Genomic DNA, 125,698 nt, shown 5'->3' with positions numbered 1-125,698 from the left:
TTTCACCATTTTATAACTATAAAGACCTTAGTTGAACACGACTGTAGGAGTTTCACTTCATCCTGGGCCTTCAGAGTGCATATTTCACACACAAGGGGGCAGTAGCTCTACATACAACTTGAAAAGAGGCCACACTCTACTCCTGCTGTCATCTCCAGGGACAGTTTAACAGCGGTGGATGATGAGGAGCTTCCCTGAGTTTGTCTGACCCTCCACACTTTCAGTCTTCTACACAGAGAGCCGCCAAATTGAACCCCTTCCATTACAGACATTTCTCATTTCCTCTCACATACACTACATACCTCACGATCACAGGAAAATAAACAAAGCTCACTCGAATCTGCTGCTTTCACGTCAGCTAAAAGCGTAATGAAATCAATCTTTTGGGTGCTCCGCTGTGTATGGAATGTGATAATAATGAACTGGGAAACAAGGGATCCTTTTCCTCTCCACATAAGCAGACAGTGGCATAACTGACAGTCCTATCAGCACAAGATGTGATAGGAATCACCTCTGACACAGCCAAATATTTGCAGCATGAGTCATACAGTGTCTGATCAAGGACCCCAAAAGTTGAAAGTTCTGTTAATTGCTTTCCTTGAAAGCTGTGGACACGCAGGCCCCATGGCCCTCCATGCTACACCCACATGTTCCTGGCGTGTGTCCTCACACTGTGGTCTGAACACTATCAGGGAAAGGCAGAGAGGCATCTTGAAGTACTTGGAGGCAGGAGTCCAGTTATTCGGTCTTGGCATGCACCTGTGGATTTGCATAATGGTCTCTCTCAAATTTCCCCCAGGAATGCCTGCTAAAGAGGGACCACAAATCAGAAAGTCATCCTCTGGCGCTCTCTCAGGCTAATGTACCACGCTGGAAACAGCCGTCCATCCCAAGAGAACCTTTCAGGAGATCACTCAACAACAATACTGTGCATATTTGTTAATTCATCTTGCTAATTCCCTGGGAAAACATGTTTTTCCGACAAATTTTCCGTGTACTCTTCTGTAAACATCTCCAGACCTGACTACAGCTCAGTTTTCGGGGTTCAGAATTGCCAAGTTCCAGGGGGCGCCAGTTTATGGGTGGTTTATCCTGAAGCAAAGCATTCATATAATCGAAAATGCAGTGCTTCATTTCCCATCTCTGAGTCAGACACCCTGCCTCGGATCCATCTGATCAAAGATGTCTGCAGACAACGATCCTCACAGGGCAGACTACACAAACGTAGCTTCAAATATCTCCAGAACATAACTTCTCTCCATCCTTCCCACTGAAAAACAGCCGTTTGGTTGTCTGCTTCCCATTCCAACATGCAGGTCCTCATTACCTGATTGGATGCTGCTGATTAACTGCCAACTGGATTGGCTGCAGGTATTCATCATCTCTGATGATCAGGCCGATTTGGAGGCCAATCTCAATCAGGGTTGAAGCAGGACAGGAGAGCATCTCTCCAGCCGTGGGTCTGGACTGAAGTTCTCCCCAGGAGGTTAAATGTTCACTGTCAAGAGTCCTGACTTCATATTACTGGAAAGATTCTTCAAACCTCAGCCCAAACACATGCGAACATCAGGAATGTGTGTGTGAGCATGCAAAGTCTTCCTCCAGAATGATCACAGCACATGAAAGAGGGTTTTTTTTCAACAGTGGTTGACCACTACTTTGAATGCTTGGCTCTAGGGGGATTCTCGTCCTCAGTTGTCTTTTTGAGTTGTCCTATCAGGGTCTTCACAGGCTGCCTCTATGACTGGTGACAGTGCTGTTCTGTAACCAAGAGGGAAACAGCTGTGAAAAAAATTACATCCCAGTGATGACAATGGTCTGGCGAAAGAAAAGCCAAAGAATGTATAGAGGGGATTCATCCACTGATTAAAGAGATTTTCTCCCCATCTTTTTCTATTTCACAGATTCTTCCTCTATCGTCTTATCAGTCCTCTGTGAGTGGACTGTGCTGAGACCTAGCTCTCAACACCCGAGCTGGGATGCTACAACTCCATCTTACACAACATACACAAGCCGCCACACACAGAGAGATGAAAGGCCTCATTAAAACACATTCCTCTAACAGAAACATGGCTGCCAACACATGTTTTGTTTTGAAAATGATATAAACGTCCATGTATACAGCTGAGGTCAGACACAAGCAGAAGCTTACGGCTAACAGCGAGCGAGCGATCATGGAAAACTGCAAGCGTGGAGATTAAGTGTCCCGCTGCTGATGGCTGTCTTTGTTATATATGACGCCGGAGTGAGGCTGTTGATTCATGGGGTTGGTTGTCCTGCTGGGATGTGCAGCTGTATTACATTTGGTGTGTCGGCAAACATTTCAGTCCTTGTATTTCCTCTGTAACGACAGGGCCTCTGTGTAGGATGTCCAAGTGTTTGACACAGCCTTTTGCCGCTCCACCATTATGGCTGTCTTCATCGCAGGTATGAATAGGCTGTCAAATGGGATTCATCCGGATGTCTGTCTGTAAGAGTACGATTCACAGATATGTTTCTGGTTAGGCCAGGCTCCCAGACAGTTAACTTGTTTTAATTCCTTCCCTCATGTTTCATGTCTTGTGTTTCCTGTTATATTTTTTATTTACTTTTGTCTCTCTCGTTACCGATCACGTCACTTGCTGCTCTCCTGTGTTTTCCCGTATGTGATTACCCTAATGTGTCTTACCTGTGTCTCATTGCCTCCACTCCCCATGAGTATTGTCTCAGTGTTCCCTCCGTTCAGTGCCAGTACGTCTTGTACCATTTGTAAGGGGTCTAGCAATCTGTCTCATGTTTAGCCTTCTTGCTCTTCCCTGTGTTTTTGTATTTTGCCTTTGCTGCTGTTTTTTTTGGATACCTCTGCCTGATCTAATTGACCTTGTGTACCAAACCTTTTTGGCATTTGATGAACTTTTGATCCTTTGTTTCGAGTGCCTGTTTTCCCCTGAGTTTGGGTCTAATTCAGTGTGACAGGCCCTAGGTATCACTGTTGGCCAGCTAAAATATCTAAGTCTGGTCAGAACTTTGGACTTTGGACGTTTGTTTTCCCCAGAGGATGACTCCTTGTGACTCTGATACTAAGCTTATGTAACATGTAGCATTAACAGCAGGTCAAAGTTGTCACTTATGCTGTCAAATATCTCAATACATCAGATGGGCTTGCAACTTTTTAGCTACCAGTCTTGAAAGTTGGTACAAAAATGATGTCTACTGAAGTTGAATGAAAAACTTTTTCATCAGGTCAACATCTAAATTTACCCAGTGCTTTGGTTTATCACCACACAGACACAGCTAATGGCATTCCCATCAGTCTCAGCTGTACAGTGTTTTTAGTGCTAATAGCAAATGTTAGTATGCTAACACAGTGAAATAAAAAGGTAAACGTATTTATATACTTGACAAATATGAATGTATTGGCATTCTAAAGGGCAGTTTGAATCACTGCTGTGTCTAAAAACAGCCTCACAGTGCTGTGAGTCTGGCTGTAGACTCTACATCTTGTCTCTGTCAGCTCATAAACTTCCCCATGTCAAATTGTCCCTTTAACTGTACATGCTTACAGCCCCTCAACCACGGAGAACTGGGTGCTTTACGACACTTTCGTTCTTCCAATGTGATGAAATGCCAACCAGTCCAAACATAAGGCCAAAAGGTCAACACTGAAGTCACTGTCATTAATCAGAACAGAAAAAATAAGCAAGACTTTATGGGATGCTTGCCACGCTGAGGGCCTTGAACTGTGCCAAGGACTGGCTGGCACTGGGCAACAACGAGCCTGGCATTGGCGTTCTTTCCAACCACGGCCGCTGCAAGCCAGCAAAGAGCTCAAGGCCGCCGGACTGATCCTCAGCTCTGTCTCCAAGCAAATCCTGCACAACAGAGTGCTCATAATGGTGGATAAATCTATATGGACAGAGCCAGGATGCTGAGTATGTGGCACCGTCTAGCTTCTGTTGCTAATTTGTAAATTATTTAAGCAAGGAAAGACTTTTGAGGGGTATGATAGACCGCAACTTTCTATTTAAGAGTGTATTTAACCGTAATCACTTTCAATTTCAAACCTTTATTAACAAGTCTGATGTTTGTAACTTACCCTCCTGCTATGCCTGAACCTAATAAAGTAGCTGGACCTGGAGTATCCGCCCACACAAAACCACAACACCTGGGGCCTAGTATTACTGAACGAGCCGCTTTGTTCATCTGTTGTATAAGCCAGGCCACAACAATGTTCTTTGAGTCATCTTTTTCAGCTAAAAGCCAATGCAGATTTGATCAACTCAAAGGGGAATTCATCCATTCATACTTTCTCTTGTTAGCGGATGAGGTTTTAATGATGAGGTCCACAGCCACAACAATAGTAGCCACATCTGCTCCGCACATGTGCCATCTCTTCTCGTGTACAGATCAACGACAGCCAGCTTGCAATGTGTTTACAGTGCAGATCCAAATGTCACCTTCACCTCTGTGCTGTGAAGTCAAATGTGTGGAGAGAAAAATACTTTGACTGAAGCATCAAAGACAAGTTGTGCAGAATTTCACATGTGCAGGTTTTGCTTGGCTCAGAGATGCCGGTGAGTGTAAGTAGGCTGGCACACACCTCATACAACATACTGTTAAATTTCCTGCCAGGAGCCAGAGAGTTGGAGATATGTGAATGAAAAAAAGGAACGTAGAGAACACCTGCTGGAAACTGCTGATTGAGGGGAAGCGTGTTCCTGTCCAGTGCAGTGATCTCTGCCAAAGGATGGTCGGTGCAGCAGAGACCACCTACCCCTGTGAGAGAGAGGGGAACAGGGTGAGGCTCTGTTCAGACTGCATCCTATCAGCTGCTGCTTCCACAAAACGTGCCCGGCTCTCAGTTTAGATAATGGCAGCCTGCCGCCTAAACCCTTTGAAAAAGAGCCTGCATGTTTTCAGCTTGATTTCATTTCAGCTATGTTCTCATGAATAGCAGCTTCACATGACTCCCCTTGACGGTCATTGCAGCATTAAAAAGTTGGATTTAATGTGTGTTACCATGAGGAAAAGCTACAAAACATGATATTCTTTCACAAATCTTTTCCTCTGTCATAAAGTTATCAGGTTCCAGGTGCAGGACAGCCTGAAGAGGATATGATGTAACCGGTCCAGGCTTCTCTCTGCTTTCTCTGTTAGCATTGTGGGTCATGGCAGGAGTCCCTTCCTGTTCAAGGGTGTCAGCCACACAACGGGATGATGAGGATACCATCCAGGACACTCTGGGGAGGACTTTAAAGACCAGAGACAAGTGAGGACATGAGAGAGGCCACGGACATGGCAGAGAGTGTTTGCTTTGCTGTGGATGTGAGCTATGTGAGGATCCGTCTGTATATTTATCTTTTTATGGTGACTGGCTGGAACAAGACTCAGTAGAGGAACCCCTGACATGGGTTCACCACGCTGCTGCCCCAGAGTATCAGAGAGCAACATGTAAACAATCTATATTTTTAACTACACCTTCAAAGCATGTGACCTATTGCTTCTTCCAATTTTCTGAGCACATGACCTCACAGATTTGTTTACATGATGATTAGCATGGTCTGCTCTGTGAGTAATTTCAAAGAAAGACTAATTTGTGTGATCCTTCAGCAGGAGAAATCACACGGGGTGTTTGGGAGCAGTTTGTCAAAGATAAGAGTCATGCGGTGATAATGAAACAAAGAAAGCATTTACAGATTTCTATGGAAGCATAGAAGTAAAACAGAATGCTCTAAACGTATCCAAATTTCAGTGTGAGGTCAGTCAAAGAAAATCATTTTTTCCTGCACTTGCCTGATAGACAGAGGAGGGATGGGCCTTTGATTTGTTTGCTGCATTTGGACAAACCTGAAGAACAGGGAAGAAGGCCCATGGCTGACTGTCCAAGCTGTGAAACAGTGAATACAATCAAATACACTGCATGTTCAGGGTTACTTCTGCCATTACTCTGTCATAATAATCATGCAGATTGGCCGTTGATATGTTGCATCCACCCTTTCGCTTTTTGTTTCTTCCTGGTGGAATCCCCCTCTTTGTAAGGTCGTCCCTTCCAGACCGCCGTCATCACGTCAGGGTCTTTATCCTTTGTTTAACGGGCCAACTGCTCCACAAGGACATATGTATATTGCTAGATATCCAGCATTGTCTATGGACTGCGGTGGAGACATTTTTCCATTGAATGTGATCTTGTTGCAGTCACTTAAGAATGCAACTGCAAGATTTTTGCGGCAAAGCAAAATTAAATCAGCAAAAAATTTCCAAGGAGGTTTTGCATGGAAAATTCAAGTAAATACAGTATGTAACACTTATGTTTTCAATAAGAAATCACAGACACGCTGTAGTTATTACCGCTTAAATTTCTAAACCTTCCATTTTCCGTTTTTCTGCTAAGCTATAAGATGACACAACAAAGGCTGTTATGCAACTTAAAGAGGTCCTGGGTGTTTGTGACAAGGAGATTGAGCTATTTGCTGTTTAGTTTGGTGATTAACAGCCCTCAGGTTGCCTCCAGATGTGGCTTGGACTCGGATGCACACTGAGTGCATTTTTGATCAATTCATCCATAAAAGAGTGACCCTATACAGAACTATCCATCATCATAAAGGATGACGCAGTGATCCAATAAGTAGATCTGACTCCTTGCTGCTAACATGGGATCATTCTTTCATGCTAAATGGTGGACAGATGGTTGGGCCTTCTGCAAACAATCACAGCCAGAGAATACTAAACTCCTCATCACACACGATCAACTGGTATGAGGAAAACAACAAGGTGGCGGGAAACAGTAGTTAGACTAACAGGAATTCAACCATCATGGCTTCTAATATTAGCCTGACCTTTTCTGGGTTTTATCAATGGCTGCATCTGTCTTTGTTGTTTTGTAAGAACAACATAAACTATGTTTATTTCCAGAGAGAGGCTTAAAATATTCTGGATCGATCCACTAACAACAAACAGAAACTTGTCTGTTTATGAAGATGGAGTACACCCTTCCATTCCATTCCCAATTTGCCTATTATGAAATCTCCCACAGCTTCAGTTCATTTCCAAAAAAGTGGTGCAGAACAAAATGTGCAAGACAGTAAGCCAACATTTTTTTTTCTGCAATATGTAAACATCCCACGCAGGACGTGCTTATATCGAGGTCTGACATGCAAGTCTTATTATCCGAGCCTAAATGATTTCTCTAGATTATCTTATCTCGATGGTCAGCACAGCTAAGTAGAAGCAGTTGAAGGACATTTGATGGCTTTATAGTTTTGTTAACAGCTCTCGATAATAGACGTGTCTATCATCATGTATTTTTCTACTCAGATGTCATACTGTTTTTATTCATTTAGTAATTTACCTCTTCCTTAGATAAACATGAGTCGGTACAGTGCTGAGATTGTCCCTGAAGAAACAAGACTGGGTATTCTGCATGGGGAGCACTTTGAGGTTTGAAGAAACAATACTGGATCAGTTATCTTACTTAATCCACTCCATAATGACAGGGTGATGAAGTACAACCTTGTTATGCTGTTTTCTTTCCAAGTTTCATTACATTATATATTATAAATTACTGGTGGCTTGCACCTCAACATTTGTCATAGAAAACAAACCAAAGCTTCCACCAACCCTGATCTTATCTGAAGATTGCAGAGCGCAATTTATTTCAATAAAAGTACAGCTCTTATTCTTGGCTGATAGATGTGATTCGGCTGCATGGTATGAGAAAGATATACAGTATGAACCAGGGGTTGGCTTTCAAAGAGTAGAGTAGCCGTACTCATTTAATTACTTTGTACTTTTTACCTCACTGAATTAATCTGACAGAAATACTTCCTGTTACTTTTTGGACAGAAGAAGTTTGATGAAAGTGTGACAAAGATGTCGCTCACGTGAATGTCAGCTAAAGCAATTAGCCCATTAGCTAAGTTCTGTTATGCTAACGTCAAGAATAGAAAATGACTGGCTAAAGCAGCAGACAGATGTTTTAATTAAAGTATAGGCCAAGCTAGCTGAGCTATGTTAAGCCAACCAGCAATTAGTTAGAACTTAGAAGTATTATTTACCCATACACAAGTGGTTTCAATTTTCTACTCTACTTTTTAGCTAGGAAGCAAGAAAATGTTTCTAAAACTGACTTTTAAGTTTAAACATATGAAACCAGTGAGTTTAAGAAATGTTTCTCAGACCAAGTTCAAATTAGCTTAACTTCCTTTAGCCTAGCTGCAACATTAGCTTCCTGTTTATGTTGTAAACACTGACATGGACCATTCTGCTGCATATACTGAGACTTTTGAGCAAACGGATACTATTACTTTCAATTGAAGTCCATGTTGCTGACATACTTTCAAAGTTTTGCTTGGGTAAAATATTGAATGCAGGGGTTTTACTTGTAATACATCAGTTTCATATTATTTATATTAATTGCTACTTATTCCTAATAGTTGTATTTATTATACTAAACCGCTGATGAGAAAATAAGAGGCTGATGGCAGAGATTATCATCTAGTTGCTGGTTTACATTCCTTGTACTGCTGGAAAAATAAATTTGCGCAGGTGAATGATGATCATTGTCCTAAACGCCCTTGGGCCAGGCATGTAGCTCTAACCCAGATTCTCTGTGGGTTAAGTCGGTTTGCATGTGGAAAAATGTGTGAGTGTGAAACTCATACTGCACATGTTAAGTCAACTTTCACTGGATAAATAAAGTATGAAATATAATATATCGCCATCCCATAAATTTTGATTCAGTGCATCTATCCAACACAAACTAAAGCCCTTCACATGCTCTCCTCTCAGGCCTGATGGTAAATGATGTGCAGCAGGTGACCGTTGGGTCACGTATGTAGATGCGTTGCTCATGATGCCATGTGAAGTCACGAGGATCAGCAGGATAAGTAAACTCACCTCTTCTGGCACTTGAGGCTGTTTAGCAGCATGTCTGTCTGCGGGCTTATTAAAACTTGGCTCCCTAATGAACATTCGCCCTTGAGGCCTGCTGAGTGCTTAGTGCTGCTCAGGAGACGGGGCTCTGGACACACGGGGCCTCTCTTCCTGCTCCCCACGGAGCGCTCCAGTATAAAAACTCAGCTGTAGAGCAGGCTAGGGGTAAAGTAGTATAAACACTTTTACATTACAGTGAACTGGAATGTTAACAAAAGACAGTCAGCAGAATAAATTCTGTGGTTCCTCCTCTGTGTTTTATTTTGGCGGAAATTCATTTTGCGAGCTGATGGGGAGAGCAGCTCTCTGTTTGCGACTGTTCCTTGTTTATGGTTTTGTCTTTGTCATTTCGCCTTCTTTGCCTCGGGTGATTTAAAGCACCCACTGCGGCTGCATGGAAGAGTGGGAGGAAAAGGCAGTTCAACATGGGCTGACTGAGACCCTGCAAACCATGCCATGACTTCACACTCTATATTGTGAACATTTATCATGTGTGTGTGTTTGTATGTGAAAACTGGACAAAGTTGAGTGTAGTGTGGGCTTGTACACACTGTTGCACAATGACACATCCAGCTAAACAGCTCCCTAAGGGGTGTGATTTACTAGCTGGGCAGTGACGGGAAACATGAAGGAACTGAGGCCTGATTAACAGATATAAATCCCAATATGAATCTATTTATGAGCAAAGAATCTTTTTCATTGAACTTCTGTGTTTCTGGCTTCAACAAGTATGACATAAAATAAAAATGTAGTTCAAAGAGATTCCAGAAAAGTGCCATGATGAATGGAGCAGTTCTCCCAAACATCTGTCGGAGGCCTCCGTGTCTGTCTGCCTAAGGGGCTCTTGAAGACAGGTCAGAGAGGCTTCCTCCCTGAGCCTCACACACTTATTCTCCCCCCTCTGTCCTGTCCCATGGATCCCATGGTCATAACAAGGTTTCATTGATGGAACTGAAGTTTCGTCTTTGTTATATGCTGCTGTTGATGTTACCCTATTGACCCTTGCGCTGGAGGGATCCCCACCCAACACTGATGACTGATAATTAGGGAAAGCCTGTGGGAGAAAACACTTTGAAGTTGTCTCGGCTAATTGTGGTGTCATCCCCTTTTTCTTTAAAGCGTGCTCACGCTAAAGGGAACCTAGGTAATGGTTTGTTCTGACTAAATGGACTATGGGGAAAAGGTTTAATGGATTGAAAAATAACAAATTTATCATGGTTAATAGGAAGCTATTCAGGTCAAATTGACCTCATGCGGGGGGTTAAATCGCATCATAACTTTCTGGCGCTCGACCTTCACTGTTAATTGGGGGCAGAAAAGAAGATTTTTCATTCATCTAACTGTTGCTGAAGAGAGCACATGATTCTCTGCTCACAGCTAACTGAGCATGAGGCCCGTCCAGTGGGAACAGCAGACATTAACATTACATGAAACCTAATGCTACATACAGGCAGGAGAGCACTGCTTGAAAACACAACTAGCAATTAGCTAGCATACCAAATTGATGTGCTGTCATGTCAGAGGCTAGGAGGCACGTGTCATCAGTGAGTCAAGCAGCATATTTGGTTTATGCATCATCCATTCCCAGCAGCAAAGGTAAACACAGCCTTAACCTGGATTACTCAACAGGCTGCAGTCTGGTATCAAAACAACTGACAAATTGGTCAAACTTTCCTTTATCCTGTGTGCGGTCAGACTGTGGAGAGGGTGGTGTGGGGGTGAAATGAAAAATGCTGGTTAGTGTCAGATGATCATAGCTTTTGTGGCAATACTGTTGTGTCTAAAACCCAAATGTAATTTGTAAGTCTACCAAACAGAGAAATAGATTCAAAACATCTCTTAAAAACCCTTCAGGAGTAAACTGTGGTGGACTGAGCTGTAAATATACCCTGATGTAGCAAGGACAATTCAATTATGTGTGACTTAGTTCAACACATTATCATTATTGGCTGTTTTGTTGAAAGCTCTTCCCCCAGTTATTAAAAAGTAATCTGATCAGATTAAACCTGTCAAATGGGATGAAATCTTGAAAACAGATTATTCAAAAGGGAAATAAATATTTAATTAAACTGTAAAATGAGTTGGGTCAACCTGTTTTTTTATCTGAGTAAAACCTCCAGTTTGTGTTGCTCAAAAGTTTTGAGCATGATGGGATTACCTTTCTTACTTTTTAGATTATTTTGCCTTTTGACAGGACAACTTGAGGGAGAGAGAGAGCGAGAGAGAGAGGGAGAGAGAGAGAGAGGGAGAGAGCGAGAGAGAGAGGGAGGGAGAGAGAGAGAGAGAGAGAGAGAGAGAGAGAGAGAGAGAGAGAGAGGGAGAGAGAGAGGGAGAGAGAGAGGGAGGGAGAGAGCGAGAGAGAGAGAGAGAGAGGGAGAGACAGAGAGAGAGAGAGAGAGAGAGAGAGAGAGAGAGAGAGAGAGAGAGAGAGAGAGAGAGAGACACTGCACCAAATACAGCCAGGACCATGGTGACCCTAGGAGAAGTGCAACAAGGACTATAGCCCCTTTACATTGGGCACCTGCTCCTCGATTTAACTAAAGTGGTCCTCTAATTGGAATAGTTAAGATAAAGAAAAATCAGAATTAAGCCAGGCTAATCAGACTCAGGCTGGATAAAGCAACAAAATGTAAGAATCTTTTTTGAGAGGCACAGAACAATATATTTGTTTAAGGTCAATGAAGTGTTGTTGTTTTGTTTTAAATGTTGTTCTTGAATTTCTTACTCTCTTTAATGACACAGCAGATGAGGTAAACTTAAAGATTGTGAAAAAATAAAGTATTTTGTCCCCATGAAATATTTCACCAGACTGACTGGTTCATTTAAAACATGAGGCAATCATTGAATTCTTACATTTTGTGTGGCGCCCCCTGTTGACAAAGAATGTAACTTCATCCCAATTTAGAGCAGTGGTACTCCTCAAGAGTCTAACTCCAGTCCAGTTTTTCTTGAGAAAAGGGGGACAAAATTTTGGCGGAGTACCTGATCCTTGGATGACAAAAAGATGGATTCCCTAATCAAGATCATTCTAATCCAGATTAAATCCTTTACATAACTGAGCCCTGGTTTAAAATAATGTTTGAAGAAGAAAACTGAGGAATTGAGGAATTAAGTGAATATAATATAACACTTCTTGAGAATGTGTGAGCCATATTTTTACAGGCTCTGGTTCAAATACAAAACCACTCTTTAAAGATCTGCATGACCCTCATTAAAGCTACATAAAAAGACAGGAAATAGATCCAATTTAGGGTCTAGTTGTGGTGAAAGCTGGACATTTCTTCTCAGTACGACCCTGGAGGCTTCACTAAATCCCTTTTCTCTTTTCTGCAACATGTTTGAAAAATCCACACACCAGATTTGGATGGTTAACTAGAAAAAAAGTCATCATCTGTTTGGTGCCAGACAGTTGGCATGAACTCACAGACGCCTGTCTCACCTTTACCCCAATTACTAAACCATCCCATCTAATACTGCTCCTGCATCCCTCATGTTGTCTGTTATGAGGCTGTGTTGAATAAAGCCATCAGTTAGTAAGTGTGGAGAGCAGACTTTTTCTCCTGCGTTGAAAGGGGAGGGGGGGATTGTAGGGTAATTGGAGCAGATATTCATTTCTATTCTCCTGGTAAAGCTGCTGCTAATGTGGAAAAAGCTTAACCTTGATTTTCCATGGTCGGTTGGTGGAGACACACCGTTAACGGGGACTGAGGCTGTGAGGCATGTGGACATGTATCAACCCTTCAGAACAAATACAGTCTGACCAGCAGGCCTTTGGGCTAAGTCACAGCCAGGCGGACATGACGAGAAAGAGCCAATTGAGTCTCGGACAGCGGCTAATCAAAAGGTATGGGGAATGCCAGCAGGGAGGGAAGAGAAAATAAGGAGGAGGAAGAAAGCTCCAGGTTAAAAGTCTGTATGATTTATCACACACATTAACCCCTCCCTCCATTTTTTTCTGTCAACTCCTCTCAGATCCAAAGAAAACATTACCACATACCCAGAATGCACAGAAATGCATGTCAAAGAGGGTATAATAACTATCCTACTCCTATTTTGACACGACTGCCTGTGTTGATATATTCTGCGATCTATTTCATGTGATTTAGATTTTTTTTTCAAAGTTACATCTTGCTAATGACTACAAGGCCCAAAATTTTTGTAATGTGTATGTTTTCTGGAAAGTTCTGGAAGGTTTTCATTCGACCTAATTGGCTGCTAGCATGGTCCACCCTTTGAATCAGCTCCAGTGGCATTTATCACGCAGCAACGTGACATCACTCTTTGTGTTGTGAGCCGGAGACACGTTTAAATCAAACTACAAGAGACAGACGGACTACACCACAAAAGTCAAGGCTGAAATAGAGGATTTAGAGACATTTTCAGAATTGTGTGGTGGATTTTCTCACTGACCAGAGGTGAAATCATTAGCCAGTGTGTATTTCAACATCCCACTGAGGCTGCCATCAATGAAACAGTTTTAATGTGATAAACTAGAGCCATAAATTCTAATAAATCCACAGGAATCTGCCTCTTTGAACCAACTCCCTTGGTCCAACACATTTCATTCTCAGGGTAAGACATGAACAGCCGGATCACATTTCTTGGTTATATTGCAATGCAGCCTGCTGGATCCCATTTCAAATAACCAAGATGGTTCTGTCAGCTTACCAGGCCTGATAAAACAATAACCAATGAGACAATTATTTTACTTCAAGCATATTAAGCCCGTAGATGGAAGCAGGAGGGCAGCAACTGATTCTCTGTACATCTTTTTAAAATTCCTATCTCATAAAACCAGCCTCCACTCAAATATCCATGGCACAAGGATATTCAGGGCAACAGCTCTGTGGGGGGTTATGCACCAGTTGTTGCTTTGCCTGTCTCTACTATGCAGTTTGTTACATCAGCAGAGAGCACACATATTAGTCTTATGAGCCTCTGAATACTAACCTTTGAAGCCCCTGGGAACCAAAATCCCCAATGGCCTTCTATTTTGTAATTTGAGGGTTGTTCAGAAAAGTATCTAGTTTTGAAATGAGCTTGCATGCAAAACAGTAATATTGTTACTTAAATTTCAATGAACTTTCCGGTTATTTATTTTAAATTGTTCTTACTTGAGCATTCATTATGAAAATGACATAGGACATTCTTCAAACCAATCATGGGAATGATCACTTTTCATCTCTTTGGCAGTTTCCCACCAACATAAGCGTCATCTTTGGATGACTGTGGGTACTGAATATGGATTAGGGTTGTCTGCTTTCAGCATTGGGAGTGAGGTTAGAGCCCTTGATTATGTTCAGCTTTGTCAGAGGGAGTTAAGTTCCTTCATAATATTGCAGTAACTGAAGCTACAGAGCCATGATTTAGTAGTGTATCCCTAGCTTTAAATCTCAGCTGTAGCAAAACATTCTGCAATCCATATGTTATGACCACAAGTTTATCACTATTTTCAGATAGCAGCAGTTCTGTTCCCTCCTCAGATTCTGATCCAGGCTGCTTAAGCTATAAAGCAACACTAAGATGATGGTCACATGTGCCGTTGTTGTTGTTGGAGGCTATCCAAGCTGTCATTATGCGAGAGGCAGGGTACACCCTGACAGGTCCGCAGCCTATCAAAAAAATTAACATATCGACAGACAACCAGACCTGGAGGGAACACACACATGCATGGAGAGAACATGCCAACTCCATGCAGAAAGGCCCCGGCTGGGATTCGAACAAGGAGCCTTCTCCCTGTGAGGTAACAGCGCTAACCACTGCACCACTATGCACCCTGTTAAACCCAGGGATATAACATTCATTAGAAACCACGTGTTGGTGGTCAAAGTAGATTAGCTTTTCATTTGTGTGTATGTCTGCACACTCAGTCTGTGTCACCCCTGCAAGAGCTCCCCAGTTAGGCCCCTCTAGTCAAAAAGTCTGGATCTGGCCCTGCTGAAAACATTAACTTCTTAATAACAAAGTCAGAAAGTTTAAAACTATCTGTTCAACCTGTGCTTAAACTGAAGCACAGGATCACATGGATCATATCACTAACTGATACAGTAAATCAACAAAACCTACAGGAATATTTTTGTTTCTCAAGACGACCTCTGACACGACGCTTGCCTTCATTTGATACAGTTGGCACATAGTTGGTTATTGTACCACTATAGGACTCCATCCGTATCACAGACTTTCCTATACGTTGTATAATGATTTCTGTACCACAGCCAGCACCACTTGTCCTCCAGGGCAGCTTTCAAAACTGAGCAAAAGGGTAATTTGTAAAAGGGAAGTACTTAATCTAATCTATGTCACAGCTTTCTCGCAGATTTCTTGACAACCCAGGCAGCTTAAAGCCTTTGTTAAGTTAACAACTCACGCCCTGAAATGAATGAGCTGATCACTCAGCCGTGAAGTAATACAGAGCGGATGTATTGCCAGAGCTATGACATGCCTCAGAAATGTAGCCAATAGTGATATAGTTTGTCTGACTTTAACATTTTTCTGGATTGTTCCCACATTTGAAAGCATAGAAGAAGTTGATGGATTTTTCCTTTGCCTGCATGTGTAATATAGCTTCGAAAAAATACACACACACGTCTCACATAAACCCACATATAGAAGAAAACAAGTATGAATATCATGAAAGGCGAAGTGGAAGTGCCTGTCTTAAATACCGCCCATGTGACCTACTTCTATTACCCAGCTGACAGCACCTCATTCATACACGCTGGGAAAGATCCTGTAGTCCTTGGCCTAAGCACATTACATTTATCCCGCTCTATCTTTGACTGTTTCCTCTTGTTGCCTGAACGCCTGTTTCATGTACGCCGCTCAGTCGGTTACGAAGCACGAAGGAGGTCTTCTGTGATATACCTTCCAAGGAAAAGCTGTCATGTTCAATGAAAAAAAACTAGATTAATAAAGCACATAATTTCAGCTTTTATGAAGCGGGCCTCTGCCAAACTAACCTCCCTTTTCCAGGTTTTCCCACAGGTCCTCAGCGCTGCCCAGAGAGAACAATGTCAGTATTATGTTAGCTCCTGGGCAAAGAGGAAGGGGAGCTGAGGGCTTTGATACAAACAGCAAAAGGTAGCTAACGAAAGAGATTGACGTTCCTTGTTGGTGCTCTCCATTCAAAGTCATCACAGAGAGCGATTCACATGGATCACTTAAAATTCTGGAGGCGAGGCGAAGAATACGCTGTTGATACTTGCTTATAATGAGAGCCCTACATTCTGGGTGTAATGATACTGTTTGGCTTTCTAATGGGTACACTTGAACTCTGACCCCCCACCCGCTCAACAGTGACCAGGCAGTCACTCCAACTAAATGGATGCAAATGGGCCTCTCGTGGGATGATCATGCTAACAGGTAAACATGCAGGGTGGTTTCTATTGATGTAGTCTATTAGTTCTGGTGGCAAAACTAACTTTTTCACTAAAGTAGAAGAACAGATCTTCCTGTTAAAAAAGGGTAAAGCAGTAGTTATGATTCAACTTTTTTATTGAAGTAAACTAAAGTCTTTACAATATACTCAAGTGTGAATTCAAGCAACCCTCTGAAGGATGTGACTCCCAACTTTTTCTCTGTAAAGCTAATTGAAGCTCACATGATATTTTCAAGACTTCTGAACTTGTGTCCATCTAACTTCAAACAATTCACTGAAAATAATGAGTACTAATGTTGCTCAAATGTCCAAATCAGTTGGATGGAGGATGCCTTGCTGCTTTGAATTTGCCCTAATATCATTAGCAATGATGACTGATTCATATTAACGTGTGTACTTTCCGTCTACAATGCAATAATGCATAATTTTCTTCATGTGCTGTCTTTCATGTTTGATATGTGCTGATGGATTTACAAACAAATCAAATGTTCTATGTGTTAATCTCACATCCATTAAGGATTTCTATAAATAAGTGTTGCTGTTGAAAAGGCATCAAGCAGTTATGCAAAATAAAAACAATCAATAGCTCACTTAAAACACATTAAAGCTAAAATAACAAACTGTTTTTGAAAATAGAATGCCCCACTGAAATTTGTTTAAAATGATTAGGGTATAAGAAAAAGGTGTCAGAAAAAAAGGCTTACAGTTACCTGGAATACAGGAGGAGTGTATGTTACTTCTTTATTCTGTCCATTAGAATACCTGTTATGTAAGTTCAGTACCCTCAGAACATTTAACTCACAGTTATGTAATGTAAATCAGCTACAACATCAGACAATTAAAAGCACTAAGTAGTCTAAAGACAAATCAAATCCAACTTGAGCTCCATCAAGCACGCATATACATACAAGATGTTTGCTTCAGTGTAATTACAAGGTTCGGGCACTGTTATTGTTACTATGACCCTGTGCTTTGTAAGAAACTGTGCACTGTAATGCAGTTATATTTCTGCTCTGCATTTGAAAGATGATAGGAGTGGCTGGGTTGTCATGCCAGACTATTCAAAGGACTCTTTGTGTAGAAGCTTCGGTCAAAGCCAGAGACATCCTCCTGGTATTTATTCCAGAGTTCCTCCAGATGCTGCAAATTGTATCAAATTGGGCCACATTAAGGCCCACTTTCATAACATGGATAGCTGCCCCACAGAACTTCAGTGGTTCCCAACCGTGGTTATTTATGCACTGTGGGGTATTTCTGCAATTAGCAAGAGAGTGGAATGATCTTAAGAGTTGGTAATATAAAGTGGTATATAAAAGTAATGAATAAACTGGTTAAGTATTTATTCAAAACTGAGTAAACTGAGAGTAAAAGTTATTGCTTAAGACTAATGAATAAATTATGATTACTAATCATTGCAATCAAAGGTGTTAAAATCACCAATAGTCTTATTAGTGTTGTTATCAGTGCAAAATGCATCAGAGCTTCAGTTGGGAGGCGGGGCTAAAGTCATGCATATACGCATGCGTCGTAAACACCGAAATGCGGAAGCTGCCCAAGCGCACATGTTTAAATTTTCATTGCGTCACGCATAATTTAGTAACTTTGCCTTCGACAAGGTATCCTGCTCTCTCGTTCTCCTATCATAGATAGGGATCATTGAAAGACTGACTGCAGGTAATGGATAAATGCTTGACGTTTTCAGCCAGGTTATAGGTAGGTGAATGGCTCAAGCTTACAAGCAGTAAAGTAGCTAGCTAAAGTTTTTCATGAATTAAAAATAAGAAAGCATAGTTATGGAATACTAGTCAAAGTAATGAAATAAAGAGCACAAAAAATGCAGCTGGATGCTGTTACATGTGAGAAATGTAAGTATTGGATAAATTTAAATAATTTGTTAAAAACAATGTATAAAAATAAATCAGTCTGGAAACTATTAAAGCTGCTGTTGGTAGTCACGGAGTAAACATCTGTTCAGAGAGAGGAACTTTGAATGTCAACACTATCCCTCCCAACCAGATTTCCTCTTAGCCCCCCAACACAGATCTGCGTGTGCAGACTTTTAACTAATGGATGTAGTAAGGGCTGCCCCTTAACCAATCAGGACAGAGGATTGGAGATTAGCTATGATTGGTCCGTCATAACGGGAACGAGGGGTATAATAACATTGCTTGATACTAAAGCATTGGAAATTGCAGAGATTTCGATATAGTCTCAAATTACTCCACTTACCGATGAGTACCGATGGGCTCTATGACCTTTTCTCCAAACCCAGCAGAAAAAAGCAACGTTCTTTACACCATTCCTACTCACAGTAGGTTTAAGTTAAACAGCATGAAATATCCTAACATGCTAAAATCCTGAAATTGAGGACACAGTAAGTGTATAAAATATATTTAATAAATATGGAGAAAGGGGTAAAAATCAAGACAAAGAAATGTAAAATGCTTAAAAGTCAACTATTTAGACACAATGTATATTGCGAATAAAGCTAGTAGCTAGTAAGCTATTGAAATAGTTAGTTAGAGAAAAACTAATTGAACTTCATTAATGTGTTATTTGGATAAATACTTGAAACACATGAGTTAGCAGCTGAAATCTGATATCTGAAGGCTGAGCTGTTGGGTAGCTTATAGCTAGTTTAAGGTTACCCTGGATCCTATTTTAATGAGTTAGTAACCTGTTAAAACTGCCTAGTCTTTTACAGCAATCCTGCATTTAATTCTGCCTTAATGAAATTCATGTTAAATGTTAAGACATTTAAGCTGCTTTGTAAATAAGTGGTTCAATGGTAATTTTGGAGGCTGTAGTTTGTGTTGCTGTTGAGCTGTATTACATCTAACAGAGAGGAGTTTTTTTTTTGTCCATCAGGGTAAATGGGGTCAAGATAATAAATAAATGCTTATCAGTAGGGTGTAATATATGGTTCAGGAGTAGTACAAATCTTGTCCTCTAATTTGACTAGAGTTTAAATTATGCTCTGCTTTATAGCTGAGGAAAACTAAACACCACACCTTTTGTGTTTTATAGCAATACTGTTGTGTTATGCAGCACTGACAATTAAAATAGATGAATAACTTAGGGTCATTAAATTAAAATGTGTACACAATATCCAGTTGTATGTAACTCTCTGAAATGTAATATAGTGGAATATCTGTTAAAATGAGTATGTGGTGCCGATGAAGACAGGGGTATTTGAGTGCATACAACTGGACTGTAGGGTTACATCTGGCAAACTAAAAGGGAACCACTGCCCTCCATACAGTGGAGGGTTATAGTATAATGCAGCACCAGATTAAGCCCCTGATTGAGGCTGTAGTACAGCCACAGTTTGACTGCAGGCAGCTGCTCTCACACTCACAAAGGTCGTTAAGCAGAGAGCAGCTAATGGATCCGTCTGTGCATGCCCTGGTCACCTTCAAGGCTGAAGAGGTCAACAGGCCGTGATCTACGACATCAACACCCACCAGGCAACGCGTCTGGGACAGGAGGGAGTCCGCTGGACGGTCATAAGACAAATGTGTCCTGCTTCTCTAATTAGATTTCTCATGGGTTGCAAGATGAGCTATAATCAGCTGTGGCACTCAGCCCAAGTCTGCTCAGACGTGATGTTTCTTTGGAGATAAGACAGAAAGGACGACAACACTGTCCCTTCACTGTACAGTAGTGATTTTTTTTATATGTAGTCATAAAGCAAAATCATTTTAAGAGGTCTGTATATTCCAGTTTTGGTGGGAAGCAGACTGAATGAGCAAACTACTGGTCTTTCTTTCTTTCCGCTGCTGTGTATTTTGGATTGCAGTCATGTGAGTGGTTGGTGCTCAGGGACCACTCATGAGAGAGACGGGTGTACATCTTTGTGGGTTGAATGGGAGGCGAGAGCCAACTTTCTTTGGGTTGTTTTAAGATCTTTTGGGAGAGGAGAAATGTGTTGTTTCCAGACAGTCAGAGGGAAAGTGATGATGCAGCATGGATGAGAGAGGGAGATGAATGGGATTTGTTACATAACCAGACCAGTTTTCCAAGACCTCAGATTGAGTTTTAACAGAGAGCTTCCTATACCTTAAACTGCATGATCCGTTTTTACTTTGAGGATGGAATTTCTATATGCAGTGATTTGTTAAACTAAGTGTTAATTCTATAATGTGATTAAACATGAAGCATGCACTTAATGTATGCAAAGCAGCATCAAATAAAATGCCTTTCCTTTAATAATCCAGCAATCAGTGCTGCAAAGTCTGAAACTAAAACATCTGGCTTCCTAATTTCCATGATATTGTAGTAGCCTGTCAATTCAAATCTAAATTACTAGGCTAACTATTCACGCAGCTGCATTCATGATGATTCCAATAGTCCTGTTCAAAGGAATCAGAGAAAAAGAAGCGCAGTAACATGATGTAACTTGGCAGAGAAAGTGCGTGTGGGCACATGGACCGAGCGGTGCGGCGAGTGAAGCAACAACACAGCCGACGAGGGGGAGTTTCTTCTTGCAGAGCGCATGCAATCCCTACAAAAATTCCCGGTGACTTCAGATCCAAGGAGGTGGTGATATTCATGGGAGCACGATTCAAACTCTCTCACTTTGGAGTAGGAGCACAGCTTCAGCAGCCCTGCAGCCAACACGCTGCTCTCCTTGCTCCTCTTTGCTTGACATAAACTAAAACAGATGGATTAATGTTTGCTTGAAATAAGTTTTTTTCAGCGCTGGAAGGAGAAAAGTTTAGAGTTTCTTAGTTTTTGGACTGCAGAAAGGTGCTGATTTGACAACCTGAAGACAGTCTGCGTAAAGTCTTACCTGGGCATTATGAAGAGGTATCCAGGCTTTTTTCACTCATGGGAGAGGATGCCTTCTTGTTGAACTCTTGCATGCTGATCGCGGATATTTTTAATTTGCTCTTTTTTTAGTGACTCTCATTTATCTGCAACGCACTCTGCATTTTTACGCGGTACATTCAAAACTTTGTATGCTCAAGATGGCCCGTGCAGGATTTGCTGTTTTAATAGTTTTGACTGCTGCGCTGCTGCAGATCGGTGACAGTGAAAGGGACACAACAGGTGGGAGGAAAGGGGGTGCAGGGGCTGACCGGGCGGTCTGGGACCAGCAGCAGTCCCGGGAGACGAGTCAGGGTCACTCGCCAAGAGGGCCAAAGGACAGCGCATCCCCCGAACCATCCGATGACACTTCTCGCCCCTCCAGAACCCTGGTCCGTGTACCCAGAGGAGCATCTTCTCATGGGGATGGCAGGCACATATCCGCAGCAGGACCGCTTCATGTTGCAGGCTCCTCCCGGGAAGAGCTCGTCTCTGCGCCGCGGGATGGTGCGCTGCGCACCGCGAGGCACCCAGCCAACCAACAGCACAGAACCAAAGTGAACCGCAGGCAAAGCAGCAAGCCTGGATCCACCAGCGCAAGGAGACTTGTAGGGTAAGAATGACAGTCAAGTGTTCTAAAGCCCACTATTAAAATGTTTCACTTTGCTTTATCCATCTGCTGAAGTTGCCCAAGTATGAGCAGTGCTTTTGAAAGAATCTGTATGACCTATTTTACAGTACACGAGTCCATGTGGTTTACTGTAAAAGTTGTGGTGGCCCACTTTAGCAGAACCTCTCTTCCTGTAAGGCAGACCAATTGATGATGTAACAGAATAACCCAGAGGAAACTGCTCCATATGTAAACAAAAGCAGTAGAATATAAAGAGCATTAAAGTGATATTCAGTGGGTAAAAAAACCAATACTCCTACTAAATATGAATGACTTTTATATTGGTTTTGTCATCAGGGTCAAGGCAGGACATGTAGTGATTGCAGAGGTTAAACCCTTTTCTGATTACAAGGCTGATAGTTGAAGCATATAATGAGCAACAAATGTATATGAATGGTTGAACTGCATCTGAACTATTTTGAAACTAATGCAACGCTGCATTATCACCATTTCCTCCCATTACTTCACATTACACTGTATTTAAATCGTAGTAGGAGAGTGGCTGCAGACTACTTCAATGTGTGTGCCCCAGTTTTTGAGCTGTTGCCTGTGGCCATGTTTTGTAGTGGCTCATATGGAGTCTTGGCTGCTGTTGAACATTTGCAAATTTTCTTAGTGATCAGAAACACCTGTTTCTCAGATGGCCCTCTCTCAGTGTTGCAGATCCCTTTTTTTTTTTTTTCAGTCTCTGCTGAGCTCCAAACAGGACAGTGGGATGTTTCCATATTAGAGCCCCTTTCTGTTTGTTAAATGAACCCTTGTGCATCAAGTCCTGCCTGTTCAATAGGGACAAAGCATGATACGCATTGGAGGGGAGAATGTTTACATAACAATCAGAGAGGGATTTGAATGGCTCAACTGGGGTTGAAATCCAAATGAAACATCTCTTTTGTGTGCCATCATGAGGGCCTCTTACCTTTAGGAAATCGATTGTTTATACGGCCAATTTAAGGGCCTTGCAAGCACTGGGAGGATTCAGCCAGCTGGGTCACCACCTGTCTTACACTATATAATACTACAATAAATAACAAGAAGGATAAATGACTGTCCATTCTCATTAACTTCTTGATTCCCTCATCCACCTGCTAGGTATTGAAGTGCCTTTACCTTGAGATGGCCTTACATGCAGCATCATAAAACCTTACACTCACTCATTAACACCTGAAAGAAATGATCAGGCATCAATGTCCAAAACATTAAGCAACATTTTATTACATTTGTGCATTGTGCTTAAATACATAACATCACTCAACATGAACATGCCCTGATCCATCAAAACAACATTTCCCAACAAGTCCATCAGCCCGACAGTTGCACCGATGCGTGTCTATTTAAAGCCGCTCATAAAGAAAATATCTGGACCCAACATGCTTTATTGCAGCATGGAGCGAATGCCTTGCTCGACATTGCCAAAAAAACATACCCCGGTGTCGAATGAATGGGCTTCTTTGAGTTGAAAAGAAGCATAAAGGTGGAGTAACATAAATTTTGCGGGAACATTACCTTATAGTGGTCTGCTCTGTGATTTTAACACTTTGATTCATTAGCTTTAGATGAATCATCCGCTGCTTGTTAGAGAAAGTGCTTTCATGACACATTTCCTCTTGGAGTTCCCAGGCAGTGTGCTCCTTTACTGCACCCTGAGGCTCTGGCAGCGCTCTGTTCACTTAACTCCCCTTTACATTCATGTTGACTCAGAATGACTCTCCCTCTGTTTTCATGCACCTGTCAGACATTTGAGTGATTCAGATAGCTTTAAGGTGAAATAACACTCCACTGCCTCGTGTTGAGGTTTGAATAAAAATATAACTAAGTGTGAACATGGTGTTATCTGTGTTTTAACCTGAGGCATCATCCTAATTATGTTGTACAAAGTTCTCCATTGCATCCATACATTAAGCCCTGTTGGAATTTGAATGTGATGACTGAGGTTTCTGGCACGAGCCTGGCCTGATGTGTTTGATTTATGACAAAGCTAAGCCTGCCAGAGGGCCCAAACAACTGCATGTTATCCCTGTGACGCCTCAGTAAGGCTCGCAGTATCTAATGAGTGCAATCCTACCAAGGTCAATGAGTCAATTCCTGTTATCTTCTTGAATCACTGTGAGTCAGACATCCACTTACTGTAATGTCTTGTGAAAAGATGATGGGGCACAGAGCCATGCCAGCGCGTTGACTTGTGCCCTAAAGTTGCTCTTGCGGTCTGATGCCTTTTCATCTTTCTCGCTACAAAAATTGGCCTGGGCTGCAAGTGCGGATTAAAGAGTGCAAAGACTCCAGTTATTACTGTTTAAAACTTGTCATCTCTCATTTGCTCAGTGATTTATAGAAGATGCAGGGTGCTTTTCATGTCCCGTGTGTTTCGCATAATCCCTTCTAGGCTCAGATAACTCTTTATTTGTTTTCGCTCCGGATTTTTCGCTTAATACAAAATGAGACTTGTGGGTCCATGTCCAGATAGAGTTTCAAGACTTGCCCTGAAACTTTTTATTGAATAAAATGTAATTATAGCAAACTCTCTGAGGTGTTCATATCGATAGGCCAGCCACATCAGCATGATCTGAAATTATTACAGCCTTCACAATCAGATCAGTTTGTCATGCGATGGTTTGAGGCCTTCCACCTTCACTGTTATTACTCGGTGGAATATAAAGAGTCTTTCTGCAATGTTAGAATCCTATCAGTGTTTAATCCACCCTTGTCTCTCTTTGTGTCTTCCTGTGTTCAGGCCTAATGTGTGTGGAGGTCAGCAGTGCTGCTCAGGCTGGGCTTTTGCTCCTGGAACCAACCGCTGCATAAAACGTGAGTACAACTGCTCTATTTGACTACATGTGAATTTTCCTTAACCTACCAACTAGTCAGTCTGTAGAAACTAAGCTTATTCATACTTGTGAGGTATTTTAGCACGCTGACATACATCATTAGACCTTCTTGAACTGGTGCACTCTGCAGACAGAGTGGCTTTACAAACTTATGCGCACAGACTGAAGAATAACACAGCAAATGGCTACTAATGACCATCCTGTCAAATGGAATTGCCCAGTGAAAATTTTCCTGGCGAATTATTGGCCCTGTGATTATGTTCATCATGTGGTGTTCGCCTTTGCTTTTCATGGGTGATCCTCACCTGAAAATTACCACCACTCAGTACTGGGCTCTCGTTTTGACGCAAGAACGACCTTAATTATGGGTGGAACGGCCTCTTAATTTATTCTACCACAACACTGTTAGATATCCTTTCACTCCTGTTAATTAAAGTAGAACAGAAGACACTAGCTTTCAGCCACTTCTTTCACTTCATATTGACTAAAGAATTGCTACATGTAACTTGGTAAGACTGCTGACTGAGAAACTGGGCTAGTATGTTAAAGTCTTAACATTGACCTATAAGGGGCCCAGTTGGCTGCAGCTTACACCAGATTTACTTGTTGCATGTCATGTTTCAATTTCACGTTTATGACCTCTATTGTTTTCTGCACACTGAAACAACACATTGGAATTGGAGCTTTTTTAGAAAGGGTTATCTTAAAATTTTACGAGCGAAGCAAAACCAGCAGCAGCTGGCATTAAATCACTTACGGTAACTCCTGTCTCTCTCTTCTACAAGTCGACTGAATCTATACTTCTTTTTGAATGTTTACTTTTCCTTAGCTCTCCTCTCTAATTATCTCCCTCACACAAACACACATCAACACACGGTTCACAAACAGTGCAGCTACTGGATTACACAACAAGCTGATTGGCCCAAGCAGATTTCTAATTAGATCCTCTCTCCCCTTGTCCGGTGCTGAGCCTCCTTCCTTTTTCTCAGGTCCCAGCTAAAGGGACACTTACCAAGGTGTGAATTACAGCTAACACAGAGCTGCAGTTACTCAAATTATAAGGGTAAATACTTAGAATCTGCCAGAAAGTAACAGGTCCAGTCTAACACTGCTATGTTAAACAAGTAGGACAGTGCATCTGAGCAGGCCGAGGGTCTGTCCAACCATCTGGACCCTCTTACAGCTTGGCCCTCACCCAGGTCTGACTGGAGGCTGTGCTATCATCAGCTGAGTGAAGCCCCACAGCAGGCAAAGTGCCAACACAAAGGCCTCAGACTGGAGCTGGGACTGGAAGCCCCCACGTTGAAGACCTCCGTGGAGGAAAACAGGCTCAGGCTATCTTTACTCTGTCCCTGCCAGAGACCCGGGCTGCTTTATTAGGAGATGGCAGCATGAGAAAACATGTTCACAGTGGGGGAAAGAAAAGGAGCAAACCTGTCTGCTGGGAGAAAAAGTACAAACATATCTTGGGTGAGGAAATTCTGGCTGAAGGGATTGAAGTAATAACTAATATTAAAAGTGTCAGCTGTAAGCTTCAACTTCAAGGCTAGAATTATTGCATCCTGACAATAACTCCTTGTTCAGTTGGTTGAGCTCAGAGCAAATATATGACAGGAATAGTTGTCTATCGAGTGTGCTTACATGTCTTAAGAAACGTGTTTATGAAACGCTCTTCGTCTGGGTCTCCGTGGGTCTGCTTTGAAATTGTTGTCTGGTTCTCGGAGTACTCGGTCCTGCCCATGTCCTGGAGGGTTTGGTGTTGACTGATTCTGTTTTCAACTTCAGGACGGATTGTTTGCAGACCTGTTTGTGTATTTACGCAAATTCCATGTGCTGAAAATAGCCATTGATGTGTGTCAGAAAGCTTTTATCCATTAAGAAGAAAAGAACATTTCATTTCCACTGCTGCGTCATGTTTATTTCTCATCTGTTAACCTCTGTCATTAAAGATAAAAGGCTTTTATGACCAATGGAAATTTTATTAATAGTGGCCAAAAATCAAAGGTGTGTGCGTGTTAGGTTGGTAAAGTGAGGCCAGGTGTGAAGCTGGCTCCACATCCATCTGCGGACTTGCAAGCTTCCATTTTGTTTCCGTATCAGCACTTATGCTTCTACCCTTCCGTTCGGAGATTTACATCTATTCATCAAATGATATTGTTGCGAAGATGAAGAGGAAGGACATATAGTAGCCTCACCCATTCACAACCCTTCATTAGTCCAGTTTGAGTTATAATAAAAGGCTGAGACTGTTGTGTCTCGACTAAAGAACTGATGAAACGTCTGAAGACTGCAGATGCTTGGTTAAATGTCATTGATGTCTTTATCCTTATAAAAAGGTTGTACTGGTTTTCATTGACCTTTAAAAGTACTTCAAAATGCTTCACCAACACATGAACCACATCATTCACAGCATACCCAACTAAACCGTGGGAATGCCGTACACCTGACAGTAATTATAAAGAAGGGAAGAGTTAGTTCAGGGAAATTTGTACTACGTGTTTGTGTTGGGAATGGCTGTAAAATGTGTTTACTAAATAACCCTCCACTTTGCCGTAGAATTAGGATGAATGTTTGAATGGTGGCAAGTTTGAGGATAAATAACGTAACCCTCAATTGATGTTATACATCTGAGTAGAATCACTGTTTTGAGGGTTTGGTTTACAACATTTCCTGGAACTAAAACAATTAATGTTTCAAAGCCGGTGTTATTTGAGATTATATTCATGTTTGATCTGTACTTCTTTGTATCCGCTCCCAGAGGCTTCCTTCTTATCTTTGCACCTTTGAATGTAGCTTTCACTCAAACCTGGCTGTAAATGGATTCTTGGAAAGGCTACTAGGAATCTCCCTGACAGCTAAAAGAGCTCTTTGGCAAGACACAGTTGGAGCATAGATAACAAGAGTCTACAGCCATGCTAGCAGATCTGTGAGGTTTTATCATTGACTGTGTATATATAGAATAGAAAAAGAGTCTTAATTTCGGCCCATTGGGATCTTTGAAGCCAAAGACCACCTCCCTGCCATATAATGCTGGTGCAGCGTGGGCAGTGTAGAAGGCTGCTAACCAAAACATGCATTTAACTTTACCCTAAAGATCGCTCAGCTTGGTGCAGTCCACAGCAGAACAGGTTGGTTCGGAACAGAAACTTAGACTATGGAAAGTTCAATGACTCTTGTGCTAGTGTTTGCTCTGACTCCTTGACTCTGCTGATTTGGCAAAGACAGCGGCAGGAACCTGCATTAGTCAGCAGAGCTGTCAACCATGATCACATCTTTTCTTTCTAAAATTGAATGACTAAACTTCTCAGAAAAAGGAATAAAAGGACATAAATCAGCATAATAAGAGCTAACTCAGTAGTAGTTCAACAGTTTTGCCCTTGTTCCATCTATTTGAATAGAGGAGGGGTGGTTTATGACCTATACTGCAGCCAGTTAGCAGGTGGATTTTGGCTTCACAATCAGTAAATACTTAAAGGTGACATATCACGCTTTTTTCATCAATATATATTGGTCTAAGAGGTCCCCAAAACATGTCTTTAAAGTTTATGCTCAAAAAAACACTTTGAAATGAGATTTTGGTCTGCCTGAAAATCCCTCTTCTTCAGTCCTCCTCAGAACACTCTGTTTTCTCTCTGACCACGCCCCCTCAAGAAGTGGATGTGCCTCGGCTCTCCAGCACGTTGATCTAATGTTTACATGTTGACTGAATATACACGGCTGCTCAGAGATCACGTTACTTCAACCCTCTGAATCTGATCCAGAATCTGATCCTGATGGAGAGGCGCCTGTAGCAGGACCTTTCTGAACGATTGGTCACAGATTTAGTGCTTCTTGTTGTTTTATTTATCAGTATGTCGACGTGTGTCTTGGTACACAGCTACAAGCATGTAGCTATGTGGCTATGCTAACTAGCGCTAGCACTTATCCATGATAAATAAAAACCATCCACTAGATCTTCAAATCTGCAGACGTGGGGAGTAAAACCGACCTCTACCAGAAAGGCAGCAGGACCTTTCTGAAGGATTGGTCACAGATTTAGTGTTTCTTGTTGTTTTATTTGTCAGTATGTCGACGTGTGTCTTGGTACACAGCTACAGCTATGAACATGTAGCTATGCTAATTAGCGCTAGCACTTATCCATGACAAATAAAAATCATCCACTAGATCTTCAAATCTGCAGACGTGGGGAGTAAAACCGACCTTTGTGTTTATTAAGACAGCCTACAACTAGCATGCCTCCCTCCTAAGCTCCTTGTTAGCACACATTTGTGCAGGTAATGAAAAACGGGGGAGGGATTCAGTATTATTTTATACAGTCTATGGGCTGAACAAGCTCCGAGCTCTGACTCCGTGACAGACCGGATATTGTTGTTACGTAACAAAAACACGGAAGTCTGAAACGGCTCGTTTTACACACATTTACAGAAAGGTGTAGAAATCAAAACGGGCAGAATGGATTCTTTTCATTATCGGGGGGTTTGTAGACATGCCAGGGACACATATTTCAGGTAGAGAACCATTAAAAAGTCCATTTTGCATGATATGTCACCTTCAAGGTGTCTGTTATAATACACAGTCAATAAGTTTTAATTATTGTGAACACTGTGGTACCGTCAGTCGTGATGTTCCAAAGTGACTAGTTTCCTTGTCGTTTGAACTGGAATCTAACCAATACAAAAAATCCCATTAATAAAGCAGTCAGAATCAAGCACAATGTGTGTTATGTGATTAAATGCTGGATCACATTCTTCAAGTAACCAAAGTCAGATCAGTGTGCCGGATGTGGCTAACATTAGCAGAGCTAGCACCAACAGCTTTTGGTCCTCCTTGATAATTCATGTCCCTGTGCCTGTGCTTGTTACGCCTTGCTTTTGTCTTGTGGTTCAATGCGGGTTTTAAAAAGATTCAGCCTACAAAAACTTTATCTGTATTTTCTAGATCAAAAAAATACCAAACCACGCAGCACTGTGAGATGTCATCTGTCGTCTGTGCGCATTTTTCCATCCAGTGGTGCGAGATGAAAGAAAGAGATAACCTAGGGTATTAGAAATTAAATTAAGTGGGGTTGAAGGTCTGGACCAACATTTATGGCAATCCAATTGTCTCAAATCAGGTTTTATATTCACTGCCCAAAATTAATTATGAGTGGCTGTAAGGCTTTTACAAAATTTCATATAAATATTTTAAGTAGTTGTTGAGATATTTTATTCTTTATTGGAGTGCATGAAGACTAACATTGCCATGCACTGAGCCATGCTACCAGTGTAGATCAAAAATAAATGCTACATATAGGGGTAGCTCAAACAGGCAGGGTCACTATACATCAGAGTTATGTAGAGTTGCTCTGGCGTCTCCACTTGACATGGCTGTTTTTGTAATTGGATTAATGGCATGGTCTACCACACACAGAGTGAATGTACAGGACAATATAAAGCACTTTGGGCGGGGGTAAGACTCCCCGTGGCACAGACAGGAACTGGCTTTACATTTTACCTGCGCTCATAGAGCTCCCTGACGTGCAGGCTTTCAGATTCTGCCGTGGAATTCATTTCACCACGCTATACATCACATTTTTTTACTTAAAGCACATGGTAGGCTACATATGGCAACATGCTGCAAGTAAAGCCAACAGTGAGCACAAAACCCTCCTAGAAAAGAGCCCACAGATGGCCATTGATTTAAAACTGTCTCTGTGTTGGAGAGTGCAGATGAAAGGTGCATCATTCACGTGGATGAATAAAGTTGTTTTCAGTCTCTTAAGCAGTTGGTGATTGACACAGTGAGACGAGGTGAAGAGGAGTTTCTTTTTGATTGCCTTCCAGCTTTCTTTGGCCTGCTGTGCCGCTCAGGGCCCCATCCCAACCCCAAAATAACTCCTCATGCAGAAAGTCTCTCACCGTCTGTCTCTCTCGTGCTTACCTTTGCCATCACAAGATAAGTCGCCTCTTTCCAAACAAAAAATACGGCAACTAGCATGTTTCTGTAATTCCATCATGTCCCTGGTGAATTTTGCAAAGGATTAAAGAACTCTTGGATTGAGAGAAAGCCATGTTAGTCATATTGAGGGCTTGACTTAGAGATTTTCACGGATGTCAGAGCAATCATTTTGTGGATTTTAGGTGACTGAATTAATGAAAATTCAATATAACAGAAAAAGCAATAAATCCTCTTTTTGACATCATTTGAAAATATTTTAACCTGCTTTTGTGTGTGAACTCATTTGATGCTCTTCTTTTGCTGAAACATGTGCAAAGCAGCTGGCAAAGAATCAAGGACAAACACGTGTGAACGTTTCCTGACCTCCAAATCAGCACCCAAATATGAAGTTTGCCATCTTTCGCTAATAGATACAAGCCTTCCCAGTTTGCTTTTTGTTAATCTTCCCTGACAAACAACAGAATATGTGCATATTTTGGATCTGATCTTTCTGTAAGACTTGTCCTCTATGTTTGGATAATAAATCTTCTTCAAAAAGTTGGCCTGAGAGCATCTGCACATCAATAGCAGCGTGATAATTGCTCTTATCTACACCAGTCACATGTTTGTGTTTTCAGTGGTAGCAAAGAGATTTATTGCACACAAGTGTTTGAACTGCATTGTTTGGGGCTTACGGCACTTACACTTTAAAGCGTAGAATTAAACATGCAATGAGAGGTCATGACCCAAAGTTGAGCACATGATGTGTATCATGACACCAGGAGTCACCAGGACCTGAGTAGCACTGCCTGTTTCTGTCTATATGATGAGTCAGTATCCTGTGGAAAATATGCAGCATGTGATATATTTTATGATGAGATAGTCCCACTTATGAAATTATGCATGTGCTACTATCCTTGAGTCACTGCTACATAAAAGAAAAAAAAAACATTTATGTTCCATTCAGTTAAAAAAAGGGATGTGAAACAAGCTTTCTCAGCATCCTCCTCTGTTTTACAAGAACAGGAGGAGGCTTTAAAAATTCTGGTGTTTCTGGTGACGTCTGCAACCCGAGGTCGAAATTACCGCTCCACAGACAGCCGCAGAGCCCTCTGCAGCTTTATATGTCGTGAGGGGATTTGTAGGGGTTGCACAGTTCACAGTTTAGGGGCATAACTCACTTTTTGGCAGTCCTGTAGAGAGTTATGGCCCATTAGACGGATCCTGTAATCAATACACACCCCTTCGTCCCAGAACCCGTCATTAACACGGACGCTGGACGGCTTGCTCTCTGTTTGTCTTCCCTAAAACCAGGAGTGCTGCTCTTTCTGCTCCAGCTGGTGTGTCTGTTTGTAGGTTGCAATTGGGTCCTGTTTCGGCCTCCTGCGCCACATGTTTTTCTAATTGCTACCATAGATGAAAGTGTGGTGAAAATGAAGAATTACTCAGTGTCTGGACCCTAGACGTCTTCCTGTGGAGTTTCTCTGTTGTTTGTTTGTACTTCTTTGTTCATGAGCTGTTATAATACAGAAATAATGAAGAGATAAGTAAAGCAAATTTGGCCCCGCTGAAAAGTATTCGTCAATATTTGCTTCTCTTTTTTTCTGGACACAGAAACACTCCCGTAGATCTCCAAGCTGTACGCCAAAATAGCAAAAATGTGCTTGATTGACACTTACAAAGCACCAATTACAACAAACACACCCCCCTCCGCCAGACGCACACGCTCACTAGCCACAGTGTTGTTATGGCAGCCCATACTTGACCATATATCACAGCACCCTCCTGCTTTAAGACCATATGGAAGTTGTTGGGATGTGATCCCTCAGGAGGATGGGGTTTGTGGCTTTTCGGCGAACACCACGTCTCACAGAGTCAGCTTTACAAGTTGCGGGCACACGCCCCCACATCCAGATATCCTCCACAGAGCAGCCCAGCATGTGGCTCATTAGAAGCTGAATGTGGGAGTCTGAGGGGTGTGGTGGAGGCACGCTATAGCGTTGCTTAAAGTAATGTACACAGTGTCATGGGTCAGCTGTAGGTTAACTAAATCCCCCACAGAGCTGAAGTGGGATAGGAGAATAAAGCTCAAACTACTGCAATGGATTGAAAAACCCACACTGTGATTGAAAAGTTTGCATCTACGACAAATGCACCTTAATCTAGTGAAATATTACTCTTGTAAGATTTACCGCAAAGAGAAAATAAAGGAGCGTTGGACTCCCCCCCTTCTGTTTCTCATTAGGACAATAGAGAAATTCTACTCTGATGTTAGAGCTACAGTAACGGCAGCTCTGTTGCAGGCAGCAAAGTTAGCGCCTGGCAAGCCTGAAATGATAGTAGTGGTACTGGCAACCATGTGGAAATCACATGTTGTAGAGAGATTAACACTCACTTGAAATGATTAGCATTGAGAGGCAATTGTATTAACTGCTCAATAGACCAATTCTTACTTCTTCAGTGGATGGTGAGTCTGGATGAGGGGTGAATTTTTCAGCTTGTCTCTCCCTGCTGCCTCCCATAATCTTAAACACTTGACCTATTTCATGAGATCTGTCAGGTTTGATGGTGACTCCCAAAGAGAAACTCCTGCTGTCATCACAGGAGGTTTACCAGACCTCATTTTCAGTTGCATGTTTTACACTTGTCAGTCATGCTCTCTACAGGTTTGTGAACCTGTTTAACTAATTTAATACTTAACTTTCTTCACAATCATTCATTTGCAACAACCCCAATTCAAACAAGGTTGGGAAGCTGTGTAAATTGTTAATGATAACAGATTTTGATAGTTTGCAAATCGGTAAAACCCTATTTTTAATTGAAAATAGTCCAAAGACAACATATCAAGAATTGAAGCCAATGCGGAAGTGGGAAAAACTGCAGTTTCTCGAGTGTCGGTTTGAGGCTGGCTCCGGAAACCACATACACACAGAGTCAAAGAAGACGATCTTTACAGCAGAAATAAACACGTTTACAGCATAGGACAAAAAAAGGAGTGTTGTCTGGATAGCTATTGTCTCGATCGGCACACACTGTTGGGGGGGGTCAATTTTTTCATAACACGGCAGTTTCAAAGATATTAACATCACGAGTTTTCCATTATGAGAGGCACAGCTTACTTGACTGACAGGCGGGAACACTGTAGCTGTTGGCTAGGAGGCGCAAAGCCCACCTCTTTACCTCACACTAGCTTGACAGCAGTTAGGTTGACTTCAGCATTTCCAATATGTCTCCCGCCGACGATTGGCCTCAAAACAGCGCTTCAGAAACAGATGGGTGACGTCACAGATACCGCGTCCATTATTTATACAGTCTTAGGTTGAAACGTTGAGTGTTGGATCAAAAGGCTGGTTGGCTTTGACCTTCAGGCCCTCAGGCGGTACTACATCAAAAAGAAGCATTAATATAGAAATCAATGCATAGGCTGGAAATCACATCTAAAACCATTGTCTGTGAACACAGTTCAAACCATATACACATGATCAAGAAGCTGGCAGGAGCCCATTTAAGATGGACTGAGATGAAGTGGAAAAATGTCCTGTGTTCGTACAAATTGAAATTTGACTTTCTTTTTGGAAATCATGGATGCCAATCATCCTCTCCTGTAAAGAGGAGAGGGACAACCGGAGTTGTTTCCAGTGCACAGTTCAAAAACCAGAATCCTTGATGGTGTGGGGATGCATGATTGCCCACGGCATGGGTAGCTTACACATCTGAGAAGGCACCATTAATACTGCACAGCACAGGGTTTGAAGCAACATCTAGATAATACCTTTTTTTGTGGAGAACTTAAATGATGCCGAACCACATTCTGCACAACAACATGGTTCTGCATTAGAATGGTAGAGAGGGTGCTAAACTGGCCTGCCTGAAGTCCTAACTAATCACCAGTTGAAAACATTTGGCGCATCATGAATTGGATAATTCACCAAGGAGACCCAGAACTGTTGAGCAGCTGAAATCCTATATCAGGCAAGAATTGGACAACATCTTTGTTTCATAACTCCATAAACTTTAATGTCCACTGTTCCTATGTGTTTACAGTGTTGTTAAAAGAAGAAGTGATGAAACACAAAGGCAATCATACCCCTGTCTCAACTTTCTTGAAACATGTTGTTGGCATCAGATTAAACATAAGCATATATTTCTCATTAACATTGATAGGTTTCAGTTTTAACATTTAATGCACTATTTTCAATTATTACAGGGTTTAAGTGACTTGCAAACCATCCAATTCTGTTTTTATTAACAATTCACACAGCTTTCCAACTTTTTGAAATTGGGTTATATCATACATTTTAACACAGTTTATTGACTTTGCAGCATTCAATAATAAGTAAGATGCTGTAACAATAATATTTCTTGCAGTTCATCTACTTCCTCATTTCCTGTCTCCCAATTACAGGGTTTGAAAGGACCCCTAATCCAGCCTTGTCTCATATTCTACTAAATTCTGTTCTCCGGAGCAGCTCCCAGCCTCTAAATCTCATAATGGTGCATAATGCGCTCAGCCTGTGGAGAGTCAAAGATTGTTGCGATTATGCTTTCACTATCAATATTATTTTCAAAATTCCTTGTTACCTTTTGGTAGCGCTGTTGACCTGTATAAAGTGAGAGATCTCCCTGCATGTTGAAGTTATGTCAGATATTGGTTTCAGATTGCCGCTGGATGAATGACCAGACTGTAAAGATTTGATGGGTTCTGTTACTCTGAGGCTGAGAGAGGGTAAGGTGAATCTCTGGTGGATTGTAATGGACTGGAAATGAGGCCTAAGTTGGAAATGAGAGTCCAGTGGAGGGGGATGAGAATGGCAAACTTCCCTCAATATACACACATGTGCAAACCTGGGCTTATAACTGTAATCCACAAGAGAAATAAAGGTCAGCACTTACCTTAATAAAGCCCTGTGTTATTCTAAAAGTGGTGCGGAATTGCTGTTTAATTGCCTCAAATCCAATCAAGAGATTTGATTAATTAATAGATTTTTATAGTCTGTTACTGAAAACCGGAGGATAACCTCTTTGTGAAGACTATTTGTAAAGTGATACTTTCATTAACCATAGACAGCTTAAACTATACCTATAACGCCTCACCTCAAAGTCCCTTAAATTTCACCAAAAGAAAATGCGGTTAGATTATTGATAACATGCTTTATCTAATTCCTCTTAATCAGCAAGTTTGTTTGGAGCGTTCAAAGCTTCCGACATCAGTCTATTAGCGTCCTCTTTTCAGATGACTGGACCAGGACACAAACTCCCAAAACTTGGCAAGTCCGTCTCAGTTATAATTAAGGCTGAAGCGGCAATGCCAGGAATGTTTGCCATTTCTTCTCTTTTATATCCGATGGATTCTCATTTTATTATTACTCGCGCAAAGTAATAATTGCTGCGCATATTTGCGAAATGGATGGAATGCGAGGCAATTAGTTTTAACGATGTGAAAGACAAATCTGCATGACAGCAATTACTGCGACAATGTGCTCAACAGCCCAGAGGCAGGTCCCTGAGACAACACAGACAGGCAGTAACAGTGTGCGCCTTCGGCCACGCAACAAGCTTCATGTGGGGCAACTTGCCAGGCCCCGAGTCACTGACCTGTTCTCTCTATTGTCAGCACAGGCGACATGTTTGTCTGGTGTCATTTCTGTACCCTGGGTCACGCGTGACGCAAACGAACACATATCCCACCGTGAGCCAACCCGGGAATCTCCATTTATTTTGTTATTTTCCCGCCCTGTGCTGTTTCTCATTTCACTTCAAATTGTTTATTTGGAGAATGTAGTTTAGCACATTACCAAGTTCTCCCCCGCAGCATAACGTCGCTGGAAGTTTAGCCCTTCGGATCAACCGCTTTATCCCCAAGCTTGAGGTTAAACAGACTTGGGACAAGGCAGTGGCACCCAGCCAGCCTGTGCTTTAGTTAGATGATGTATGTAACTCTTCGCCAAACAGAACTCATGCAATTCCTTCTTTATCCCCTGATGGAAAATTCACATCACATACCAAGTTATACAAATCCACGACCACATGTCAGTAAATGTGTATACTTCATCAAAAAACGGGGGCCACATTTTCCTCAGGGCTGTTAAAACAAAATGCTTCAGTGAAAAAGATGTTGTAAATAAAATTAGCTTCACCCTACGGCAGTAGAAAGTAATGATTGTCTGATACTTAATCCCTCAATTTGTTATTGTTATCATTCAACAGGCTGACAAGGTGTATTTGAAGAGTCTTTCAATAAGCATGCATCACGACTTGAAAGGACGTCACTACAAAGTTCGATTTCGCTTATCCATGGAAATAGTCGTTACACAGTGCTGTCACATTGCCTTCTGTCACTTTGAGCTCATGTCGTCAGGGAAGAGCAGTTTTTAGGGTCCAGTATGCTTTGACTCAAGACTAAGAGAAACATAAAGTGGCCCCAGAGTCTGCGCTCCATCGCAATAACAGGAAATGTGCAGCAGGTAGAGCGTTGTTCGCACCCGGTGGGGCCCTTTTCGAACTGCCAGCACTCCTCACTGCCAAGAGCTGTGGCAGCGTTCCTGCCTGCGATCTGTCAGTGTCCACAGCATCTGTGTCAATAGCATTCCATAGCCGTGTTGACAGAGCGCCACTGTTTGCTTTAGCCACCACAGACCAGTGGCCTGATTTACTGTTTGAGGACAACGTCATAAATCCCCAAGTGCTGTCTACTACGGACATTTGTGTCACAAGATCGAGAGCTCGTTTACTTAAAATTGTGTGCCGCTGGCTTTTCAATGCTGCGAGGATCTGAGCTGTGATGGGAGCATGCAGGGGTGGGCTGCTGGAGTGACACAGATTATTTTTCCATGACCAACAAATGACCTCAGCTCTGTGTGTTTGCAGACTATTGATACATATTATGCACACATACATCTTTAAAGTACAGTAAGACCGTTCACTTTTCATTTGTTTTTCAAATAAAAAGACACAGGCCATTGCTTTGATGAAGTGTAGGCTATTTGCAGTTGGCCTACAGCAACCACTTTTTCCCATTCGCTCATTTTTTTATGACCTCCTACTTTTATGACCCTTTTAGCTGCCTGTGTTGCAGAGAAAACACATACTGGATACTAGATCAGTGATGAAAGGTATTTTAAGGAAATCACTCAGAGTAGAGATGCTGGCAGCACTTAGCTGGAGTATAGGCTTTACCTCAGTGAGAAATTGGATAAGGATTTAATGTAAGTCATCATATACATTTAGACTAAACAACGCTGTGGAAAACTCGAGAGAAATTGAACATGACAGCCCCTCCAGCCTCTCTGAAACTGACAGAAGAGGGTTGAGACGTGAGACTAATGGTCTTTTGATTGAATCAATTTAAAGTGAGCTCTGTTGTTAAAATTGGGGGAAGACATTTCTGCTACTGCTCCTGTAAACAAGCGAGTCATATGCTCTAACATGACCGGCTGAAAACATGATCTCCATCTGTGCTCTCTCCTCAGCTGACTGCCAGCCCCCCTGCCAGAACCGGGGCTCCTGCAGCCGCCCACATACCTGCGTGTGTCGCTCGGGCTTCCAGGGGGCCCGCTGTGAGGAGGTGGCTCCAGAGCAGGTGTACATCCGTGACGGAGGCAGCCTGAGGCGCATTCAACCCGGGACCAACCCTTTCCAGAAAGACCAACCACGGAGAAGGCCCACAGAGAGGCAGGCCATCGATACCACCAAGGTCCAGACCCCACGACCTGCGACCACCAGACAGCCCGCACACACTGTGTAAGTGAAGCAGCTGTATGTCCCTACAATTTCTTATAATAGCTAGAGTGGACCTTAACGTTTTTCCAAATATGGTTGGGTCAAAAAATAACACTTAAAGACAAGTCTTTTAGCAAGCGCAGAAGAATGGAGTGACTAGTAGCTCAGTGAGTTAACAACGATGAAGTTAAAAAGTCATGAATGCTAGTTCGACAGCTTGTAAGGCATAGTAGCTATATTCTGTTTTCTCAACAATATGTTGTTTAATACCTCTGGCCTCTTTATATGCCTAAAATTTTAAGTAAAGACATGAAAATAAAAAACTACCAAAAGCTAAAGCTAGTTTTAGATAAAATTGTTAAGCAGGCATCTTGTTAGCTTTGTTAGTAATGAACAATAAGAGCACAGCCTATTCAGAAGACTTTGTTTTATAACTGTCTGCATACACTCCTTGTTTTGTGGGGCAGTTTTACTTCCAGGAAGTGTTTTTAATAAAAGTCAAAGCTTACAGTGTTTTTGACCTTCGGGGCCTCATGCTCAAAAGGTCTGCAAAGTTTTTGCGCCTGCTACACCTGTGTAAAAGAGAAAACACCTTCCATCTAAGTCATAAAGCGGGTGCAAGCATCCCTGCATGCTGGTACTTTGTGCATCTTGATATGAGAAAAAACTGCGCCCTTTCTATGTAAATGAACCTCATTCCAGAAGTCATCTTATTAAATAACGTGGCCATGTGCAGTGAAATTTTACCGTCTTCTGAGAGTTGGTGGAATTTACTCCACCCCACTAAAACTTTTTAGTAATCATGACAATAATCCGCCTCTGGATGACCTGAAGATTATATACCTGTACTAGGGATGACCACAATTAATCGATTATCGATTAATTGATTGTTAAGAAATTACTCGAAACACACATTTTTGTTATCAATTTTCCGTCACGTGGAACAAACATCATGTGGTCTCATATTACACTCATCTATCAGGGAGGTGTTTTAAGTTTAAAGCATGTTTCGATGTGAATCAGCTGTTAAAGGTGTTGCGCACAGCGGAGACGCTCAGCTGGCGGCTGCGGCTGTGCGTCAGGTGTCCACGTGCGCTTTTTAAAAGAGGATCAATACAAAACTGCTGCCAACAACAACACGGACACAAAGGTTGACAGCTTTAAACAGGACATTTCCCACCTTTGGATACGAAGGCAACAGACAGGTGGGAAATTCTGGTACGCTACGTTTACAGACCAGCAACATCAGAGCCGTCTGGGCTTTTCTCCAGCGGGACTGATTATGACCCGGTTGCGCTCCCGGCTGTTTATTTTTCTCAATAAGAACGAGTAGACAGAAAACTGAACACTGTGAGTCTGAAGTACTTTTCTGTTAGTAGTCTCAGCCTTCACTTTATAAGATTATGTCCGTGGAGAATATTTTAATGAGCCTGATCGTTGATATTCTGCGTGTCAAACGTGTGCCCGTATTCAATCCCGTCAGTTATTTGCATTTTGTTGCTGTAGAAAATACAATCTAGGGGGAAAACAACGTATTTGGCATTTTTTTTGACGTAAGAATAATAATGTTTTTTTTAATCAATTAATTGATAATTGATCGTTAACATTTCCAAAAATCGATCACAGAAAATACTTAAAATGTACATCCCTAACCTGTACATAAAGTCTGGTAATATTACTCTAGCATAACTGGTATTATTATTATAATCAGGGGTTAAATCAATATGGGGTGCTTATAGGCTCACCTTTCCACATGTGAGGAGATAGTCTGGAGTTGTTAGCGTAACAGTGAATCTCTTAGTGACAGTGTTTCCTTTGAGACCTTATGTTACTCTTTGGGTACTATTTTAGTCTTACAGGAAGATGCATGCAACACAAAATAACACACTGCCTTGTTGTAAATCACTTAAATGCTCTTAAACAAACAGTAGTTCATTACACCATTGTTCCCTGCTGGTTGTATTTGTTGTTGCGATAAATCAAACCAGATGAAGGGGCTCATGCGTTAAAGCATTAATACTCTCTGAGTAAATTAAATGCTAAATAAAGCGAGTGAGCGTTTGCTGTGCTGTCATGTTTGAAAAAGCATTACAGTAAATCCTTAAAACGAATGAAAATATAACTTGATTTACCAGACAGAAGTATTAACCCATGCTGTTTGCAGTGAAAATAGAGAAGGATTATATATTTTCTTTAGGCTTTGAACGTTTCAGTTTGTGCTTTGATTTACTGGAATAACTGTGACTCTAAAGTATCCAACTAATGATTGCTTAGAAGAAGGACTCTGTCAGCAAATTCTCTAAAGACTGCTAATCAGACAGGCTTAATAGCTTCTTGGCCTGAACTCTAACTGCTATAGCTCCAGTCTTGCTGGAAATATTTTTTCGGCTTGATTAATGTCTTTACCATACTCATGATCAAGGATGCTGGAAAGGGAATAATTATTCCAGTGAACATTTTGATAGATGGTTATTGCTTACAGATTCAGACTATCTTGTCAATTTGTGCTGCATTTTGGACTCAGGCCCAGAGCTTTTTCATTACAACACACACATTTGGTTAAATTGGAATAATTTGTTTGAGGCATCACTCTCTCTCCTTGGTCAGTTTGTCATCTGGGTAATTTCCTTCACCAAACCACTTCAGCATTCTCAATTATGACTGGCTAATATGCTGCTCATCATGCTAATTGTCATGGTTCCATGTTTGGATATCTTCTTGCTGGTGTTGTAGAATCACGCCAGCTGAGCCACCCACATGGTTTTGGTAGCTTTGTGAAACTCTGCTAAGTGATTTTACAGATGGTTCATAAAGAAGTTTTAATACATCCTCCTTCCTGAGAGGCTTATTGTGGAGTCACCGTATCTTATAATCAACACAAGCCCTCTGAAGGCTGCACAGTTGCTTTGCATATGTTGTATTTGTTCTTGACTCACAGAGCATTTTTGTGTCCTGAGTCACACATCAGAGTCAAATAAGAAGTGAAAACATTGTCAGGAGCAGACAGTGGTACTGAGTCACAGATGCCCCTACTATGACTGTGTCGACTTTTCATATTTCTCCTGAAGCTGACTAATAGCCTCTTAGAGTTCCTGCTTAGTTCAAGATGAGCCATTTCCCTATGCTAGAGCGCAAAATTTCCTAGCATGCAGCCCAGACTAATCCAATTATTAGTCGTTGTAACCAAATTTTCCGGACAGAATGAAAACATCTGCCAAACTTGCAGAATGTCTTCACCTTAAAATGAGCCAAACACTTATTGAAATAGTTGAGTCTTCTTCATTGGTGCTTCCAAGAATCTACTTGACTGCTTGTGTAATTCATGTTTAAAAAAAACAGCCCTTGTATATGGCTGCGAATGATCTACATTCTCTCTGCCCAGAATGATCTTTTAGGGGTGGGACAGTTTCTGCCCCCTGGAGAAGTCATGGATGGGAGTCTGGGTTTCACATATCAGGGCTGAGGTTCCACTGTTTCCACAGCCAGAAAAGCACGAGCAATGAGGGGTCACACGGAGTGAGACAACACCAGAGCCAAAGCTCAATTAAGGAGTAAGAAGAGGAGCAGGGAGGACGGACACTAGGGCCGAGATAGATCATGTTGGTCTTGCCCCCACTTCTACACTCAAGGGAGTTTAAGGCCACCCTGAACACACAGGACCCAGTCAGCCTCCCTTTAATTTTCCCCCTACTAGAGAAGGTGTGAGCAACTATATATGTCTTTCTTGGAGCGGACTTGACTTGTTATGTCAGCAGCACCCTGTTACCGACCCGGCCTGTCAAGCGGCGCCAAGAATAAGAAATAGTGCAGAGGAGGAATGAGACAGACAAGGAAGGAGAATAAAAAAAGAATGTCAATAAGAAAAAATGTTAATTAAAGAGAGAGAAAGTCATATCAACAGCTGGACAAGATAAAATGACAGGATCCAACCTTAAATCAATCAAACTTCTGCTTCAGATACCTGTCTCTTGGCCTTACTTCTTAAGGATATGAAACCGCACTGAGTGCACATGTCAGCAGACCGGGACAGTGGAGTGTCTGCGGTTGATTTTGAGATGATATGACTGATGTTTGAAGTTTTCAGCGAGTCTGCACCTCATACATCTGTTGGCTTAGGGCAAATAGAAGCTGTCTTGTGGTCTGGTTACTCAGTTAGAGGATGAGTGTATTGACTGGAATTCCAAAAACAAAATAAAGAAGATTTCAACATCCTCTAAATGCTTCCATGGTGACAGCAAAATAATTTTGTTTTTGTTAACATATGAATAAGTAGTTTGTTCTGTTTGGCCTAACTTTGCCAATAGATATTTTTAAACACACGTCAATACAGAAACTATTGAGTTGAGCAACATTTTCATGCATCAAATTATAACAGACCCCCTCTGGTCTTTGAGTAGCTTCTGTTGTCATTGACCCTTTCCGAAACAAGGAATCTGAATTCTAATGATCTAAAAGTGCTGTACCAACAGTCTTTACAATCTGACTCAAGCTTTAGGATGTTCTGAACGTAATGTTGGACACAGTTGTTATCTCTTGTCCACTGATTGACTACATGCCAAGATCCACTAATACAGTCAGTGAGATGCCTAGTGCCTCGAGTCTATATGCATGTAATGCTTATTTTGGTATTAAAGTATTGTGGTGTCCACCCGAAGTCTGAGTTTTACAATTCAATAAGGTTTCAGTGAGCATTGACTGTTCACAAGCAAACAGTATAGAGAGCAAAAGAGGTAGGTCAGTGATCAGATGACAAGTTAGCTTTAATCAGTGTCTGTAATACACTGCCAGTCCAAAAAACCCAGTTGCACAATCTAATATTTCGTTGGACCGCTTTTAGCTTTGAGCCCAGCACAAATTTGCCATGGCATCATTTCAATAAGCTTCTGCAATGTCACAACATTATTTCTGTCCAGAGTTGCATTCATTTTCCGCCAAGTTCTTGTATTGATGCTGGGAGAGTCGGACCGCTGTGCAAAGTCTTCTCCAGCACATCCCAAAGATTCCCAATGGGGCTGAGGTCTGGACTCTGTGGTCGCCAGTCCATGTGTGAAAATGACGTCTCATGCCCTGAACCACTCATTGAAATTGGGAGCCCGATGAATCCTGGCGTTGTCATCTTGAAATATGCCTGTGCCATCAGGGAAGAAAAACTTCATTGATGTAAAGACCTGGTCATTCAGTATTCAGGTAGTCAGCTGACCTCATTCTTTGGGCGCATAACTTTGCTGAACCTTGACCTGACCAACTGCATCATCCCCAGATCAGATCACCGGGTGTGATGGGTGAATCACTTCATCCGCCTCTTTTCTTACCCTGATGTGCATCACTCTGGAACATGGTAAATCTGGACTCGTCAGACCATATGACCTTCTTCCATTGCTCAAGAGTCCGATCTTTATGCTCCCTAACAAATCTCCTTAGTTGTTTTCTTTGCTATGGCCACCAGACGATAGCTGATGAGTTCTGAAATTGCTCTCTCTTAAATTCAATGACAACTGACATGTTTTCAGTTATGTGTGGGTATAACAACCATCTGACAACCTGTTCTTTTAGAGTAAAAACTGCTTCCTGATCAGGCTACTGAATGACTACAGCACATTCATTCATTCATGAGTGACAGTCTAATATAAAAGTCTCGTCCAGATGGACAAAACATATGAGGAGTTTTCTATGTAGTGGGATTTTGGGGCATGGGAATACAACTCCACACCCTACTCCCTCTTCTTGTATTTCTGTCTGCTGTCTTCCATTTCTCCTCTGACCATTTGAACTGTCTCCCAAATGTCCCAGCTGCCTGTTCTGCAGGATTAAAACTGTAAAATTCAAAATAGTTACATCCTATATGCAGCTGGCAAACAAATAAGCGTTTCCTCCTCTGACCTCACTGAATGCGTCTCACTGTAAAACCAGTGTTTCCTGTGAGCGCTGCGCTCAGCATTAGTGAAAGGCTTCTCCCTGTCAGCAGCAGATCCTGTAGATCACAGCCCGTCTGTCAGCTCCCAGTATGAAGGTCAGGGCCAGTGGCGAACACTCCCGGCTAAGCTGGAATTGCGATAACGCACAGAGGACGTATTCAGCACCTCCTATGAGTCTTTCATATCAACTCTATACCCCCACTGCTCACTGACATCAGGCCTCTGCAGGAAACAGAGCAGGGCAGAGCAGGATGTGTGTGCAGTGTGCAGGTTGGACCTACAAAGGTCATCTCTCTCTGGTCTGTTACATAATCAGACTGAAGACAGCTGGCAGCAGATACCTGGCTAACAGAGCAGTGCAGTGATACTGCATACAGCTTAAGTCCTATTGTTTTTGCATTAGAGTTTAAACACACAGTTGATTTGATAAGTAGTTCATGTACTGACTTCTGTTCCATACCCGTGATGATGGATGATAGCATTGAGAGCAGACATTGTTTAGGCTTGGGGTGGAGTTTGCAGAGAGAGGTGCTTTTTATGCTTTACAAGCTTGTCTTACAGCTCTACAGTTATTGATGCAAAAAAAGTGCATAATTAAAAATCAACCAATCAAACCTTTTCCTCTGATGTAACACCTGGAGAGGATAATCTGATATTTCTAACAATAACACCTAAAAAAAAAAACAAGCCTACTTATTTCCATGAGGCCCCTGCACTTCAATATGGAGATGTTAAATCAGAGGTCCCAAAAAAAAGGGGTGTTCCTACTAAAATTGCCACTGTGTTATCTTCCCCAAGTTGTAAAATTGTGTTTATGAGTTTTTCAAACCACTGTGCTGTGTTTTGATAAGCTTTCAAACTGATGGATGTGTTAGTGAAATCCACGTTGTTGGATTCCGTCATAATTTCATCATCTCAACAGCACTTGGAAAAACAACCCTAACAACACAGCCTCTTTTGTCTTCTGAACAGGGTTCTTTTTTCCAGCAACATACAGACCTGACCGAAGACAGAGGATCAGCTAGTAGCCAATAACCACACTCAATAAAGTGTTTTTGTGTGAATCATTTTACAACTCTGAGTTTTCACTATAGCTACCTTTTATAAGACAGTTCAACTGTTGTAGACCAAATATTGGAACCCATCAGCTGTTGTCTGATGATGATTTATGCCTCTGGGAACAATGGACAACCTTTTGAGTATTCCAGTGAAGCCAGTTGTGAGCGATGAACGACTTACAGCCAAAACTTCCTTTCTGTGTGCTGCAAAGTTTACAATCCAATTAGCAACTAGAAAAATGACTGTGTTCAGATCAAAAGGGACGCAAAATTCACTTCTCCAGAGATGTCTGCAAAATAAACGTCATTGCTCAACTCATTAAGTCCCCCTGAGAATTGCCTGTTCATCTGCTGCTGATGAGTCCCAGTTTCACTGTTAAATTAGCTGAGAACAGCATCCTGATATAACTTTGTACAGTGTAAAAATGCAAATTTTGTCAGATCTTTTTTGTGAGGAGAAGAAAACAACTTCTGAAATGTTTTTTTGGCTTCGTTGGGGTCAGATTGATCATTTCTGATGAATTCCAGTAAGTCTGAGTAACTTTCACGACTCCTCTTCAAGCAGATTTGTTGCTCAAGTTGAATTTTTTTTTCTTGTATGAATTTGTAAGCTGTAATTATAAGCAGATATTTGTTTATTTAGATAAATAGATAGTCATCAGATTACTGGTGATGAGTGCTGGGATGTCTTCACACCAGATTGTGTTCCATCTGCTTTTGCTCTGATCACTGACTGTTTTTTTAGACTATTTTTGGCCTTCCTCCCTTTATTAGACAGGACCGGAAAGTGGCTAGAGGGAGACAAGAAACAGTATATAGGGAGAGAGTGGGGGATGGCATGCACCAAGTGTTGTCAGGACTTGGAATCAATCCTGCAACCATTGCAGTGAGCACTGTAGCCTCTATACATGGGGCGCCTGCTCTTCCAACTGAGCCAAACCAGCACCCCTATCACAGGCTGATCTTACTGCATACACCAAAGCGTGCTGATATGTGACTGATCAATACTGCTTGGACTACAATTGTCTTAAACAGGGTTCCCACGCATCCTGGAAAAACTGGAAAACCTGGAAAACAGTTGACCAGTTTTCCAGTACTTGAAAACACCTGGAAAATGGGAGAAAAAGTAAAATGTCCTGGAAAATCACAGATTGTCCTGGAAAATTATTCCAACATGACTGTGTGTGACCTGACAAAGTTAAAAAAAACACATCCCCATTCAACATTTGTGGCCATTTTTGTCATTCAGTTCTATTTAGGTCAATTTATGCACTGATCCTCTGATTATTATTATTATTTATTTATTTCAGTAAGGCAGCTTCCAGAGTCCTTTGCAGGCTCTTTTGTTTTTTACTTAGCTAATTTTATATTTTTTGAGAAAAGAGAAAGCTGAGATGAGAGTTGGCCATCATTGTTACTTGGTTGCACTAATAAAGTGAAGTGCTGTACATCTGTGGTTGCATTATTCTATAATCAATTTGCCATCATTTTTAAGCATGTAAGAGATGATTTCATTGGTAGCCATAGACTGCACGTCTTTCAATGTAGACTTCCACTGAGAGGAACATATTTAAGAACTAAATTTAGACTGTCATACCAGCTTGATCATCACTGAAAATGTCCTGGAAATGTCCTGGAAAATGATCTCTGGAAAAGAGTGGGAACCCTGCTTAAAACAGAAACCAGATCACTCCTAAATCTGAAATCCAGACCACTGCTCACATATTCTACACTTTTAATTTGTATTTATTAATAGAGATTACAGTGAACTACCAACTAAATCTCAAGTGCTGCTTTCTTATTGTTGACTTACAAAGAAAAAACTAACACATAGGGAAATAAAAATAATATGGATACAAATACATTCAAGCTGGGTCAGTATTGCAGAAAGCTGAGTCGAGTCATTGAGGGAGAATTTTCTGATTTACAAAAGAGAGCATTGGATCACTGTGTCCTATCTATCACCGCTATTTGTTTATTTGAAATGTTTCAAATTTAATTTCAGTGCATCAATGTCTTGGCCCATTACCTAAAGTAATTGCTTTACAATTTTGCAAAGTGCAATTTGCTTCAGGGATGATTACAAATTTGGTCCCACCCAGTAACATATTGAGATGGTGAAGAAAAACAAAAACACCCAGTGACGTAGAGCAGAGCGACCCTTAAGAGGGTGATGCATAAGACTGCCTCTGCGTTAAATGTTATGCTTATATTAGACTCCAGCGTTTGCCTGGTGAGTAATCAGGCTGGCGGTTGTGGGGCTTGTTGACTCAAGGCCTTGCACATAGCCACACAGCCGTTTCTCAGAGGAAACTGTGGTCATAGTGGGAGTTCTACATGTTAATAATGGATCACTGGTTGCTTTCACTCCCACTCCAGACTAACCACACCACCAGCGCTGACGGGAGCCACTGTCCAAAACCTCTAGGTCACCTCAGCACCTGTGTGGATGTATTATTTTACAATCACCACCAATTTTCATCTTATTAATGATCACTGAAGAATCTGAGGTATCAAGTGTAGCAGTTGTGCGGAGCATAAACAAAACATGATCATAAACATGGAGAGGCAGGAGTGGAAATTCACTCAACAGGTTTCTCATTACCCACTTGAGAGGATAATAAATTAAAAGAGTTGCTCAAATCCCAGAGTAGCTTTCCATCCCCTAATACTCTTGATGTCTCCGACTTTGATCCGATATGTGCTTTCTTAAGATGAAAATATACGTCTAAACATTCAGCCTGGGAAAGTATTCCTACTGTACCACCTGGCAGACTGCTTTCCTTCTCAAAGAGGATGTATCCAGAATCATCCTGTTGTCTCTGTTTTTGGTTGCTGCCAAAACAAGAGGAAGCCTGTAGACGAGGATTCAGGCTGAGGCAAAGTAGAGGGGTAGAGTGCAGGGTAATTCCCACAGGTTGCAAGTGCTGTGCCCTCCCCTAAATAAGTCTCTGTCTCGCCTCTGAATTATGCATATGACAGGGCGTCTTGAGCTGTGATTTGTGTCCCTTCATGGGTCAACAGGGAATGAACTCAAACAAGGTCAGGTCAACATGTTTGACTCACGCTGGTTTCACAAACTTTACATTTGCCCTGACCCTGGTCCCTGGTGAGTATCTTCACTCTTATTATGAATGGGATGGGCCTTCCCAGGGCGTTGTTGGACACCTCCTGTAATGGTTTTGTCCTTCGGCTAGTGTGTTGCTACAAAGTGCAGACTCAGCTGTAGAGGCCACCTTGTCCTCAGGTGAACCCTCTATGTGCTACATGCTGAAGGCATGTTGAAATAAGCCCGGCATGTGATGGTAGAAAATGAGGTAAGAGAAATTCATCAAATGTTTGTCCCTGTGAACTGTACGTTTTTGAATAAGCCAGCACCTAACAGACAGCAATAGTGACCGAGCCAGGCTAGGAAGAATTGGTGCGTTTCTTTCTACAAACACAGAGCCAAACAAGTCCCATGAGTTCATAAGCTTCCTGCTAGGCCAGGGGGAACAAAGGACCATAGAGAACTCAGCACTCAGCGTGGGACAGATATGTCTTTCTCTCCCTCCATCCCAACTCTCCAAAGCCCTGTCCGAATCACACTCTCTAAGCTTGGCGTCCATGGCCAAATCCTGCTCATCAAGCGGACTTGTGCAGATGCAGCTGTCCCAGGGACAAATACTGTACGGCAGTCATAGGAAGAGGGGCGCCTATCCCAGAATGCAATCCAGCCCCTTGCTCCAGAGCTGAGGCAGATGGAGACAGCATCAATCAGGCGCATCTCCCATATATGGGTCATGGTGTTGAAAGCTTGAATTAGCAGTATGGCTGTGTGGAGTTACTTAATCCAGCTGGATGTCAAGATTGTGATGCTGGAGAAGATGTCTCTAATGGGTAAACACACACATCCAATAAGCTTGATTTCCACACATGTCAATTCATATCCAAATGTCAAAATGTAACTTATTTTTGGCCCCCTTCCTCTTGAATCTGGTAAAGTTTTCATGGTTTTTAAAACTGATGTTAGAGGCTTGTTCAATTTCTCCTCTCCTACTGGAGGATGTGTTTGGCTTCTTGTTGAGCAGTCTGACATATGACACTGACCAGCCTGAGCAAAGTCTCAGTCAGCACTTTGTAATGCCTCTTCCTGCTGACCTGTGTTGTGCCGTTTTACTAAGTGAATGATCAGAGCAGCTAGAATAAACTGAAGAGTATTGAATAGCCTCTCAGCTCACCATGCCTTCAGGCATTTTGATACAGGCCCCTGAACCACAGCAACCACACTTCTTTGTTTCCATCCAGAATCATCCCTTTTGGACTTCTTGAAGCATTAAAACCTCAGTTTTTTCAATGCTGAGGTGAACACAGTCGAGTTGGCACTGCTACTGCCCCCCCCAGAGATACAAAGAGAACATTTCTTTCACAGCCTCTGGCCTGTGATCGACTGCATGGTGATATTCATGTGTTTTGATCATATTGTGCTTGAAAACCTCAATGAGTTCAAATTTACAGAAAATCTGTTTTCATGCAGGCAATGGTGGAAGTAATACCTATAAAATGAAGTGGAACTTCATCCTTTCATTTGTCTCAGTAGGGCTTTAGGTGATCCAAATAATAGTCTTTGCTAAATAAATTTCTCAAGAACCTTTGCTGCTTTCAATTCTACGCTCAGGCCCAGTTGTTGCTCTAATATAAGCCTCATCCCCTGGGGCATGAAACAACTAAAAGCTTTCTGAATCAATCCAACCCGACTCTAATTCAGTTCACCCAGGCTCTGGCTGCTACTAGCGGGATTCCTGGAAGGCCGTCCAGACAGAGAGAACATGATTTAATCCAGCCTCTGTGGCTGGTGCGATAAGCCCTCAGACACACCCAGATTTTCACAAGGGGGAAATATTCTGCCAGGGCCCACAATTATCCAAGTCATAATGACTAGAGATGTTATCAAAGAAAGACTGGGTCTTAATTGCACACTGATGTTTGGCCTCATGCAGCCACGGAGAACTTGAGCAGAACTCTGCATTATTCAGAGGAGAGAAGCTAGTCGTTAAAGTGCTGCATATGTTTCTTGGACTTGGTGTTTTCCTGTTATTCTTAGTTTATAGTATTGGACACATTGGGCTACTGGCACCACAGGCAATGTTAAATTACATTTCATGGATTATACCGTCAAAACTTAATAATTTGGGGTTTATTTTTCTTCATATTGACTTTCCACTGAGTGGGAGAAGATAACATCATTCATTTATTATTCATTTACTCAAGAATCTAATCAAATCAGTTCGATTGTTATCTATTAACCAAGATGTACAGTTTGTATTGAACACATTTATTGCTGGTTTTCTGGTTATGATTGTTGCTGTAGTGTCCTTTTTTTTCTACTTCATATCACCTCCCTGGTGTGTAAGCCTAGTTTGGATTGGGCATATTCAGTTTTATCCAAGCAAATAGACATCACTCTCATGTCTGCAGGATTAAAGGTGACATATCATGCAAAATAGACTTTTTAATGGTTCTTTACCTGAAATATGTTTCCCTGGCATGTCTACGAACCCCCCGAGAATTAAAAAAATCCATTCTGCCCCTGTTTTGATTTCTACACCTTTCTGTAAATGTGTGTTTCAGACTTCCGTGTTTTTGTTACGTAACAACAATATCCGGTCTGTCACGGAGTCAGAGCTCGGAGCTTGTTCAGCCCATAGACTGTATAAAATACAACTCAACTCCTCCTCTGTTTTTCATTCCCTGCACACATGTGTGCTAACAAGGAGCTTAGGAGGGAGGCATGCTAGTTGTAGGCTGTATTTATAAATACAAAGGTCGGTTTTACTCCCCACGTCTGCAGATTTGAAGATCTAGTGGATGATTTTTATTTATCATGGAAAAGTGCTAGCGCTAATTAGCATAGCCACATAGCTACATGTTCGTAGCTACATAGCTACAGCTACATAGCTGTAGCTCTAGCTCTAGCTGTAGCTCTAGCTGTAGCTCTAGCTGTAGCTCTAGCTGTAGCTCTAGCTGTAGCTCTAGCTGTAGCTCTAGCTGTAGCTCTAGCTGTAGCTCTAGCTGTAGCTCTAGCTGTAGCTCTAGCTGTAGCTCTAGCTGTAGCTCTAGCTGTAGCTCTAGCTGTAGCTCTAGCTGTAGCTGTGTACCAAGACACACGTCGACACACTGACAAGTAAAACAACAAGAAACACTAAATCTGTGACCAATCCTTCAGAGAGGTCCCGCTGCCTTTCTGGTAGAGGTCGATTTTACTCCCCAGGCCTGCAGATTTGAAGATCTAGTGGATGATTTTCATTTATCATGGATAAGTGCTAGCGCTAGTTAGCATAGCCACATAGCTACATGTTGGTAGCTGTGTACCAAGACACACGTCTACATACTGATAAATAAAACAACAAGAAACACAGAATCTGTGACCAATCCTTCAGAAAGGTCCTGCTGCAGGCGCCTCTCCGTCAGGATCAGATTCTGGATCAGATTCAGAGGGTTGAAGTAACGTGATCTCTGAGCAGCCGTGTATATTCAGCCAACATGTAAACATTAGATCAACGTGCCGGAGAGCCGAGGCACATCCACTTCCTGAGGGGGCGTGGCCAGAGAGAAAACAGAGTGTTCTGAGGAGGACTGAAGAAGAGGGATTTTCAGGCAGACCAAAATCTGATTTCAAAGTGTTTTTTTGAGCATAAACTTTAAAGACATGTTTTGGGGACCTCTTAGACCAATATATATTGATGAAAAAAGCGTGATATGTCACCTTTAACATGAAGCTGTAGTCACCAGCGAGTTTTCAGTTATTGGTTCAGCGTAATGCTTAGGGAAAGGAAAGAACAGATTACCATTTTAAAGCTGGCTAATCACTAAGTATTATCATGTTTGTTTAATCTGAACAAAATAGAAATCCAGGAAGCCAAAAAATGGGATTCTACATCATCTAATTTCCCCTAACCAGTAAAACAAAATATTTTTTGAACTTAAGTTTTTGTAGGGATAAAACAAGATGCTATGATATGTTATGTCAACTCTGGGAGCAACTTGGCTAGCTTTTTCCCCTTGTGCATGACAGTGGTGTCAATCTCCTCATCAGACTCTGAGCAAGAAAGAGAACAGGGGCACCGGTAGCCTAGTGGTCTAAGTGCAGTTCATATACAGAGGCTATAGTCCTCATCTTAGAGGTCTTTCGTTTGACTATCAGCCTCGACCATTCGCTGCATGTCTTCCCCCACTCTCTACTCCCCACTTATCCTGTCTCTCTTCAGCTCTCATATCAATAAGGACGAAAATACCCAAAAAACATATCTTAAAAAAAAAACAAAAAAGAAAGAGAACTGTTCCAACTTTTCAATATCAAGATTAAGTTGCAAAACAAGCTGTAAGAATAGCCAAAGTCGTTCAAAACATTTACTGCAAAAGATTAAACATTTACAAAAAGCTATAATTTAGGTCATGTGTTGAGTTATTTTTGAATTTCATATAAACACAAACTTCACCACTATGCTATTGCATCCATGTTGCTAAGAGGAATACACAACAACAATAAAATGGAAATGCCCTGGGGATGGATGTTTTATTTATTGGTGTACGCTAAGGTTCAAACCTCAGGAGTTTATTGAAAGAAACACACAGGGACCTCAGTGGTGAGTGATGAATGGATGAGGGCGTTTTGCATAAAGCCTGAGGAATGAGTTGTGTGACCACAGTGGGGTTTGACCACTGCTGGTGCAGATGGTTCGGTGCACTGACTGACTGGGTGGGTAAGAAAGGATTAAGCTTTTCTCAGGCCGAGAGGGCTTTTTCACCTCTTAAAATATACCAAGGCTGTTTTTTTTTTTTTTTACTTTTTATTTATATACTTTTTTTAATTGACACACAACAAGCACACATACAGGAGATGTATTCCCTTACACTTAATCTTTACATCTTAATGTAAATTTCCTATAACTAGAATCGTCGTCATTACATTCTTATCTTAATTCACAGTATAGATTCATTGCTTAGAGTTTACATTTACAGAGGTGTATTTAGGGAAAAACTGAACTGGAATCAATAAATCAAATCAAATCAAATAAATAAATAAATAAATAAATAAAACAAGAGGTGACTAGACATCAGGCATCGCCTGTATCACTGGTGCCCATGTATTGAGAAACTTGTTTGTCTTCAGCTGTAACCTTGCTGTGATTTTTTCCATTATAAGGACAGCTTTAACTCTGCCTCTCCATTGCGAAATGATGGGAGGAAGCGGATTCAACCAGGACATTGTAATTGTTTTTTTGGCTATTAAAAGCAAAATTCTTAGTAAAGATATTAAGTCTGCATCTTTAATGTTATCAGGGGTTATGCCGAGTATGAAGAGAGAAGGATTTAAAGAAAATGTGATCCCAAAGATTTGTTGGAGTTCTTTTTGGATGTTTTTCCAAAAATCACTAAGTTTTGGGCATTCCCAAAATATATGGGTGAAGTTCCCGACTAACCCACAGTCCCTCCAACACAACTCAGATGTGTTACTGTATTTGGAGGTTATAGAAGGAGTATTAAAATACCGCATTTTGACCTTTACCGACCTTTTGACTTTTACCAAGGCTGTTTTGATGTACCATATTCAGATTTGTTTTCTACCCCATGGCTAAGAAGTATCCCAAACATGAAAAACAACCCAATAATTTAAGAGTACAAATATGATAGACTTTAAATATCCAATAAGTAATTCATTTCTTATCAAATATCAGATATAAAGACTGACTTTTTACTAAATCAAATTCTAAAGCAGAGAAATCACACTTGGAACATGGTCTCAAGTCAGCCTGATTGTATCTTTACTGCTAATCCAAAATGTTTTCTATTTTCATAGCTACATCGTAGTTAATGTCTGGGACGTCAATGAGATTCATAACAAGGTTGGGTTTTGTACAGCAAAACACGAACAAGAGTCAAGTGTGTCTGTCTTTGCTAATGTTCTTGAATAACACCTCCTGGGACAAGATTCAACAGTCTGCACTCTCATTCTGTCTGCAAGCTTAAGTCTGCAACATCTGCTGTTAAGCTTTTTGCTGAAAAACATCTCCCTCATGACCTTCTCAAATTAATACCAAGAGGAGAAAGATAAATCATCCCTGTCCACTGTAGGTGTTTCCCAGTTTAATAGTGACTCTTCTGAAAAATATAGTATTTTGGAAAGTTCTGTTAACTGTTTCTTTTCCAACTGGCAAAGAAGTCTTAAAATCACTGGAGTCAAAACCACAGCAGATATAACTATGTATCTGTTTTCTACATGACACTCGACAATTAAAGGTCCAGGACATTTATTTCAATTTCATGAAATACTGATGCGGCATGATTAAGATCACAGTTGTATATGTTTTGACTGCAGAGGTTTAGTGCGGACCATTGGTGATCTATTTTCAGCAGTGACTGTTGTATGTTGTTGGAGGACTTTTAGTCCTATACTAATAGTTCTAGCTAACCATGCTGTCTTTTAGCATCGCACATTTTGGAAATAAATGGAGGCATCTCAGCTTAAAAGAAAGAATTTTATGGCTCACCACTCAGTCACTGATAGAAATGACTAACTACTGGATAGCATTGCTTCTGTTTCCTCCTCTGATTCTGACTCATTTGACTCCAACGTATAAAGCCAGATCAGCCAATTGTAAGATATCCTGTTGATGTGTGTGGATCCAAACAGATGGGAATCAGAATTTGAGCTGGCACACCTACACAGTCTTGAGAAATAATCATAACAGCTAAATGAGCTGTTCTTTGATCTATCATGTCTGATAGTTTTTGAGGGTATATTCACAATCCAAATTTACAGTGGCTAGAAAAACTCTGGAATGGTCAAATTTGCTTAGTGGCATTGTAAACTGTCTATACTCCTCAACTATTGCTGCTGTAAATACACAGCCCTCCTTCTTTGACTGCAAAAGTGCAGGTTCCAAACACACATAAATCTTCCTTTCTTTGTTTCCAGCAGTGTTTGCCGTGATTCTGCAGTACAAAGTTTTCATTGTTTCAGCTGCTGTTTGCACAACTTTTTTAAGATTCCTGCTGTTGCCTCAAGTTAGAGTGATGATCTGCGGGTCCCAGCCCAAGCTTTGAAATCACCAAAAGTCGTTAACACTTCCACTGAATGAGATGAATGAGTGTAAACTTTGATTTACACTTGCTCTTTGATGACCGTCATTTGCTTTCCCATTTAGAAAGTAGCCTTCAAATTGCCCCAATTATGTGCAGTTCTTATGTAATGCTGGTTTTTGGCGGACACTCTGTGTTGGAGAGAGGTAAATGGAACCATGAAACATTTTGTTTAAATATAAAGAATAATGACTTGTTTTTTTCTCAGCAGGATAAAGCTAACTCTCTGTTGATTGTCGTAAACCTAGCAGTGGTTCCAATGGTTTGCCACTCGTCATTCTGGAGGTCTTGTCCAGTCCAACATAAAGACAACCGTGACAGAAAAAAGTGTGAAGGCTGGAAGATATCAGGTTGTTCGGTGTGACCCAGACTGGGATACTCATGCCAGACACTTCTGCCTGCTGTCAGACTGTCTTGTTTGGACAGGCTGTTCAAAGCCAAATGACTCTATCCAAAAACTAGACAACCCTTTAAAATGAGTCTATTTTCTGCATTAGCTGTCACAAGCCAATAATCTGAGCTGTTAGATGTGGGTTCAAACTCTGGTATTCTCAACAAATCATAATGAAAAATGAGCTTCACAAGTATAGAAGTGGTGTGTTCCAAATGCTCCCAAAAAAACACTGAATATCAGTCTTTCACCTTTTCCAGCTCGATCTCCAAAGCTTCGAAAAGGGAGACCTGGTTTCTGTTTGAAATGTGTTAGTCGTGGCCAACAAATATGTTTTGTTTTGTATAGATCATTATAAAGAAAGAGGATGATGGAAGCTCTCCAGAGAGTAAACTGTTGGCGAATGAATCCACCATGGCCCATACATTACAGTACAGTGCTTCACATAAACACTGCTGGGCTCAGTCATTCTAAGTGGGCTCCGGAGAACTTCTCAGATGTAAACAGTCCCGGAAGATCTGGGTCATTATGTTTGTGTGTGTGTCTGTGTTTAAATGTTGAGGTACGTGGGATCATCAGATAAGTCAAAAATATCCTCATCCATCCAAGAGGCTCCTGTTTCCAAGTGGGCAAGATGCAGAATCAACACAGCCGACACTTGGATGATGGGAAGGAGTTTGTTCCAAGCCACTACAAGGGTTTCCTGGCACTTAAATACAACCAACTAACCTACTTTCTCCCTGTAACCTTGCCTTTGACCAATGCTCTTTCATCAGAACTTCACCTGGAGTTGTGTTTGGCTTGTGTATTTCATTGGCTTACATTAACAGCATGCTTTGTGCACAGCATCAGCAGAAGCTCAAAGTTCAGAGCCCTTTTAACCTACTTGACCATCCTCCAGTTCTTGCTGCTGGCCTGAGTTTTTGCTCGACTGTGTGCTGTTTGTACTCCACGTGTGCCTGCTCTCCAACTCATCTGGGTCAAGAGGCGCGGCTCCAACTGCCATTCACACTGCCTGTCATGCCTTTAGAAGAGCTAATATTCACATGTTGTAATGCTGTGATGAGTTCAAAGTAACAAAGCGACTGGCCGCCAAATAATTCTTTTGCAACACGTTGGAAGCTTCACAGTCGTTTCATGCACAGTGTACATACTTGGCCATCACAGTGATTTGTAATTTCCGTTGATGTGATGAGGTTGTGTCCTAATTGCTCTTTGAACATGTGCTATGAATGACGATCAGGGAGAGTGGACAGCGCCAAAGGCTTTATGTCTTAGCTGGGAGCTTTTCTTTGCTATAAGATATGAACTGAGGCTTTGATCAACTGTTTGGACAGAGATTCATCGGTGACTAAGAAATAATTGTTTCTCTTTGAATGTAATTATTGAGCAAATATTCTGAGCATGAAATAATACATGTCATGCATTTAAGCTAGTGATATATGCAAATTAATCTTCTTCATGTAATCAAAGTGTCTAAACACTGGAACATACTTCTGTCTCATAATTTCAACATCATGTCTGTCCATAAAGCTTCTCTCAGGTAATTGGCAGCATATTGAATAAAAATAATTATTTTTAATCATCTCATTTCTGAGAATGAGAGGAGACTTTTAAGATCAATGTCATGTATATTTTTTTTGATAATGAAATTAGAACCAGGTGAATTTGGTTAGCTTAGCTTTGAGACTAGAGGCTAGGCAACTGGGCTTGCCTGTCTCCCTCACAGCCTATGGTTTGGCTGGGTTAGCTTCTGTGGGAGTTAGATATTGTGCATACTTGTGAACAAACGACAAAGACTTCTCATTTATTTTTGTCACTGTGAAGTTGTTAGCAGGTGCTGTAGCTTGAAATGCTATACAGAGGAGCTAGATTTATAATAGTTTTTACATTTCTGTCAAGGATGAGATGTACATTGTGGGGTTTTGGAAGTGCTAAAAGATGTATCTTCTCACTACCTGCCCTTTGTTCTCCACAGGTTAACATCCACATGTTTGTGTTTGTTATGCATTGCCCAAGTCGAGTTAGAAGCCGTTTTGAGCTAATTGACGGCGGCAGCCATATTGGAAATGCGGAACTCAACCAGGAAGATAGTGATATAAAGGGGCGGATTTTGAGCCTCTTAGCCAACAGCTATGTGTTCCCGACCGGGAGTCACGTCACTCATGTCCTAATTTGGGCAAAAACTTGTAATCTTAATATCTTCTGAACCATCACGTTAGAAAAAAAAAAAATCACCCACCGTACAGTGTGTGCCGATAGAGAAAGTATTATTATTATTAATGCTGCAAAGGTCGTCTTTTCCCCATTCATGTCTATGTGGTTTCTGGTGTTTCTGCAGCCAGCCTAAAGTGGATTCTCGATGAATTGCAGTTTATAACACTTCTGCATGGGCTTCATAGTTCGAGACCGGAGGTTGCCGCTTGGACACAGCCTCCATACAACTTTATCTCAATTTCCTACTTCAAAATACTCCCAAACTGCACCACACTACGAGATGCCACCTGGTCCTTATGCTTATTTACATTCGGATAGAAGGCCACCATAGCATTTCAGCAGTTACTGTGGCTGCAGCCCCAGCTAGTGGCAGGAATCTGTGCTACATCTTATACACAACATGTGGCCATTCCTTTCAGGCCAACATTGATAAAAAATCTAAAACTAGTTTAACAAACTTGTAATTTGACCAGCTGACTAGCGAGGTTCATCACATTTAAAGGTGACATATCATGCAAAATTGACTTTTTAATGGTTCTTTACCTGAAATATGTTTCCCTGGCATGTCTACAAACCCCCCGAGAATGAAAAAAATCCATTCTGCCCCTGTTTTGATTTCTCCACCTTTCTGTAAATGTGTGTGAAACGAGCCGTTTCAGACTTCCGTGTTTTTGTTACGTAACAACAATATCCGGTCTGTCACGGAGTCAGAGCTCGGAGCTTGTTCAGCCCATAGACTGTATAAAATAATACTGAATCCCTCCCCCGTTTTTCATTCCCTGCACAAATGTGTGCTAACAAGGAGCTTAGGAGGGAGGCATGCTAGTTGTAGGCTGTCTTAATAAACACAAAGGTCGGTTTTACTCCCCACGTCTGCAGATTTGAAGATCTAGTGGATGATTTTTATTTATCATGGATAAGTGCTAGCGCTAGTTAGCATAGCTACATAGCTACATGTCGTAGCTGTAGCTGTGTAGCAAGACACACATCTACATACTGACAAATAAAACAACAAGAAACACAGAATCTGTGACCAATCCTTCAGAAAGGTCCTGCTGCCTTTCTGGTAGAGGTCGGTTTTACTCCCCACGTCTGCAGATTTGAAGATCTAGTGGATGATTTTTATTTATCATGGATAAGTGCTAGCGCTAGTTAGCATAGCCACATAGCTACATGTTCGTAGCTGTGTACCAAGACACACGTCTACATAAATAAAACAACAAGAAACACTAAATCTGTGACCAATCCTTCAGAAAGGTCCTGCTACAGGCGCCTCTCCGTCAGGATCAGATTCTGGATCAGATTCAGAGGGTTGAAGTAACGCGATCTCTGAGCAGCTGTGTATATTCAGCCAACATGTAAACATTAGATCAACGTGCTGGAGAGCCGACGCACATCCACTTCCTGAGGGGGCGTGGTCAGAGAGAAAACAGAGTGTTCTGAGGAGGACTGAAGAAGAGGGTTCTTCAGGCAGACCAAAATCTGATTTCAAAGTGTTTTTTTGAGCATAAACTTTAAAGACATGTTTTGGGGACCTCTTAGACCAATATATATTGATGAAAAAAGCGTGATATGTCACCTTTAATCTGTTAGTGAATAATTGCACTCATTTCTACCATATATTTTTGTGTGAATGGTGCGTATTGAGACTGACACACATGCAGTGTTGTGAAGTTAGTTGCCGCCAAAATATAATCTGCAATCTTCTTTGCACAGTTAATACATAAAGTAACCTTATATACATTTGAAACATAACAATATAAATGGGGTAATCTATTCTTGTGAAAAAAAATGTGGCTAGCTAGACTGTGGTCTTTTCTTGCCTACACTAGCTGCTAACTTTACTCTTGCTGTTTAGAACTAGTCAAAGACTTTGCTAGAAATGCTGAAAAGTGCTGTATCAGTAGGGATTTTAGTATCCTGATAATGATGAAGGAGAAACCAGCTAGTTCATCTGTAAAGATTTAGAATATGGTTTTGTTAGCATGTGCTAAAGTTGTCCTTCACACACTTGCATGCTGTTTTTTGGTTGAAATTGCCTACAGAGATTACTGTAGCTGCTAACCCAACTTGCATGCCGTAAAAACAAGACAATAAGCAGACAGTCTGAAGGTGAGTGCAGTGATTGTCACTGTAATTTTGAGGACCTTTTATTTGATCTTATCTGCACTCTCCTGATTAATACTGTATGGCCATCAATTGATACCCTGACATTTTCTCCATATGTCTGTTGAAACCATGTTCCATGTGATCTTGGCAGAGGTCTTTCGAATTGCTTTCAACTCATCCAGAACAAGGCAGGGGGATGGTTCCTCTTTGGCTCGCAGGGGCCTTGAAGTTCCTAATGATGACATCAAACGCTCAGATTGAGTTGTGCTTGCCCTCCTTGCCCTCTGATCTGCAGGCAGAGAGTGCGGCGGTGAGCTCATGCTGGGAGGAAGTCGCTTTGCCATTGAAAGGGAGAGAGGCAGACAGTGCAACATCTGGCTCAGCCCAGGAAGTGAGGCAGGATGCTTGCAGGCCAGGTGTCACTTTAAACCATGGAAAAACCCAATCATGATTTAGAATTGATGTTGTAGCTGGGTTAGCCACCTCCTGTAAGTCCTTACCACCTTGACACCAGCACCTTCTTGTCTCCCTATGTCACATCCTCTTGCCAGGATCTGCCCTGGAGATCCAGGATCTGGGTCAGCAGCTGTCTGCTGTAGATGCTTTCTGTCATCTTTCAAAAAGATGACGTGAGAGACTGTTATCAAATGTTTGTCTCCCTCTCTCCTTTCTTATTAAGTGTCCTGTTGCCCTTGGAAACAGGACTGCTGTTTGTACGCTGTGAATAAAAAGACATGCATAGGCTTGTGCTACATCTAGCACAGCTGGGAAAGGGTGTGTGTGTGTAAGCAAGTGTGTGTACACGTATGCATTTTTCTATGCACACGTGTGTTTGTTTGCCTGATTATTGTTGTGTGTCTGCGGGAAGACAGAGCTGATTCAGTGTGTAAATACGTGGTGTGTGGCTGAAAACCACACATAATAAATGGTAATTCATGGTTTATATCCTCATTTGAGGTTTGATTACAGCCTCAATTACCTTACAGGGCCACAGGTGGGCTTTGTAGATCTTTTCTTCTGATCTATCCGGCGCGGTTCATCTTTCTCTTGCTCTTCTGACTGTGTGTCAGGGCAGATCAGTGGGATCCAGATGTGTTTTTTTTTGCAGGCCTGAAACCAGCTTTCACAGAGCTGAGGCAAACCCGTCTGCCTGCCTGTCTGTCTGAGAGGCACGCGCCTCCCCCAGGTCGTTCACATGAGCTCGCTTCCAGGTCGAGCAGCACAGCCTCAGTAATTGACCCAAATCAAATGCTCACTTTAAAAAAAAACGTGCTCCCTCGCAGCCCTGGTTGAGCTTTGTTCCTCGACCCTAGTTCTAATACTTCCTCCGGCCCGGTGCAACTCTCAGGATGTTGCTCCCTGGTTAGCCAAGTCAGACAGAACAGGGAGTTCATAATCTAGTCAAGCAGACACAATGGGTGATGGATGGGTTATTAGTCCTAATGGGAAGATCTAATGGTTGGAAAACACACTTTTTCTGTGGCAAAAAGACCGGCAACACAAGCACAGAGAGGGAGAAACTGCAAGTCTTACTCCTTTTTGTTGCCTGATACTTTATTTTTTGTTAATCAGCACTGAAAATGTTACTATTGCGAAATACCTTTAAAGTAAAACAGTCTTTCATTAACTAGTAAGGGTCATGGCTCTCTGACTTACAGCAGATGTTAGTCTAGAAACCCTATGTACTTAAAGAATGATATGGTTGTATTAGTTTAATTAAAACTGAATTATTTTCAAATCATATCATCTCCTCTATAAAATCAATTAAGCAAGGCGATGACCTCAGAAAGCACGTTTGTCCCTGAGGAATATTATTTTCTGCTGTACGCACTGACCACGGTCGAATGGATTTCATGGTGATGCACATACAGTGCTGATGGGTGTATCTATCTCAGTGTGTATATGTGTGTGGAACATTAGCTTTAGCGTGAGGTCATGTGTTTATGGTCTTGTGATGATGTGACTGACAGGACCCAAGTGAGACGGGGACCCCCTGACTCCTCCCCTCAGCAGACCGGGACCTCCCGCACTGTGAAACGTTATCCGTCATCCTCTGGGCCCATCACCTCAAACGCTCTACCCAACAGCAACGGTCACAACAGTGAGAACAGGAACTGGCATGGACACAGGAACGGGCACAGCAACGTGCACAGGCCCACCAACGACAGACATGGACAGTTCAACAATGCAGTGTTACCTGCAGGTAAGAAGAAAACAAACAAAACATATTTGTTGCATAATGTGAAATCAATATCATAACACAAGCTTCTGCTCTCAATTTACATGCATACTTAAAATTTCCACTCTCTCCAGCTGCGTCAAAACAGACACAGCCCACTCTGGCTCATTCCTCTGACGCTAGGATACATACATACACATCCTGTGGCGTCATCATTTAATGGAACATTAGCCACAAGAAACAAAACTGGCAGCTTCCCAGGCTGCACTTCCCTTCTTCTTCACTGTCCACCCACATACGACAGACACAGGATTTATATCAGGGCTGCATTCAGTGTGTAAGGATGCGTGTGTGTGTACTCTGCTGTTCTACAATCTGCATGGTGTGTGTTGTTGTGTGTTTGCACTCATACATGCTTTGATATCTTTTGCAATCTGCACTGTCACCTCTCTGACATGACAGGCACTGAAGCTTGGCGCCTTCACCCACAACAAAAAAAGAAATGTGATCTTGTCTTCGCTAATTTTTTATTCTCCTTACACTACTTCATCATCCTCTCCTCCGCTATTCAGCACACACAGCTGTCTACTCTTCAGACTCTTGTTTTGCAGCCGTGTAGCAGAGCAACGGCTGTTGAACAGCTTCCCAACATTACACATCATGCGCTCTTTGTCTTCTACACACATACACACATCCAAAACACCTTTTACAAAGATAAAGGGCTTGGATGCTGGCCCGATACCTAACAGTGTTCTCTCCCGCTATTTCCTGGCCTGTGGCACATCGCTCACTCAGCTGCAGCGTGCCACTGGCCAGCCGTCAGCACACACCCTCGCACACTTATAAACCTCCCTTTGCCCGGACGGGGAGTGTGTCACAGTGAGACTGAAGGAGGAAGGATGCAGCTCGTCTCCAGCCTGTCTCTGCTGCCTCTTCTTCTTCTTCTTCTTCTTACCCCAGTGTGCGTCTGTCTTCCAGGGGCCAACCTTACCTCCAACCTGGACCGCATCAAGATCGTCTTCACTCCCATGCTGTGCCGCAGGGTGTGCAGCGGCGGGCGTTGCTACAACAGCTGTGAGAAGGGAGACATCACCACAGTCTACAGTGACAACACGCAGCAGCAGCAACAACAGCAACAGCAGCAGCAGCAGCCAAACAACCAGGGCTTCAGACTCTGTGAGTGTCAACTCTGGGCCCCTGATTATCATCTTTGTCATCTGCTTGGCATCCTTTCTGTTTACATCTCTTCTCCGTCTCTCTTGCTGTCTCTCTTGTCTCCACTTGCTGTTTCTCACACATATCCCCTGTGTCTCCATCCTTCTCTCTCTGGTTCCTTTTTATGGGGAGAGCTTGACAGAAACGGGTCCAGTTGGTGGCATGCTGTCTGATCTGAATGCCCGCTCAGAGAGGGGGCATAGTGGTTTAGATTAAAGCTGAGAGCTTTGCTGAAAAACTCACAAAGAGAAAGAGAAACAGGGAGAGCAGGAGAGAAAGGGGTAGACCAGTTTAAAACAGGCTCTGTAAGAGGGGGCTAATCTCCCTCCCCTCTCTCACACACAAACACACACACACACACACACACACACACACACACACACACACACACACACACACACACACACACACACACACACGTGGAGCTGGTGGTCCCACGCTCCCAACACTTAGCCCCATCTTTTTGCGGTTCGCACCTCGCAGTCGGCCCGGCCGTTAACCATTTAACGTGCTCCCTGGGTGAGCAGGAAAGAATGAAAGAGGAGAGGGAGAGGCAGAAAGAGAGAAAGAGTAGCAGCATGAACAGGATTTTATAGGGATTACATTAAACCTTCCATTTATCCGGGGGGCTTTGCTCCAAATTCACACAGGAGTGTCTATGGGGCAGGGATAGGGGCGGTCAACGCCAAGGAGAGGGTCGGACCCTGGCATGTTTCGTCGTTTTCTCACCAGTTTTGACCTTGCAGCTCAGGTTCAGACTAATTACTACTTTGGATTAGAGGGTGCAGCTACTACACACACATTTGTACAAGTCCTCTAGTCACAACACACTTGAAAACAAACTAAAACTGGCACACAAACATGCACCAGCCTCCTCCTCAGTGCACTAGTGGACCAAGCTGACTTATGAATATATAAACAGCTTGATGTTGCAGATTTATGTGCCCATTAATGGGGCCTTGGAACCCGGTCTAGATATTCTAAACACTCCAGTGTCCTGGCAGAGACTGTCCTCAAGATTACATTCCTGGCACCTCCACTTCTTCCTGAGCCCTGGTTTGTTTTTGTGCCCCAGTTTTATTTCTGCAGGAATCTTCCTTCATTATGTCAAATCATGTGCTAAAGAGGGTGTTAAAAAAGAGATTGCTTTCCATTTAGGCTTGCATCCTGTTATTGCTTGGGGTGTGCGTGTTCGTCAAGGAATGTCAAGTGGACAGCAAACAGTTATCTCATGCTGTTGTTATGTTCCCTGCACGGTGCAGGAAAATCTGGATGGATAATTACAACAGGCTCCCTTGATACGCACCCTGTGTACAGCACTTACCATAAAGCCTGATATTAGATTGGGTAGAAGGGATTTTATTGAGTGAGAAGCGTGTGCATGTGTGTGCGTCTGTTTTGTTGTAAGAGCTTGTTAAACGGATAGACAGACAGGCAGACAGGCAGCAGAGTGTTCAGAGACAACAGAGGGGTTGTTGTCTAAGAATAGTTCTTGCCCCATGCTGATTTGGGACTGGACTGACGCAGACCGGTGCAGACCTGCAGCCCACGTAGAGAGGATTTAATGACCTCCTTGAGTTGATAATTTAGTCAGCATGTCTAATCACTGGAGGCCTTCCTGTGTGTGTTTTAGGACACCAAAGATTTGTCTCTCTGTCTGTGTTTCCAAAACTTTTTTCCTCACTGTGTTTATCGTCACTGTTCCCTTCTGTCTCTTCTCTGTTTTCAATCGACCCTATTCACATTTTCCTCCCCTAATCCCCTTCATTCTCTATCTCCTATTCTTATTCCATCCCTCCCTCTTTCCCTCCTCCAGTCTCGCTCTTGTTAATACTTTGTGACAGGGGAGCTCATTCCCGACATGCCATCCAGACTGTCCAGCGTCTCTCTGTTCCCTGTTTGCACCCTGTTAGTGTGTTTCCGTCTGTTCAATGAGACGACGAGGATGCGGCTCACAGCATGTTTCCATCACTAGCGTCCTCTTTCATCTCACAGCATGTGGACCATCTGTACCTCCAGCAGTCTTATAAAGAAGCTCTCATATTTGCAGTGTGTGGTACTGATGAACTAGAAAAGTTCAGAGCTTGCACCAAAGTGCTTCTCTTTTCTTATTTGTCATGGTTGGATGGATTCTTTTATTTTACAGTCTTAGATGTTTTGAGTTAGGCCAGTAGACAGGAGCAGGTTCAGGTATTTAGGGTGTTGGGCTGGTACCCATCCTTTATGCCAAAAGATAAGGCCAATGAAAGGGGTGTCTAAGCAGTTCTGTCAAACACCATCTGTCGTCTGCCAACCTTTCCTCGCGTTCTCTCCTCATAGTTAATCGCTTTAAAAACTATAAATCAAATTATAACCTAGCATGTTCTGGGATTAACTCACATGATCAAAAGCTGGTTGCCCCTCTTTGAAGTTTGAAACAAGATGTTGATAGTCTTAGAAGTTTCCTATTCCTCGCACATACCCCGGCTCTAGTTATTTTTTCAATCTTTACAGAAGTAACCGTCACTCATCACCCTGCACAGAAGTATGTAATTATTGATGTGAAGCAAAACATGCCAATAAAAAAGGTGCAGCCTGAGGGGCAGTGCCCTGGCTCTGCCTTCAGGACAGAGCTGAACCTTTATAAATGTCATGTTGAATGAGGTGTCAGGTTATGCTAAACTAACTGTTTGCAAACAAAGCATGTCCACATGGAGCCTCACCACATGCCTCTCCTAAGAGGGCTAACACTTCTGTTTCTTATTACCACATCCTTGTGCACAACAATGCATAAATCTGTGCAGTTAAAGGTGACATGCTTTATGCACAAATTAATCTCCTCATCCTCCCTCTTCATCACACTCACCCCTGTTTTTTCTCTCTTCCTCCTCCCCACAGTCTTCTGTCAGATACCCTGCCTTAATGGAGGACGATGCATCGGCAGAGACCAGTGCTGGTGTCCGTCGAACTCCACGGGGAAGTTCTGCCACCTGCCAGCCCCGCCCCCTGCCAGACCCAACCCTCACAACAATGGCAACCACCAGGGTCCAAAACCTCCCTCTCAATCTATGTACACTCTACCGCTGTCCAATCAGCAAGGTAATCACACAGTGCTGAACTTATGGGAGGATATTGACTTGTAGACTCTTTAAACCCCTAAACTATGGATAAAATAATTCTGTGTGGACTCTTTTCTACATTGGCTTCATTTTTCATCACTGAAGGTTGCTTCTTGGGTTTGTTTTAGGTGTGTGGCTTTACATGATTGCCTAATTATCTATTATCGCTAACACAGGGCCTGTCAACCATCAATCAATCATTAATTATTTATATAGCACCAAATCACAACAAATGTTATCCCAAGAGTCATTACCAACAGAGCAGGTCTAGACCATACTCTATGTTAGGGGATGGCAGTAGCTTAGTCCATAGGGACTTGGCTTGGGAACCGAAGGGTCGCTGGTTCGAGTCCCAGTATGGACGAAGTTTGGCAAGTGGACTGGTGGCTGGAGAGGTGCTGGTTCACTTGCCTGGGCACTGCCGAGGTGCTCTTGAGCAAGGCACCGAACCCCCAACTGCTCGGGGTGCGCTGGTTGATGGCAGTATCCTCACTCTGACATCTCTCCCTAAGCATGTTCACTGCATGTGTGTGCATTTGTATGTATATACCAAAAAAAACCGTATGTGTAGCATGTCCAAAATAGCATGAGTGAAAAAATTGAATTTCCCCCCTGGGGATCAATAAAGTACCTTTCCTTTCCTTTAAATTATTAACAAAGACCCAAAATCAAGACAGGATAAGATCAGTCCCATCTTACAGACATGACTCTGTTTTATCTTATCTTGATCCACAATGAGCAGAGCACCTTGCGAGTTACAGTGGCACGGAAAAAGTTTTGACAGGCAGAAACCTCAAGCAGGACCAGACTCATGTTAGACAGCCATCTGCCTCGACCAAGTTGGGATTGGAAAGTGGGATAGAGGGAGATGAAAAGAGAGAGATGATAGGGGTGAGGTGGATAGTAGTAGTTGTAGCAGCTGGAACCAGAGTAAATGGATATCTTCATGACGTCACAGTAGCTTCTTCCACTTTAGTTCACACTAAGGAGTGAAACAAAATGTTCAAAATGTTCATGCCATCCAACAGTACTCTTGATTTCTGTCGACTGCAGCTACACTCACATTTCATTACTGTCTGCAAAGTATTTATCTTGCATTGGGTTGTTGCAACTCAAACAAAGGCAGGTTTAAAATGGTGTAACACTGCTAGCATCATTAGCTTGTTCAGTTATGGATGACCTGGCTTTTGCTCCTGCCAAAAGTCAGCACAGTCAAGAGGTCTTTGCGTTGGTCATTTCAACTCAGACAAGAACAGTCATTTTCAAATACTGGATTTCAATTTTTTTGCCAATTTCTCAACTTCTCTTTATAATCCCAGTTAATCCTCTTCTAAAGTTGCATGAATGTGATTAATTATTTTGTGCACTGTTTATCAGAGTGCTCTGGCTTATGAGGCCAGCAGCAGTGGAGGTCAGACTCTATTTTGAGCATAAGCGGTAATGACTCAGTAGAAGTCCTCGTACTTTTTGCACGATGCTGCGTTTTATTAAGCAGGGGTGGATATTAGAAACAGACGAAAGCAGCATCATGAAGTTATAAGAAAGAATGTAAAGAAGAAGGATCTGCTCATTTTTCCATCCCTGTCTCTGATATCATTTTTTATGTCATCACATTTGGCTCAGCCTCTCGCTCTGTCTGACAGTAAGTAGAAGCAGAAGCTTCATTTTAGATATTTGAAATTCCACTTAGAAATCTTTTATCCATCATTTTCAATGAGACTTCAGATACAATCATAAATAAATAACAGGAGTCCAAAGTTTAAATTTCTTGTCACAACACAAAAATGATCCAAAGCTTTAAATATTCATGGAGGCAGTTTCACGTGCAGAATCCTGATAAGGCTTACTTTTTCTCTTTGGACTCTCCCTGCAATCTGTCTGCATGACTATGATTTATGAGAGTGGGTCAGGATATTGGGAAAAAACCCTGGCACTCCTTGAAGATAGATGCTTCCCCTCTGTCAAATGGACAAAAGAGCTCATTCTCTACATTACAACATCTTTTAACTCCTAAAAAGCTCTGTTTTTGGTCTTAAAGAAGATTTGATTGAAGCCAGAGAATCCCACTCTTTTTTATGATGTTGTTGTTGTTGTCTTGCGGTATCTTAACATGTCCTTACTGCTGGGAATTTCTCATGTAGATCACATAACTTGGTGATGAAGCAAGTGAAAACTAAATTTTTTTATCCCTCTGTCAAGGATCTGTCCACTTGGAAAATATAAACTTTCCACTAAGTTGTGTAAACTGTTGGCCTCGCCCTCTGCAGTGTCCCTCCACCCATCCTTGGTAAACGTCCACATCCAGCACCCTCCAGAGGCCGAAGTCCACATCCACCAAGTAGCTCGGGTCCAGCCTGGGCAGAGACCGGCCACTCCAGAGGGGGCTCACTCTGTTCAGCAGCGCTCCCAGCCTGGGAATGGGCATGAGACGCACTCACATGGAAATGGAAATGGGAACGGACATTATGGCCACGCCAGACCGCACAACCATCAGAACGGACATGTGGGAAGATGCTTTCAGGAAACAGTGGACGGGCAGGTATTGTGTTAGGCTGTTAAAGCACACTGTGTTCACTGTCAACACTCACTGATGTAAGCCACCTGGCGTATCCTTCCCCTTTGTAGGTGTTGAAACAAGTCAAGGAAAAGTGTTGTACTGTTTTACCACAGCTTATGTAACTCTATGCTCCCAACCCATCACCTTCTGCTAGACCTGCTGCCTCAAACAGGAAGTGGTTATGTGGCTTTGATTTATGTCAGGTACAAGATTTATGAGCTCTGTCTGTCCTGGTCAGCTCATGTTCCTTCAGTGGCATTTAATGAGTTGGGATTTGTTCAGAGGTTAAAGATTTGGCCTGAAAAACCACCACACCTGATTCTCTTTGTGGTTTAAATAGGAAGACTTTAAGGATCATTCACACGCAATAGAGATGAACTGTTCTTTGAATAGTCTGGACAATGTATGGACAACCCAACAGACAGCTATGAAAGTGAAAGTGTAAGTGTACACCTGTCTGCTTGGCCATTAAAGGTAGTCATATGTGACTTAATGCCTTCAGGCTTGCAGTTACAATAACATCACTATCTTCAGTCCATTTTTCTGTGCCAGATTATCCCCCTTCAACAAGTTTGTTAGTGCTGAGCTGCAGCTTTCTCTATACTCTGGTTTCATAGAGAGCTTGAAACTAAAGCTTCTAGGTATAACCTTTTTTTCGTAACTCCCAATCAACTGCCCCAGAAAAAAAAGGAACACAGAAAAGCTTTTCCCTCCTCTCCTGCCAGTATGCCAGTTCAGTGTTCTTCAGAAGAATGCCTCTCTGTTGCCTCTTTAATTTCATAAATCTCCGTTGGCCAAAAAAATCCAATAAGTAAGGTCTGATAGGAATCTCCCTTCACAATTAGCCAAGTGCCTAAATGAAGGCACGCTAGAAGGTTCATAGCAGGTCTTGAGTCGCAGTGTTTATGTCCTCCTCCTTCTAAGTAGTCTCATATGTGTCTGGTTCTCTGTGTCCTTGCAGATAGGTATACACGCACACTCCGACACAAACACACTGACAAGCTATGTCGTTTCCAGTGAACACACATTTGCACGCAAACAAGCATGCATGCACAAACATGTAACACTCATTTTCATAACTTCTTTGATGTAACACAGATGTGTGTTGTTGTAGTGTGGCAAGCCTCTGCCAGGACTTACCAAACAGGATGATTGCTGTGGAAGTGTGGGCGCCTCCTGGGGTCTAAACAAGTGCCAAAAGTGTCCAACCAAACCAGGTAAGCCCTTGGGAGTAATGCCATCAGATCCGAGCAACTTTTCCTTACACTGTGTTCTATTACACGCTTAAATCTAATCTATTTCTAATCCAGTCTAATTCTGTTGGAATTAATTTCTGTTGTGCCTTTGGTATGTTGATCTCTTGGTATTCTTGATCTGTTACTCATGTTGGTTTATAACAGCTAGACTCAGCAGGGCTCCTCTTTCATGGGGCTGTATATTATGGGGATCAGTAAGTGATGCCTGCTATATTTCTGTGCTGCAGTTGTTTATGTTGGTGAATTTTACAGAATTTATAGACCCTTTGTTCCAAGATGAACACAGAATGAATGTAGAACATCTGACTAATTGTTATGTCAACACTTCTAAAGTGATCAGCAACAGAAAAGAAAGAGTTACAAGTGTTACATTCCCCAAAGTGCTAGGGGATGAGGGGAACAACATAAAGAAACAATATCAGGATTGGAAAGAGAGACTGGAGCTGGGAAAAGAAAATGGCTTATTTATTAACTAACTAAATAACACAATGAGCACTATCGAAGGAGAAGCTGATATACCTTAATTCGAATCCAAACAATTTTAACCACAATATGAAATAAACTAAGGCCTCGAGAAACCATGCTCCTTGCGAAGAAGGAATATCACTCGACCAGGCACCAAGCACAGACAGAGCCAAAGGCCCACTGGCACTGGCTGCTGCTTCTCCTCTGTTCTTATAGTCTGGCTCCTGATGATCAGTGGCTTCAGGTGTGAGCAATCAGCAGCATATGCTTGGGAAGGCATTTTGCTGAAACGTATCCGCAGCTGGTTTGTGAACTACTTTGCCTATATTAACAGTTGTGAAAGGACATTTAGTGTGCTGACTTGTTTTCCAGTTCTAAAGTTCTTGTGTAGTTGGGCACCTTAAGAGATTTTTAAGAGTTGTTCTCCTTTTTTGCTCTTTGTGATGATAAACTTTACATTTTCATTCACATCAAAGTCAAAGCATTTGTGTTTTTCTGTCTGCATTTTTAACCGTGACAACATCTCCTGATTAAGGTCTTCTGCCCCATAACTTTAAAGTATGACATACTGCACCACCACTCAACTGGTCCTTTAACATTGCTTAAGTCTATACCATGTTAAGTTGTGTTTGATTTGTGTTTGTCTTCTTTACTTTAGTTGACATTTTTTACATTTAGCTCATGTGTCATGTGTCAGTAGCAACACTTTGCCTTCAAGAAATAAGATAAGATAAGATATTACTTTATTGATCCCCCGGGGGGGAAATTCTGTTGTTACAGCAACCCAGACATAAGTACAGTCAAGAAAGAAGTTTCAATAAGTACAAAATGAAAATAAAAAAACCCCCCAAAAAAATAAAAAAAAATAACATAAAAATAAATAAAAAAATAAAATAAAATAAAAATAAGTCAAATAAAATAGATAAATAAAGCTAGAATACAATTTAGATATATACAATGTTACAAATGGAATTTAAATTAAATAGCAGTAATTACAGGCAGTATTAAAAAATGTTTCAGTAGTGACAGGTTGACATGGTGTGATTATGGTTGGTAATGACAAATTAAGCCATAAATAGAAGAATATTTGTATGTAATATGACCATGGGTTGTACTTAGAATAGTAATGTAATTTAACAAAATATAATATAGCAAGATAATTATATAATACAGTATATTATACATTATAATGCCAGCAGCAGTCAAGAGAGAGAGAGAGAAATAACAACATTGTTCAAGGGTTTTGACCAATCACAATCAAGTAATTAACACAGCTGGTTATAAGGTTATTTTAACATTCAATGATAACGTAAGATAGGAAGGACCTTGAAATGTAGCTTCATTCCCTTCTCAGTTGCTTATCATCAAAGGGGATGACAACTGTCAGATTCACAAAGTTTATACATCTACAACCTCAAGACACAGCTACAACATTTAACCAGCTTCTGAGCTCCCCCTCCAAAGCATGCTGTTCCCACCATGTGAAAATGGTTAGTACTGGTGACTGAAGATATTAAGCAAAGTCTTCATCAGTTTCTTAAAGGTCTGTGTGGCTAGCCCCTATAAGCACCCAACTGTAAAAAAGAAACTGTTCTGGCTACCATAAATCCAAGAGCGGGAAGCAAATGAAAACACATTTAGCATAAAGATGAGAGCCTGGCAAGAGTGCCACCCACCCTGCAGGCAAATTGAGCCAACGTGGGCATGAAAAGAGTGAGAAAACGATCAGCCACAGTTCAGCTGCTTCCCAACCAGAGCTGCGGTAGGTTTTGAGAAAATGCAGCAGGGTGGTTGAACGCCGGCAGGCTGGGTGGGTGGTGACACCCTTCACTGTAGATGGAGGCTCTTAGTAGGCCTGACAGCTCTGTGTGTTTTTTGAGGGCAGGGTTATATCCCAGGGCTGGTAAAGGGCTTGTTTTTAAGGATCTAATTGAAAGCAGGCTTTAGAGGCACATGGGGACACTGCTTTTATAAAATACATTCTTATTAGAGTGATACCTGAAGATGTCAATGCCTGTTTTATATCTGACCTGACCTTAATCAGAAGCAGACATCATCTTTCTCTGACTCCTCCATCTATCATAGCTGCTGATCCATCCTTTTCTCCTCCACTCTCCATCTCTCTCTGCATGCCAGACTCCTGCTCTTCCCAAGTCCCCGGCATGATCTCTTGGCTTCCAGATGTTTTTTTTCTGCTCCTTTCTTTGAAGTTTGGGGGAGAAGCAGAGCAAATGCCCCATTCCCCCATTATCTGAATCTGTCGGTCCAGGTCCCAGGTCACACGCAGACAGGAAAGAGAGGATAGGTAGAATGCAAGAGAGGAAAAAATGAAGTCAAAATGAAGTCATGTACTGTGTCCTAGAAGTTTGGAAGAATCTTTCATAAGCGAAATGCTTTGAATTCCTCTCTGGAGTGTTATTGTTTTAAGTTTAGACACTTGGCTGGATCTTTCATTTGCATTCCCGCCTTACTGGGTCAGATATGCTTTCATACGTGCATGACAGGAGTGATATACAACCTGAGGACAAGAGCCTCTGAAAAATTAGGCCCTCCACTTTTTTCCACAGTCAGTGGGTCAGTTGTCGGCTGGAAGTGTGAGGAAAACTCATAACCCTGTATAGGAGTCTCCTGTGTCTCTTGCTGAGTATGTGATAATGATGTCATGAAAGCCTGCTTGAATAAAAGGGTGTAACACTACCATTGGTCAGTTTATGGCTGGTTATGTTGCAATGCTACTTCATTCATTTTATTACATTTATAGTTGATGACAGCATGAGGAGACTTTGATGGATACAGTTTGGTTGTCGACAGACTTTTAGTATAATTTTACTTCCTGGATTGACCTCAGATACCTCTACTCTCCTATTCTATACCCACTCACTGTCAGTATTATTATATACTATAGACTTAATATCAGCACAGCTGTTCATACACATATTATCGACTCATTATCTATAGCTGTAAATACGTATGATGTTCTACAAAGCTCATGGCATTACATAGCCGGGTATTATTTATGACCCTACACCAAGGACTCTGTGTCACTGTTGCAGCAATAAGGGAGGAGATTGTGTGTGTGTGTGTGTAATGTGTGAGTGCGTGTGTTTAATGTGAATGAGTCCTGATGTTATGGAGGCACGAATGCCAGCGTGTCCCATCACAGTGGGAGCCGAAGCCTTTAGGAGCCAGTGCCTTTAAAAGTTGCATGCTGAGGATTCCTGGGTGGTAATGAGATCCAGACCAACCAAAAGAGGCTGCAGTCAGCTCTTGCTCTGATGATGAGGTGGAGTCTTAAAAACTCCGTACCACACTCTGAATTTGAAGCTTGTTCAATCTGGGATTGTAATTTTCCTGATATGGATTGATGTTCAGATGGTTAAAATGTCCTTACGTGTGAGAGACTTGTTGAGTGAAGTGAAAATGAGGATGTAGTTCAAAACTGGAGGACCATCTGCCTTATGTTTGTAATAGAAAAAGCTGAGAGTATTAAAAGCTGTAAGGAAACAGAGCACATTTTTTAAGTAACCCAATTATCGTAGTTCACATATGGTTTAAAAGTTGGGAAGCTTTGACCATTACTTATATTTGTAAAATGATCATATAGGACCACAAATAGGAAATAGGTGTTGGCTGAACAAAATGTTGGTCAGCTTGGAATCGATTCCCTTCCATTACTTTTGTTTACATTGTCAGTAAATGTCTCCTTAGGCCAGAAACATACTTGCTTTTAACTCTGTGTCCAATGGCTGCCAGGTGTTTCTTGCATCTGATTGGCGTGTTGGCTGTGCATGTCCTGAAGAAATGAATGCGGTAATGCAGTACACACATACACAGTAGAGGCACTGTAGATGCAGATGCGATGTGACAGTCAACACAGCAGAAGGGACAACAATGGCAGAGAGTGTTAAAGTCAAGCTGACCACGATCAGGTTCACAAGTTTGCAATTAATTTTAATGAATTTTCTGGAGTTGACGTAGAAACCTTTGAAACTAAGTGGAAACAATTACGGGACTGTCACGTCTGAGCAGCGGGGAAACTGTTGGAAGAACTGAGTGGGGGCGGTGCCAATGGTGTGTTGTTTCCATCAGCCAACAGTTGTCTCAGCTGGCTCAGGATTTTGCCCCTTTGGCCACTGAGACCCAGAATTAACATAACAGTAACTTTCACAAGTTCGATCATGCCTCTTGTTTAGCTCTCTGGTGTGCCCTCTAGATGTATCCTCCAGTAAGATGCCTAGAGTATTGTTAGTTATGTGTGTAGCCAGTTGTATAAATTAATGCAAAACTACACAGCATATATGCGTAGCTCTGGCCTTGCAGCCAGCTAGCTGTCCATTCTTTGGGAAAGATCCGTACTTGTGCGATAACCTGACCTTGTAGATGAGCAACAAGCAACATCTAGGAATGGAATTGAATGGAATAGGAATGGCGCTACACATTATTTTGATAAGAACTGTTGTCGCCATGTTCTGGCTAATTTACCCTCAGCAGCAGGCTCTCTAGAGTTTGCCACATACTGGTTAATGGTTCTTGTTGGAATGGGTTCCCTGACAGTGCCTGTTCATGACAAAAAGGATATATTTGTTTGGTTGTTCAGTTTGAATATCTTCAACCTTCTCCAGAATCACAGACCCGGTGCTCAAAGATACATTCTGAGGTTCCCCAAGTCCAAAACTGAGGGCCATTAGTTGTGGCCTGAGTCTGACCTATATTTCAGCCCTGGCATGGCTTTCTGTAATTGTGCTGGCATCCCCTCCCTCACTGTAAGTTTCACAGCTAATGGAATCCCACAAGCCATTTGTCTCTACATCTGTCATTGCTGGGCAGCTTCCCTCTCTGTGCCTCTCCCCGTCTGCGATGCTGGGAGGCTTCCCAGGGAGCCAGATCAGAAGTCCCTTGGGCCTAAAGTAAACCTCCACACCCACAGGAGCTTTGGCTTCCTTCTGCTCTGCCTCCTGAGGTCATTGAGGTCGTCATTACATCACTTGCCTGATGCTGCCTAAGCTCCGCCTTCTATTCCACCCCTGTCTGTGGGAGTTGTCTGCCTATTGGGCTCCCCCGTCTCTCCGTAATGAGGACGCGATCCTTCATAAGGTTTGGATCAATACTGTCAGATGAGGCAAAGGAGGAGGGGGCCCACAGAGCTCCGCAACTTCAAGATCTTCCCACATGAACTCATCTCTTCCAAATCTCCCATCTATTCCCCAGACATTTGATCTGACATCCATTGAGGGGCCAAATATTGCACTTATTACTTTTTATTAGCGCTGATCAAACGTGAACACTTGTTAATGACCAAGATAAACCAGAGATGCATGACTTTCCCTCAGAAATAGTCAGCGAGAGAACAGATGCATTGGAACAGCTCCAAAGCAGCTTTTCGTGGTGATTATAAGATAGAGACGTCACGTATCATTGACAGCATTTGATTCATTGATGTTGACTTAGTTTATCCCTTCACAACTAGAACGATGGAATCTATTATCCAGGCAGCATTGTGGCCAATCAGGGCTAAGCAGACCTAACCACTACGAGAAATCAATCCAAGTTGGAAGCAGATGGATGCAAAGTTTGTGTTGCATTTCTTAATAGGATACAAGCTACGTTAAGCACATATTTATTGGGAATGTACCGTGGCATGCCTTCTTTTGGAAACTAGCCCAGGTGGAAAATATTCCTCTGCGAATTGAAGATTATAGAGGAATGTGGATCTGTTTTAAATGTACGTTTGATGCGGGCTTCATTGCCATCAGCATCTTGGAGAAGGGCGTTAAGAAGAATTGTCAAACTACAAACAGATATGTTGACTTGCATTCTTTCGTGAATAGAGACAATGAAAAGTGTGTTTTGAGTAAAGATTTAGTGTCATAGAGAAATTAAATAATCTCTATCAAAGCTTTTACTTGCTGCTTCACATTTGTTGCTGGATCACAACAGTGAAGCAGTACGACACAGATAAAGAGCAAAGACTGTTAGATTTAGCAAATATCTTGTAGCATGGACACTGGATATAGGTCATTGTCTCGTATCAGCAGAGGAATATTTATAATAGTCCAATGTGTCCTGACTGATCTTTCTGCTTCACTACTAAAGACACATGTTTTCACAGAGCATGCAACACATGCAAGATTGGATCAGTGGCGTGTGCCAAGGAGACTTTCTTTTTTGAAAGTGAATAACTTCTTTTTAATCTCTGTTGTCCAATCAAGAATTGACTCAAAGGCCAAGAAGAAAATGGCTCAAGAGGCCTGAAAACCTTCCTTTGTGATTAAAGAGCTCGGTTTGCTCTTGGGTTTTCTCTCAGTGGCACCAGTTTGTACGGTGGCAGGATGTCAGAAAGTAAATTGCTGAAAAAGTACTTGAGGAGACATTCACTTTGTTTGAGTTGGTTGTTTTCCTATAGAATGACCCCTAATGGACTGGAAAGGAAGGCTGTTTACTGCTCCTATCCTGTCAATAGCATCAATCCCTCCTCGCTTCTGTCTGCTACGTGTTGCCAGCCAGTTAAGGGTTGAAGCCAAACACTGAGGTTGCCTCCCAGCCAGGTCCCTGGGGAAACGTGGTGAGGAGTTCTGAGCTCTGTGATTGATGGAACAGACCTCTCAACCGTCTTTGGAGAACAGTCTCAGGGCCGGGTGGTCTGCAGAGTGATTGTTCCAAATTACCAATTCAAGATTTCGCACTACTGAGAAACCCATATGAGTATAAACTCTCCACTTTCTCAGCCTCCCGCCTACTTCCTGCTTTAGTTTGTCTTTTATTTTGCATAAGCCCTTCTTTCATTTGAATACGATCAACAGCGCCCTGCATGGAGCAAATTTTACTTCCATTTCAGTGAGAAACCAAAGGAGTTTATTCAGATTTTTATGTTGGACTGCACCGCAAATAAAGAAGCCCCAAGGACTCTGGATTACACTTTCGGGTCAGGGAATTCGAGCAAATATTATTGAACAGTTGCCAGTGGAATGCAAAACACAACTGAATGGAGACGGACAATAAATTAGTAAGGGGTGACAAAGTCTTTTGTTGAACAGGGCTAAATGGATGGACAACAATTGGAAGGTTCTGTCTAAAGCTTCAGTGGATCCAGACCAGTCTGGGTCTACAGTCTTTGTAACCAGGGGTGACACTAATGATGCGCAGCTTGGGCTCACTGTTGCAAGCCACTGCCTGTGTTACTCTGTTTTCTAACACAAGTGACTGTAGAAACAAGCATGAGAACAGAAACATCTTTAAACCCACTAGGGATACTGTAACCTAGCTGTAATTTTTACAAAAATTGAAAGAAGCTTGTACTTCACATTTTGGGGTCCAAAGGCTTGGTTCAAGGTGTGGAGGGAATTGCGTCAAACAGAAGGACCTGTACGCTGAGTTCAGCAGCTGGTTTTCAAACGTTACTTAATTCAAATTGCTTTATGGGAGCAATAAAGTTCGAGCAAACTGAACGATGATAAAAAAAATAAAGCATGTTGAGATGCAAGGCGATCCAAGAAATGTTGAGTCAAGTCTGCCAAATTAGATCTTATGTGCAAATTAAGTTTTATGAACATGTTCTGTGAATGTGCCTGGTGTTTGTGGAAGCATACCAACTCTACATCTCTGTTAAATATCAGTGCGGTACTTCTTACATAACAACGAAGTGTTGAAGCTTTTTAAGGCAACATCTTTCTCTACCTCTCCTCTCAAGACATTTTAAGAGAAGCTGAATTTGAACATGAGCTGTCTCTTAGATTCATGTTGAAGTTTTTACCACCACAGAGGTCCTCACCTCCCTGCTAATAAGCTTTATTGAGACACCCGGACCTCCCCCACTGAGCTCCCCTTGGCATGTGCGCCCTGCTGTCACTCAGTCCAGACTTTCCCTGATCCCTGCGCTGCAGGAGGGCGTGCCCACCGACCTACCACAACAACTCATTACTCAGAAACTTTGAAATGAGGATTAGGAGGGTGCAGAGGAAGATGAGGAGGTGGGCAGACAGAAACAGGGCCGTCTCTTTGACACAGTTCCCCCCTTTTACCCGTTGCCCCCTTCATGCTGACCCACTTCTGCTTTGTCAACCCTCAGGTACATTGACCCGTCCTGGTCTGCTGGATCACAGCAGGACCAAAACATAACTCAGCGTCCAGGGCGATGTTCCCAGACAGCCTCCATGTGGCAAACATTCCAGTCTCTCCTGGGAAAATGACAAACTCATGACAGATTGCTGGGTTTTGTTTTGACAATATCTGTTTCCTAGATGTCTGTGTTGGTATCTTGTCAGTTTTGAAGGCTGAGGGTCTTGTATTTGGGCTTCCTGGTTTGAATTCTCAACCAACACAGTACCTAATTTTTCCAGCAACCAACTTTTAAAAATGAATGACTGAGCTTCTAAAACAAAGATAGCACTGGAAAATTGACTGTATGTGTGTTGCATTGCTTCCAATAATTGTTGGCATAGTTATCAGAAGAGGATAGATGGGTTTAAAGGATGAGATCAACATGTCCTAGTGAATCCAGATAACCACGGTTTTATAAGGCTCTGGTCGCAGACACAGCTCATTTTTCCTTCCTTTCCCAAGGCACTCTGCCAGGGTTGAAGATATGTTTTCTTCACTGGCAAGGTGTGACCCTAGTTTCTTACATGCGTCATCTCTGATTCGACCCTTTTGTCGCTGTCGGCAGCAAGTTGAAAGCGATTGATGCACTTTGGTTAAACCATATTTTTTCTGGCTATGGTGAACACCCAAAGATGTCATCAGTGTAATTTGTTCCTGTGACTGTTGAATGCGAGGGCAAAATGCTGGAGACCATGATTTCTCTGAACTCTTATTAGATGATGATGATGCAAGCAAGAATGAATGAAGTCTTGTTTAATGTTTTGGAAAAGCAGAAAAGCTCATCCATCTGTGTGGATTAAAAAGTCTTAAGCCTGAGCTGTAATTTTACCAACTTTTTTGTACAACCCAGGTTCCAATAAAAGTTGGGACACTGTGTAAATTGTTGATAGAAACAGATTTTGATGGAGACTGAAAAATTGTATTCTTTTATAAGAAATATAATTTGAATTTTGAATTGGATGCCAACAACACCTTTTCAAAAAAGTTGGGACAGAGACAACAAAACTAAAGTTGGGCCGTGAACCAAAAAAAAACTGCTCCTGGAAGAACGTCTCCCAGCTTAATAGGTTGATTTCCAACAGGTTAATAACATGACTCGGTTTAGAAAGACATTCCAGAGAGTCTCTCAGAAGTAAAGTTTGGAAGAGACTGTGTTAGAAAATTGTTCAACAACTTCAGAATAATGTTCCTTAGAGAAGAACTGTGACAAATTTGGGGATTTCATCATCTACATTACAAAGCAACAGAGAATCTGGAGAAATCTCTTTACTAAAGGGACAAGGTCAAAAAACTAATAGTGGTTGGCCATGATCTTCAGGGTCTTAGGCAGCATCGCATTAAAAACAGACATGACTCTGTAGTGGAAGTCACTGCAATAGCATGGGCTCAAAATCACCTCTAACAACCATTGTCTGTGAACACAGTTTGTTGCTGCACACACAGATGCAGGTTAAAATTGAACAAAACATTACATACCAAATATTTTCTAAAATCTTGGCTGAAACATTTTCCTGTGTGTTTCCGCTTCAAGTGTTTAACAGACACACGACTCTCATGTTAGCACGGTTTTACCATCATTGCTACGCAGTCTGATTTATGACTGTTAATAAAATGGACTGTAACAGTGAGAAACAGTTGCATCATTCTTAAAGAGATTTTGTTTTTCTCCAAGTTTTTTCACTGGAAAGCTTTTTCTTTCTTCCAGAATTGTTGGATAATGTCCTGTCAACATGATATGAAGGAAAATTCTTTATCTTAGTATATGTCATGGGAAGATCTGCTGCCAATAATCATGCAGTTTGAGATACCTCAATCACAATACATCTTTCTCTCTGTCAAACAAAGATACAGACACACACTCAAACACAGAGTTAGACTTACCCTCTGCCATAAGACAGTCACACTGACCCCTCTGTAGTTTTAATGGAGCATGGGCCTTGACTGGCTGCAGAATGAGTAATGAGATCATGTTTTGAGGCCTCTGTCAGCACGGCTGCACTGGGGCATTAACAGACTGACTGTGTTATTTACTGCTGCACTTCTGTGAACCTCTAGTGTACACACATGATGCGCACACCATGAGGTTTTATTCTTTAACAAAACAAGCAAAAGAAAGTTTGTCACCAATCCCCTTCCTGTGAGGTGTACATCAGTCGTCCTTCCTGTTGTGCTAACTTGATGTATTAGTCTCTTGTTTGAGTAGATCTGCACTGCTGTTGATGAAAAAGGTCATGGCTGTCACATTGGCTTCCTCAACAAATTTATGATGTAAGCACTTCCTTGATCTGTCCCTTGGGCTTTTGGAGAGTCATAGGTAATATGATTATAAATGACGTCAAGTGTTAGTGTTGCGTTTTGCTGGATGGCAGTGCTGTCTTATAAATGTGGTTGATGGGGATCCATTTCCATACACTCACTCTGGGGTCCCCCAGGGCCCAGCTGTGGGTCCCCTCATTTTTCCGCTTGCCAAGATGCTCACATCTGTAAGTTATATGGACTCCTCCTAAAGCTGTGCTTCTCTCCTCTATTTGTGTTGAATGCAATGTATTGTGACAGAGAGGCACGGCACTGTCCGATCATTTTAATGCTCTGCTTTCTCTTTCTGTTTGCAGCTTATGCAGTGATTGCAAACGGACAAGTGGAATGTCCAACAGGTTTCAAAAGGATGAATCTCACACACTGTCAAGGTAAGCTTTAAAGTATGTCAAAGGATATGTGTAGTTCACATTGTTCTTCATTTGATTTAACCCACCTCATACTGGTATATGCAGTCTACCCATCATGAAACATACATTCAATAAAATGTAATGGCATGTTTGTGATAAAAACTTACTGCCCACATGTTTCCATGCTGCCACAGACCCCTAGGGGCCTCTATAAAAGTATTCATAGCTGTACGTCTGGCCCCCATGGGAACCAGGTCAAGACTTCAATTAGCCTTGGCTGGGGGTCAGAGTTCAGCAGCCAATAAGCACCTGGGGCTGCTGTTTTAATTGGTCTTCAGGGTTCTAAGTGGAGAATGGTACGGTGGCCTGTGATTATGGTAAATGTGGCTCCCTAAGAATTTGGAAGAATGCTTTAGTCGCAGACTTGTTTGTTGCTCAGGCTCTGTAAATACGTAAGCAGAAGAAGCCACTATGACTGCCAGCTCACCCAGACATCTGTACGTAAAAACAAACTTGGCTTGTTGCAGAATATAAACTGTATTTTCATGACGCAGTAACCACCCACAGTGTCAGCCCTGCAGACAGTCTTCCTCTGGAGAGTTCAGGCTATGTGTATTTGTTGGTGATGTTAGTGTACAGTCGCCTGAATTAAAAGACATGAACAAATAAACTCAGGCTGAAAGACTCTGGAAAAACACACAACTTAATCCGTTAACAAGGCAAATGATGCTGACACTTTCACCAACAAAAAGTATCTTTCCTGACAGCCTACTCGAGCTGTGTCACTGACTTGATTAATGGTGTCATAATCCAAAGGGCAATGCTTACTGAAGCCTATGGAGTGCAACAACATTACGGTCCATTGGACAGCTATGACTACATGTAGAATAGGCCTCATCCACCGGTTCAGCGAGTTCAACACGTTTTTTAATCTCTGCGATTGGTCCATTGATGGTGTCAGGTAGTAAGTGAGCTGGGAGACATTTTTCATTATAAAAAATACCTGAAGACAAGGACACAGTAATTTTCCGACAGTGTGTCAACCAGCTGACAAGCGTGGAAATGTATCTTTCTATTATTCATGCTTTCTCTTCAGTGATTGTTTCAAGATGTTCCTCCCTTTCAGTTGCTCATTTTTCGGGTTCCAAAGAAGCAGAGCTGACAGTTACCCACAATATTTACTGGAGCTTTTGACGTCTCTGTCCCATTTAGCTGCTGCTCAATTCCTCTTTTTTCCTGATTTTTTTCTGCAAGAAGGCAAAATCTTGCTTTTTCAGGATTTTGTTGTTGTTATCAAGATGTTGTCCAGCGTTTCTAACTTTGCCTCTAGAAACTTTTTGTGCTGAAATAGCACATTAACTTTTCTCTAATTGATAATAGGCGTTAATTTAACTCTTCTCCTTTGTATGTTGACCCCTGTAGCCTACGCTGCAATACGATAAGAAGCCCAATCAGAGCAATCTACTGCACTCTGACTTCAGAGAACGTCTTATCTTCAAAAGCTGCTTCTGAGAAACCGGTTCATCTGAATTGGCCTTGTGTAGCTGCACTTGTTTGATAAAAGGCCCTCATATATGCATGTGCAGTCTCTGCTGTGGGTGGTCAACTGCTGCCGGCTGAAGGTCAGATTAATCACCCACACTTCAAAGATGAGATGATGGAAGTCTTACATAACTCTCTTGACTTTTTGATAAACTTAATAAAAGCTAAATAGAGTTTTAAAACCCTAACAGTCAAAATACTGATAACTGCCTGGGTCAACAGGTTGAGACCTTAATACATTCGGTCATAGAGCAGGAATTTGCCTGTGAAACTCGCTTTTCTTGGCTTCTTTGGCTGATTTTTATGAATGCTCGTTCCTGTTATTCACGGTTTCTAAATGGATGCTCTTTGGACCCATAAGTTATGTCTGGTTCGAGACTTCCAAGGTAGTCATGAGGTTCTCCCTTTAGCCAAAACAGCCAATACATATGAAGAGAGTAATGCTGCCGTTTTATTTTACAGTGTCCATTAATAAAACTGCTGGCTGTATATGTGAACCTTGGTGTTTCCAGAAGGGCGGGTGAGGTCACAGAAATGATGAATCTGATCCTTTGAGATGAAATTCAGTCGTTAATATCAGACATTAAAAACAAATTTGATCAGACCTCGCAAGTTCATACCACAGGGCTGTTTGTCAATGAGAGCAGCCAGGCATACATTCAAAATAGATGTAGAGATTAGCACAGGTCATGACAGGTTGTCATAGAAGTCAGCTTCAATCCCAATCAACCCACCAAGCAGACTGTAACAATAGCACTAATCTGGGACTCAACCGAACCATGGATTAAAGACCCCATGTGATGAAGGCTGAGCCCAATGCTGACCTGAACTCTGACCAGATAGCATGCTGCTTAAACTGAACCCATGTCCCCAAAGTACCTGAGTACGAATGTTTTTGTTCATGACATCTGTGCTCTGTTTTATTGTCTTCACAGTTTGTGCCTCATCCTCAAACAGATCTCTGTGCTGACAGGGAGGCAGTTGTGTTTACATTGTGGAGGCTGGAGAATTTATCATTTCAAGCTTTAGTAGTTCGTCCTCAGACAAAGGGAAAATGAGAAATTGAAAAAGAAAGAGCAAAGAAGATTGAAAAAAAGAATGAATAACAGCAAACAGCAGAAGGAGGACTGAGCCAGTCCCTGGATTAGCTTCAGTCCACAGATTGTATCAACCTTCATGCCTTATAAACTAACGTTTTCCAGCAGGAAGCGAAACAGCAAAACAAGAGCAGATTAATTAGAATTGGGAAAATCTGTGGTGGCAGCCTGTCGGGTTCCAGTTGTCAAAGCAATGGGAAAAGACCTAATGATGTACTTTGTTTAACACGGTAGAACAACAAATGTCGCCTGGTCCCGATGTGATCGCATGACTAAGCGCCTGAAATATGTCCCCCTGTGCTCCTGGCTGGCACATTAACTGGCTGCCTTGCCCCCAGTTGGCTTAGTGGCTCAGGAGCTGTTGGAGCGGTAAGCAAACTCCACTGGCCACTGTAAGTCTCCAGCACACGGCTCAGACCAGACAGAGGGAAAAAACTCTCTGACTCTACTCATTGACGTAAGCCGGGGATGCTCTGACCTTATTGGACACTTGAAAGGAAAGATCCTGAGGAGGAGACTTCCTCTGTCTGCCTGACTGTTTATAAAGGCACAGTTAACACAGCCCCGAGAGTTTATAATATGTCGCAGTCAGAGGGATACTTGATTTAGTCTATTTTGATTTTCATTGGTCAAATCCCCATGTCTTTAATCCTCCAAACATTTAACATTTCAAGACCTCTTTGCTAGACTTTGCCGTCTTCCAGGGTGAAAATAGTTCCTAAAAGCCTTTAGATTATCGTTGCTTATTGTTGTTTTTCTACTGGCATTAAAGCTCTGGACACTCACCCTAAAACACAGAACCACAAATAGGTGTTGGGGGGTTCAAAAGATAGACTCTTTGTTCAATTTGAATTCAGTCAGGTTAGTCCCATTCAGATTAGAGTTAATGTTCTAACTTGGATCCAACCCTGACCCTGATACAAACTGAAGCCTGGGAGCAAGTCCTCATGATATGTTAACTTTGTGGATGTATTACACGACTGACACACATTATATCTCCCAGACATCAACGAGTGCCTGCTGCCTGGTCTCTGTAAGAACGCTGAATGCCTCAACACCAAAGGAAGCTACAGGTGCACGTGTAAACCAGGCTTCATGCTAGATGCTGCTAGGAGCCACTGTGTCTGTAAGTATGGCATCTTTAAAATAAATCTTAGTTATAATCTAAAGCTGTGACTGAAACATTGGATTATAAAACCATGAACATATCTATTTCTCCCCCACAGCGGATAAGGCTGTATCCAACCTGAAGGCATTCTGCTACAGATCCCTGTCAACAGGCACATGCTCTCTGCCACTCGCTCAACATATCACCAAGCAGATCTGCTGCTGCAGTCGAGTGGGTAAAGCCTGGGGCGATGGCTGTGATCGCTGTCCTCTGCCGGGATCAGGTACAGCTCTGAAAGTTATCCTGCTCTGCTGCTGCTCCAGCTCGTGTCCTCAAATCTCCTCCACCACTCACAGACTGTTTAAATTCAGGACTTATCTTTTTTTATCCACCCGCAGACATAACCTTCCATTTCTGGTTTTCCTGAAAAACCATACCCTGCATTAAACGCTTTTGCAGATATAAAATGTCAAATGTAATCTTATGCAATGGCTAGCAATAGTAGTGAAAGCACAGGCGAAGAATATTTAGCGCTCAGTCACCAGTCTGCTCTTTGCCAGGCTTGTAAAGCAGTTCAAAATAACCATATCTGTTTGGAGTGGAAAGTGACCAAAAACATAACAGTTTTCATATTTCTGAGGCTACATAACAGTGGGAGTCAGTCTTGTGTTATCACTCCAACCCTCAGAGAGAAAGCCCACTAATAGACCGGCAGAGCTTCACAGCAGAAATAAATAGCTCAGCCAAGTGAAACATGGGAAGAAGTTGTCATCTCTTTTTTTTTTTCTTACCGATTTAATCTTCAAAGTCTCCACGAGGAACAGGCTGGTTTTATGGAGTGTCTATACAGGCCAGTGATTCATGGGGATTGTCATAGATCAGATATCACAGACACAGACCTCCATGGTGCTACTCAGCCAGGAATGACACAGTACACACACATACACACAGCCTCTGATTATTTCTGATGCTGGCTTTTGTATGGCCTGACAAGCTGTTAGAGCCATGTTCTGAACAAAGCAGCCAGGCCCATTACTTGTAGCGTTGTAACAGGAGCCGTTTGACTTTCAATCCAAATTCACTCTGGTTCTTTTTGATGTGGCTCCTCATCATATATACCCCCATTTCCCTCCACTTTAAATTCATCATTCAGTAGCCTATCTTACCACGTTTCCTGCATTTACACAAGCATTTATAAACGACCACATATCTGTCACTACTCATATCTCCATTACAGACTCTTTTTGGCGTAGAGTTGCTGGTTTCAGGTCAGGTAGGGGGCACAGAGCTCCTCACTTGTAATGGATTCACCATCGCTGAGGCTGGTTGGACCCCAACACAAAGAGGTTCAGTCTCCCCCTTTTATCAAACCTCTATTAACCTCTCAGTCAGTCGTTTTGCACTGACGAGTTCAAAGGTCAGGTTGTAATACATGATCCTCTTCTTCCCGGCATAGCAGTGTCAGGTTGAGAGTGAAGTTATCACCAAAATCCCCCCGCTTGTAGCCCTCTGTGACAGCTGTCTTTGGCCTGCCAGCTCACTAGTTCTGCAAAAATAGCAGAAACCTGACCCCGTCCTCCACAGCACACAGTGAAGCCCAGCATGCTCAACATAACAGTATTACACGGATGGCTTATGGTATTCCTGTGAGCATCAGGCAGAAATACGAACCACAATTACACTCTGGCAGCGTTTTGTGTCAGCAATAGGAGCCTGGGAGCAGGATACAGAGGTGATGTTTTCTATGGGTCATTGTTTTTTGCTTTGTGTTGTGCCATTCCTGCAGATCATTTCAAGGAGATCTGCCCAGCCGGTCATGGATACACCTACTCACGCTCTGATGTGCAGCTTTCTCTCAGACAGCTTGAGGAAGAAGATCTGCAGAGCACAGGATTATCGTTGGAGGAGCAGAGTCCTGCTTACCCTCAGCCACCATCCTCAGAGCCCTCACTGTATCCAAACAGGTTCCAACGGCCCAGCTACCCACAGACGCCACAAGTGCCTCAATACCCTCAATACCCTCAGTACCCTGAGACACCACAAGCACCCAACTACCCTCTGACTCCCTCTCACCCAGCCAGAGAGACACCCAAACAGCCAGAAGGTGAGAAATGTTCACTACAAGTAGACTTTATCAACTTAAGACTCCTGTAAGAAGTTTAAGCTGGAGATGAAACACATTGAGATCTGTACAACATTAAAAAAAGAAAAGAAAACGAGACATTAGAGATACAAGTGATTATTTCTGTACAGGTAATGCCCGTACAGATAGGCCCTAAAGTACTGTCACTGGATGTCAGATGAAGTGACTTGCAGCACCCTGGCAATACAGACCTTTTTACTGCCAAAGTTTCATGGTTTGTTGCATGTCAGACTTTTAAAATAAAGAAGGATGAGATAGTTTCTCAGAAAACTCTACGTACAGGACACAATGAGCAAAGAGATAGTGCTATGTTTGTGGTATTCACTTCAACACCAGTATACTTGTATCACAACCCAAAGCTTGAAGAATCTAAGGTAGCAGAGTTGTACACAATGGGATTTTATTTTCTGCAGGATGCAAAAGCTTAGAAAGTTTTGTGGGGAAATTTTAAAATCCACATCCTCTTTCGTTCATAGATACATGGCACTTTTTTTATGTGTAATATTATTGGACACCTATGTTAAGGTATTTTTAAAGCTCCTGCAAGGAACTTTTTCTTTGCATCCATTTTGGCGCCCCCTGTGGAGAAACATGTACCCCTTGCATCTTTGCTGATCTTTTTCTGTAATTGAAAAAGGAGTGTTTTCTTTTGAATATTCCCATCCTGCTTTCTTATTAACAAACATATCACTCAAACGTATTACTGGAATTAAGTCCTGTCATGAAAAATGTAAGCAAAGGCTGTTCTGGACACCCATCCAGCAGCAGGGTCACAAGCAATGCAAATTACAATTTAGAGGATACCAGGCTTGTTGCTGATGGTCTTGTTGCTTTTCTAGGTCATGTAGAGTCATCAGTATGAATGTCTGCCTGTTTCATAACCACTTTCAAACTCCTCACAGGAGCTTTAATGGATCGAACATGTTTGTATTACCCTGCGTAAGTCTTTTGGGTGTAGTTGTATACAAGAATTTGCAGAATTCCACCTCATAAACACATGTGCCTTGTTTTTTTTCATGTGTTTGGCATTCTTGTTTTTTTTGTGAGACAAATTAACTTAGCTGATCTAATCTAGGGAAAGCCCTCTGAGCATCACAGCAGTGCACACAATAATCCACATTGGCCATACATTTTAATCTTCAGGACTTTCTGTAAATGTATCATCCTGATTTAAAGCCCTTGAAATATTTATTGGCGAAGCAACAGGCAAATGGATTGATTTGATGAGGCCAGTCTGTAAATATTTAAGGATTTATGTCTTCATTATCAGATATATTAATCCCCCTGTCTCTCTTTGCGTCTGGCCTGTATTCTGACTCCTCTGATAGGAGTTTTCCTATTGAGCTCAGAGGATAAATACACCTTAAGCTTTGTTTTATTACAAATTAAGACCTCCAAAGCTGCAAGTCATGTGTCTGAGGAGAAAAGAAGTTGTTGTTTATGTTGTGTGTGGTCAGTATTTTTTCTTGCTAATGTGAACAGAATGTCAAATTTGCTACTGATAAACTTTCCCTCTTCTCTCCGTCTCGTGGCAGATGTGGAAATTCTGAGCCCGGTGAGTTCTCCCTCCCTGTCAACCTTCTTGGCACGCACTTTTGAAATGTTTATGTTAGAACGATATGCTCTAGCTATCTCAGCTGGAGGCTGTGTTTTGGTTATATAACTTATTCAGACCACATTGTGGTAGATACACACGCCTAATTAGCCCTGACTGTGACGACAAAAGCAGACACACTGTGTGAACATGACAGCGGTGATGAAATGTAACTAAAATGTAACTATTTGTTTGTTTTCTAGCCAGCTGTTGTGACTGACTCACCGCTGAAACATCCAGGTATTTTTCTCTTGGCTTTCCTCACACAGCTCTACACCGCTCCACACAACAAGTACCTCTGTGCTGTTGTTCCATGCCTGTTGTTGTATAATCAAGCATCCCATGTTTGAGAGGGAGTCAGTGTTTCACTGAGGTACAGACATGTGAGGAGGAGGTTTCTATAAATGTCTCACTCCTGCACAGCCGCTAAAGTCTCAGTTCTGTCTGCTCTGCCCTCACGCCAGTGAAAACATTGACATTAAAGTCTGAAGTCTGACTACATTCATTTAGTCTACATGATTTATTTTAGTCATTGTGCTGTTTTCATCCTGAGGAAAAGAGTAGATCCTTTTTATATAGTTAACCAGTGAGTGACAGCGAAGTCAGGAATTGCTGGGTAAACAAGCAGTGTCTCGTTTAGGTTCAAGAGAACATGGAGTTAGTGGTTCATTGTGTTCACTCTCACCCAGACTGGATTTCCTCTTCACAGAGACTCCAGACTCCTCCATCATAGACATGTGGACAGATTCAGAGGACACCACAGACTTATCCAAAGGTAAAACACACCTCAGAGGTCTTGTTCTAACCACTGGGGTACCCTTGAAACTCTTGGATCTGTGTCTAAGATCATGGCTTGTAAAGTGACAGGTGTGTGTGGAGATGTAGGACAGCCATGCAAAGCTAACACAGAGCTCAACTCTTCATATTTTTTGCTCTCAGTCAACTGCTGGCAGACAACAGCACATCTAATAAGACATTTTTTCAGGCTTACCCGGAGTTAAGCTCAGGAGAGCTTGTATTAGGCTTTTATTTGGCCCATTTTTCTCTGAGCCAATTTGGCTTGAGGATGCCGTGCTGCACACAGGGTGAGAGGGCGAGAAACCAAGAGCGAGTGTGCCTCTTGGAAGGGGAAGCTAATCTCCAAGTGGACAGAGGCCCGGTTTTAAAAAGTGAAGGAGGAGTGGGACACTGTTAGAGTGACAGAGAGAGTGAATGGAAGAGCTTTCGTGAGATAAAGGAAGTACGGAGAATTTACAGTAAGCCTTAAGATCCTGCACTCCTCGCTGCAGCAGGGTTTTTCCCTCTCAGCCACACACACACAGGGGCCAAGTTCAGTGTCTCTGTTTGACCACAGTCCACTTGGCGAGGAAGAAGACAAGAACAACAGTAATGTCAAGCTCTGCTGTGCGTGACCTGTTTCTCGCTGACCCCTTTGTCAGAGCTCCACACCACCTGTTAGAACGCTACAGTGCTGTAAAAACTTGCCCTCTCATCCAAAAACCCATCTAGAAAAACAGCAAGTCCAGTTCCCGTTCAAACAACATGTGTTAGAGGAATGCAGGTTTTTATTATTTACAGTGGCTGTGATGTTGCGTAACCTGAGGTCAGAAATATTCTTGTCTGTTCTGAGTATCATCTCTGCGCGTGTCTCTTAGGAATCAACAAGTGCGCCACCACCCCCAACATATGTGGTCATGGGAAATGTGTTCCTGTGCAGACTGGTTACACCTGCAGCTGTGAGCCAGGATACAAGCTCAGCGCACTGCAGACCAACTGTATTGGTAAGAAATTATGAACAAAAGAGGGAGGGAGGCATAAGGTGTAACTTTTGGGCACAAGCTGACATCTTACGCACCTTAAGTGCAATCATTACATGACACAGACGCCTGGAGGAACAAAGAAAGCTGGAACAAAGGGGATCTGTTTGTTTGTCTTGACCTGTTCCATGATGCCTGACAACAGGCCGTCCAAAGAGCTGCCACGGTGCTGTGATTCCTTACCTTACACTGATGGCCTTGGCCTCAGCTCTACTCAGCTGGGCTCAGGTCCATCACTGAGGAATGCCAGAGCAGTAGAGGAGCTCCACATCCAGGAAAAGTGGAAAAAGAACAGTCTCTGCTGGGGAAATGGAGCTGCACTGTGATGTCGCATTCAATCTTTTCTAATCCTCATCTCTGTCGCCTGTTGCAGACGTGAACGAGTGTGATGAGGACCCATGCGAAGGGAAGGGCCGCTGTATAAACAGCTATGGTTCCTACACCTGTCAGTGCCACAGTGGATACAGCCAGGTGATCACCCAGAACAGGAAGTTCTGTCAAGGTGAGCAGTATACCTCAGGTTTTCAGTGGATGGAAGCCACCATGAGCTGTCTGCTTAAGCACTGCAGCTTCTTGTCTGTCAGCGCCGTTCATTTAAAAAGCATCCTGCCTTAATTAATGCCGTGGAACACAATAGTCACTTTCTTTTCCATTCTCCTTGGTTTTCTTTCAAACTGGCAGACATTAACGAGTGCAGCATGCCCAACAAGTGCCAGAACGGCAAATGCGTCAACACAGAGGGATCTTACACCTGTGAATGCGCCAGCGGCTATGCCAAGTCCTGGAGAGGCCTATGTGAAGGTGACATGAATGCAGAAGCGTCTACATGCTCAAATTCACAAATCCTAGCCAGACCTATTTGTTTGCTGCCATGAGTTAATATGCAGACCGGTAACAAAACACATATACTTTCCTGCAGTCAGAGCCAGGATGAAACTATGCCTAGTTCGTGTCTGGTGTGTTTGTGTATATAAACATTTGCGACCTCGTTCTCCCATGCCTGTGCACATTGTTTTATAACAACCTCTTCAAATGATTATTTTCCTGTCCTACCTTCTCATACATCTCAGATGTAGATGAGTGCAGAGATCCCGGCTCCTGTCCCAATGGTGTCTGCGTCAACACCCCTGGCTCCTTCCAGTGCCAGGCATGTGGCCCTGGTTTCAGGCCCATTGACGAGAGATGCTTGGGTAAGGGCAATCCCGAACTTTGTCTTAGCAGAAGCACCACTAACCTAACCAAACTCCTGAGGGTGACTCCGACCGCTGCATGGAAATATGCTGAGTTTTCCTCTTGCACTGTAAAAGCTTCCTGTATTAGGTAACATTTGCGTAGACGAAGCTGCTGCTCCTGGTCAACGTCCCCAAAAACAACCGAGCTGTTCTGTTTATGACTTCGTGACAGCTCATGATGGAGTACAGAATACCAAACTTCATAAGCTTGAATTAGTTTCCTTAAAAGTGGCTTGTTGTTCAAAGGAATGCTGAATGCTGATGTGCATGGAAATTACACAAAATAAGTTGTATTTTATGCTTGAGAAGACTTAATATTGGATGTTTTACGTCCAGTGTGAACCACTTCAGGGCCTACATCACAGCCCAAAACCACAGTGATGACGGCTGTATTGCATGGGCCGTGTGCAACTCTCTCTCCATTCAGTGTTTCCACATATGATATATCAACTCCTCCACCCAGCAGCCTCCACATATTCCCAATATTGTTGAAACACATTCACTGTGTTATTGCTAATCTTTGGATATCACTTGCCCCCGTAAAAAGATTGTTGATAATACTTCAATTTGGGAGAGTCCAAATATTTTCCCTTGGCCACAGCCTTGAACAAACAGCATATTATTGTTGGAGAGCTCTGGACACTGTGCTGTCGGACCCGGCGGAGGCCAATGAGCCTTTTTACAACTGTCGGGCTAGGTGAGAAGACCAAGCTTTCTCAGGAGATGCATGAAGAGGTCAAAGGTTTGATTCCCTGCAGCGAAGAGGTCCTGACACACAAATAAACTCTCTCACTCACCCGATCTTTTGTCCGTGCTCCACTGTAAAACTCAAACTGTGGATTATTAGGGTTGAAGACACAATTTGATAGGAGCTACATTGGTGTGGGTTGTGTTTAAGCTAACATGCCAGCAGCCCCCCAACCTGAACGTGGCCCTGTTACATAACAGCCGACTGGTGTTACTTACCACATCCCCTCTCCGTGACCTTGCACCCCTCTATAATTTGTTTGGAAACCGAAGCTCCTGGAGTGAGTATTCCAGAAATGTGGAAAAGCCAGAAGACCAAAAGAGGATGGAAAATATGGAAATGAACTTTAGCAGTAATTTGAAGTTCTTTATGATCGATTTCTCAGTGAGTCTGAAGACTGATGGCCTTTTTTAAGGGCCTAAAATGACCTCCCACTCCAAAGAAAACAGCTTCTCTTTGTTCACGAGGCCTCAAGTATAATTCACTCTGTGTAAAAATAGTAGCTGAGAGGAACCTTGTAAATGAGGGATAACTTTAGAAGTAAATATTTTCCCTCTGAACGTCCACAAAGGCAGAGCGAACAGGCCCACAGTATACGTTGAGTGCTGTGGGAGTCATATAAAACAGGAAACATGAGCTCTGTGTTTCCAGTGTTTGCTTCAGTCAATTGACGGTAGCGCAGTGGTTTGGATGCAATTGGCCAAATCCTGGATAAGGCTAATTGCTGGTGTGATAAAGAAAACAGCTCTATTGCCTCGGCTGGTCTTATCGCTGAGGCCTGAAAGATGCTGGATGATTGTTGAAACAGAAAAAAGAGGGCAACATTGACAGACGTCTGGCATTGCCCGCAGCTAGGAAAACAAAACCCAGTCTGTGACTCTCTGGCAGCGTTTTCACCGTGAGGCTCTCTGTTTCAGCATCTCTGTCAGCACTCTTCAGCGACTTCTCACCACCTCCTTTACCCAAAAACACTTTTCCTTCCTCTTCCTGCTTTCTCTCCTTCTCTCTGTATCGTTCCCTGTCTCGTCCACTTACATAATCCCCTCTGACTCTCTCTTCCCACAACTTCACCTAACCTGAAAAACTGCCATTGTTAACACCTAAATAAAATTCCACTATAAAACATTAATCTGCATGAGGTTTTCCGAGTAAACTCTTCTGACTCATGAAGTGGAAAAGACAGCTACTGCTGCAGGTAGTAAACAGGCTTCATGAAAGAGGTTTGGTTCTGTGCACTGATGTAATTGAATGACTGCTGTTTTACAGTCATTTTGCTCTCTAATTATGCTGTAATTGTTTCCCTTTACTGCTGTGTTATGGCGATTTGACCCGTACCTTGTGTACAAGTCTTTATTTGTATGCTTCTTTTTGTTTTTTGCAACAATGGCCATTTTTTTTCTTTTTAAAGAACCAGCACAATCAAATTACATAAACAACAGAACTTTTTTTTCTGAACTCTCTGCGTGCAAATAGTTTTATGTGCTTAAGGGGTGCATAAGGGGTATCTTTCAGCATCATGTTTCTTTTGCTCTGAAGACTTTATTTGAACTTTGAACTTTATTTTACAGAAATGTCCCCCAAGACACAACAGACTGAGATTTTTCTGAATAATACAAGTAACTGGGACATCATGGGATAGATGTATTGCTGTTGAATGCTTTGAGTTAAATTCATGTTGTTAACACCACATCGTTGATTTAATTTTGCATTGGGCTTGCAACATAATTCTCATTGATGGATGTCTAAAGAAAAAAGCTAAACAAATAAAATCTGAGATAATGTAAGACTTTTATTTTGTTAGAGCAGATCCTTTCCTCACACAGTGTGATTGTGATCTTAAATTCAGTCCTCATGTCCGTCCTGACTCTCTGTCCTCAGATGTAAACGAGTGTCTGAACCAGACGGTGTGTGGTCGTGGAAGGTGTGTCAACACAGAGGGCTCCTACAGGTGCAACTGTTTCCAGGGATACAAACTCTCCCTGGATAACTTCTGCCACGGTAACTATCAGTCAGTCTTTAAAAATGCCTGGTGTCAAAGTAACAGCTGTGTGAATAGTTCTCCACGGTGCTTCTGCAGAAGCATCGCGGCACCTTTAAAGCTCCATTAAACGGTTACAATGATTTAGCACTCATCTTTATTCACTGAGCCCCACTGTCTCTTTCGTTTGAACCCTCCCTCCAGATGTGGATGAGTGTGCGCTTCCCGGAGTCTGCCTCAAAGGCCACTGCGTCAATCTGGACGGCACCCACAAATGCACCTGCAGCCATGGTTACCGAGCCACCTTGGACGGCAAAGCCTGTGAAGGTCTGCAAAGGATTATCTAAAGCTGTTCATCACCTCATACTTCTCAGCTGGTAGAGCTCTCTCCACAGCAGAATAATGTCTGCAAATTATTTCTTTTTGTTAGACGTCAACGAGTGTGCAACTTCAGATGTGTGCCCCGCGGGAATGTGCATCAACTCTGTAGGGTCCTACACATGCCAGAACTGCAGGCCGGGCTTTAGGCCGTCTGCTGATGGACTGAGTTGTGAAGGTGTGCAATCTGAGAATTCATGATTTATAGTTTGAGGTTTTTGACAGAAACTGTGAGACAGTGATGGATTGTCTGCTAAGTGTTGTGGGTTGTTTTTCAGATGTGAATGAGTGTGCCCAGGGTGACATGTGCCTTGGAGGTGTGTGTGCCAACACAGAGGGGTCCTACACATGCACCAGATGTAAGGCTGGCTACAGAGTGTCTCAAGACCGGAATAGGTGTGAAGGTAAATTCAGTCTCCGGCTGTGCTTTTCATTCAGAAAGAAAACAATCAAAACGTTTCTTCTTTACAGCTTCACTCAACACATCGGGCATTTTTTCAACTAACCATTAAAACCACATTTGCTGTGCAACTGAACTCCCCCTGCATATTATCCACTCTTGATAGTGATGTTTGCACATGTCTGTGCTTGTGTGCATGTATTTCTTTCAGATATTGACGAGTGCCAGTCCCTCACTACATGTGCCAACGGGATCTGTCTCAACTCAGAGGGATCTTACACCTGTGAGAACTGCCCCACAGGGTACACAGTCTCATTTGATGGAGAGCTCTGTGAAGGTTAGTTTATTCAACACCACTCATCTAAATGAACTCCTGCATGTATATTAAATTCAGCCTGAGAAAACTAACACTGGGGAGGTTAGCAGTTCTTGCCTTTCATAATGATTTTAGGAGTTTTTTTTGGCCGCCCTGCAGCGAAAGTCTAACAGTCTGTGTTCTGTCATGCCAGATATCGATGAGTGTGCTCTGCCCACAACATGCCCCCAGGGAACATGCACAAACACAGAAGGATCCTTCACATGTATCGTCTGTCAGCCTGGTTTCAGAGTCTCTCAGGACGGACAGCAGTGTGAAGGTGAGACTTTTGGTTCTCTCTCTGCAGGAATGTTCTTTTGTTGTACTCGAGCACAGGTGTCTTTAACTCTCCCTTCTATCCACACATGCCTGACCTCGCCTTAATACCCCCCTAAATAAGTTGTGGTTTAGGGTGATTATGCCAGCTCTTGAACATGTTTCCCAGCTGGTTGAGGTTGTAGGTAAACAGCATCAGGTGTGACAGCTTGGACTCCGAAAGCCCCATCATATGAGCTCAAAAGCCCAAAATACTCCTTCTAGACATCACATCATAGCTGGATCCCGCAACCCCTCCGCCTCTGGCACCGTTCATCTGATCCTTTCTCAGCACAATGAGACACCAGCCCTCAAATAGAACAAAATGATGTCAGCCAAACATCCTGTAGATAGAGGTGTCGACGTTTGTAATTCCCAGCTTTGTGATTACCGATCAAACTGATTAGAACTGGCTGGCTGTATTTATTTGAAGCCAGAGATGGTAATCTAATGGTAGTCTGTGTTTTTGTGTCCAGATGTGGATGAGTGCCTGGTGGCTAACGTGTGCCCGGGCCAGCTGTGCTTGAACACACAAGGATCTTACACCTGCAGGAGTTGCCGACCCGGCATGCAAGTTTCTGAAGATGGTTACGGCTGTGAAGGTAATCTATCCTCTCTTTCTACATACCTGCTTGTTACAGGTTCAGATGTCATTAAAACAAATATTTAATGAGTTTAGTAAAAACTAAACACGTTAGACCCTGAACACGATTACAGAAAATCTTTACAGTGCTCTGAAATTGGTCATGACATGATTTATGAGATAAATGCAGTAAGACTGCTTTGACAAATACAGGGAGGTTAGATCTGTCATGACTTCATGGGAAGCAGAAAGGGAATGAGTATTTAAATGGATTCAAACATGGTCTCACTTAGTCATATATACCATGGTGTGTTTTTGAACGAAAGCGTCGTTCTAGCCCAAGAGGAAGATCCCCCTCTGATATGTGTCTTTGCTCTGAGAAAAAGTTTTACAAAACAAACCTGAGGCCAAGTCGACCTCTGATAGGATTTTAATGGACGTCTCTGATGCCATGGAAAATATTAAGAGCTTAATTTGAAATGAAGTCAACTACTCCCCTGCCTTCCACGTACCAGAGCAGCTGCCCTGTTGAACTCTCTGTTCACCCAAAGGCAAAACGGAGGCGTCTTAACAATGGCCCGCAATCTTTTTAACGCAAGAAACACAATCTGTACCGTCTTGAGCAATTTCAAGTGATCACATAACAGCGAGCCAGTGGCTGTTTGTAGACACAGTAATTATACACCACCTGTAATAGCTCGCTGTTTTGGATTGAATGACCGACCCACATACTTATCTTTCCACCCTTTTTAATAAAACGCTGTCAGTGAGAGCCAATAAAGAGAGCTTTCCTTAGTCTAAGTTAGGCAGTATGTGGTCACACTTGAACAGAGAGAGTGGACAATAAAAAATTAAGTCTTTAAAGGTGACATATCACGCTTTTTTCATCAATATATATTGGTCTAAGAGGTCCCCAAAACATGTCTTTAAAGTTTATGTTCAAAAAAACACTTTGAAATCAGATTTTGGCATGCCTGAAAATCCCTCTTCTTCAGTCCTCCTCAGAACACTCTGTTTTCCCTCTGACCACGCCCCCTCCGGAAGTGGATGTGCCTCGGCTGTACAGCACGTTGATCTAATGTTTACATGTTGGCTGAATATACACGGCTGCTAGCAGACAGCGTTACTTCAACCCTCTGAATCTGATCCTGATGGAGAGGCGCCTGTAGCAGGACCTTTCTGAACGATTGGTCACAGATTTAGTGTTTCTTGTTGTTTTATTTATCAGTATGTAGACGTGTGTCTTGGTACACAGCTACGAACATGTAGCTATGTGGCTATGCTAACTAGCGCTAGCACTTATCCATGATAAATAAAAATCCTCCACTAGATCTTCAAATCTGCAGACGTGGGGAGTAAAACCGACCTCTAACAGAAGGCAGCGGGACCTTTCTGAAGGATTGGTCACAGATTTAGTGTTTCTTGTTGTTTTATTTGTCAGTATGTCGACGTGTGTCTCGGTACACAGCTACAGCTACGACACGTATCCATGTAGCTATGCTAACTAGCACTCGCACTTATCCATGACAAATAAAAATCATCCACTAGATCTTCAAATCTGCAGACGTGGGGAGTCAAACCGACCTTTGTGTTTATTAAGACAGCCTACAACTAGCATGCCTCCCTCCTAAGCTCCTTGTTAGCACACGTGTGCAGGTAATGAAAAACGGAGGAGGGATTCAGTATTATTTTATACAGTCTATGGGCTGAACAAGCTCCGAGCTCTGACTCAGTGACAGACCGGATATTGTTGTTACGTAACAACAACACGGAAGTCTGAAACGGCTCGTTTCACACACATTTACAGAAAGGTGGAGAAATCAGAACAGGGGCAGAATGGATTTTTTTCATTCTCGGGGGGTTTGTAGACATGCCAGGGACACATATTTCAGGTAAAGAACCATTAAAAAGTCAATTTTGCATGATATGTCACCTTTAAAGGTCCCTTTTTTAAAAACATGATATCCTGTGACCAGAAGTGGCAAAAGTACATACACTCTTTCCTCAAGTAGAAGTACAGAGACATATCGTTAAAGACTGAAATGAAACTAAAAAGTCAAAATGGTGCATGTTCTGAAATGTACTCAAAGTATAAAAGTTAGTAGCCCCTTAAAAGAGTGAGCTAACCAAACCATATTGTATTTGGGATACTTACAAAACTTATATCATTCTGACTTTAAATAAACAGTCTACTGAACAAATGTCAAAGTGCAAATCAGCTGGTCTTAAAATGCTGTTCTGAATCTACTCCAACTCTAAGATGTTTTCATGGTATATCCATAATGATGAGGAATCGCCAAAGGTTTTTTTTTCCTGTCTGTTTGTTAATACCCTTCACATTTAGGTTGATGTTGGTCTTAATGTTTAAGAAGCAGCTACAGAACCATGCAAGTTGAAAAGAAATTCACAAAAAATGTCTTAAAGATGATTTTATTTATTTAAAAATGATTTAATTATTCATCTAGAAAAAATAGCTCCTCTGATGGCAACAGGTTCTTATCTATGGAAGAGAATTAAGGCCATGGAGAAAAAAATTGATGGGCATGCAAGAAAAACAGAGTGTAATTTGTTTCCTTGTTCTGAGATTAAAGTCATAAATCAGATTTTAGTCTCAGAATTAGAAAAATATCTTGCAACCCTACCAACGTTCTTTTTTATCAGTGGCCCTTATCCTATTCTGTACTAATCAGTCTCTTTATTAACATTAAACTGAACATTTCCTTTGAAATTAACATTGACAAGGTGAATGAGACTTCTACAGGAATATTTATGTTGACATTTCTGTCCTCACCTTTAAACATAAAAGAGGCAAATGTCCCAACCTTTGACAATGAAGCTATTATCACTACTTCACAGTTACTTTGTAGCAATGTGATAGCTGTTGCTCTTGCTCCATTTTTCCCTATCAGAGATTTTTTGGGTCCAGTAGCTCCTCAGGTTGCCATCAAATTCTTGCTGCTATTAATATTTCCCCACTCTCAAGACTAGCCTTTTAACATTTGCCACAGTGTCAACAAGTAGAAGTGAAATTGTGCTTGACTCTTTACCGAGGATTGATTTGATATGATGTGCGTTTACTCGGTTGTCCCTGGCATTGCTTCTGCTGTTGAGAATGAATTACCAGGGCGCAGACTTTGGCAAATGGTTAAGTTGAGCGCCCATGTAGCAGGTGGCCCAAGTTTGAATCCAGCCTGTGGCCTCCCTCCAGCATGTCACTCCCCCACTCTCTCCCACCTTCCTACACTATCCACTATCCTCTCCTCTATAAAATAAAGGAGTAAAAGCCCCAAAAAACAATGTATAAAAAGAAAAGAGAATGAATTACCAACATTGTTAGGTTCTGACCAATCAGAAACATATATATGACACAGCCTGGTCTAAACACAAATACTTAAACACCTGTAGATATATGAGAACTCTATGTTATAACAGGACCTTTACTACTTCCTCTCTTTTAGACATTGACGAGTGCCAGTCCCCAGATGTGTGTCCTACCGGTGTGTGCGTCAACACAGCAGGCTCCTTCTCCTGCATGGCCTGTGACCCAGGCTTCAAGGTGGCCCCCAATGGGTTCTCATGTGAAGGTACGGGTGGTTCCACGCAGTCACTTAATGTGTTCTCTGTCATCATTTCCCCAGTTATTCATTACAGCGCTGCATGACTGAGTGTAGTAAGAATAAACCATTACTGATGTGCCGATGATGCATGACTTCTCTGACATGCTCTCTGTGGTCTGGAAGCTCGTCATGCGAGTGTCCAAACTTGGATAAAGTTGAAATGATACCCGGTGATTTACGGCGGTGTGAATGTGTCATAACAATGACGTCTGTGTGTGTGTGTGTGTGTGTGTGTGTGTGTGTGTGTGTGTGTGTGTGTGTGTGTCTATGTATGTGTGTGTCAACGCAGATGTGAATGAATGTGAGGACAGCAGCTTGTGTCTTGGAGGCCAGTGCACCAACAACATTGGCTCTTACAGCTGCTCATGCCCCTCTGGTATGGAGCTGGTGGATGGGCGGTCCTGCAGAGGTACACACACACACACACGATTTTGCATACACACAAAGTCTAGGTCATCACACACACACACAAAATTCTATTACTGGTTAAACGATCCTTGTGGCTTACCTCATGTTGCCATCTTGACCCAGTTGTGTGTGTATATTTGTGTTTGGTGTCCGACAGATATCAATGAGTGTTCAACCATCCCTGATGTCTGTGAAGAGGGAGACTGCTTGAACACAGAGGGCTCCTACACTTGCACCTGTCATGCCGGATACACCACCACAGATGGGAGGACAGCCTGCCAAGGTACACTAACACTTGTGTAATCAGATAAGGCTGAGGCAAAACTGGAGACACTTGTTGGTAATGTAAATGGTTATTGGTGCTTAACGCTTAAGTGATGCTGGTATGTGGTGGAAGTTTCTTCTTCAGTGTGAACAAGCATACAGTCTGCAATCTCATCATGCAGCTCTGGGTGCTGAGGCCAGGACTGGGACCCCTGGCATCGGTGCTCAGAGCCGGCCCCTCCGTGTAATGGTTCATGTCCTCATCAACCGTCTCAGCTCACCGTCTTCCTCTGCTCGGACATCGGTTTGATATTATTCCAGCCGCACCCAGTGACCTGCTGCTTGTAGCAATGGGAGAAAAAGAAATGTTCATCAGCTCGAGCTTTTCTTTTCAACAAACTGAAGCATTTGCTGTCAAAATACATGAAATAGCTTTGGCAGGGATCACATCATTGGATCAGTGTTGTTCCTGGTGTGTCTCTCGCGTTACAGTAGGAGGTGAAGTTAAGTCAACGGCTGGATTTCTGGCGGTGAAACATCCTGTCGTGATGTGAAGCAGGTAGGTTTGGATCTCTGGGTCCAGGCCCCTGGCACGGTCCCATTATGGGCCGGTTTGACTCACAGGAAAGGACAAAGGGTCAGTCCTTGAAAACACACATTCCTCCTCTGGTGCTTTAGCCTCGGAGCCTCTTAGATATCGTCCTCAGACTCTGAACAAACTGCCCAGCCTGCATCAGGTACTTTGGCGGCTCGCCACAACAAATTCTGCGCTCTAATTATCCTATAAATCAGCAGTTGTCGTATATTTTCTTGCAGCACGCTGTTGTGTGTACAGTGCTAACACAATGAAAGCCAGACCCCTCTGACATGAGTCTTCAGGGGGAGGGGAAGGGAGGATGAGGGTTTGTGAGTTTATGGGAATGAAAGATGGGTTTAGTCAGGTGAGGCCAAACCAGACCGGTCTTTCAGCAAGAAGCGACGGTATGTAATAAAGGCCTGAAAGCAGACTGAAACAAGGCTAAATTTAATCCAGATCAACAGGTTGTGCCATGGCCTTGCCGTGCCTTCCAAATCTGGCTTTGAAATCCTTGAATTACCTCCAAAACTATCCAGTCACTGCATATTTATGTGTTTACTTACAGTCTGGGATATTGTTTTTTGAGCCTATCTTTGCATTTGGGTGTTTAACTTGTCGTCTCTGCAAGATTCATCTGATTATGAAAGGTTGGAACAGGAAGACAAGCTTTTCCCCAGAAGTGATTTTCCCCTCTTCCCCCAGAATTTACCCTGAGTCCAAGTACCTAAAAGTTATGTTGTAATGCTGCAATTATCCACCAATCTACAGCTAATCAAGCATGTCACATTCATTATTAATTTTTACGAGTCAGAGGAAAATGTTCTCAGCCTAAAATCATTTTTTTCCTCCTTTGTTTCCTGTTTGCTGTACTGTACACCGTTAAACACTCCAAATGGCCAATGCATCTTGTGCTCAGACAAGCTCTTGATTACACATTCTTTTGTGATGCTTACAGAAAGGAATGGTGTTCCCTGCGGACTCAAAGAGGATATATGGGGATATTTAGTGATCATCAAGATGTAACACATCTAGACCCTCCCTTTCTTATCAAATTATCTCCTCATTTGTCTCATTTTCTCTCTCCTTTCCCATAGATGTGAACGAATGCAGCAATGACAGCGTTTGCATCCGGGGTCAGTGTCTCAACACGGATGGATCCTTCTTGTGTTTGTGTGAAGCTGGCTTCAAGTTCAACACTGACACAGCCGACTGTGAAGGTAAGCCCTCTGAATTAAAGTCCTCTGTGATATCCCGTTGTGTAAACTCTGCCCTGAGGTTTCCACTCTCTGAGTTAACCAACATGTCAACATTTGCTGTTTGATCGTCACGCTACATTTAATCTTAAGCATACCCGTTATAGCACAGTCGGCTATGATTGATTATGTATAGCGTTATAGTTGGGACAGGGTTCCTGTGAAAGTGTCCAACCCTGGCTTAGAGGCTTTCCTCCTTGGTCTCAGGACTTGAGGGGTGCCTGGATTGCATGGCTGGAGGCCTGATCTGGCTCTCCCCTGAGGAAAGCATGAATGACCCCATTGTGAGCAAGAGGTGTTTCTCCCTCTGGAACGTCTCCCTTTAGCTCCTTCACAAGTTCTTTGGTTGCTGTGATAATATTGTTCTTGGCCATTCCTGTTGCCTGCTGCGTTTACTGAGGACAGCTACACCGCAGGCCTCCTGGCCGACTCCTCCTGTACAGGCATTAGACTGGAAGCAGAGGAGCAGCAGAGGGAATATGAGTGTGTGTGTGTGTATGCGTCCATTTAAGTGTCTGATTGCACATGTGGTTACGTTTGTGCCTCTGTTTGTCAGTTTCTAACCAACATCTGCATCCCTCTCTCTCTTTTACCGTGCAGACCAGAATGAGTGTAAGGACTTTGGCAGCTCAGTGTGTGGTACCTGGCGCTGCGAGAACACCATCGGCTCGTATCGGTGTTTCATGGGCTGCCAGCCTGGACTCGAGGGGGGAGACAACACAGACTGCGGTGAGTGGTGAAACCCTGTATAGTTCAAAGTCTTGCACACACAATTATGTAAAAAAAAGCAGCCTGTTTTTGAGGCCAGCTGTCCTTCAGATTCATTACGAATGAATTCTAGGGACCTACCTATTTTTGTACCATGCATCTACTCTAATTCAATCCTTTGTCAGGAGAGTGCAGCACTTCTCATACTCTTTAGGACTCTCCCTCTGTGCATAGATAATGATATCTGTTTGGCAGGCACACACAAAGAGACTGATCTAAATCAAAAGCTATCAGGTACTCCAGGTTTCGTGCAAAAGAGGCCGGGGGAGAGATGAGGAGAAGTGGTCCCTGAAATTGGGGCACTTTACAAAGAGGAGTGCACTGTCATTGGAGGCAGTGTGTGAGGCCAGCAGCTGATAATGGTCCTCTTCTCCTGACACTGAGCTAATGGAGAACCTCTGGCAGAGACACAAGGTGGAATCTGATCACTGCAGCTCTTCTTTGGGAGAGGACTGCCATGCACTCACCCCAACCCCTTACACCCCACTGAGGAGCCGGGTCACCTGGGTTGACTGGCTTGAACATCAGCTACATCTGGGTCCACGTCTTGCCAACAACAACGAACACATGAGCATGACCGCCCAGAATACATGATGCCTTTTGTGTTTACTGGCAGGTTCAGGCAACTTGGGCTTCACATTTTTACATAATTTTTTACACAGAGATTTTCATTTATCACTCTTTACTTTGTATTACATTCTGCTTGTCTTTGTTGCTCTCACAGCTCCATAAAACAATAAGTCTGGTTTATAAGAGACAAAAAAAGACCAAATATTTCTCTGGTCTGAAAACAGAATCCACACAGCCACCAGAGAGTGACAGGAGAGGAGGGGGATGCAGACTGAGAGCATCACATTGGAATGATGTGTTGGACACAGATGGAAGCTGTGGGTGTTTAGTGTGTCCACGTGTGTGTGTGGACATGTGGTTGGCTGTGGTTTTTGCATCCTCACTTGTGTGTTTGTGTTCAAGCAGGAGAATTCGTAGATATGCACTTCACTTATTCTCATGACCCTGAGTTTTTATTGGCCTATCAACAGACGGAGATCAGGGGAGAATACGCCGCAGCAGCACTGATCAGTGACAGATCAGACCTCCGCCCCTTCCATCACCCTGATCCTGGCTACGTGTGGCTGCCTCCTCGCTGCACTTTATGGTGCTGTCTGTCTGGCACCAGCTGAGGAGTGCAGGGGCCTGCAGTGCGATAAGGAAAGATTGAAACCAGCTGCTCACCTCTGCTCCTTCAGTGTCAGAGTCTAAGCTCTGCTAAGCAGCGCTTATAGGATCAAATCAGCGTAGTCAGTGTTGTCTGATTTAATTTTACGTTCCTGATAGCTGTATGAGACTAAGGACCTCCACTCCCATGTTATGTGCTATAAGTTACACATTTTCCGTACTCCTATAGTCCCAGAAAATCCCTCACTTACTTGCCTGAATGAATGCCTGGTTGTGACAGCACATTACCGCTGCCTACTCTATCTTTCCTCTGTTGCTACATTGTTCCTGTTTTCACCGGACCCACAGCTCACCGTTGACTCACAACAGAAAGTTTGAGATCCAAACCCTCAGGAGTTCGGCACTTATACACAATCATGGCTTGTTTCACCTAACGATCAAGAGTTGTGGGAGATGCTGCCGTCACCCCTATAAAAGTCCAAGGAGGGAGCTCAGTGACTCTGGGGCATTTTTGTCTGCTAGTAAAAATCATCAAAAATTCAAGAAGAGGCCAGACGCTGTAATTTGCAGTTTTCTGTGAGGGGCGTTGTTTTATTTTTTCTCACTGACCTCCGAAAAAGGGGCAGCGGTTGTCTTTGGCTCTGCTCGCAGTGCTCATTTAGATTTAGAGGCTATGATACAAAAGGGGAAAACAGAGTTTTTCCTAGGCAACTGTGTGCTCAGATCTGCCATGATGCTGTACACAGGGCTCCTCTGGGCATGTGAAAAAGGCAGCGTGTGTATTTGCAGGTTATTGTTTTTAAGCTTTAATTTACCATCATGCCCATAAATTCCCCCAGGCTTTGCTTTGCTTTTAATAAGACTTGCCCGAGGCCGGAAATTGTCTGTGGTCATACTCTCCCAACCTCCCACCCCTTTTAAGCATATAGAAATCTAAAGACTTTACCATGTGTGTGTGTGTGATTGCTCATTCTGCTGTGCAGATGTGTGATGAAGTTTTCACTCTCAGAGGTACACACATGGTATATCCTCCATTGTAGATAACTAAACACAGGTAGATGGTAGACACGTTGTAGATGTACAACGTGCTTTTCTCTAAAACAAAAGCTCACCTCATCCTTGCAAGTCGCGTGTGAAATCACCTCAGCATATGGATCCAATCAGACGAGGGGTTGCCCAGAGAATATGGAAGACGTGTGGGCTGCTGAGGGTGAGCCAACAGTCACCGATTCCTTTATTCTTGAAGCTCGCCACCATGTGCTCCAGATTAACACATTGAACAGAGACCCACACTTAACGCAACCCAGCCCCCTGACCGCAGCATCGCCGAATCCAGGAAGCAGGTCCTCCTAGGTTGGACCATTAGGATTTGTGCTTATTGTTCTGGGTGCACACCTCATCGTCCTCTCTCCTTCAGTTCTTTCCTTTTGGTAATTTACAGCTCTGCATGTGTCCTGATGTAACCGATTATCACATGGAAAGACTAAGAATGTCGTCCCAAAACCCCGCTGGTGTGAGATGAACTCTTTATGGAGTTATCTCATTGTGCCGTCATCCACTTTTTCCTATAAACCGCTAACAAGTTAACTTTGTTAGTAGCTAGTGAAGTACGCCGCCACTCAAATACTACCAGAGTTAGATACACCAAAAGAAACAAAAGGTCGTTAAGAGTATTTTGGTTTCGATGCTCTCATTCCTCCCCGGGATGATACTATGATTGCATCCCTCCCTAACATGTGGTTTGCTACAGATTTTGTTCCGTGTCACACATGAATGAAAAGCTGCCGGCAGACGCTGATTATTTTATATATTAGCGCAGAGCTTTCATCACCCTCTTCCCAGACCTCCCAGCTGGCGGCCGCTGTCATTCCAACATTCCAAACTCTACTTAAGGTCTTCACACATGAAGAAACTCCGACACACAATACTCTTCACCTTAATCTGAGAGCGCTCCTCATCGAGCTGTGGGAATAATATTCCAGAAAATGTATTACTCAATTACATGTTATGTCTCGCAGTATCAAAAAAGTGTCAACACTGCTGCTCCAGCTCAGCATCTCATTCCTCAGCTGCAAAATGCAAATCTAGTGGGTTGGCGGTTTTCAGTATGTGTACATCCACTCTGCCTCCATCATGTTGCTGCCATTTGAGCCCACATGTCTATTCTAGGTATTTAAGCACTTCTCAGCGTTTCCTGTGAAATGTATCACAGACGACAAAGACAATTCTTGTCCAGCTGTTTTATTGGCCTGTGGGAGCCCCTGTCTCTGACCTCAGAGGCACGTCAAAGGAATGGCCAAGTCAGGACAGGAGCGCTGACTGAGAGAGCAGTTGTTTTTGTGCAGAGGAAGAGAGGAATCTGGCTGTGTTCAAATCAAACAGTTTGGGGTTTCCTTTGCACACTTTGATTCTTTCTTCAGTTGATACAGCATTTACGAGTGCTCAGGGGAAAGATTAAACTGGTTAATATGACATGTTAGTGACGATTTGGGTGATACAGAATGTCAGTTTGTTTACACATTTGAGATGCAACTGGACTTTACTTTCTGTCTCAATTAATGCTAGGAGCAGACTCACCAATTGGGATACAACACATGGGGGGAATTCAGTCATCACAGTTGCTCTGTACACAATAAGTTATACAAATACAATAATAAGCTATGTAGAAAAATAAATAAGATAAGATAAGATATTACTTTATTGATCCCCCGGGGGGGAAATTCAGTTGTTACAGCAACCCAGACATAAGTACAATCAAGGAAGAAGTTTCAATAAGTACAAAATAAAACTAAAACAAAAATAAAACAAAATAACATTAAAATAAAATAAAAATAAGTAAAATAAAATAGATAAATAAGCTAGAGTACAATTTAGATATATACAATGTTACAAATGGAATTTTAAATTAAATAGCAGTAATTACAGGCAGTATTAAAAAATCAAGGTTCAAGGTTCAAGGTTTCTTTATTATCCCCGGGGGGCAATTTGTCTTTCAGTCAGCGGTGACACAAACAAACAAAACAGTACAACACCAACATCAAAACATTCAAAACGGTAACAACAACAACAGTAACAACTGGAAACAACAGTTATGAGGCATTGTTAAGCAGACTAGCTGCTGTCGGTACAAAAGAGTTCCTCTTCCTATTCGTCCTGCTATTCGGCATCGCGAATCTTCGGCCTGAGGGAAGCCGGCGAAAATGTTTCAGTAGTGACAGGTTGACATGGTGTGATTATGGTTGGTAATGACAAATTAAGCAATAAATTAAATAAATAATTAAATACATGCTACCAGCTTTGAATTACTGGTACCAATAATATCTTCGTATTCCGAAAAGAGTCTTTATGAACTGGAGTTTTTCCACATCTATTAAAAAAGGCTAGGATTGTGTGACCTAAGATGAATTACATAACAAACCATGGTTCTCTGAACCCCTGCTGTACATTTACTGCAGATTACAATCATCTTTGCTTTAAAACTCTAAGAATGTTCTGCATCAGCAAAGGAAATGTTGTCACAGCACTTCTTATGAATTCACGGTTTGCTTTGCTGAACAGATTATCTGATAGCTCTGTTATTTAATTTTTCATCCGAGCATACTTCCCTCCGCTACAGTGCTGAGAACATGGATTTTATCATATAAGTGAATACTGGACAACATACAAGCCAAAACTAATACATACCAACATAACTGTTGCTGGCAATCTGTACTTATTGTATCTGTACATTTAACACTGTTTGCTGGAAGCGCTAACAGAAATCAGCAGTTTTGTTGTTGTTGTTTTTTGTACTCCAGATTTGTTTCCCTGTTTTTCATAAACTTATTATCACTGTGGTGGAGTTACTCTCAGTCATGGAAACTTTGAATGGAATAGTTCTGGAGTGCTGTTATGAAACTCAGAAATGAACAAAACATTTAATCAAGCTTTTTATAAAACAGACATGGCTTGTTTTGTCCCTTGCACTAATTTCATAAAAACAGTTCATATCGAGTAACAGAACTTTCTGCCATAATGTCCCAAACTTAATGAGTTACAGAAAATATACAAGCGCTGACTTCCTTTTATCTCTGACTGAGGAGTTTCCGCTGAGCAAGGTTTTTTTATGTCAGAATCTGAAAAGAACAAGATGTGTCGTCTAACATGAGTCTTAGAACAAATATCTCATAAACTTTTCTCCAGAGGAACAGAGCATTATTGGAGCAAATGAACAGGCCTTTTTTTTTTTTCTTTTTTTTTGCAGCGGCGGCTGTTTATGTTCCCAGAACAAATAAACAGTCATTAAAATGAGTTCTGATCAATGATGGTTATGTAACAAATTGTCAAAATGACTTAAGTTAAGATTGAACAGAGAACAAATTCACCAAACTATTGAGGGAATGTTGAACTCTGAATGTTTTCTATACATTTACATCCTTCCTTATATGTATGTCAGCCTCTGCCCTCTCTACTAGGTGGATACTAAAATATGCTTGTAAGGGCTAGCTTAGAATTGTTGCCTTCAGGGTGCTGTTGGCCTTCAGGGTGCTGTTGGCCTTCAGGGTGCTGTTGGCCTTGCGGTTTAAGCGCACACCACACATACAGAGGCTATAGTCCTCGTCGCAGTGGTCGTGGGTTTGACTCCTGGCCTCAACCATTTGCTGCATGTCTTCCCCCCACTCTCTACTCCCCACATTTCATGTCTCTCTTCAGCTGTCCTATACAATAAAGGCTAAATGTCCAAAAAGAAAAAGGAAAAACATGTTGTCTTCAAACGGCAGGTGGTCAAGAATTAGCCCTGCTGCTCCATGGTCCATGCTAAAAGCCTCAACATCAATGTCGCTCTCCACCAAACACTGACATGACGCACATTATGTCTTTATTCTTACAATGTGACAATGTTACAATGTCATTTAGCAGACGGAACAGAACAAGAACAACACAAGCAAAGATCTAGACAAGAGGAAACAAGATCAGTAAGAGTAACAAAGTGCTTCAAGTCAATTTGGGTGCAGGTACTGCCAAGCAGTGTAAAGGCAATGCACAAAAATAAGTAAGGAACTTATAATAAGACATAAGGAACATCTACAATGAAGCAACCAACCAATTTAAGACCTTCCATTATCATCATCAACAATTAACATCACCACAATAATGACCAAAGTACCAAGTGCTGGGTCCCACACAGATTCCCAGAGTAGAGCAGGACAGTGCGAGTCAATCGTAGCTGGAAGACATGATCTGCCACTGGGGACAACATCCTTCTAAAACAAAGGATGGAGTTTTAGTTATCTTAAGGCTATGAGTCATTCATAATTTGGCATAATAGGGGCGTGGCTGGTTTGACTGACAGGTGGGCAAGTTGTAGCTGTTTGCCACATGGCTAGGATACAGCCTCAACTTCACCTCTTGGCCAGTTTCTAGATCCGCCAGAAGTTAGTTGGAGCCAGAATCTTCATTACGGAGACCACCATCTTGGGACTTCTTTAGAAACCCTTGGGTGAAGTCACTGGAGCTACGTCTATGCTTTATGCAGTCTGTTTCAAACCAATGAAAACTAGCTTAAACACATACAGTGTATCAATTAGAAGAGAAAACAGTTGCTGTCAGAGGCCTGTCATAAAATCTCGTCATGCCAAATGTGAACTCTCAGTCATCATTCTCCCGCTGCCTGCTAAGTGTCTGCATGCTGTCAACTCCTCCATCTGAAACGTTTTGCCAACTTCCTGATGACCTAATTGACACTTCTCACTTCGTTCACTTGCAGCTTTCCAGATCCACACACAACGCTCTGTCACCCTCTGAGAGAGTCTCCATAAATCTATTTACAAACACTGAAGTTTGAAAGCTCTCTTAATAGATTGTCTGATCTGCACAGCGTCCCTGACATGTTATGATGGCAGTGGTTTCTGTTATTGTTAGTGAGGTCAAATTGGTAGTGCTGTTTATTTTGGGAAAGTGGCACAGTGTTTACTGCAGCAGTTTAAAAAGTCTATTGTGCAGAGCGACATTGTAAATATTAATGTTGCGTTCTCCTCTTTGTGTTCTCTCTTGTTTTGCAGATATTGACGAGTGTGTTAATGAAACCATCTGTGGGAACCACGGATTCTGCGAGAACACAGACGGGTCCTTCCGGTGCCACTGTGATCAAGGCTATACCAACCCTCCAGGAGACAAAAGCCAATGTGTCGGTCTGTATCTGAGCTACAATAATACCTCATCCTTTATTACGTCTAATAAGTTAAGTGTGGGGATATGTTTTGCTTAAAATACCATGTAAAAATTCCAAAACCAACAATGAACCGATAGTACTAAAAAATATATTCTGTGTTGCCAAAAGCCTGATGTAACTTCTTCCTTTGTGACACAGAGCTCCAATTGTTGTTCAAAAACACATCAGTGAGTCACGCTGTTGTTCAAGTTGACAAAACATATTACAGTAACCTTTCTGTGGCTTACATTGTGAGTCATTCCCACATAAAAATGAGATATGCGATACATTTAAAGACCCACTGGAGCAACTAATGTGTGTGAACGTTCTCTGAAGTCAGTCCACTATGACACATTGCACGCAGTCCTGTTTAGTTAAGGTTTGGAAGAAAAACTACTGCACAATGTGAGGGAATTATTAAGCAAAGGTGAAAAGGTTTACATCTGCATTTAGAATCAACACATTCAGAACGTTTTAAAAAGACTGGGTGCAGATTAAGCACGGTGGTAAATCTTGTGCTTCATGTACAGAGACCTCAGCCCTCAAATCTGCAGCCCTGTGTTCAACTTCCACCCTTGGCTGTTTGTAGTTTGTCTCCCCCCATTCCCCACTCTCTCTGCCCCTGTTTCCACCTCTTTTTCATGTCCTGTCCTCTTAATTCAGACATGACAAGCCCCAAAAAACAATTACAGAGAATAAAGTTTTAAAAGACAACATAACCAATTGTTTGACTTAGTCTTTAAACAGGATTCTACAGAGGTGATTAAGTGCAAACACTTTGACTTGTAGAAACAAATTCTACAAGAATGTAAACGTGCAAAATAAAAGCTACAACAAAAACACTCTGCAAATGAATAAATGTTTCCCAAAAGAGCCTGAATAACTGATTAAAAGGCAGATAAACTGTAAATACACATCATGATATCTTGTGTATAACATGCACTTTTTATACCTACTTTACAATCTGAGTCACTTTGTAATGCTTTTCTTGTAAGTAGGTCATAATCATACATTTAAAAAAAAAATGGTAGTATACTATCATGTGTAAAAAGTACTATACTACTATTTGGAACTGGCATCTATGGAACTGAGAGAGATAAAGGTTATGCACATATTCATGGCATACAAAGAAATCAAGAGTGATTCAGTCTCTACAAAATGAGTATTTATGTTGAACTTATGTGTAATTTATTTTCTGTCAGCTTAATATGAATTACTCCTCAAACAGCATTATCATGAGAACAAGTTGAGCACATGCCTGTGTATACATGCACACATGCCTGAACCTTACACTTCCCTCCTCTCCTGTCTCCCTCAGACGTGAACGAGTGTGAGATGAGCCTGGCGCTGTGCGGGGAGGCCCTGTGTGAGAACTTCGATGGCAGCTTCCTGTGCATCTGCCCCAACGAAAATGAGGAATTTGATCCCATCACCAGCCAGTGCCGCTCCCTGGGTAATAGAGCAGGACCAGCACTCACAGTGACTCACAGGACTTAATTCTCCGTCCCATCACTGGGAGACGGAGTTTTCCCTGATTTAATGAGCCGTCTCTCATTATCCAAACAATGATGGTGACGAGGTGGATATGACTTACTCCATGTCTCCTAGAGTATCTTTCTGACCTGGCTGTTTCCATTTGTTTTATGATCTGGGCTTATGATTTGGGTGGGATGCCTGCAAAAAATTGTATTAGACTAATCCTTTAAAGGAATGATGGAGTAACACCTCGAGTAGAGCCAAGTAAATACCCTGAGGGCCTAGTTACGGTAAACCCTTTTCCTCATCAAGACAAACAGGGATAAGGTGTAGCTGTTGGCCAGTAGCACTAAGATCATAGCTCTCTTTCATGCTAAAATGATCTCAAGTGCAGTGGTTACAGATATGCAATGTATTGCAATCCCAAAATGACAAAAAAAACCTTCATCAGTCATGTAAATAGAATCACATCTCCGGCTCGATAGGCGTATGTGTACACGACTTTGGTGTATTTACATTATTAAGCGGCGCGCCCTCAGCAGGGATGTTATTCCTCCTGCCTGGGCACTAAACCCCAGCTATGCCTTTGTGTACCTTTGTGCCACATTCCCCTGTTTGCTTTTGACGTGTGTGAATCAATCATGTGAGAGTGAATGGTGTGTTGACTCACATGCCAGTGTTTCCATTTGGCTAAGCCGACAGATTAAGGGTGAAATGCCTGAACCCATGCCTTCGGACAAATGAGCAGGCTCAGCGGTGGCAGGCAAGGGTAACACTGTACCTACTGGAGGCATAAGGGTGCTGCTAGTTACCTGTACTGTCTTATGATGTACTTTAAAATAAATTGTATTTCCAGTACCAGTTTTAACCAATTCAACTGCAGAAAATCTGGTTTGAACCCTTGGTTGATTAAAGACTTTCTATCTGTAGGTGGGGGCCTCATTTATGAATAGGGGGGTGTTCTGTTGTATTGAACATTCATATATCAGTAGTCTTTTTTGTAGGCAGGGAAAGCAGTCCATATGGAGAGCAAAAGCATATAGAATGCAAACCACTGTAGTGACAGCTCGGCTCCCATCTGTAGTAATCTGACAAGGATTTATTTCATCTATATACAAATATCTGCATGCAAGTGCAGCCAACAATCTGTTCCAGATCAAAAGTTCCAACTTAAACAAAAGCCAATCCGCATTTAGATTTCCTGACTTCCTGGAATGCATCAGAGATGAACAATCTGACCCCAAGTATTTTAAAAGTTGTATTCTTCTCCTCTATTCTGCACCATGATGTTGTTATTACGGTAAACGTAAGACCCATCACATGCAAGTGGATTACAAGACAACAGATTTCTCTTTCAGGCTCTTATTGCTGTAGTAAGCCAAAGTGAAGCCTCTGTGTGACATGATGCTAACTGTGAAACTGAGACTTCCCCAAAACAGATGAAAGCGCTAATCAGGTGGTGTTGCATATATTTTTGTCAGGTGATAGTCGATAGGTCCTTGATGGGCTGATACTGATGTTCAGCCCAGGTTACTTGGCCATAATATCAAACATCTTGGTCAATAAATAAGAGGGGGAGAAAAGAGAGGAATGTTTTGGAACAAGTATAATCCCACTTCAAGTTCTTGTTAAAAAATACCAAAGCAGAGTTGTCCGCAGCTCCCAAAACATTTTCCAATCACGGCTGGTCAAGACCTCTTCACTGTTTTTTAGACAGTTTTTTTTACCATGTTTTCCAGTGAGATCAGTTGACATCATGAGAGTTAATATATTGCTCTCCAAAACACAAACAGTAATCTTACATTTTTAGTGGGGTGTGAATAAGCAACTTTGTACCAACCCCACATGTGCCTTTCTGTATCCAACCATGACCTCTGACCTCTCTTCCCTAACGAAATACTGTCTTTGTCCACATACAGATACCGACTCCGGTCAGGCTGTTCGGGTCCCTCTGTCCAGTCCCTCATCTGATGAGAGGAAAGAGTGTTACTACAACTTGAATGACGCAAACTTCTGCGACAACGTCCTGTCACGTAACACCACCAAGCAGGAATGTTGCTGCACGGTGGGAGCCGGCTGGGGGGACAACTGTGAGATTCATGCCTGTCCTGTCCCAGGAAGAGGTACAACAAGAACCGGATGATCCAAATAACCTGAACAGATTGAAGCAAGATTAATACGTGCATTTTATTCTCATTACGCCTTCTCTTCAGCTAAGCTATTTTTTATGTTTCAGATGATTATAACCAGTTGTGCCCTCACGGCAGTGGATTATTACCCGTACCTGTTTCCTCTGCACTGAGTCTGGGAGAACAGTGGCCTTACATAGGTATGCTCGCTTTCATAAATAGCTGACATATTTTATGTGTATTCTTGAGCTTTTATGTTTCCCCTTGTTGGCACAGAGAGATGCTGTCAGTCTGTTTTATTTCCACCTGCATAAACTTTTAAAGCAACAGACAGACACAATCCCCCACCACATTTACAAGGCTATCTCTACAGTTAGCCAGGGATTCATAGGATACATACCTGCAAACCTGACTAATTACTGTAACCAGTGTGTCCTGACAGCTGCATACACAGGGAGTGAATGACATTTAAAGTGTCAGTGTTTTAAGAAAGGGTGTTAGTTTTTGTTGGTTGGTTTATCACTGTCTCACCTACGTAACACCAAAGTGTGAATCTCTCTCTTCTCAGATGCAAACGAGTGTGACATGTTTGGAGCAGACATTTGTAAGAATGGACAGTGTTCCAATCTCTTATCGACGTACACCTGCTACTGTCGCTCTGGCTTTTACTATGACAACATCCGACTGGAGTGTGTGGGTAAGAGATCTGTTCTAAGTTTTAGCACATAGGACAAAGCGGGACAAACATCCATATATATAAACTCTTGTGAAGACTTCATTTCCCAGAATCCTCCTTACTGTCAGGTTTCATTCTGCTAGAGTGCTCTCATGTTATTATAAAAATATTTTGGCTGCTAATCCGTGATTGTAATTCATCCCTGAGCTTTGCTAGTTCACTGATTTAAGAATGTAATGAATTTATAGTGATGGTCAAATTATGGGATGTTGCACCTTCATGATTTGAATTGCTGTTGTAAGATCCTTTGTTTGTATTTTAATTCCTCTCTCTATACATGTGTTTTCAGACTATGATGAGTGTGAATATGGAACTGCCTGTGAGAACGGAGAGTGTGTGAACACAGCCGGTTCCTTCAACTGTTTCTGCAGTCCCCCGTTAGTCCTGGACAGCACACGACGACGCTGCATCAGCCTCAACACCACAGAAGGTGTGACAACATTTAGAACTTGTGTCTTAAGTTTTGCTGGAGGGAATTTCTTATTGCATGTATGAATCAGGTAGTACTTTGGATTTTAGAGCAGATGTGGAGAAAAAAACCAATGATCATTATCAGAATTACAGGAAGGGTTTTGGTTGTTGTTCATACTAACAGTCACATACACACATCTGTATCTACATGTAGTATTCAGGCTACTTTAAAAGACAAAGCTGTTTATGCCATGGCCAGAGTTCAGCTCAGTCTACTTCGCAAATTTGCACGCATGCAGTTTTCAATCGAGTGGAAAATTGCAATGGACTGTTTTTATGCACTTACTTTTCTCTTCTCTCCCACAGAATGAGTTTTGGGTTTTGTAGACAGCTGTATATTTATTTTCTGCTTTTTTCTCAGCCTCATTGTTAATCCCTGTATATTCTTTCTCCCAGAAACTTTAGAGCCTGATAACGACGTGCACATGGATATTTGCTGGCAGCGTCTGGTTGGAGACACCATGTGTGCAGAGCCCCTCACGGGACGCAGAACCACGTACACCGAGTGCTGCTGTCTGTACGGCATCGCTTGGAGTGGACAGTGTGCCTTCTGTCCCAGGAGAGACACTGGTGAGAACGGGAATCTGTTCAAACATTTCTGTCTTTATTTGAACACATCCTTGTTATTAACGTCCAAAAAAAAAACCTCTGCTCTGTGTGCTTCTGTTTTTAGAGGACTACGCAATAATGTGCAACCTTCCTCGGAGAGGAGGCACAGATAGTTTGCGAGAGCGGCCAGGATACGAGTATGGTGTAGAGGGTCCTGAGGATCCTGCCGAGCCTTTTGCCCCACCATACTTTGACAATTACGGCAGCCCTGCAGGACCCTATGATATCCCTGAGAGTGTTCCTCTGTTCAATGACAATGACTACAGTGTTCCGCAGCCACCTGCCCGTGTCCCTGTCCTCCGACCACGGGAGCACCGGCCACGACCAGTGGATCCATACTCTGGTGGGTGTATGCATTCTTCATAGAAAAGCACACACTGCAAAAAGTGTGTAAACTAGAAGCTTCTGCTTGTAAAGATAGGGGTCAAGAACATTAATGAACTTTTCTTGGATCACCCTAAAGTCTCTTATAGTGCTGTTTTCTGCTGAAGAAGGCAGATGTTTTGGTTTGTCTCTCTTTAAAACCTTGTTACACCACCTTTTATCAGACAAAGTTAGCAACTAGCCAGTGAACAAAGTGAAGCATTAAGATATGAATTAATCTCCTTATCCTCTTAAAATTCCATTATTGCTTATTGCTGATTCCTAAGTTGAGATAATTATCCCAATCTGACGATGTATCTTTTTCAGCTTAAAACAGACGTGCTGCAAAATATTTAGTGAGCTTGTCACAAAGATAAAGAATTACAAATCCAGTATATGACAGAGAAAGACGAGTATTTACTAAGTGTAGGTTCACATGTGAAGCCTTTTAGCATGCATAGTTCTTACATGATGGCTTAAGGCAGTATGGAGGTTCATGATACCAAGTCCTTCAAGGGGATCTTTTACTGGACTCTGGTATGCTTGTACAGTATGTATAAAGATTTGCTCAAGTGTCTTTTTTTCTACCTATGTCTGTGTCCAATCAGAGCGCTATGAGAGCTTCGAGGGTCTCCGAGCAGAAGAGTGTGGAATCCTGAACGGATGTGAAAACGGCCGCTGCGTTCGTGTACGTGAAGGTTACACCTGTGACTGCTTCGACGGCTATGAATTTGACTCAAATAAGATGGCCTGTACAGGTAAGTTATGTCCAGCGTATTTTAAATCTTCCTCTACAGACCACCCACACAGAAATTCTGCTCTAAGTAAAAATGTGAAAGGACTTTCTAGATCCAATAGGAAATCAATCAAGTCATTTATCTGGGCTCAAAATGTTGTCTCGGATCTTGAAATCAAACCGCATAAAACTCTCTCCTTGGAGGCTTTCAGAGCCAGGTCTTGGGTTATTTCCAATGAGGTAACTCTTGATGCAGTGTATCATCAAGCTCAAGGAGAAGCTTTGAATTTAACAACCTTGCATTAAGTTATATTTTATGGGAAACTAATGAAAGCAGTGCACTCCTCAAAACCGCAATGTGTTGCCCTTTGGTTTGAAATTCCCCGGTCACACACTGCCAAGAGTAAGAAGGCCTTGAATCTCTTCCACTCACAGTGTATTCCATGAGATATATTATCCTTTAAGTGTACTTTGTTTGTTTTGTTAGAAAGTGAGACCCTCATGTTGTAATAAAATGCTCTGATTACAATATTCTGTCTGCATATGAGCTTATCAGCTCCAAGGCCAGACGTTTTACCCAGGAATATGATTGAATTCCAACACTGCGGAAACATGTGGGAGCTATGCAGCTCTCGCCATGCCTCCTTTTATAAATATCACCACAATTCCCCCAGCAGAGCATGACATAAACAGAAGGAGGGTCGTTTGATATTGACTGCTATGAAATGACAATCAGACCTCCCGTGCTTAAAAGGGAAAAGAAAATCAGCTGAAGGCCAAAAGGAAACATAATCCTGCATTGTTACTTTTACTCTCGTTCTGGACGGTTCAGCGCAGGAGACAGACGGGATTTCAAGTTCAGATTCAATCCATTCGACACGCAACATGATGACATGTCCGACTTAAAATATACAAGAGGAAATGTTCTACAATCAATTTTTGGTAGTTTGTAAAACTATCGTCTGAATGTGAATTATTTGGAAGTCAGAAGGCTGCAAAGGTTTATTTGGTTTGACATTTGGAACAACTTTAAAAAATAATGTTTCTCACACGATTACACATGATTGAACACCTCAAGGGCAAGCCAGCTTAACTGTATTAACCATCATTCAGAAACCCAAAGATTTTATATGACTATAAGCTACCGAAGTCATGTCAAGAGATGCCTAAATCAGGTCTGTCAAGCAGACAATCGGACCAAAATTGTCATAACACCTGCCATAAATGCTCCTGTTTCCTACTACAAACTACGTGTTTGTACAATACAGCTTTTTAGAAAGTATAGCTGCTTCAACAACAGTAGGATTTAAGAGTGAATTACTATCAAGTGTGGAATTATAAAGTGACATATACTGTGGCTTAGTGGTAAAGTGGGTCTGATCTGAGGTTGGTGGTTTGATCCCAGCTCTTGCAGTCACATGCCGAGGTGTCCTTGGGCAAGACACTGAACCCCAAATTGCTGCCGGTGACGTATTCAGAGGTGTGTGAATGTGTGTGAATGCAGTTAGTTAATACAGATGGTCTTCTACTACAGCAGCCTCTGCCATCAGTGTGTGAATGTGGTGTGACTCAGTGAATGTGATGAGTCGTTTAAAAGCACTTTGAGAGGTCGGAAAGAAAAGCCCTATCCAAGAACAAGTACATACTTTTACTTATATACATTTAGCATGTTCATCTGTCTTTAAACCAGCTTATACCAAGTCTGACTCTGACCTTTGACCTCTGCTAGACAAAATAACTCTTATCACTATCACCCTCTAGTGGTCTGATAAAGCATTGTCTATCACTTCCCTCCACTTGGTGTCTATGATAGGATATAATAATCAGTGATACTAAGATGTCATGATGTTTTCCTTCACCCCCACTAACAAACTGTCTGAATACCCAAAATGTTTAACTGTTGCATTGTGGGACTAAGTCAAGAAGCAGAACCTCACATTAATGAAGCTGGGAGCACCGCATGGTCGGTCTTTTTAATAAAACAAAAGGATGAATTAAAATAATTGCTTTTCAAAACAGTTACCTCTGCATTGTTCTCAGTTGATTTCCAAAATAATCAACAAGAAAGGAAGGACAAAAACAATAAGTGACAAAAAAAGGAATAGGGGAAAATGAAAGCAAGAAACAAAAAGAGGGAGACAACATACGAAGGAACAAGGAATAGAGTAAAAAAGAGGAATAGAGGAAGAAAGATCATAAGTGAGAGGGGAAGAAGGGACAAGGCAGAAGAAAAAGGTAGAAAGCGAGAGTGGAGGAAGAAGGGACAAGGAAGAGAGTAAAAAAGGTGGAAGTGAGAGAGGAAGAAGGGACAAGGAAGAGAGGAAAAAGCAGAGAGCAAGAGATGAGAAAGGGACAAGGAAGAGAAGGAAAAAAGCAGAAAGAGAAGAAAAAGCAGGGAGCAAGAGATGAAGAAACAACAAGGAAGATGAGGGAAAAAAGCAGAAAGAGAGAGAAGAGGAAGGGAACAGGAAGAGAGGAAATAAGGGAGATGAAAAAGGGACAAGAAAGAGAGGAATATAGAGAAAGCGAGAGAGTAAGAAGGGACAAGGAGGAGAGGAAAAAGGACAGAACAAGAGACGAAGAAGGGAGGAGAATGGAAGAAGAGACCAGGGAAGGGTGAGGGAAGGAATAGGGAAAAAACTAAGAAGAAGGTAAGGAGGAAGTAATAAAGGAGGGAAAATTACTCTGGAGGTAAGAGGTAACAGTAGGTGGGGTTTAAGAGAAAGAAAGAAAGAATGAAGGAGAGGGAAAAACAGGAGAGAAGGAAGAATTAGAAAAAATGAGAAAGGGAAGAATTCATTAAGGAAAAAGGGAGGCTTGAAAAAAAGAGGGAGAAAGGAATGAAGAAAGAGAGAAAAGACTGTAAAAGTGAAAGAACTAAGAAGAGCTGCACCCCGCTGTGCAGCTGCAGATGTGTAGCGAGCAGCTGTTTCAGCTCTGTGAGCTTCCTGCTCACTAACTCCTCCTGTCTCTCTCCTGCAGACATAAACGAGTGTGAGGACATCAGCGACAAGGTGCCCTTATGTCAGAACGGGCAGTGCACCAACACAGAGGGATCCTACAAGTGCACCTGTCTGCCAGGCTTTGTGGCCTCTGCCAAACCGCACAAATGTATCCCAGCGATCCCGGAGTTGCAGCCCACGGAAACAGGAAACTGAGACAGAGACTGTGGAAGCGCTGGCTTCTCCTGCTCCCCTTAAATGTCACCTTACACCTTTCTGCCCCTCTCCTAGGGGCCTGGCACTAAACCTCCAACAGTAACGCTGAGACGTCCAAACTTATTCCCCCTACACATGCACACACACAAACAAAAGCACACACACTTGCATCAGATCCCCTTAAACACACCAAGAGGACCAGGAAATGTGCAGTGAATGTATTACATTGGATTCAATACTCACCAGATATTCATTTGCCTTAAAGGGATTTTGTGGACTGATCTTTTTTATTCAGTAACCCCAGGCAATTTGATATGCAGATATACTCTCCACCTTATTTTCTCTGTCACTTGTTTGTGTTATTTATTTCATTTACATGACGGGCCTCTGCGAAAAGAGAAAGCAACCTATTTCAGAGGGCTACTTAATTTCCTCTTGTTTTATGTGTCTCACAAAGAGAGAATGTGGGGAGATGATGAACGATTTTTTGTAAACGAAGGAATGTCATTCAAAATCAGCCACCTATAAACCAGCTTATTCCGTACCTGTCAAACCTCGCACCAACATCATCTCACACAGTCAGTGAAATTTGCATCAGCTTGGATGCTGGACCTGCCAACAAACCAAGAAATTCAGAGACAGAGCTTTTCTTCTCTATTCGTCAGGATCAACTACGAGCTGAAGAATCTCTGGACCAAGAACGTGGAACTCGACACGGCCAAACATACACACCAGAAACAATACGTGGACCTGGAACAGACTGTAGATGTATATGATGACTTATGTAATGTTTTAAAAAAGGTGCAATAGGTGAAACCTGCCTTCCTCTTTTTGACAACACTTTTACTATCTAAATACCAGCAATGAAGTGGGAAAACATGGACTCAGCAGCTGAGCCCTGCGATTTGTATCTGTTTTTTTAACAGTATTAACTTGTTTTCTACTTCTGTAAAAAAAAACAAAAGAAAGAAAAAGAAAAAAAGAATGACTTAAGTTTGATTGTAGGCTTTATCCTAACCTCATAAACTACAGTAAAGTTAGATTAAGTATCCACACATATCACAACTTAAAGTGACATTTTAACACAAGCAAAAATAATTTTCATTTTCAATAACAATGCATGTCTCACATTAGACCATCCCCATGTGTGTATCTCCAGACGCACACAAACACAAAGGCTTTGATGGAGAGGTTTGGTATATTTTGTACAGAACTAGTACTATGTATTATTTTTGTTACATATTCTCTTAATGCATTATAGCACAAACAATATTTTCTTTGACATCAAGCATAAAATGTAAGAAAAATCTGGCATTATAGCTTTGTAGATTTATACATGTCTGTACAAATGTTTTTTAAAGCATATCTTTTTATGTATGAGGAGAGTGGCTGACACTGTACCAGAGGAACTGTGTGTGTATACCCTGCCCTGTGGAGCAGACAATGAAATATATTTTTTTGGAAGTGGCAGCACTGTTCTTATCACAGATATTTTGTCTCTTCAAGTTCATTACAAAGACAATGCTTCTAAAATGCAAGCGCCAAGTCTGTGCGTCACAATTTTTATGGATAAATATGAGTTATTTTGAACATTACTTCTTTTAGTCGCTGTAGAATTCAATCTCATGAATGTATCAGAAGTATCAGCATAATCATTTGGTTTCTAAACTCCAGCTCACACCTTTTGTCTTTTTTATATTCAGGTTTAAGAAAATAATGGCAGTGCAGACTGATTGTCATTTAAGAAATGTTAGTGTTGCAGAAAAATAAAAGTCTAATTCTAACTTAAATATAGTGACAACGTATGGCCTTATGAATTCATGACCTATACATTTTGAGTTGTACAAATATTCCACTTAATGCCCACTCTGTTTTACTGCTCGGTTAAACCACCACTGAATCAGACCAGAAGTCTAACATTTAGGTCAAAGTTGGAATATTTAAAGCCTTACAAATCTGCAAACAACTTGAGATAGATGTCTTCTTGTAAAGCTGTGGTCATTTTAAATATCATGCTCATTCATTATGTTTACCTCTTGACTGTAATCACTATCAGTCATCAAAATAAAAACATAAAAAATACAACTCTCTTTGGACAGTTACTCTGAAGAAATGGCAAAACATGCACACCATGAACTTACCATGTGTATCATTCACATTGAAATGCATGACCAGATCAATGCAGGTATGTACAGTATATGAATCACCGGAACATATTTGTGTGATGTGGTCAGAGGTCGCATCTTATTATTGCAGGTTGCAATTCAACAATTTGTGCAAATTAATCAATTTATTGTTTTGGAATAAATTCTTTACTTGCAATGAAGTTTTAGCTACCAAACAAGCTGTCAAAATGAGCAGCTTTGCTATCAGATCAACCCATCCATCCATCCATCCATCCATCCATCCATCCATCCATCCATCCATCCATCCATCCATCCATCCATCCATCCATCCATCAATCCATTTATTCATCCCTTCATCATCTATACTGCTTATCACATATGGCTTCTGGAGCCTATCCCAGCTGTCACTGGGCAAGAGGCAGGACACACCGTGGACGGGTCGCTGGTCCAAGGGGTATAACTTACATACATCTATTGCTATGAAATATGAATCCAATATGTAACTTTAGATAAAAGAAAAAAAACACATAATACTCTTTTTCTTTTGGCACTTCAGCCTGTTTTGGGGTTTTAAGCTCCAGCTATGAACCAGGTATATTCACTATTTACTTCATTATTACTCAGTATTTACTAAACTGTGGAAAGAGCTACCCACCCAAGTCAAAATGGCCCCAACCCTGGATACTTTTAAATCACGCCTTAAAACTCATTTTTACTCCTTGGCTTTTTTAATAAAACATGAGGGTTTGTGTTGGTCTCCATTTGCCTTTTAATTTACTGTATTTTAAATGTTACTATTATTTATTTCTACTGTTTGTATTTGTTGTGCAGCACTTTGGTAACCTTATTGTTTTTAAAATGTGCTATATAAATAAGGCAAGGCAAGGCAAGGCAGCTTTATTTGTATAGCGTATTTCATACATGAGGGCAACTCAATGTGCTTTACATTAAAACATTAAAATCATTGGAAACACTCAGACGGGCATAAAAGAACATGATTAAAATGACAAATATAATAAAACAGAAAAGAAAATGAAAATAGAAATATACTAAAAATTACATTAAAATTTTAATTTAAAGTGGGTTAAAATGAGCTAAGATAGGAAGGCAGTGGCAAATGAAAAAAGTCTTAGTCTTTCATTTAAAAGAGGTGAGAGTTGGAGCGGACCTACAGCTTTCAGGGAGTGTGTTCCAGATATGTGGTGCATAATGACTAAACGCTGCTTCACCATGTTTCGTTTTGACTCTCGGGACTGAAAGCAGACCAGTACCTGATGACCTCAGAGGTCGAGGTGGTTCATAAAGTAATAGCAGATCAGCAATGTATTTTGGGCCTAAACCATTCAGTGCTTTATAAACCATCAGCAGGATTTTAAAGTCTATTCTCTGACAGACAGGAAGCCAGTGTAGAGATCTAAGAACTGGAGTGATGTGTTCTACTTTTTTGGTCCTTGTTAGGACTCGAGCAGCAGCATTCTGTATGAGCTGCAGCCGTCTGATGGACTTTTTAGGGAGTCCTGTAAAGACCCCGTTACAGTAGTCTAGTCTGCTAAAGATAAATGCATGGACCAGTTTTTCTGCATCCTGCTGAGACATAAGTCCTTTGGGTCGGCAGTAGCTCAGTCCATAGGGACTTGGCTTGGGAACCTAAGGATCGCCGGTTCGAGTCCCAGTATGGACGAAGTTTGGCAAGTGTACTGGTGGCTGGAGAGGTGCTGGTTCACTTGCCTGGGCACTGCCGAGGTGCCCTTGAGCAAGGCACCGAACCCTCAACTGCTTGGGGTGCGCTGTTTGATGGCAGTATCCTCACTCTGACATCTCTCCCAAAGTGCATGTCCACTGCATGTGTGTGTGCATGATTGTATGTATATATACCAAAAAACAGTGCGTGTAGCATGACCAAAAAACAACACGAGTGAAAAAAATTGAATTTCCCCCCTGGGGATTACTAAAGTACGTTTCTTCTTTTCTTCTTCTTCTTAATCCTTGATATATTGTTAAGGTGAATATATGAGAGGCACCCTACTGCAGGCAAGATGGCGCCGCCACAACATCCACACCGGAAGTCCATACCGGAAGTCCATACCGGAAGGGATTCTTTAACCCCCTCTCTACCCAATGCCGGATGCTTCGAACTGGAAGTTTCTTCTTCGTGTAGCGTATTGATTGCATTAGTCTGTCGCTGCTAAATCAATTAGCAGAAAGCTAATTGTGAAAGAGAGAGTGAGTGAGTGAGAGAGATCCCGCTGTGTATGAAGAACAGAATAATGTAGAGTGTTAGTGTGTGTGGGGGGAGGGGATGAGAAGGAAAAGACTGTAAGTAAGAGGGAAAATACACTCAAGCTGTACACAGAGATCTATATTCACCACAAAAACTACAGAGGCTCCCCAGAAATGTGTACTGTACATCTATCATCAGTGGCTGACAGTGGTGCCTCAAGTTGAAATATTTTAGTCCTAATATTTTATGTTGATTTGGAGTTTGTAATAGCAAAAGTGCATTGTTCTTTTTCAAGTACAACATTATCAATACAAAAGGGTTAAGACATCATACATATAACATTAAAAGAACATAAAATAAAGTATAATTCTACATTTCAAGTAGGGGTTGGATGGAAAGAAACAGTAGCTATGTATACATTTGCAGTTTTTCTAGTCATTCTAATTGAAGGTTCCAACTTCAATGTTTTCATGGACGCCAAATAAAGTGATCTTGTTAAGACAGTGGTGTACATGCATCAAGCATTCAATCTGAATAAAACTGTTTGACAAGCTCAGAGTG

At 42.1% G+C, this 125,698-nt stretch overlaps 1 protein-coding gene and 1 long non-coding RNA gene across 4 annotated transcripts; both read left to right on the top strand.

The window, feature by feature from the left end:
• The first annotated feature begins 2,174 nt into the window (after nucleotides 1–2,174).
• LOC117806642 lies at nucleotides 2,175–7,453 on the top strand. Of its 2 annotated transcripts, XR_004629716.1 has the most exons (5): nucleotides 2,175–2,266; nucleotides 2,354–2,427; nucleotides 4,612–4,777; nucleotides 5,058–5,248; nucleotides 7,339–7,453. It is a non-coding gene; the product is annotated as an uncharacterized LOC117806642 (long non-coding RNA). The 2 variants fall into 2 exon arrangements; XR_004629715.1 differs by lacking the exon at nucleotides 7,339–7,453 and having other exon boundaries at nucleotides 5,058–6,061.
• Nucleotides 7,454–17,848: 10,395 nt separating this feature from the next.
• On the top strand, nucleotides 17,849–122,875 carry LOC117806685 (latent-transforming growth factor beta-binding protein 2). 2 transcript variants are annotated; one of them, XM_034675688.1, is made up of 42 exons: nucleotides 17,849–18,153; nucleotides 20,695–21,710; nucleotides 24,496–24,569; nucleotides 37,975–38,245; nucleotides 62,007–62,239; nucleotides 63,194–63,391; nucleotides 66,308–66,508; nucleotides 68,796–69,067; nucleotides 70,200–70,302; nucleotides 81,516–81,590; nucleotides 85,212–85,334; nucleotides 85,435–85,599; nucleotides 87,103–87,420; nucleotides 88,995–89,014; nucleotides 89,257–89,293; nucleotides 89,763–89,828; nucleotides 90,709–90,834; nucleotides 91,244–91,372; nucleotides 91,552–91,671; nucleotides 91,941–92,060; nucleotides 94,729–94,848; nucleotides 95,033–95,155; nucleotides 95,259–95,384; nucleotides 95,485–95,610; nucleotides 95,818–95,943; nucleotides 96,116–96,241; nucleotides 96,753–96,878; nucleotides 100,318–100,443; nucleotides 100,766–100,885; nucleotides 101,042–101,167; nucleotides 102,820–102,942; nucleotides 103,579–103,707; nucleotides 110,964–111,092; nucleotides 112,431–112,565; nucleotides 114,508–114,711; nucleotides 114,825–114,917; nucleotides 115,286–115,414; nucleotides 115,743–115,883; nucleotides 116,321–116,494; nucleotides 116,598–116,876; nucleotides 117,505–117,654; nucleotides 120,615–122,875. In XM_034675688.1, exons 2-42 carry the CDS (start codon nucleotides 21,250–21,252, stop codon nucleotides 120,788–120,790), a joined length of 6,219 nt encoding a protein of 2,072 aa, XP_034531579.1. In that variant the 5' UTR covers nucleotides 17,849–18,153; nucleotides 20,695–21,249; the 3' UTR covers nucleotides 120,791–122,875. The 2 variants fall into 2 exon arrangements, with proteins under 2 accessions (XP_034531579.1, XP_034531578.1); XM_034675687.1 differs by lacking the exon at nucleotides 17,849–18,153 and having other exon boundaries at nucleotides 18,739–21,710.
• Nucleotides 122,876–125,698: the final 2,823 nt, after the last annotated feature.

Source organism: Notolabrus celidotus, chromosome 22 (genome assembly GCF_009762535.1).
Source record: "Notolabrus celidotus isolate fNotCel1 chromosome 22, fNotCel1.pri, whole genome shotgun sequence".
NCBI classification, from domain to species: Eukaryota; Metazoa; Chordata; class Actinopteri; order Labriformes; family Labridae; genus Notolabrus; species Notolabrus celidotus.
Note: the sequence above shows the minus strand (reverse complement) of the source record. Positions and strands in the feature narration are given on the sequence as shown.

What these genes read in the sequence shown, in the direction of transcription:
- LOC117806685 (XM_034675688.1), top strand. Translation starts at nt 21,250, where the DNA reads ATGCTCAAGATGGCCCGTGCAGGATTTGCTGTTTTAATAGTTTTGACT. An exon ending in CAATGCAGTGTTACCTGCAG is followed by an intron (nt 62,240 to 63,193) that starts GTAAGAAGAAAA and finishes TCTGTCTTCCAG; the next exon opens with GGGCCAACCTTACCTCCAAC. An exon ending in TGACACAGCCGACTGTGAAG is followed by an intron (nt 102,943 to 103,578) that starts GTAAGCCCTCTG and finishes TTTACCGTGCAG; the next exon opens with ACCAGAATGAGTGTAAGGAC.